We start from the raw sequence: 144,179 nt of genomic DNA on the forward strand, positions 1-144,179 counted from the left end.
AACAAAGTGTAGCGAGTTTTCAGGTCACGCGCCTCTAACAAAGAGTACACTTCTCTCTACCCTCGTTCTGAACAGTGCTACTTCTCAAAGGAAAAATGTTTACATACCCTACATTACTCATCTCATATGTATATACTTTACTCGATACCATCTACTGCATCTTGCCTATGCCGTTCGGCCATCACTCATTCATATATTGCAAATAGAATTTGATTTGATTTGCTGTGGAATTTTTTTGGTACCCTTCCCCAGATCTGTGCCTTGACACAATCCTGTCTCGGAGCTCTACGGACAATTCCTTGGTTTTTGCTCTGATATGCACTGTCAACTGTGGGACATTATATAGACAAGTGTGTGCCTTTCCAAATCATGTCCAATCAATTGAATTTACCCCACAATTATCACAACACGTATAGTAGGTTGTAATATAAACATTGTCTGGCATGGCTTCCCCAGTGATTTTACCCACACAACACTACTGTTTATATAGCATATACAGGAAATTATATTGTATTTTTTTTTTACAATTGAGGAGTGCCAAGATGGGTGAGTGGTGGCTTCAATACAGTGCCCCTGTCAGTCATCCAGGGTGTATACATATCATTGGTCCCAACCCACGATTTGACAACTGAATGGGAACTTGCCTGCCTGCCCTCCCTACCATTTGAGTGATGCCAAATACATTTTTATTGACAACTAAGATATGTGCTGACTGTGAATAAGTCGTTCAAGTGCAGCATAGCTATCTGGAAAAGTGATTCACATTTCTTGCTAGCTTACAGCTGCACCTCTAGCTGTACCCACGCGTGAGTGAACCTACAAGAAACTTCAGGGAGATAGCCCATACTAGACACCTCGACACCATGCTCTCACAGACGCCATAATGGGCAGACACAATGTCGCATCCTCTAACTATCTCCCTGATATGTATAATATGGTCATTTCCTGTATTACTAAGTGAAAGGAGATTTTACAAACCACACACACAAGTCAGAGTTATACTTTAAAACTTCATCTTTTAATAATATGAGCTTCAACATAGCCCTGTGACTCTCAGATCAATTAAGTGTCTATAAATGAATTCTGAGAGTGTCAACATAATGGCAACTGAGATCTTAGGAACTGTTCACAAAGAAAGACTTTTACTTGAGAGAGAAGTATCCCATAGACGGACAGCATTAGCTATAAATTATCGTTCAGTTTGCTCTCTAAGAAAAGGTTCTACTTCTCGTTCTTGGTACTTCGATTTACCAAAACATTACCTCATCCAATGGCATATATCAATTGTCAATTCGAGATACTCCCATCTCAAGTTAACCCCCCTCCTGGACAAACTCCTGGAGAGTAGTGAGCCTCTAGGTCCTATACTATCTCAAGACAAGTGCAACATTAGAGGGGACATACAATGGTTCCAGACACTGCCATACTCCTCCCCCCAATGGGAAAAGGAGGAAATGACTGGAGTACAGACATAGTGGAGCCCTTCACATGGTTTCACAGATATATTCATTATGAAGACAATGTTCAAACCGGACTTCTCCCTTTCTGATATTCTGCCTATTACCAGACATGTAAAAGACAAGCCTGACCCTCTCCCCTCACTGGGCCCCAAGTGACTTTTCCCTAGAGAAGAGAGAGGAAAATGCAACTGCCAACAGTATAGTCCAAAATAAGACATTCTAACGACAAGTATAAGCTAAATAAAACATCTTATTTACAGTGCCTTGCGAAAGTATTCCGGCCCCTTGAACTTTGCGACCTTTTGCCACATTTCAGGCTTCAAACAAAGATATAAAACTGTATTTTTTTGTGAAGAATCAACAACAAGTGGGACACAATCATGAAGTGGAACGACATTTATTGGATATTTCAAACTTTTTTAACAAATCAAAAACTGAAAAATTGGGCGTGCAAAATTATTCAGCCCCCTTAAGTTAATACTTTGTAGCGCCACCTTTTGCTGCGATTACAGCTGTAAGTCGCTTGGGGTATGTCTCTATCAGTTTTGCACATCGAGAGACTGACATTTTTTCCCATTCCTCCTTGCAAAACAGCTCGAGCTCAGTGAGGTTGGATGGAGAGCATTTGTGAACAGCAGTTCAGTTCTTTCCACAGATTCTCGATTGGATTCAGGTCTGGACTTTGACTTGGCCATTCTAACACCTGGATATGTTTATTTTTGAACCATTCCATTGTAGATTTTGCTTTATGTTTTGAATCATTGTCTTGTTGGAAGACAAATCTCCATCCCAGTCTCAGGTCTTTTGCAGACTCCATCAGGTTTTCTTCCAGAATGGTCCTGTATTTGGCTCCATCCATCTTCCCATCAATTTTAACCATCTTCCCTGTCCCTGCTGAAGAAAAGCAGGCCCAAACCATGATGCTGCCACCACCATGTTTGACAGTGGGGATGGTGTGTTCAGGGTGATGAGCTGTGTTGCTTTTACACCAAACATAACATTTTGCATTGTTGCCAAAAAGTTCAATTTTGGTTTCATCTGACCAGAGCACCTTCTTCCACATGTTTGGTGTGTCTCCCAGGTGGCTTGTGGCAAACTTTAAACAACACTTTTTATGGATATCTTTAAGAAATGGCTTTCTTCTTGCCACTCTTCCATAAAGGCCAGATTTGTGCAATATACAACTGATTGTTGTCCTATGGACAGAGTCTCCCACCTCAGTTGTAGATCTCTGCTGTTCATCCAGAGTGATCATGGGCCTCTTGGCTGCATCTCTGATCAGTCTTCTCCTTGTATGAGCTGAAAGTTTAGAGGGACGGCCAGGTCTTGGTAGATTTTCAGTGATCTGATACTCCTTCCATTTCAATATTATCGCTTGCACAGTGCTCCTTGGGATGTTTAAAGCTTGGGAAATCTTTTTGTATCCAAATCCGGCTTTAAACTTCTTCACAACAGTATCTCGGACCTGCCTGGTGTGTTCCTTGTTCTTCATGATGCTCTCTGCGCTTTTAACGGACCTCTGAGACTATCACAGTGCAGGTGCATTTATACGGAGACTTGATTACACACAGGTGGATTGTATTTATCATCATTAGTCATTTAGGTCAACATTGGATCATTCAGAGATCCTCACTGAACTTCTGGAGAGAGTTTGCTGCACTGAAAGTAAAGGGGCTGAATAATTTTGCACGCCCAATTTTTCAGTTTTTGATTTGTTAAAACAGTTCGAAATATCCAATAAATGTCATTCCACTTCATGATTGTGTCCCACTTGTTGTTGATTCTTCACAAAAAAATACAGTTTTATATCTTTATGTTTGAAGCCTGAAATGTGGCATAAGGTCGCAAAGTTCAAGGGGGCCGAATAATTTCGCAAGGCACTGTATCTATGTTACCTAACTAATTCTGATTCAGCTACGGCAATAGTGAACTGCTGCCCAGTAAATCAAATCAAATTATCAAATCAAATTTTATTTGTCACATACACATGGTTAGCAGATGTTAATGCGAGTGTAGCGAAATGCTTGTGCTTCTAGTTCCGACAATGCAGTGATAACCAACAAGTAATCTAACTAAAAATTCCAAAACTACTGTCTTATACACAGTGTAAGAGGATAAAGAATATGTACATAAGGATATATGAATGAGTGATGGTACAGGGCAGCATACAGTAGATGGTATCGAGTACAGTATATACATATGAGATGAGTATGTAGACAAAGTAAACAAAGTGGCATAGTTAAAGTGGCTAGTGATACATGTATTACATAAGGATGCAGTCAATGATATAGAGTACAGTATATACGTATGCATATGAGATTAATAATGTAGGGTAAGTAACATTATATAAGGTAGCATTGTTTAAAGTGGCTAGTGATATATTTACATCATTTCCCATCAATTCACATTATTAAAGTGGCTGGAGTTGGGTCAGTGTCAATGACAGTGTGTTGGCAGCAGCCACTCAATGTTAGTGGTGGCTGTTTAACAGTCTGATGGCCTTGAGATATAAGCTGTTTTTCAGTCTCTCGGTCCCAGCTTTGATGCACCTGTACTGACCTCGCCTTCTGGATGATAGCGGGGTGGAACAGGCAGTGGCTCGGGTGGTTGATGTCCTTGATGATCTCTATGGCTTTCCTGTAACATCGGGTGGTGTAGGTGTCCTGGAGGGCAGGTAGTTTGCCCCCGGTGATGCGTTGTGCAGACCTCACTACCCTCTGGAGAGCCTTACGGTTGAGGGCGGAGCAGTTGCCGTACCAGGCGGTGATACAGCCCGACAGGATGCTCTCGATTGTGCATCTGTAGAAGTTTGTGAGTGCTTTTGGTGACAAGCCGAATTTCTTCAGCCTCCTGAGGTTGAAGAGGCGCTGCTGCGCCTTCTTCACGACGCTGTCAGTGTGAGTGGACCAATTCAGTTTGTCTGTGATGTGTATGCCGAGGAACTTAAAACTTGCTACCCTCTCCACTACTGTTCCATCGATGTGGATAGGGGGTGTTCCCTCTGCTGTTTCCTGAAGTCCACAATCATCTCCTTAGTTTTGTTGACGTTGAGTGTGAGGTTATTTTCCTGACACCACACTCTGAGGGCCCTCACCTCCTCCCTGTAGGCCGTCTCGTCGTTGTTGGTAATCAAGCCTACCACTGTTGTGTCGTCCGCAAACTTGATGATTGAGTTGGAGGCGTGCGTGGCCACGCAGTCGTGGGTGAACAGGGAGTACAGGAGAGGGCTCAGAACGCACCCTTGTGGGGGCCCCCGTGTTGAGGATCAGCGGGGAGGAGATGTTGTTGCCTACCCTCACCACCTGGGGGCGGCCCGTCAGGAAGTCCAGTACCCAGTTGCACAGGGCGGGGTCGAAAACCAGGGTCTCGAGCTTGATGACGAGCTTGGAGGGTACTATGGTGTTGAATGCCGAGCTGTAGTCGATGAACAGCATTCTCACATAGGTATTCCTCTTGTCCAGGTGGGTTAGGGCAGTGTGGTTGAGATTGAGTCGTCTGTGGACCTATTTGGGCGGTAAGCAAATTGGAGTGGGTCTAGGGTGTCAGGTAGGGTGGAGGTGATATGGTCCTTGACTAGTCTCTCAAAGCACTTCATGATGACGGAAGTGAGTGCTACGGGGCGGTAGTCGTTTAGCTCAGTTACCTTAGCTTTCTTGGGAACAGGAACAATGGTGGCCCTCTTGAAGCATGTGGGAACAGCAGACTGGCATAGGGATTGATTGAATATGTCCGTAAACACACCGGCCAGCTGGTCTGCGCATGCTCTGAGGGCGCGGCTGGGGATGCCGTCTGGGCCTGCAGCCTTGCGAGGGTTAACACGTTTAAATGTCTTACTCACCTCGGCTGCAGTGAAGGAGAGACCATATGTTTTCGTTGCAGGCCGTGTCAGTGGCACTGTATTGTCCTCAAAGCGGGCAAAAAAGTTATTTAGTCTGCCTGGGAACAAGACATCCTGGTCCGTGACTGGGCTGGGTTTCTTCTTGTAGTCCGTGATTGACTGTAGACCCTGCCACATGCCTCTTGTGTCTGAGCCGTTGAATTGAGATTCTACTTTGTCTCTGTACTGACGCTTAGCTTGTTTAATAGCCTTGCGGAGGGAATAGCTGCATTGTTTATATTCGGTCATGTTACCAGACACCTTGCCCTGATTAAAAGCAGTGGTTCGCGCTTTCAGTTTCACGCGAATGCTGCCATCAATCCACGGTTTCTGGTTAGGGAATGTTTTTATCGTTGCTATGGGAACGACATCTTCAACGCACGTTCTAATGAACTCGCACACCGAATCAGCGTATTCGTCAATATTTTTATCTGACGCAATACGAAACATGTCCCAGTCCACGTGATGGAAGCCGTCTTGGAGTGTGGAGTCAGCTTGGTCGGACCAGCGTCGGACAGACCTCAGCGTGGGACCCTCTTGTTTAAGTTTCTGGCTGTAGGCAGGGATCAACAAAATGGAGTCGTGGTCAGCTTTTCCGAAAGGGGGGCGGGGCAGGGCCTTATATGCGTCGCGGAAGTTAGAGTAACAATGATCCAAGGTTTTACCACCCCTGGTTGCGCAATCGATATGCTGATAAAATTTAGGGAGTCTTGTTTTCAGATTAGCTTTGTTAAAATCGCCAGCTACAATGAATGCAGCCTCCGGATAAATGGTTTCCAGTTTGCAAAGAGTTAAATAAAGTTCGTTCAGAGCCATCGATGTGTCTGCTTGGGGGGGGATATATACGGCTGTGATTATAATCGAAGAGAATTCTCTTGGTAGATAATGCGGTCTAAATTTGATTGTGAGGAATTCTAAAATCAGGTGAACAGAAGGATTTGAGTTCCTGTATGTTTCTTTCATCACACCATGTCTCGTTAGTCATTTAACATTTTACATTTAAGTCATTTAGCAGACGCTCTTATCCAGAGCGACTTACAAATTGGTGCATTCACCTTATGACATCCAGTGGAACAGCCACTTTACAATAGTGCATCTAAATCTTTTAAGGGGGGGGGGGGAGAAGGATTACTTTATCCTATCCTAGGTATTCCTTAAAGAGGTGGGGTTTCAGGTGTCTCCGGAAGGTGGTGATTGACTCCGCTGTCCTGGCGTCGTGAGGGAGTTTGTTCCACCATTGGGGGGCCAGAGCAGCGAACAGTTTTGACTGGGCTGAGCGGGAACTGTACTTCCTCAGTGGTAGGGAGGCGAGCAGGCCAGAGGTGGATGAACGCAGTGCCCTTGTTTGGGTGTAGGGCCTGATCAGAGCCTGGAGGTACTGAGGTGCCGTTCCCCTCACAGCTCCGTAGGCAAGCACCATGGTCTTGTAGCGGATGCGAGCTTCAACTGGAAGCCAGTGGAGAGAGCGGAGGAGCGGGGTGACGTGAGAGAACTTGGGAAGGTTGAACACCAGACGGGCTGCGGCGTTCTGGATGAGTTGTAGGGGTTTAATGGCACAGGCAGGGAGCCCAGCCAACAGCGAGTTGCAGTAATCCAGACGGGAGATGACAAGTGCCTGGATTAGGACCTGCGCCGCTTCCTGTGTGAGGCAGGGTCGTACTCTGCGGATGTTGTAGAGCATGAACCTACAGGAACGGGCCACCGCCTTGATGTTAGTTGAGAACGACAGGGTGTTGTCCAGGATCACGCCAAGGTTCTTAGCGCTCTGGAAACAAACAGTCATGAGGCATACGCCCCCGCCACTCTTCTTACCAGAAAGATGTTTGTTTCTGTCGGCGCGATGCGTGGAGAAACCCGTTGGCTGCACCGCCCCGGATAGCGTCTTCCCAGTGAGCCATGTTTCCGTGAAGCAGAGGACGTTACAGTCTCTGATGTCCCTCTGGAATGCTACCCTTGCTCGGATTTCATCAACCTTGTTGTAAAGAGACTGGACATTGGCAAGAAGAATGCTAGGTAGTGGTGCGCGATGTGCCCGTGTCCTGAGTCTGACCAGAAGACCGCTACGTTTCCCTCTTTTACGAAGTCGTTTTTTGGGTGGGGGGTCGCTGCATGCGATCCATTCCGTTGACCTGTTTGTAAGGCAGAACACAGGATCCGCGTCGCGGAAAACTTATTCTTGGTCGTACTGATGGTGAGTTGACGCTGATCTTATATTCAGTAGTTCTTCTCGACTGTATGTAATGAAACCTAAGATGACCTGGGGTACTAATGTAAGAAATAACACGTACAAAAACTAAAAACTGCATAGTTTCCTAGGAACGCGAAGCGAGGCGGCCATCTCTGTCGGCGCCGGAAGTAGCGATCATGCTGCAGTACTGCATGGGCTGACACAGGAGAACACGCCCCCAGACCAGCCAATGTTGTTTTAGAGAATTTGGCAGTACATCCAACCGGCCTCACAACTGTAGACCATGTGCAACCACATCAGCCCAGGACCTCCACATCTGGCTTCTTCACCTGCTGGATTGTCTGAAGGGGGGTGCTGAGGTGTGTTTGTCTGTAATAATGCCCTTTTGTTGGGGCAAAATCATTCTGATTGGCTGGGCCTGGCATCCCAGTGGGTGTAACTGAGAAGGACAGGGAGAGACAGGAGGACAGGGTGAGGAAAAGGGGCAGGGAGAGACAGGAGGACAGGGTGAGGTAAAGGGGCAGGGAGAGACAGGAGGAGAGGGTGAGGTAAAGGGGCAGGGAGAGACAGGAGGAGAGGGTGAGGTAAAGGGGCAGGGAGAGACAGGAGGAGAGGGTGAGGTAAAGGGGCAGGGAGAGACAGGAGGAGAGGGTGAGGTAAAGGGGCAGGGAGAGACAGGAGGAGAGGGTGAGGTAAAGAGGCAGGGAGAGACAGGAGGAGAGGGTGAGGTAAAGGGGCAGGGAGAGACAGGAGGAGAGGGTAAGGGAAAGGGGCAGGGAGAGACAGGAGGAGAAGGTGAGGAAAAGGGGCAGGGAGAGACAGGAGGACAGGGTGAGGCAAAACAGCAGGGAGAGACAGGAGGAGAGGGTGAGGTAAAGGGGTCGGGAGAGACAGGAGGAGAGGGTGAGGTAAAGGGGTCGGGGGAGACAGGAGGACAGGGTGAGGAAAAGGGGCAGGGAGAGACAGGAGGACAGGGTGAGGAAAAGGGGTAGGGGGAGACAGGAGGACAGGGTGAGGCAAAAGGCAGGGAGAGACAGGAGGACAGGGTGAGGCAAAGGGGCAGGGAGAGACAGGAGGACAGGGTGAGGCAAAAGGCAGGGAAAGACAGGAGGAGAGGGTGAGGCAAAGGGGCAGACAGGAGGACAGGGCGAGGAAAAGGGGTAGGGGGAGACAGGAGGACAGGGTGAGGCAAAAGGCAGGGAGAGAAAGGAGGACAGGGTGAGGCAAAAGGCAGGGAGAGACAGGAGGACAGGGTGAGGCAAAGGGGCAGGGAGAGATAGGAGGAGAGGGTGAGGAAAAGGGGCAGGGTGGGACAGGAGGAGAGGGTGAGGAAAAGGGGCAGGGAGAGACAGGAGGACAGGGTGAGGGAAAGGGGCAGGGAGAGACAGGAGGACAGGGTGAGGCAAAGGGGCAGGGAGAGACAGGAGGAGAGGGTGAGGCAAAGGGGCAGATAGGAGAAGAGGGTGAGGAAAAGGGGCAAGGGGAGACAGGAGGAGAGGGTGAGGAAAAGAAGCAGAAGGGGAGAGACAGGAGAAGAGGGTGAGGAAAAGGGGCAGGGAGAGACAGGAGGACAGGGTGAGGTAAGGGGGGGCAGGAGGGGAGAGGAAAAGGGGCAGGGGAGAGACAGGAGGACAGGGTGAGGTAAAGGGGCAGGGAGAGACAGGAGGACAGGGTGAGGTAAAGGGGCAGGGAGAGACAGGAGGAGAGGGTGAGGTAAAGGGGGTGAGGCAAAAGGCAGGGGAAAGGAGGGGGGAGACAGGAGGAGAGGGTAAGGGGAAAGGGGCAGGGAGAGACAGGAGGAGAAGGTGAGGAAAAGGGGCAGGGAGAGACAGGAGGACAGGGTGAGGCAAAACGGCAGGGAGAGACAGGAGGAGAGGGTGAGGTAAAGGGGCAGGGAGAGACAGGAGGAGAGGGTGAGGTAAAGGGGGGGGGGAGACAGGAGGAGAGGGTGAGGTAAAGGGGCAGGGAGAGACAGGAGGAGAGGGTGAGGTAAAAGGCAGGGAGAGACAGGAGGAGAGGGTGAGGTAAAGGGGCAGGGGAGAGACAGGAGGACAGGGTGAGGTAAAGGGGTAGGGGGAGACAGGAGGAGAGGGTAGGGGGAAAGGGGCAGGGAGAGACAGGAGGAGAAGGTGAGGAAAAGGGGCAGGGAGAGACAGGAGGACAGGGTGAGGCAAAACGGCAGGGAGAGACAGGAGGAGAGGGTGAGGTAAAGGGGCAGGGAGAGACAGGAGGAGAGGAGGGTGAGGTAAAGGGGTCGGGGGAGACAGGAGGACAGGGTGAGGAAAAGGAGCAGGGAGAGACAGGAGGACAGGGTGAGGAAAAGGGGTAGGGGGAGACAGGAGAAGAGGGAGAGAGGAAAAGTGGGAAAAGGGGCAGGGAGAGACAGGAGGACAGGGTGAGGTAAAGGGGCAGGGAGAGGAAAAGGGGCAGGGAGAGACAGGAGGACAGGGTGAGGTAAAGGGGCAGGGAGAGACAGGAGGACAGGGTGAGGTAAAGGGGCAGGGAGAGACAGGAGGAGAGGGTGAGGCAAAGGGGCAGATAGGAGAAGAGGGTGAGGAAAAGGGGCAGGGAGAGACAGGAGGAGAGGGTGAGGAAAAGGGGCAGGGAGAGACAGGAGGAGAGGGTGAGGAAAAGGGGCAGGGAGAGACAGGAGGAGAGGGTGAGGTAAAGGGGCAGGGAGAGACAGGAGGAGAGGGTGAGGTAAAGGGGTAGGGGGAGACAGGAGGAGAGGGTGAGGGAAAGGGGCAGGGAGAGAGGAGGACAGGGTGAGGTAAAGGGGTAGGGGGAGACAGGAGGACAGGGTGAGGTAAAGAGGTAGGGGGAGACAGAGGACAGGGTGAGGTAAAGGGGTAGGGGGAGACAGAGGACAGGGTGAGGTAAAGGGGTAGGGGGAGACAGGAGGACAGGGTGAGGAAAAGGGGCAGGGAGAGACAGGAGGACAGGGTGAGGTAAAGGGGTAGGGGGAGACAGTAGGAGATGGTGAACCTCCCTCTGCCGCAGTTCCTTCCCTCTCTCCCACTCCCTCCCCCTTTCAATGCCTTTATGGTGGGTGACCTGTTCTTCTTTGTCTTGCTGCTTGATTCAGAGGGCCAGCTGACTTTGTGTGACGTCTGCTCTGCTGCCACCTGCAATACCAACGGTCCACACAGGGTGGCAATACGGAGCTCTATGCTCTAGGGGTGTTCGCTGGCAATCACACGTTTGCGGGACGCTTCACCTTGCAGGTAGGGAGAAACATTTACATTACATGCATGCATTACAACCAGGGTTAGGGTCAATTCCATTTCAAATTCAGGAAGTACACTGAAATGTAAATTCCAAATCTCTTCAATGCTTCTTAATGAGGAAATGTAGAATTGGAATTTTGTTTACTTTCTGAATTGAAATTGACCCCAACCCTGATTACAACTAACATTTGGAACTGGTAGGGATCCTGTGTTTATGTATGCATGCAATGTTTTTATTTTTTTATTCTACAGCTGTGATCTTACACTTACATTTGAGTAATTTAGCAGATGTTCTTATCCATAGCGACTTACAGGAGCAATTAGGGTTAAGTGCCTTGCTCAAGGGCACATCGACAGATTTGTCAATAGTTGGCTCATGGCATTAATGATTAACTCCTCCCCCTCCAGGTGTGTGCGTTGGTCCAGTGCTCGGGGTCAGAGGTCAGCTCCTGTGGAAAGGGAGTGGAGGAGGCAGAGTCTAGAGTGGACTTCCGGTTGGAGGGGAAGTTTGGAACGCGTTACGTTTACCCATCGTTGCTAGGTAGTGGCATGGTTGTAGATGGACCCGACCGGATCGAGAAGAGCACAGATGACCATGACCACAGTGACCATGGAACACTCGGTGATGTCCGTTGGACTGGTGACTGCATGTCTCTACGGCAGGGTGTACGACCAGGACAAGGGTGCGTGTGTGTGTGAGTCTGCGAGAGAGAAAATTAAGTAAATCAATGTTCTCCAACCTCTTTGTTCTCTAGGAGACAGAACGCATCTCCTTCCTGAGCGGTAGGACGGTTGCGTGGTCCCCATGGTGTTTACACATGTGTATTATTGTTTGTACAGATGAACATGGTACCTTCAGGCGTTTGGAAATTGCTCCCAAGGATGAACCAGACTTGTGGAGGTCAATTTTTTTAAATGTGATTTCCCCATGATTTCAAGCAGAGGCACTGAGTTTGAAGGTAGGCCTTGAAATACATCCACAGGTACACCTCCGATTGACTCAAATGATGTCAATTAGCCTATCAGAAGCTTCTAAAGCCATGACATAATTTTCTGGAATTTTCCAAGCTGTTTAAAGGCACAGTCAACTTAGTGTATATAAACTTCTGACCCACTGGAATTGTGATACAGTGAATTATAAGTGAAATGTCTAAACAATTGTTGAAAAAATGACTTGTAATGCACAAAGTAGACGTCCTAACCGACTTGTCAAAACTATAGTTTGTTAACAAGGAATTTGTGAAGTGGTTGAAAAACAAGTTTTAATGACTCCAACCTAAGTGTATGTAAACTTCTGACTTCAAATGTAGTTGAATCCATCATGACCGTTCCCTATAATATAGTTGAATCCATCATGACCGTTCCCTATAATATAGTTGAATCCATCATGACCGTTCTCTATAATATAGTTGAATCCATCATGACCGTTCTCTATAATATAGTTGAATCCATCATGACCGTTCCCTATAATATAGTTGAATCCATCATGACCGTTCTCTATAATATAGTTGAATCCATCATGACCGTTCTCTATAATATAGTTGAATACATCATGACCGTTCTCTATAATATAGTTGAATCCATCATGACCGTTCCCTATAATATAGTTGAATCCATCATGACCGTTCCCTATAATATAGTTGAATCCATCATGACCGTTCCCTATAATATAGTTGAATCCATCATGACCGTTCCCTATAATATAGTTGAATCCATCATGACCGTTCCCTATAATATAGTTGAATCCATCATGACCGTTCCCTATAATATAGTTGAATCCATCATGACCGTTCCCTATAATATAGTTGAATCCATCATGACCGTTCCCTATAATATAGTTGAATCCATCATGACCGTTCTCTATAATATAGTTGAATCCATCATGACCGTTCTCTATAATATAGTTGAATCCATCATGACCGTTCCCTATAATATAGTTGAATCCATCATGACCGTTCCCTATAATATAGTTGAATCCATCATGACCGTTCTCTATAATATAGTTGAATCCATCATGACCGTTCTCTATAATATAGTTGAATCCATCATGACCGTTCTCTATAATATAGTTGAATCCATCATGACCGTTCTCTATAATATAGTTGAATCCATCATGACCGTTCCCTATAATATAGTTGAATCCATCATGACCGTTCTCTATAATATAGTTGAATCCATCATGACCGTTCCCTATAATATAGTTGAATCCATCATGACCGTTCTCTATAATATAGTTGAATCCATCATGACCGTTCCCTATAATATAGTTGAATCCATCATGACCGTTCCCTATAATATAGTTGAATCCATCATGACCGTTCTCTATAATATAGTTGAATCCATCATGACCGTTCCCTATAATATAGTTGAATCCATCATGACCGTTCCCTATAATATAGTTGAATCCATCATGACCGTTCCCTATAATATAGTTGAATCCATCATGACCGTTCTCTATAATATAGTTGAATCCATCATGACCGTTCCCTATAATATAGTTGAATCCATCATGACCGTTCCCTATAATATAGTTGAATCCATCATGACCGTTCTCTATAATATAGTTGAATCCATCATGACCGTTCTCTATAATATAGTTGAATCCATCATGACCGTTCCCTATAATATAGTTGAATCCATCATGACCGTTCTCTATAATATAGTTGAATCCATCATGACCGTTCCCTATAATATAGTTGAATCCATCATGACCGTTCCCTATAATATAGTTGAATCCATCATGACCGTTCCCTATAATATAGTTGAATACATCATGACCGTTCCCTATAATATAGTTGAATACATCATGACTGTTCCCTATAATATAGTTGAATACATAATGCCACCTAGTGCTCTACATGACACCCTTGGTCCTGAAGTGTGCACTACTAAAAGCATTGGCTTGGTTTAGGCATTTCCTTACAAATTGTTGAAGGAAAGTGAACAAGTGCACACAAGAAGATATTAGGACACACACCCTCTATTCCATATGTAGTGCATACATGTGCTTCATCTATTCCCACCATCATTTGGAGAACTCAAATTAATCAATCATTGTTTTATTCATTATCAGTCATTAAGAACATTGCACCAAATGTAGTCTTTCGACTTCTCTCCCCTGGAAAAGGCAACATTTCACACATGCACACGTTTCCTTTCACAGGTAGTGCAGAAACATTCCGGGTGTGAAGTGTTAAGACTGACGGTACCTTAGTGACTGAGGCCTTACTAACTCCTCTCCTGGAGGAATCGACTCTATGAATCAGACAGTAATGAATCAGACAGTAGTAACTAGTATTAGAACTCTTCTGTGAGATTCAGTGACTCAATTCAGTATTGACGCCGCATTAGGTGAACAGTGATAAGTTCTGTCTCTGTCCATTATAATAAATTAAACTTAACTAGAATAAAACTAGTCTGTTTAGCTATCATTCCACTCCTGTCATGCTAAACAGCTTTGGTATATGAATAAAATAATACAAGTAGTGGAATATTCACTAAACACACTGGTGCCCAGGCTAGAATAGACTGGTACCCAGGCTAGAAGAAAACCCCTAAAGGAAGAGATCTGGAGATACAGAAATTAGAGATGTAAAGTCTGTTGGTCCGTTTGGCTAGGATTGTCCCTCTGCTCTCTCCATACGTACACAGCCCCAGCCCTTTCATTGTCATAGGGCAGATGTTTGGTAGCAAGAACCAATCCTAGAGGACTGGAGCTACCCACCCTTGCCTCCCAGTCCAGAAGACGACAGTCCTCATTTTACTTTAGTATTAAACCTCTTCTTGGTAAGGGACGAGAGGACAGAATGTAGTGGAGTGAGTGGTTCAGAGAGTGGAGTCCTAAAATCCTGCCAAAGAGGAGGTGGTATGTCCAAGGTAGGCCTGTCTTCAGTAGGTCTCAGAATCAGAGTCGTTAAACTCGTTATCGTCGTCGGGGGAAACGCAGAGTAGGCGGTCCTGCCTGCAGTAGGAGGTGTGGTCAGTCCTTAGAGGGGGAGGGGACTCAAATGCTACTCCTTTTGATTGGTGATTGGAGTAGTGATTGACAGATTGAAGCGTTGCCATCGTGACACGAGGGGAAGCAGGAAGTGTTGCTATGGAGACCAGGGGAGAGGCGGGCAGCATGGAGTTAAGAATGAGAGCGAGACAGTCGGCTACATCTCTGTTAGGTGCACAGGACAGGGCTGGAGTATAACCTAGGGGGAGAGAGAGAGGGAGAGAGAGAGAGAGAGAGAGAGGCGAGAGAGAGAGAAAGAGGGTGTGTGAATGTGTGTGCAGGGCAGGCCCCCAATTAGGCAGCAGATTGACGAGGGCGTCATTTTCCAAGGTAAACTGACCAATACACACCAACAACATAACACCACACATAATTCTGCCCCAAAACAATGAAAACTTCCCATCCAGTGGGATATGGGCTATTAAAGGGAGTGCTGATGCAGGGCCATGATAAGTGCCCACTTTGCCAAAGGCAGGGGCGCAAAATATGTATCTTGCCCATGCCCATCGAGTCTCATGGTGCAGGAGACGCTGCGCCAACAATGCTCTGTCAATGTCATCTAACATATCATGCAGGCTAGTCCAGCGTTTCCCAACCCTCTCCTCGGCCCCTCAGACGTTTCACATGTTTGTTTTAACCCTAAACTGGCACACCGGATTCAATTAGTCAAAGGCTTGATGATTAGTTGAATAAATTAAATCAGGTTTTCCAGTTAAAAATGTGAAATGTCTGGAGTGGCCTGAAGAGAGGGTTGGGAGACCCAGTGGCCTTTTCTGGAGCCTACAGGCAGACCAAATGTATGACAATGTCATGAGCAACTTTTTAAGCCTACATATGTGTGTTTCCAAATCAATAGCTATTCATGATAATGAGCGATTTCAAGTTTTTAGCTCTATTCATCAATTTCTAAGCTGAGCATGGCTGAGAAGAAAATAAACTGCATTTTCCAATATAATGCGATGCTTGATAAAGTTGGAACAGTTTCCTTTCGATAATAACGTTTTGTTTCTCAAAATCATTGTCACGTGGTTAATAATACAATGAATAAAAATACAAATCTAAAATTCAACTAATGCGAGATCACCAGCCTCTGCCATATGTATGGACATTGATACACTGAGCTATTGGCGGCTAAAGAAATGAGCACATGGAACTCAGATTGCTTATAGGCCAATGCAACAGTGCTGTAGGCCTATAACTTTCATTGCCAACTAAGTAAAAATACATAAAGCTGACAAATAAAAACATTAATAAATATCCGGATGAAAATGCAGGTTCTTTCAATTGCATTAAACTCTCTACTCTGCCTGTCTGCCTCCCTTTCTATCAGTCTTGATTTGAGCATTTGCTAGTAAAGTGCAACATTGTATAGAATCAAATCAACTGAGTCTGTCCCAAAGGGGTCACTGTAGCGAACTTACAACAACTAGCTGCGCCAGTGAGCTTGGGCCAGCTGCGCCAGTGAGCTTGGGCCAGTGAGCTTGGGACGGACACAACTGTTTTTGGGCAAAGGAAAAGTTCAGGTATTTTATGTTTCCACTGTATATGTGGGATCCTCCGAGCGTGACATTTTCCTCTTTCATACAGAGGCTTGGTGATTATCGAGGGGGGGAGTGTTGGACATTTTTTTTGTATATATTGGAGACCGATTTTCATGCAAATATGCTCAAATTTACGTAGGCAAAAGAAATGAGCGCATTTTCCCACCACAGAATAATTTCCATCAAATTGACTTTAAACACAAATTCCCATATACCGAATCAAACATTAGAAAGTTAAATGGATTTCCATCATATTTTTGACTCTACTGATGGTTTACTCACAAAGCATGTTGTGTTATGTACAGTGTGTCCACTCTGGTATTGGCATGTGCGCTCTAGCCAACAGCTCACGGTCACAGTGCGGGTATATCCTACACGATGAGATTAGACACAGTGCGGGTATATTCTACACGATGAGATTAGACACAGTGCGGGTATATCCTACACGATGAGATTAGACACCGTGCGGGTATATCCTACACAATGAGATTAGACACAGTGCGGGTATATCCTACACGATGAGATTAGACACCGTGCGGGTATATCCTACACAATGAGATTAGACACCGTGCGGGTATATCCTACACGATGAGATTAGACACAGTGCGGGTATATCCTACACGATGAGATGAGACAGTGCGGGTATATCCTACACGATGAGATTAGACACCGTGCGGGTATATCCTACACGATGAGATTAGACACAGTGCGGGTATATCCTACACGATGAGATTAGACACCGTGCGGGTATATCCTACACGATGAGATTAGACACCGTGCGGGTATATCCTACACGATGAGATGAGACACAGTGCGGGTATATCCTACACGATGAGATGAGACACAGTGCGGGTATATCCTACACGATGAGATGAGACACAGTGCGGGTATATCCTACACTATGAGATGAGACACAGTGCGGGTATATCCTACACGATGAGATTAGACACAGTGCGGGTATATCCTACACGATGAGATTAGACACAGTGCGGGTATATCCTACACGATGAGATTAGACACAGTGCGGGTATATCCTACACGATGAGATGAGACACCGTGCGGGTATATCCTACACGATGAGATTAGACACCGTGCGGGTATATCCTACACGATGAGATTAGACACAGTGCGGGTATATCCTACACGATGAGATGAGACACAGTGCGGGTATATCCTACACGATGAGATTAGACACCGTGCGGGTATATCCTACACGATGAGATTAGACACCGTGCGGGTATATCCTACACGATGAGATTAGACACAGTGCGGGTATATCCTACACGATGAGATTAGACACCGTGCGGGTATATCCTACACGATGAGATTAGACACCCGTGCGGGTATATCCTACACGATGAGATTAGACACAGTGCGGGTATATCCTACACAATGAGATTAGACACCGTGCGGGTATATCCTACACAATGAGATGAGACACCGTGCGGGTATATCCTACACGATGAGATTAGACACCGTGCGGGTATATCCTACACGATGAGATTAGACACAGTGCGGGTATATCCTACACGATGAGATTAGACACCGTGCGGGTATATCCTACACGATGAGATTAGACACCGTGCGGGTATATCCTACACAATGAGATTAGACACCGTGCGGGTATATCCTACACGATGAGATTAGACACCGTGCGGGTATATCCTACACAATGAGATTAGACACAGTGCGGGTATATCCTACACGATGAGATTAGACACCGTGCGGGTATATCCTACACGATGAGATTAGACACCCGTGCGGGTATATCCTACACGATGAGATTAGACACAGTGCGGGTATATCCTACACAATGAGATTAGACACCGTGCGGGTATATCCTACACGATGAGATGAGACAGTGCGGGTATATCCTACACGATGAGATTAGACACCGTGCGGGTATATCCTACACGATGAGATTAGACACAGTGCGGGTATATCCTACACGATGAGATTAGACACCGTGCGGGTATATCCTACACGATGAGATTAGACACCGTGCGGGTATATCCTACACAATGAGATTAGACACAGTGCGGGTATATCCTACACGATGAGATGAGACAGTGCGGGATGAGATATCCGGGTATATCCACGATGAGATGAGACACCGTGCGGGTATATCCTACACGATGAGATGAGACAGTGCGGGTATATCCTACACGATGAGATGAGACAGTGCGGGTATATCCTACACGATGAGATGAGACAGTGCGGGTATATCCTACACGATGAGATGAGACAGTGCGGGTATATCCTACACGATGAGATAAGACACCGTGCGGGTATATCCTACACGATGAGATTAGACACCGTGCGGGTATATCCTACACGATGAGATTAGACACCGTGCGGGTATATCCTACACGATGAGATTAGACACCGTGCGGGTATATCCTACACAATGAGATGAGACACAGTGCGGGTATATCCTACACAATGAGATGAGACACAGTGCGGGTATATCCTACACGATGAGATTAGACACCGTGCGGGTATATCCTACACGATGAGATTAGACACCGTGCGGGTATATCCTACACGATGAGATTAGACACTGTGCGGGTATATCCTACACGATGAGATTAGACACCGTGCGGGTATATCCTACACAATGAGATTAGACACCGTGCGGGTATATCCTACACGATGAGATTAGACACCGTGCGGGTATATCCTACACGATGAGATGAGACACAGTGCGGGTATATCCTACACGATGAGATGAGACAGTGCGGGTATATCCTACACGATGAGATTAGACACCGTGCGGGTATATCCTACACGATGAGATGAGACACAGTGCGGGTATATCCTACACGATGAGATGAGACAGTGCGGGTATATCCTACACGATGAGATGAGACAGTGCGGGTATATCCTACACGATGAGATTAGACACCGTGCGGGTATATCCTACACGATGAGATTAGACACAGTGCGGGTATATCCTACATGCTGAGATTATTATAGACAAAAGAGCTAAATTATTTTTTTATGTCAAATGGGAGCCAAGCAATGCAAAAAAAAAATGCATCGATGATCATGTCAACAGAATAAGACCCTTAATATTTATTGGAAAGGAGGGTTTAAACTCATCACCTTGCACTTTCACCAGCCTATGTGGGAGGACCACACAACCTGTCATCGCGTGACTTCAAGTTTACATCGATATGATGGGTTATTATAGCAATATTTGTGCCTTGAGTTACCGCCGATATTTCTCACATAATTCATTTTACCGACACAAAAAGATCCCACCTTGTCGAGGGCATTTTGTTTTGTCGACATTTGCAAAGTTTACTGACATATTTTCTGTTTCCATCGGGCCGGTCATGTAATTTCTTTTATCCAAGATGTACTTTACGCACATAAAAAGGTTGGCTGGAAACATGATTTGTGAGGAACTATTATTGTTCATAATGGATAAAAAATAAAAAGGCTTGACTTACTGTGGTGGTGATTTACAGCTGAATTTGGGCAACCACCAAATTCACATAAAGGCGAGTTATAGATCTGTCATTCTTCACTGAAAGCAAGTCTAAGAAGCGGTAGATATTTTCTGTGTGTGCTATTTCTATGCTTCCCATTCTTAAATTTAGTTTAGTTTTCTACACCAGCTTCAAACAGCTGAAAATACTTATTTTTGGTTATGAAAAACATATTTCACAGCAGTTTAGCTGGTACAATGATTCTTGTTTTGTCACAAACAGAAATTAGGCAAACTATTTGAATTTTAGCAACAAAGAAACAGCAGAGAATTTCTGCATAGTGCAACTTTAAGAGTAAAGATCTGACATCCCCAACTGGGCACTTTCCTGCAGCAGGCCAGGTAGGGTCAGTTCAGAAAACGTGGGACATCAAATAAACTGGGACAGCTTAATCTGAATCTGATGTTTATTTCTTGTTCTGAAAATCAAAACTATTGTTACTAAGCCCTTGCAGAGAAATCACATTACTTCATTGGTGTGACAGAGGCTGGCAGAACAATCTTCAAACAGGGAGTTCATCCTCAAAGCACATAGATCAGTGACATAGCCTTTTTCCCTGTTTCGATGTTAAAGCTATACAACTGTCATAAATAATCCACCGTGTAAAAATTGTGATGTATGTGCATTCTATGTACTGGTGCATCAAAATAAAAAAAGTTGCCAGTCTAATGTTTATATTTTGTACATTTCTGAAATCCTCAAGATGTTTCCTAATCACACAAAATTGAATTATCATTGGGGTACAATTAGGACTGTCCTAGTTTATCTAACCTGCTGTCCTAGTTTATCAAATGCAAACTGAAAATATGGTTTCGGTTCAGCGTACACAAATGGGTGTGTCTTGCAGTCTGTAAATATGATAGACATTTGTCATTTGTCCGCTACCCGCGGACGTCCAGATCGGGGTCTGTTGGTTCCATCCCCCAACACCACCGCTCCGATGCCCATGGAGTTGGAGAAGGCACCCTGCTGCGCTAAGGGAGACCGGGGGAGGATCCGTCTCGTGCACCATCTGTGGCCGCAGAGGTCACAATGCAGGTCGGTGCCAGGTTGGTTCCTCTGGGGGTCGAGACATCAGGCAGGGCACTCTGGCGTCACCCCAGGTGAGAAGGCACCCTCCGTTGCACACATGTTTTTGTTAGTTAGTTTTCCCCGCATAAAGAGCTCGTCGATTCAGGCGTGGCTGGGAATTTTATTGACAGATCATTGCCCATAGTTTAGGGATACCCATCGTTCCTGTGGATATGCCCTTCCCAGTTCCTGCCTTAGAGAGTCGACCATTAGGGTCAGGGTTGATTAGGGAGGCCACCGCTCCTCTGGGCATGGTGACGCAGGGGGGGGGGGGGTCACACGGAGAGAATCAGTCTCTTTCTCATTGACTCTCCTGCGTTACCCGTGGTGCTAGGCCTACCCTGGTTAGCTTGTCATGACCCCACTGTTCCATGGCAACGGAGGGCTCTCAAGGGGTGGTCGTGAGAGTCCTCAGGGAGGTGTTTAGGGGTTTCTGTAGGTGCAACTACGGTGGAAAGTCCAGACCAGGTCTCCACCATTCGCATTTCCCCGAATATGCCGATTTGGCTCTTGCCTTCTCCAAAAAGAAGGCGACTGAATTACCACCCCATCGACGTGGGGGGATTGTGCGATAAATCTCCTGGTAGACACTGCACTTCCCAGGAGTCACGTGTATCCTCTGTCATAAGCGGAGACGGTGGCTATGGAAACATATGTCTCCGAATCCCTGCGTCAGGGGTATATTCGGTCCTCCATTTCCCCCGCCTCCTCGAGTTTATTTTGTGAAAAAGGAGGTCTGCGCCCGTTAATTGACCATTGAGACCTAAACCAGATCACTGTGAGGTACAGTTACCCGCTATCTCTTATCACCACGGCGATTGAGTCAATGCACGGGGCGCGCCTCTTCACCAAACGAGATCTCAGGAGCGCTTACAATCTGGTGCGTATCCGGGAGGGAGACGAGCAGAAGACTGCGTTCAGTACGACCTCAGGTCATTACGAGTACCTCTTCATGCCATATGGGTTGATGAATGCTCCATCAGTCTTCAGAGCCTTTGTAGACAAGATTTTCAGGGACCTGCACGGGCAGGGTGTAGTGGTGTATATTGATCACATTCTGATATACTCCGCTACACTCACCGAGCATGTGTCCCTGGTGCGAAAGGTGCTTGGTCGACTGGAGCATGACCTGTATGCTGAGAAATGTCTGTTCTTCAAACAGTGGGTACCACATTTCCAGCCCATGGGTGGAGATGGAGAGTGACCGCATCTCAGCCGTGCGTAATTGGCAGACTCTCACCACGGTAAAGGAGGTGCAGCGGTTTCTAGGGCTTGCCAATTACTACCAGAGGTTTATCCAGGGTTTTTGGTCAGGTAGCGCCTTCCATTACCTCACTGCGGACAGGGCCTTCGGTCACCTGAGGGCTTAACTCGGCTCCCGTGCTGGCCCATCCGGATCCCTCTTTGGCATTCATAGTGGAGGTAGACGTGTCTAAGGCTGGGATAGGAGCCGTGCTCTCTCAGCGCTCGGGTACACCACCGAAGCTCCGCCCCTGTGCCTTCTTCTTGAGGAAGCTCAGCCCGGCGGAGTGAAACTTTTGGCTGTTGTCAAGGCTTTGAAGGCGTGGAGTCATTGGCTTGAGGGGGCTAAACACCATTTTCCCATCTGGACTGGCCACCGCAATCTGGAGTACACCCGGGCGGCGAGGAGACTGAACCCTCGCCAGGCAAGGTGGGCCATGTTTTTCACCCGTTTTGTTTTCACCCTTTCTTACAGACCACAGAATGTGAAGGCAGACGCACTGTCCCGGCTGTATGACACAGAGGAGCGGCCCATGGTTCCCACCCCCATACTCCTGGCCTCCTGCCTTGTGGCGCCTGTAGTGTGGGAGCTGGACGCGGACATTGAGCGGGCGTCACGTGCAGAGCCCGCTCCCCTCCAGTGTCCCGCTGGGCGTCTGTACGTTCCGTCTGTTGTCAGTGACCGGCTGATCTATAGGGTACACACGTTACCCTCCTCTAGTCATCCAGGCATCGGTTGGACGGTGCGCTGTCTGAGTGGGAAGTACTGGTGCCCCACTTTGGCTAAGGACATGAGGGTTTATGTTTCCTCCTGCTCGGTGTGCGCCCAGTGTAAGGCTCCTAGGCACCTGCCCGGAGGTAAGCTACACCACTTACCCATTCCACAGCAGCCATGGTCACACCTGTCGAACAATTTCCTTACCGATCTCCCCCATCACAGGGAAACACCACGATCCTGGTTGTTGTGGATTGTTTCTCTAAGTCCTGCAGTCTCCTCCCGCTGCCCGGCCTACGGCCCTACAGACTGTGGAGGCCTTGTATACACACACACGAGTAAACCAGGATGTGGGTAGGTTTCTTATTGCCAGGACCGGCCGGGGGAGTGGGCAGCGTTCGTGCGCTGGGCAGAGATGACCCAGAACTCACTCTTCCACTAACCTCTCCCCCTTCCAGTGCGTACTAGGGTATTGGCGACTGAGGCTCATGCGGTGGAAGACTGGTTCCGACGCGCGGAGGAAACATGGGACGCCGCCCATGTTCACCTTCAGCATGCTGTGCTGCGCAAGAAAGCCGGCGCAGACAGTCACCGCAGTGAGGCGGACTGGGTCTGGCTCTCGACCCGAAACCTGCCCCTCCGCCTACCCTGCCGGAAGCTGTGTCCTCAGTTTGTGGGGCCATTTAAAGTCCTGAGGAGACTGAACGAGGTGAGTTACAGGTTACAGCTTCCCCCGAATACCATATTAACCCCTCGTTCCATGCGTCTCTCCTAAGGCCGGTGGTGGCTGGCCCGCTCCAGGAGTCTGAGGTGTGGGAGGTTCCTCCCCGGTGTACTCCGTTCGTTACATACTGGATTCGAGGCGTCGGGCGAGGGGCCTTCAGTACCTCGTGGACTGGGAGGGGTATGGTCCGGAGGAGAGATGCTGGGTTCCAGTGGAGGACGTGTTGGACCCTTCAACGCTGCAGGAGTTCCACAGTCTCCATCCGGATCGCCCTGCGCCTAGCCCTCCGGGTCGTCCTCGAGGCCGGTGTCGGCGCGCTGCTGGAGCAGCGCATCAAGGGTGGGGTACTGTCATGACTTCTACCGAAGTCGGTTCCTCTTCTTGTTCGGGCGGTGTTCGGCGGTCGACGTCACCAGTCTTCTAGCCATTGCCGATCCATTTTTTTACTTTACATTTGTTTTGTCTTCCCACACACCTGTGTGTTCCCTCATTACGTGTTGTGTATTTAACCCTCTGTTCCCCCCATGTCTTTGTGTGCTATTGTTTGTTTGTAAGTGCTTGTGCACATGTTGACTGGTGCGCATCGGGTCTTGTAACCAAGTTGTTATTTCTTGATGACGTTGGTTTTGGAATGAAACTGCTCCATCTATTACCTAGTTCTGCTCACCTGTGTCTGACTTCCCTTCCACCAGTTACACACCCCTTACACAAGGTTTGAAATTGTGTCTAATAAAATCTGTTGTTTGGGCTTCTTGCGGTCAATTTACAGTTTACAAATAAATCGTAATTATGAGCCGCGGCTGAATCTAGTTGATGAACCCTTCTGTAGGCTATAGCCTAGGCTACCATTCTACTCTGCATGGATAAGAGGAGGGTTGCAATTTTTTGGTGTCTCGCCTTTCGCAGCATACTGGCCAGGACTGGGCCTGTGTATGCTTGCGTGTCAGTATGTGTGCTTGTAGAGTTTGAGGGTGTGTGTGTGTGACAGTATTATGATACTGACCGTTCTCATCCACCGCTAGAACACTGGCTCCTTTCCCCAGCAGCTCCTGAACTACTACGGTCAGACCATTCCTAGCTGCTACATGGAGGGGCCTGAGGCCGAGAGAGAGAGAGGAGAAAAAGAGGGGGAGAGACAGACACACACCTGCAGAGTGAAGTCATACTAGCCTAATAACACTGTATGTTGGGTTGTGGTGTGTTCCATTTCCGAAAATCATTTGGGGTACGTACGTCTGTAGGGAAGTGTTGGTGCAGTTGATAAAGTTTCTGTCTGATATCTTCTCTAGTATCAACAACGCACTGGTCTCATGGCCCTGATGGTGAGAGAGAGAGGGATAGAGAGAGGGATAGAGAGAGGGATAGAGAGAGGGATAGAGAGAGGGTAAAACATTTAACAAACAGTCATTTGATTACCCATATATGGTGCATGTGTGAGTATTACCTTGCTACAGGCCAGGTGAAGAGCTGTGTTCTTGTTAGTATCCTGTAGTGTGAGGTCTGCCTTAGCACTGCTCACCAACACCTCTATATGAGAGAGACACCAGAATAGGTAAGGTGTGAGATAGGTAGTAGGGAAGGAGAGGAGAAGCGTAGAGAGTGTGTACTGACCCACAGCGTTGGTCTGTCCGTTGTGCGCTGCCATCATCAGTGGCGTGGTCCGTGTGTGTGTGTCGGAGGTGTTCGCCTGAGCTCCGTGACTCAACAACAAGGACACACACTCCACGTGGTCTGAGAATGCTGCCGCATGGAGGGGAGACCTACAAAGGGTGACAGCAGTCACTGTTACACACACTACCTCACGTTCTGCGAGTCTGTGTAGGGGCGGACCTCCCAACACGCCCCCAAAAAAACTCAGTCGGGTCTCGACTTAGAGGGGCTCGTGCCCATCGGCTCTGACATCCAGGGGGCCCACATTGATTTTATTTACTCTCACTAAGATATCATATTAACATGGTCATGGAAAAATTCATGGCAACATTTGGAAAATTGCAGGAAATTTGCTTTAAACTGCAAAAATGTCTCAACCCTATGGCAAAATGTGTAGTTTCATGAAATTAACTATTAAACTGCTACATTTTCTCTGCCCCATTGCAAAATTAGTAGAATTGCATGAAATTTGTTCAATCTTCTCTGCGCCCCATGGAAAAACAACAAGAGGGTGGGGTTCACCGACAAGAGGGGGGGGAGCACTAATATGTTTTGCCCGTTAGGTACAACATTTCACTTAGGGGCCCCAAAAGACTAGGGGCTGTGTATGTGTGTGTGTTTAATAATTTGTGTGTAATTAAAACACTACTGGACAGTTTTTTTAGGTACACCATCCAGTTCACAAAAATGGATCGCTCCTACAGACAAGTGAGTCACATGGCCTTGGCTTACTATATAAAGCAGGCAGACAGGCATCCAGTTACTGTTTGATTGACCGTTAGAATTGGGCAAAACAATTGACTGAAGCGACTGAGCGTGGTATGACCGGTGCTAGGCACACTGGATCCAGTACCTCAGAAACAGCCGCCCTCCTAGGCTTTTCATGTACGACAGTGTCTATCGTTTACAGAGAAGAGTGCAACAAACAAAAAACATCCAGTCAGCGGCAGTCCTGTGGGTGAAAACAGCTCGTTGATGAGAGAGGTCGAAGGAAAATGGCAAGAATCATGCAAGCTAACAGGCGGGCCACAAACTGACAAATAACAGTGCAGTTCAACAGTGGTGTGCTGAACAGCATCACGGAACAAACAATTTGTCGATCCTTGTCACGGATGGGCTATTGCAGCAGACGACCACACTGGGTTCCACTCCTATCAGCTAAAAACAAAAAGAAGCAACTCCAGTTGGCACACAATCACCAACACTGGACAATAGAGGACTGGAAAAACGTTGCCTGGTCCGGCGAATCCCGGGCCCTGTTGCGTCACGCTGATGGCAAAGTTAGGATTTGTCCATGGACCCATCCTGCCTAATACAGGCTGGTGGCGGTGGTGTAATGGTGTGGGGAATGTTTTCCTGGCACACGTTAGGTCCCTTAATACCAATAACTGAGCAAGGTAAGTTTCCGACAACTTGTAGAATCCATGTCCAAAGAAGTCCGACTGTTCTGGGGGCAAAGGTAGGTCCGAGCCAGTATTAGATGGGTGTACCTAATAAACGGTCCAGTGAGTGTATATACATGTGTGTAATAATGTGTCTCACCTGCCCTTGGTGTCTGTAGTGTTGACTATAGCAGAACCCAGAGAGTTGATCAACATCTCAGCGACTCCCTCGTTGTCATTCATACTGAAACAAGCAGAGAAGAAACACTTTCTTTCTCCTTCGAGGGTAGATCATCTTTAAAATTGCAGGTAGATTGAGGCTTCTATTAATGTCGTTGTCGGCATCATTTCCAATCACACTTTTACACTAATTTAATATTTTATTTACATCCCGATGTTACACAAATGACACCTTTTTTGTGATCATATATTTATTTAGGTGGTCATAGACATACTAGGACCTGTGAATCTCAGCACACGAGTGACTGACTGGGTTCGAACCCTAAATACTGTGTTAGCACCCTGCCCTTAAGCTTAGGCATTAGCTGTGAGAGTTGAGGCTTACACTGCACAGTGCAGAGGGCTGAAGTGGTTTCCCTGTGTCTTCTTGAACACTTCCTGTTCCAACAACAACTCTACACACCCATCATAACCTGGAGCGAGAGAGACAGAGAAACGGTCAAAAGTATATCACTGTATTGTCTACATATAATTCTAGTTTATCATTCATTCAGATCAGTTAACCAACATTAATCTGATGATTCTCTAACGCTGTTTACCATTGTAGCAGGCCCAGTGCAGCGGTGTGTATCCGTGGTTGTCGGTAAGAAGTGTGTGAGTGTGCAAGGCATTAGCAGCCTGAAGTAGTGCTCCCAGCACCCCGGTGTGTCCGCAAGCTGCTGCCAGGTGTAGCGGAGAGCGCCCTGCCCGGTCACATACACACACACTCGCCCCATGCTGCAACAACGCCTCAACACACTCCTCATGACCCGACACCGCCTAAAGAAACAAAACAGATCATTAAAAGTGTGTGTTCTTGTGTCTGAGTTTGTATGTGTGGTGTGTACAGTGTACAGTGCATTCAGAAAGTATTCAGTTTTTCACTTTGTCATTATGGGGTATTGTGTGTAGATTGATATGGGGAAAAAACAATTTAATCCATTTTAGAATGAGGCTGTAACATAACTAAATGTGGAAAAAGTCAAGGGGTCTGAATAATTTACAAATGCACTGTATGTGTATATGGTGTGTGTGTGTGTGTGTGTGTGTGTGTGTGAGAGACTGTATAGAGACTAGGGAGTTTGTGTGTCTCACCCCGCGGTGTAGTGCAGTCCTGCCCCAGTGGTCTTTAGCCTCTACGTCAGCTCCTCTACTCAGTAGAGAATACACACTCTCTGTGTGTCCGCTCAGTACCGCCAGCATCAGAGGGGTCCTACACACACAATCAATATATTTACCAATCACTCAATCAATCCATCATTGATTAATCAAGCAAATCTAAAAGTATCTAGCTCACACAGTCAATACATTAGTCTCTCACACACACTTACTGTCCGTTGGCGTCTTGTACATCTACAGAGTTGTGTGTGTCTGTGTTGTTGATGAGAAGACGGAGACAGTCAGAGTGGCCGTTCATCGCTGGAGGAGGAGACACACACTCAGGTTTAGGGAAAAAGATGGGTATGCAATGTGTGTGTGTGTGTAGTCATTGTGCGCCTGCTGGCTCTCATATACATATAATACCTGCAACATGTAAGGCTGTCCTCTTCAGCGTGTAATCCTTGGTGTGTGTGTGAGCTCCGTGGTGCAGTAAAAGTGACACACACTCCTGGTGGCCCCTGGAGCAGGCTAGGGAGAGCGGGGTCCGGCCCTCGGGGGTCCGAATGTCCACCTCCAACAGACCAGCAGCCAACACCTCCAACACGCCACAGTGACCATGGTACGCCTGGAGAACACACACACCAATCAATACAAATCTATATATTAATCACAGTGCTTCCCAAACTTCCTTGCATTGTGCCCCACGTAAAGCATTTAGGTTTTTCTATTAACCTACAGACTAACTGGCAGTGGAGTGTGTGTGTGACTCACCGCGAGGTGAAGGGGGCTGATGAGGGAGTGGCTATCAGAGTCACTCAGGATGTCTGTACCAGATGTCTCCATCAGCTGAGAGAGAGAGGAGAGAGGGAGAGAAAGAGAGAGAGAAGAGAGGAGAAAGAGAGAGAGATAGAGAGAGAATGCCTTCGTTATTATTATTAAAAAGCTAGAACATTAGAACAAGCAGCAGAGGGTACTCCTCTCCCGTGTCAGACCACTAATGTTGTCCAGCTACTTACCACATCTAGAGGAGTCTCCCTGGATATCTGAAAAACAAGAAGACAGAATGTCAAACCCAGTCACTACTTGTAGTGCGAAGTAGGTAATGGTGTCCGGGTAGGTCATGTACGAGCAGGATGTCCTAACCAGTTCAAGGCAGAGTGTGTTTCCGTATGCCGATGCATAGTGGACTGGGTTGTAGCCCTGTCGGTCTCTGATCCCTGGGTTGGCATCGCTCCTCAACAGGTACTCTACACACCTGACACACACACACAGAGGGTCAGACAGGACAGACAGGACAGACAACTACTACTACTACTACTACTACTACTACTACTACTAACTTTCCCTCTGTGCCAGCAGCAGCGTAGTGTAGAGGAGAACAGCCCCTCTCATCCAGCTCGTTGACTCCAGCACCAGACCCCACCAGGGCAAACACACACTGAGATTTACTGTTACAACAGGCATAGTGAAGAGGAGTCCTAGAGAGAAGAGTGTTACTGTCACAACAGGCATGGAGTCCATTTGCTTTTGTTTAAGAAATGTTTTGCAACAGAATCGACATAATGAATACACCCCTGGAGAGAAGAGAAAGAACAATACTTCATCTTCTTTGCATAGAACGAAAAAATGTCTTTATGCAGGCATGTACGCACACAAACACACAAAGGCTGAACGTAAAGCTGAACCACTGACCTTCCAAACCTGTCCTTTCTGTTGAAATCTGCTCCTGTATTCAACAGCAGATTCAAACACTCCAGGTTCCTGATGGAGACCGAGAGAGAAAGAGAGAGAAAATTAATTGTACAGTAGAAAATTGGATAGAACAACTAACTGCAGAAAGGACTTAAAAATCCAAGAGCAAAGGACAGAGAGACACGAAAAAGGGGAGGGTTTAAAGAGTTGTTGTTTCACCCTCCTGCAGCTGCAGCATGTAGACATGACCTTCCAAAGTGGTCAGGAGTGTCTATGTGGAAGTCTGAGGAGAGCAGTTTCCTGCAGCAGTCAGAGAAGCCACTGAGAGCTGCCAGATGGAGGGGGAACATGCCATGGACGCCACGCCTGTAAAAAACATCACGTCAGCGGTGCTTAGCCAGGTGTGTGTCACAGTGATAGTCTCCAACTCCGTCTAGTGAGTGAGTGCAGACTTAGCGGAGTTGTCTCCATGTGTGATAAGTCTGTCTGTGTGTATACACACAGTACCAATCAAACGTTTGGACATGCCTACTCATTTAAGGGTTTTTCTTTATTTTTACTATTTTCTACATGGTAGAATAATAGCGAAGACATCAAAACTATGAAATAACACATATGGTAGTAACGCAAAAAAGTGTTAAAAAAATATATATTTTATATCTGAGATTCTTCAAAGTAGCCACCCTTTGCCTTGATGACAACTTTGTCACCTGGAATGATTTCAATTTACAGGTGTGCCTTGTTAAAAGTTCATTTGTGGAATTTATTTCCTTCTTAATGCATTTGAGCCAATCAGTTGTGTGGTGACAAGGTAGGGGTGGTATAAAGAAGCCATCCCTCCTTGGTAAAAGACCAAGTCCATATTATGGCAAGAACAGCTCAAATAAGAAAAGAGAAATGACAGTCAATCATTACGTTAAGACATGAAGGTCAGTCAATAAGGAACATTTCAAGAACTTTTGAAGTTTATTCAAGTGCAGTCACAAAAACAATCAAGCACTATGATTTAACTGTCTATCATGGGGACCGCCACAGGAATGGAAGACCCATCGTTAACTGTAAGTTCATTAGAGTTACCAGCCTCAGAACGTGTAGCCCAAATAAATGCTTGAAAGAGTTCAAGTAACAGACACATCTCAACATCAACTGTTCAAAGGAGACCGTGTGAATCAGGCCTTCATGGTTGAATTGCTGCAAAGAAACCACTACTAAAGGACACCAATAATAAGTAGAGACTTGCTTGAGCCAAGAAACACGACCAATGGACATTAGACCGGTGGAAATCTGTCCTTTGGTTTGATGAGTCCAAATTTGAGATTTTTGGTTCCAACTGCTGTGTCTTTGTGAGATCCAGAGTAGGTGAACGGATGATCTCCACATGTGTGGTTCCCACCATGAAGCATAGAGGAGGTGGTGTGATGGTACATTGCTGGTGATACTGTCTGATTTATTTAGAATTCAAGGCACATAATCAGCATGGTTACCACAGCATTCTGCAGCGATATGCCATCCAATCTGATTTGCACTTAGTGGAACTATGATTTGTTTTTCAACAGGACAATGACTTAAAACACCTCCAGGCGGTGTATGGGATATTTGACCAAGGAGAGTGGTCCAAGAAGGAGAGTGGTGGAGTGCTGCATCAGATGACCTGGCTTCCACTATCACCCAACCTCAACCCAATTGAGATGGTTTGGGATGAGTTGGACTGCAGAGTGAAGGAAAAGCAGCCAACAAGTGCTCAGTATATATGGGAACTCCTTCAAGACTGTTGAAAAAGCATTCCAGGTGTAGCTGGTTGAGAGAATGCCAAGAGTGTGCAAAGTTGTCATCAAGGTAAAGGGTGGCTAATATATTTTGATTTGTTAAACAGTTTTTTGGTTACTACATGATTCCATATGTGTGTTTCATAGTTTTGATGTCTTCACTATTATTTTACAATGTATAAAATAGTAAAAATAAAGAAAAACCCTGGAATGAGTAGGTGTGTCCAAACTTTTGACTGGTTTTTATATATATATATATATATATATATATATATATACTACCATTCAAAGGTTTGGGGTCACAGAAATGTCCTTGTTTTTGAAAGAAAAGCACATTTTTTGTAAATTGAAATAACATGAAATTGATCAGAAATACAGTGTAGACATTGTTAATGTTGTTAATAACTATTGTAGCTGGAAACAGCTGATTTTTAATGGAATATCTACATAGGTGTACAGAGGCCCATTATCAGCAACCATCACTCCTGTGTTCCAATGCCACGTTGTGTTAGCTAATCCAAGTTTGTCATCTTAAAAGGCTAATTGATCATTAGAAAACCCTTTTGCAATTATGTTAGCACAGCTGTAAACTGTTGTTCTGATTAAAGAAGCAATAAAACTGGCCTTCTTTAGACTAGTTGAGTATCTGGAGCATCAACATTTATGGGTTCGATTACATTATAGGCTCAAAATGGCCAGAAACAAAAGACTTTCTTCCGAAACTCGTCAGTCTATTCTTGTTCTGAGAAATGAAGGCTATTCCATGCGAGAAATTGCCAAGAAACTGAAGATCTCCTACAACGCTGTGTACTACTCCCTACACAGAACAGAACAACCTGGTTCTAACCAGAATAGAAAGTGGGAGTTCAGACGTTTCCAGCTACAATAGTCATTTAAAGCATTAACAATGTCTACACTGTATTTCTCTCATCAATTTGATGTTACTTTAATGGACAAAAAAAAGGAGCTTTTCTTTCAAAAACAAGGACATTTCTAAGTGACCCCAAACTTCTGTACGGTAGTGTGTATCCATCTATCTATCGATATACAGTGCATTCGGAAAGTATTCAGACCCCTTACCTTTTAACGTTACAGCGTTATTCTAAAAAAAAATGTTTTTATCTCAAACTACACACATGACAAAGCAAAAACAGGTTTTTAGAAATATTTGCTAATGTTTTAAAAATAAAAAACAGAAATGCCTTATTTACACAAGTATTCAGACCCTTTGCTATGAGACTCAATTGACCTCAGGTGCATCCGGTTTCCATTGATCATCCTGCAGATGTTTCTACAACTTGGAGTCCACCTACGGTAAATTCAATTGATTGGATTTAGAAAGGCATACACCTGTCTATATAATGTCCCACAGTTGACAGTGCATTTCAGAGCAAAATCCAAGCCACAAGATCAAAGGAATTGTCCGTAGAGCCCTGAGACATGATTGTGTCGAGGCACAGATCTAAGGAATTGTCCGTAGAGCTCTGAGACAGGATTGTGTCGAGGCACAGATCTAAGGAATTGTCCGTAGAGCTCTGAGACAGGATTGTGTCGAGGCACAGATCTAAGGAATTGTCCGTAGAGCTCTGAGACAGGATTGTGTCGAGGCACAGATCTAAGGAAAGGCACCAAAAAAAATAACTGCAGCTTTGAAGGTCCCCAAGAACAGTGGCCTCCATCATTCTTAAATATAATACGTTTGGAACCACTAAGACTCTTTCTAGAGCTGGACTGAGCAATCGGGGAAGAAGGGCCTTGGTCAGGGAGGTGACCAAGAACCTGATGGTCACTCTGACAGAGCTCCAGAGTCACTCTGTGGAGATGGGAGAACCTTCCAGAAGGACAACCATCTATGCAGCACTCCACCAATCTGGCCTTTAAAGTAGAATGGCCAGACTGAAACCACTCCTCAGTAAAAAAGGCACATGACAGCCCTCTTGGAGTTTGCCAAAAGGTGCCGAAAGGACTCGAAGACCACAAGAAACAAGATTATCTGGTCTGATGAAACTAAGATTGAACTCTTTGGCCTGAATGGCAAGCGTCTAGAGGAAACCTGGCACCATCCCTACAGTGACGCACGGTGGTGGCAGCATCATGTGTGGGATGTTTTTCAGCAGCAGGGACTGGGAGACTAGTCAGGATCAAAGGAAAAATGAATGGCGCAAAGTACAGAGATCCTTCATGAAAACTTGCTCCCCACTCCTCAGGACCTCAGACTAGGGCGAAGGTTCACCTTTCAACAGGACAACGACGCTATGCACACAGCCAAGACAACGCAGGAGTGGCTTCAGGACAAGTCTCTAAATGTCCTTGAGTGGCCCAGCCAGAGCCCGGACTTGAACTTGATCGAACATCTCTGGAGACCTGAAAAAAGCTGTGCAGCGACGCTCCCCATCCAACCTGACAGAGCTTGAGAGGATCTGCAGAGAGGAATGGGAGAAACTCCCCAAATACAGGTGTGCCAAGCTTGTAGCGTCATACCCGCAAAGACTCGAGGCTGTAATCTCTGTCAAAGGTGCTTCTAAAATTTATTGAGTAAAGGTTCTGAATACTTACGTAAATGGTGATATCATTTTTTTTGTTATTTGCTGAAATGTCTAAAAATCTGTTTTTGCATTGTCATTGTGGGGTATTGTGTGTAGATTGATGAGGGAAAAAAAACTTTAATCCATTTTAGAATAAGGCTGTGCCGTAACAAAATGTGGAAAAAGTCAAGGTGTCTGAACACTTTCTGAATGCACTGTATATACACTTAACACAAATATAAACACAGCATGCAAGAATTTTAATGAGTTGCTGTTCACAGAAGTAAATCAGTCAATTGCAATAAATGTATTAGGCCCTAATATATGGATTTCACATGACTGGGCAGGGGCGCAGCCATGCGTGGGCCTGGGAGGGCATAGGCTCACCCACTTGGGAGCCAGGCCCACCTACTGGAGAGCCAGGCCCAGCCAATCCTAATGAGTTTTTCTCCCAAAAAAAAGGTCTGTATTACAGACAGAAATACTCAGTTTCATCAGTTGTCCAGGTGGCTGGTCTCAAGACAATCTCGCAGGTGAAGAAGCCAGATGTGGAGTTCCTGGGCTGGCGTGGTAATACTTGGTCTGCGGTTGAGTCCGGTTGGATATACTGCCAAATTCTCTAAAATGACGTTGAAGGCGGCTTATGGTAGAGAAATTCACATAAAATTCTCTGGCAACAGTCCTGGTGGTTATTCCTGTAGTCAGCTTGCCAATTGTATGCTCCTTCTAAACCGGAGACATCTGTGGCATTGTGTTTTGTAACAAAACGTAACATTTTAAAGTGCAGTTGTGTAATGATCATGCTGTTTAAACCTTCCTACAATTGAGGAGTAGAAAAACATTGCCTGTTCCGATGAATCCCGTTTCCTGATGAATCATGCTGACAGGCAGAGTGAGAATTTGGCTTAAGTAGCATGAGTCAATGGACCCATGTTGCCTGGTGTCAACAGTACAGGCTGGTGGTGGTGTAATGGTGGGGAATATTTTCCTGGCACACGTTAGGTCCCTTGATACCAACTGAGCGATGTTTGAACACCACATAGTATCTGAACATTGTTGCTGACTAGGCTCATCCTTTCATGGCTACAAGGAGGTCCTACACAATAATAGATGGGTGTACCAATTAAACTGACCACTGAGTGTATTTGTGTGTGTCTTACTTGGCGGTGTTGGCTCCGTGTGTGAGCAGAGTGTTGATCAGTAACTGGTGTCCGTAGCGAGCAGCGATGTGAAGAGGAGAGTTCCCATTCTTATCCTCACAGTCCACCTCCGCACCTGCACAGACAGACAAAGAGCAAATAGTAGGGTGTTTGAAATATTAATAGACCAATAGCAGTGTGTGTGTGGTGTTTTGGGGCGGGCCTCACCGTTTTGAATGACAGCCTGAGAACGAGAGAACCTTCCATGGACCGCTGCCATGTGGAGAGGGGTCTTCCCATCCTTACTCTGGAGTGGGGAAAGAGAGAAAGAAAGCAAGACATTTCATTCTGTTTGTCAGAAGAGTTGTGATGTTCAGGACTTGGTGATGTTCCCTGTGTTATAAACCTTCCTATTCAGATCAGGACTGGGTGATGTTCCCTGTGTTATAAACCTTCCTATTCAGATCAGGACTGGGTGTAAACTCTAAAGGTCTTATGGAAACTGTCTCAGCTGCCCTGAGCAACTTGCACCTAGAGGGGTTCAACTCTTCTCTCACACCCCCCCACCCAACAGCCCTGAGCAACTTCAGCTCTTCTCTCACCCCCCACCCTACAGCCCTGAGCAACTTCATCTCTTCTCTCACCCCCCCTCCCCTACAGGCCTGAGCAACTTCAGCTCTTCTCACACCCGCCACCCCACCCTACAGCCCTGAGCAACTTCAGCTCTTCTCACACCCGCCACCCCACCCTACAGCCCTGAGCAACTTCAGCTCTTCTCACACCCGCCACCCCACCCTACAGCCCTGAGCAACTTCAGCTCTTCTCACACCCGCCACCCCACCCTAGACAGCCCTGAGCAACTTCAGCTCTTCTCACACCTACCGCCCTGAGCAACTTCAGCTCTTTCACCCCCCCTCCCCTACAGGCCTGAGCAACTTCAGCTCTTCTCACACCCGCCACCCAACCCTACAGCCCTGAGCAACTTCAGCTCTTCTCACACCCGCCACCCCACCCTACAGCCCTGAGCAACTTCAGCTCTTCTCACACCCGCCACCCCACCCTACAGCCCTGAGCAACTTCAGCTCTTCTCACACCCGCCACCCCACCCTACAGCCCTGAGCAACTTCAGCTCTTCTCACACCCGCCACCCCACCCTACAGCCCTGAGCAACTTCAGCTCTTCTCACACCTACCGCCCTGAGCAACTTCAGCTCTTCTCTCACCCCCTCCCCTACAGGCCTGAGCAACTTCAGCTCTTCTCACACCCGCCACCCAACCCTACAGCCCTGAGCAACTTCAGCTCTCTCACACCCCCCCCCACTCTACAGCCCTGAGCAACTTCAGCTCTTCTCACACCCGCCACCCTACCGCCCTGAGCAACTTCAGCTCTTCTCACACTCGCCACCCCACCCTACAGCCCTGAGCAACTTCAGCTCTTCTCACACCTACCGCCCTGAGCAACTTCAGCTCTTCTCTCCCCCCCCCACTCTACAGCCCTGAGCAACTTCAGCTCTTCTCACACCCGCCACCCCACCCTACAGCCCTGAGCAACTTCAGCTCTTCTCACACCTACCGCCCTGAGCAACTTCAGCTCTTCTCTCACCCCCTCCCCTACAGGCCTGAGCAACTTCAGCTCTTCTCACACCCGCCACCCAACCCTACAGCCCTGAGCAACTTCAGCTCTTCTCACACCCGCCACCCCACCCTACAGCCCTGAGCAACTTCAGCTCTTCTCACCCCCCACTCTACAGCCCTGAGCAACTTCAGCTCTTCTCACACCCGCCACCCTACCGCCCTGAGCAACTTCAGCTCTTCTCACACTCGCCACCCCACCCTACAGCCCTGAGCAACTTCAGCTCTTCTCACACCTACCGCCCTGAGCAACTTCAGCTCTTCTCTCACCCCACCTACAGCCCTGAGCAACTTCAGCTCTTCTCACACCCCCACCCTACCGCCCTGAGCAACTTCAGCTCTTCTCACCCCCCCACTCTACAGCCCTGAGCAACTTCAGCACTTCTCACACCCCCACCCCACCCTACAGCCCTGAGCAACTTCAGCTCTTCTCACACCCGCCACCCCACCCTACAGCCCTGAGCAACTTCAGCTCTTCTCACACCTACCGCCCTGAGCAACTTCAGCTCTTCTTCACCCCCCACTCTACAGCCCTGAGCAACTTCAGCTCTTCTCACACCCCCACCCCACCCTACAGCCCTGATCAACTTCAGCTCTTCTCACACCCGCCACCCCACCCTACAGCCCTGAGCAACTTCAGCTCTTCTCACACCTACCGTCCTGAGCAACTTCAGCTCTTCCCACCCCCCACTCTACAGCCCTGAGCAACTTCAGCTCTTCTCACGCCCCCAACCCTGCCGTCCTGAGCAACTTCAGCTCTTCCTCACCCCCCCACAGCCCTGAGCAACTTCAGCTCTTCTCTCACCCCCCCACTCTACAGCCCTGAGCAACTTCAGCTCTTCTCACACCCCCCACCCTACAGCCCTGAGCAACTTCAGCTCTTCTCTCACCCCCCCACCCTACAGCCCTGAGCAACTCACACCCGCCACCCCACCCTACAACCCTGAGCAACTTCAGCTCTTCTCGCCACCCCACCCTACAGCCCTGAGCAACTTCAGCTCTTCTCTCACACCCCCCACTCTACAGCCCTGAGCAACTTCAGCTCTTCTCACACCCCCAACCCTGCCGTCCTGAGCAACTTCAGCTCTTCTCTCACACCCCCCCCACACTCTACAGCCCTGAGCAACTTCAGCTCTTCTCACACCCCCACCCTACCGCCCTGAGCAACTTCAGCTCTTCTCTCACCCCCCACTCTACAGCCCTGAGCAACTTCAGCACTTCTCACACCCCCACCCCACCCTACAGCCCTGAGCAACTTCAGCTCTTCTCACACCCGCCACCCCACCCTACAGCCCTGAGCAACTTCAGCTCTTCTCACACCTACCGCCCTGAGCAACTTCAGCTCCCTCACCCCCCCACTCTACAGCCCTGAGCAACTTCAGCTCTTCTCACACCCCCACCCCACCCTACAGCCCTGATCAACTTCAGCTCTTCTCACACCCGCCACCCCACCCTACAGCCCTGAGCAACTTCAGCTCTTCTCACACCTACCGTCCTGAGCAACTTCAGCTCTTCTCTCACCCCCCACTCTACAGCCCTGAGCAACTTCAGCTCTTCTCACGCCCCCAACCCTGCCGTCCTGAGCAACTTCAGCTCTTCTCTCACACCCCCCCCACAGCCCTGAGCAACTTCAGCTCTTCTCTCACCCCCCCACTCTACAGCCCTGAGCAACTTCAGCTCTTCTCACACCCCCACCCCACCCTACAGCCCTGAGCAACTTCAGCTCTTCTCTCACCCCCCTACAGCCCTGAGCAACTTCAGCTCTTCTCACACCCGCCACCCCACCCTACAACCCTGAGCAACTTCAGCTCTTCTCACACCTACCGCCCTGAGCAACTTCAGCTCTTCTCACACCCGCCACCCCACCCTACAGCCCTGAGCAACTTCAGCTCTTCTCACACCCCCAACCCTGCCGTCCTGAGCAACTTCAGCTCTTCTCTCACACCCCCCACTCTACAGCCCTGAGCAACTTCAGCTCTTCTCACACCCCCACCCTACCGCCCTGAGCAACTTCAGCTCTTCTCTCACTCCCCCCCACTCTACAGCCCTGAGCAACTTCAGCTCTTCTCACACCCCCCACCCCACCCTACAGCCCTGAGCAACTTCAGCTCTTCTCACACCCGCCACCCCACCCTACAGCCCTGAGCAACTTCAGCTCTCCTCACACCTACCGCCCTGAGCAACTTCAGCTCTTCTCTCCCCCACTCTACAGCCCTGAGCAACTTCAGCTCTTCTCACACCCCCAACCCTGCCGCCCTGAGCAACTTCAGCTCTTCTCTCACCCCCCCACTCTACAGCCCTGAGCAACTTCAGCTCTTCTCACACCCCCACCCCACTCTACAGCCCTGAGCAACTTCAGCTCTTCTCACACCCCCCACTCTACAGCCCTGAGCAACTTCAGCTCTTCTCACACCCCCAACCCTGCCGTCCTGAGCAACTTCAACTCTTCTCTCACACACCCCCCCCACCCTAGAGCCCTGAGCAACTTCAGCTCTTCTCACACCTACCACCCTGAGCAACTTCAGCTCTTCTCTCACCCCCCCACTCTACAGCCCTGAGCAACTTCAGCTCTTCTCACACCCCCCACCCCACTCTACAGCCCTGAGCAACTTCAGCTCTTCTCACACCCCCCCACTCTACAGCCCTGAGCAACTTCAGCTCTTCTCACACCCCCAACCCTGCCGTCCTGAGCAACTTCAACTCTTCTCTCACACACCACCCCCCCCACAGCCCTGAGAAATTTCAGCTCTTCTCTCACACCCCACACCATATGTCCCACTACTACCCTGTTGGCCTAGGAGAAGTGTGTGTGTGTACCCTGATGTTGACGTTAGCTCCGTTCCCAAGCAGTAGTTCCAGACACAGCGCCCCCTGGCGGGAACAGGCTGAGAAGTGCAGCGCAGACAGACCCCTCTCATTCACCTGTTAGAGAGAGATAAAGTTACAATATACACACCAACACACGTACACCAACACACACACAGATGTGTACCTGGTTGATGGAGGCTCCAGCCTCTATGAGTTCGTTGACCACCACATCCTGGCCATTATAACTGGCCATATGGAGAGCAGAGTTACCATAAATATTACCCTGGTTTATCTAGAGAGATTGAGGGAGAAGGCGGGGAAAGAGGGCGAGAGGGAGAAAGCACGGTGAGAGAGAGAGAGTGAGGGTGCGGGGAGAGAGGGAGCGGGAGAGAGAGGGGGAGCGGGGGAGTGCAGGGACAGAGAGACAGAGCGGGACGAGAGCGAGAGAGAGTGGGGAGAGAGCGAGGGCAGAGAGAGAGCGAGGGCGGAGAGAGAGAGCGAGGGCAGAGAGCGAGGGCGGAGGGCGAGAGAGCGAGGGCGGAGAGCGAGAGCGAGGGCGGAGAGAGCGAGAGCGAGGGCGGAGAGAGCGGAGAGAGAGAGCGAGGGCGGAGGGAGAGAGAGAGCGAGGGCGGAGGGAGGGAGAGAGCGAGGGCGGAGGGAGGGAGAGAGCGAGGGCGGAGGGAGGGAGCGAGCGAGGGCGGAGGGAGGGAGCGAGCGAGGGCGGAGGGAGCGGAGAGAGAGAGCGAGGGCGGAGGGAGAGAGAGAGCGAGGCGGAGGGAGGGAGAGAGCGAGGGCGGAGGGAGGGAGAGAGCGAGGGCGGAGGGAGGGAGAGAGCGAGGGCGGAGGGAGGGAGAGAGCGAGGGCGGAGGGAGGGAGAGAGCGAGGGCGGAGGGAGGGAGCGAGCGAGGGCGGAGGGAGGGAGCGAGCGAGGGCGGAGGGAGGGAGAGAGCGAGGGCGGAGGGAGGGAGCGAGCGAGGGCGGAGGGAGGGAGCGAGGGCGGAGGGAGGGAGCGAGGGCGGAGGGAGGGAGCGAGCGAGGGCGGAGGGAGGGAGAGAGCGAGGGCGGAGGGAGGGAGCGAGGGCGGAGGGAGAGAGCGAGGGTGGAGAGCGAGGGCGGAGAGCGAGGGCGGAGAGCGGAGGGAGAGAGAGAGCGAGGGCGGAGGGAGGGAGAGAGAGAGCGAGGGCGGAGAGAGCGAGAGCGAGGGCGGAGAGAGCGGAGAGAGAGAGCGAGGGCGGAGGGAGAGAGAGAGCGAGGCGGAGGGAGGGAGAGAGCGAGGGCGGAGGGAGGGAGAGAGCGAGGGCGGAGGGAGGGAGAGAGCGAGGGCGGAGGGAGGGAGAGAGCGAGGGCGGAGGGAGGGGAGCGAGCGAGGGCGGAGGGAGGGAGAGAGCGAGGGCGGAGGGAGCGGAGAGAGAGAGCGAGGGCGGAGGGAGGGAGAGAGAGAGCGAGGGCGGAGGGAGGAGAGAGAGCGAGGGCGGAGGGAGGGAGAGAGCGAGGGCGGAGGGAGGGAGAGAGCGAGGGCGGAGGGAGGGAGAGAGCGAGGGCGGAGGGAGGGAGAGAGCGAGGGCGGAGGGAGGGAGAGAGCGAGGGCGGAGGGAGGGAGCGAGCGAGGGCGGAGGGAGGGAGCGAGCGAGGGCGGAGGGAGGGAGCGAGCGAGGGCGGAGGGAGGGAGAGAGCGAGGGCGGAGGGAGGGAGAGAGCGAGGGCGGAGGGAGGGAGAGAGCGAGGGCGGAGGGAGGGAGAGAGCGAGGGCGGAGGGAGGGAGAGAGCGAGGGGCGGAGGGAGGGAGCGAGCGAGGGCGGAGGGAGGGAGCGAGGGCGGAGGGAGGGAGCGAGCGAGGGCGGAGGGAGGGAGCGAGGGCGGAGGGAGGAGCGAGGGCGGAGGGAGCGAGCGAGGGCGGAGGGAGGGAGCGAGGGCGGAGGGAGGGAGCGAGGGCGGAGGGAGAGAGCGAGGTGGAGAGCGAGGGCGGAGAGCGAGGCGGAGAGCGGAGGGAGAGAGAGAGCGAGGCGGAGGGAGGGGAGAGAGAGCGAGGGCGGAGAGAGCGAGAGCGAGGGGCGGAGAGAGCGGGAGAGAGAGAGCGAGGGCGGAGGGAGAGAGAGAGCGAGGGCGGAGGGAGGAGAGAGCGAGGGCGGAGGGAGGGAGAGAGGAGGGCGGAGGGAGGGAGAGAGCGAGGGCGGAGGGAGGGAGAGAGCGAGGGCGGAGGGAGGGAGAGAGCGAGGGCGGAGGGAGGGAGGGAGCGAGGGCGGAGGGAGGGAGGGAGCGAGGGCGGAGGGAGCGGGAGAGAGAGAGCGAGGGCGGAGGGAGAGAGAGAGCGAGGGCGGAGGGAGGGAGAGAGCGAGGGCGGAGGGAGGGAGAGAGCGAGGGCGGAGGGAGGGAGAGAGCGAGGGCGGAGGGAGGGAGCGAGCGAGGGCGGAGGGAGGGAGCGAGCGAGGGCGGAGGGAGGGAGGAGCGAGGGCGGAGGGAGGAGCGAGGGCGGAGGGAGGGAGCGAGGGCGGAGGGAGGGAGCGAGGGCGGAGGGAGGGAGCGAGGGCGGAGGGAGGAGCGAGGGCGGAGGGAGGGAGCGAGGGCGGAGGGAGAGAGCGAGGTGGAGAGCGAGGGCGGAGAGCGAGGGCGGAGAGCGGAGGGAGAGAGAGAGCGAGGCGGAGGGAGGGAGAGAGAGAGCGAGGGCGGAGGGAGGGAGAGAGAGAGCGAGGGCGGAGGGAGGGAGAGAGCGAGCGAGGGCGGAGGGAGGGAGGGAGAGAGCGAGGGCGGAGGGAGGGAGGGAGAGAGCGAGCGAGGGCGGAGGGAGGGAGAGAGCGAGCGAGGGCGGAGGGAGGGAGAGAGCGAGCGAGGGCGGAGGGAGAGAGCGAGCGAGGGCGGAGGGAGAGAGCGAGCGAGGGCGGAGGGAGGGAGCGAGCAGCGAGCGAGCAGCGGAGGGAGGGAGAGAGAGCGAGCGGAGGGAGGGAGGGAGAGAGCGAGCGCGGAGGGAGGGAGAGAGAGAGCGAGCGAGCGCGGGAGGGGAGGGAGAGAGCGAGCGAGGGCGGAGGGAGGGAGAGAGGGAGCGAGGGCGGAGGGAGGGAGGGAGGGAGCGAGGGCGGAGGGAGGGAGGGAGGGAGCGAGGGCGGAGGGAGGGAGGGAGGGAGCGAGGGCGGAGGGAGGGAGGGAGGGAGCGAGGGCGGAGGGAGGGAGGGAGGGAGCGAGGGCGGAGGGAGGGAGGGAGGGAGCGAGGGCGGAGGGAGGGAGGGAGGGAGCGAGGCGGAGGGAGGGAGGGAGGGAGCGAGGGCGGGAGGGAGGGAGGGAGGGAGCGAGGGCGGAGGGAGGGAGGGAGGGAGCGAGGGCGGAGGGAGGGAGGGAGGGAGCGAGGGCGGAGGGAGGGAGGGAGGGAGCGAGAGGCGGAGGGAGGGAGGGAGGGAGCGAGGGCGGAGGGAGGGAGGGAGGGAGCGAGGGCGGAGGGAGGGAGGGAGGGAGCGAGGGCGGAGGGAGGGAGGGAGGGAGGGAGCGAGGGCGGAGGGAGGGGAGGGGAGCGGAGGGCGGAGGGAGGGAGCGAGGGCGGAGGGAGGGAGGGAGCGAGGCGGAGGGAGGGAGCGAGGGCGGAGGGAGGGAACGAGGGCGGAGGGAGGGCGGAGGGAGGGAGCGAGGGCAGAGGGAGAGAGCGAGGGCAGAGGGAGAGAGCGAGGGCAGAGGGAGAGAGCGAGGGCGGAGGGAGAGAGCGAGGGCGGAGGGAGAGAGCGAGGGCGGAGGGAGAGAGGGCGAGGGCGGGGGGAGGGAGAGAGCGAGGGCGGAGGGAGGGAGCGAGCGAGGGCGGAGGGAGGGAGGGAGGGCGGAGGGAGGGCGAGCGAGGGCGGAGGGAGGAGCGAGGGCGGAGGGAGGGAGCGAGGGCGGAGGGAGGGAGCGAGGGCGGAGGGAGGGAGCGAGGGCGGAGGGAGGGAGCGAGGCGGAGGGAGGGCGGAGAGCGAGGGTGGAGAGCGGAGGGGCGGAGAGCGAGGGGCGGAGAGAGCGGAGGGAGGGAGAGAGAGAGCGAGGGCGGAGGGAGGGAGAGAGAGAGCGAGGGCGGAGGGAGGGAGAGAGAGAGCGAGGGCGGAGGGAGGGAGAGAGAGAGCGAGGGGCGGAGGGAGGGAGAGAGCGAGCGAGGGCGGAGGGAGGGAGGGAGAGAGCGAGGGCGGAGGGAGGGAGGGAGAGAGCGAGCGAGGGCGGAGGGAGGGGAGGGAGAGAGCGAGCGAGGGCGGAGGGAGGGAGGGAGAGAGCGAGCGAGGGCGGAGGGAGGGAGGGAGAGAGCGAGCGAGGGCGGAGGGAGGGAGCGAGCGAGCGAGCGAGCGGAGGGAGGGAGAGAGCGAGCGAGCGCGGAGGGAGGGAGGGAGAGAGCGAGCGCGGAGGGAGGGAGAGAGAGAGCGAGCGAGCGCGGAGGGAGGGAGAGAGCGAGCGAGGGCGGAGGGAGGGAGAGAGGGAGCGAGGGCGGAGGGAGGGAGGGAGGGAGGGCGGAGGGAGGGAGGGAGGGAGCGAGGGCAGAGGGAGAGAGCGAGGGCAGAGGAGAGAGCGAGGGCGGAGGGAGCGAGCGAGGGCGGAGGGAGGGAGCGAGGGTGGAGAGCGAGGGCGGAGAGCGAGGGCGGAGAGCGGAGGGAGAGAGAGAGCGAGGGCGGAGGGAGGGAGAGAGAGAGCGAGGGCGGGAGAGCGAGAGCGAGGGCGGAGAGAGCGGAGAGAGAGAGCGAGGCGGAGGGAGAGAGAGAGCGAGGGCGGAGGGAGGGAGAGAGCGAGGGCGGAGGGAGGGAGAGAGCGAGGGCGGAGGGAGGGAGAGAGCGAGGGCGGAGGGAGGGAGAGAGCGAGGGCGGAGGGAGGGAGAGAGCGAGGGCGGAGGGGAGGGAGGGAGCGAGGGCGGAGGGAGGGAGGGAGCGAGGGCGGAGGGAGCGGAGAGAGAGAGCGAGGGGCGGAGGGAGAGAGAGAGCGAGGGCGGAGGGAGGGAGAGAGCGAGGGCGGAGGGAGGGAGAGAGCGAGGGCGGAGGGAGGGAGAGAGCGAGGGCGGAGGGAGGGAGCGAGCGAGGGCGGAGGGAGGGAGCGAGCGAGGGCGGAGGGAGGGAGCGAGCGAGGGCGGAGGGAGGGAGCGAGGGCGGAGGGAGGGAGCGAGGGCGGAGGGAGGGAGCGAGGGCGGAGGGAGGGAGCGAGGGCGGAGGCGGAGGGAGGGAGCGAGGGCGGAGGGAGAGAGCGAGGGTGGGAGGAGGGCGGAGAGCGAGGGCGGAGAGCGGAGGGGAGAGAGAGCGAGGGCGGAGGGAGGAGAGAGAGAGCGAGGGGCGGAGGGAGGGAGAGAGAGAGCGAGGGCGGAGGGAGGGAGAGAGCGAGCGAGGGCGGAGGGAGGGAGGAGAGAGCGAGGGCGGAGGGAGGGAGGGAGAGAGCGAGCGAGGGCGGAGGGAGGGAGGGAGAGAGCGAGCGAGGGCGGAGGGAGGGAGGGAGAGAGCGAGCGAGGGCGGAGGGAGGGAGGGAGAGAGCGAGCGAGGGCGGAGGGAGGGAGGAGAGAGGAGCGAGCGGAGGGAGGGAGGGAGAGGAGGCGGAGGGAGGGAGCGAGGGCGGAGGGAGGGAGGGAGAGAGCGAGCGAGCGCGGAGGGAGGAGGGAGAGAGCGAGCGCGGAGGGAGGGAGAGAGAGAGCGAGCGAGGAGGGAGGGAGGGAGAGAGCGAGCGAGGGCGGAGGGAGGGAGAGAGGGAGCGAGGGCGGAGGGAGGGAGGGAGGGAGCGAGGGCGGAGGGAGGGAGGGAGGGAGGAGCGGAGGGAGGGAGGGAGGGAGGAGGGAGGGAGGGGAGGGAGGGAGCGAGGGAGGGAGGGAGGGGGAGCGAGGGCGGAGGGAGGGAGGGAGGGAGCGAGGGCGGAGGGAGGGAGGGAGGGAGCGAGGGCGGAGGGAGGGAGGGAGGGAGCGAGGGCGGAGGGAGGGAGGGAGGGGAGCGAGGGCGGAGGGAGGGAGGGAGGGAGCGAGGGCGGAGGGAGGGAGGGAGGGAGCGAGGGCGGAGGGAGGGAGGGAGGGAGCGAGGGCGGAGGGAGGGAGGGAGGGAGCGAGGGCGGAGGGAGGGAGGGAGGGAGCGAGGGCGGAGGGAGGGAGGGAGGGAGCGAGGGCGGAGGGAGGGAGGGAGAGGGGCGGAGGGAGGGAGGGAGGGAGCGAGGGCGGAGGGAGGGAGGGAGGGAGCGAGGCGGAGGGAGGGAGGGAGGGAGCGAGGGCGGAGGGAGGGAGGGAGCGAGGGCGGAGGGAGGGAGCGAGGGCGGAGGGAGGGAACGAGGGCGGAGGGAGGGAGCGAGGGCGGAGGGAGGGAGCGAGGGCGGAGGGAGGGCGGAGGGAGGGAGCGAGGGCAGAGGGAGAGAGCGAGGGCAGAGGGAGAGAGCGAGGGCAGAGGGAGAGAGCGAGGGCGGAGGGGAGAGCGAGGGCGGAGGGAGAGAGCGAGGGCGGAGGGAGAGAGCGAGGGCGGAGGGAGAGAGCGAGGGCGGAGGGAGAGAGCGAGGGCGGAGGGAGGGAGCGAGCGAGCGAGGGCGGAGGGAGGGAGGGAGCGAGGGCGGAGGGAGGGAGCGAGCGAGGGCGGAGGGAGGGAGCGAGGGCGGAGGGAGGGAGCGAGGGCGGAGGGAGGGAGCGAGGGCGGAGGGAGGGAGCGAGGGCGGAGGGAGGGAGCGAGGGCGGAGAGCGAGGGCGGAGGGAGAGAGCGAGGGTGGAGAGCGAGGGCGGAGAGCGAGGGCGGAGAGCGGAGGGAGAGAGAGAGCGAGGGCGGAGGGAGGGAGAGAGAGAGCGAGGCGGAGGGAGGGAGAGAGAGAGCGAGGGCGGAGGGAGGGAGAGAGCGAGCGAGGGCGGAGGGAGGGAGGGAGAGAGCGAGGCGGAGGGAGGAGGGAGAGAGCGAGCGAGGGCGGAGGGAGGGAGGGAGAGAGCGAGCGAGGGCGGAGGGAGGGAGGGAGAGAGCGAGCGAGGGCGGAGGGAGGGAGGGAGAGAGCGAGCGAGGGCGGAGGGAGGGAGGGAGAGAGCGAGCGAGGGCGGAGGGAGGGAGGGAGCGAGCGAGCGAGCGGAGGGAGGGAGAGAGCGAGCGAGCGCGGAGGGAGGGAGGGAGAGAGCGAGCGCGGAGGGAGGGGAGAGAGAGAGCGAGCGAGCGGGAGGGAGGGAGAGAGCGAGCGAGGGCGGAGGGAGGGAGAGAGGGAGCGAGGGCGGAGGGAGGGAGGGAGGGAGCGAGGGCGGAGGGAGGGAGGGAGGGAGCGAGGGCGGAGGGAGGGAGGGAGGGAGCGAGGGCGGAGGGAGGGAGGGAGGGAGCGAGGGGCGGAGGGAGGGAGGGAGGGAGCGAGGGCGGAGGGAGGGAGGGAGGGAGCGAGGCGGAGGGAGGGAGGGAGGGAGCGAGGGCGGAGGGAGGGAGGGAGGGAGCGAGGGCGGAGGGAGGGAGGGAGGGAGCGAGGGCGGAGGGAGGGAGGGAGGGAGCGAGGCGGAGGGAGGGAGGGAGGGAGCGAGGGCGGAGGGAGGGAGGGAGGAGCGAGGGCGGAGGGAGGGAGGGAGGGAGCGAGGGCGGAGGGAGGGAGGGAGGGAGCGAGGGCGGAGGGAGGGAGGGAGGGAGCGAGGGCGGAGGGAGGGAGGGAGGGAGCGAGGGGCGGAGGGAGGGAGGGAGGGAGCGAGGGCGGAGGGAGGGGAGGGAGGGAGGGAGCGAGGCGGAGGGAGGGAGGGAGGGAGCGAGGGCGGAGGGAGGGAGGGAGCGAGGGCGGAGGGAGGGAGGGAGCGAGGGCGGAGGGAGGGAGGGAGCGAGGGCGGAGGGAGGGAGGGCGGAGGGAGGGCGGAGGGCGGAGGGGGAGCGAGGGCGGAGGGAGGGAGCGAGGGCGGAGGGAGGGAGCGAGGGCGGAGGGAGGGAGCGAGGGCGGAGGGAGAGAGCGAGGGCGGAGGGAGAGAGCGAGGGCGGAGGGAGAGAGCGAGGGCGGAGGGAGAGAGCGAGGGCGGAGGGAGAGAGCGAGGGCGGAGGGAGAGAGCGAGGGCGGAGGGAGAGAGCGAGGGCGGAGGGAGAGAGCGAGGGCGGAGGGAGAGGGAGAGAGAGAGAAACAGTTAGTTTGTGTATCTCAATAGACTTCTTTCTTTGCTATTAGGAGAGGATGAAATCGAATGATGTGCGTGTACCTGTACCCCCAGCAGGTATTGAATGATGTGTGTGTACCTGTACCCCCAGCAGGTATTGAATGATGTGTGTGTACCTGTACCCCCAGCAGGTATTGAATGATGTGCGTGTACCTGTACCCCCAGCAGGTATTGAATGATGTGCGTGTACCTGTACCCCCAGCAGGTATTGAATGATGTGTGTGTACCTGTACCCCCAGCAGGTATTGAATGATGTGTGTGTACCTGTACCCCCAGCAGGTATTGAATGATGTGTGTGTACCTGTATCCCCAGCAGGTATTGAATGATGTGTGTGTACCTGTATCCCCAGCAGGTATTGAATGATATGCGTGTACCTGTACCCCAGCAGGTATTGAATGATGTGTGTGTACCTGTACCCCAGCAGGTATTGAATGATGTGTGTGTACCTGTACCCCCAGCAGGTATTGAATGATGTGTGTGTACCTGTACCCCAGCAGGTATTGAATGATGTGTGTGTACCTGTATCCCCAGCAGGTATTGAATGATATGCGTGTACCTGTACCCCCAGCAGGTATTGAATGATGTGTGTGTACCTGTATCCCCAGCAGGTATTGAATGATATGTGTGTACCTGTACCCCAGCAGGTATTGAATGATGTGTGTGTACCTGTACCCCCAGCAGGTATTGAATGATGTGTGTGTACCTGTATCCCCAGCAGGTATTGAATGATGTGTGTGTACCTGTATCCCCAGCAGGTATTGAATGATGTGTGTGTACCTGTACCCCCAGCAGGTATTGAATGATGTGTGTGTACCTGTACCCCCAGCAGGTATTGAATGATGTGTGTGTACCTGTACCCCCAGCAGGTATTGAATGATGTGTGTGTACCTGTACCCCCAGCAGGTATTGAATGATGTGTGTGTACCTGTACCCCCAGCAGGTATTGAATGATGTGTGTGTACCTGTACCCCAGCAGGTATTGAATGATGTGTGTGTACCTGTACCCCCAGCAGGTATTGAATGATGTGTGTGTACCTGTACCCCCAGCAGGTATTGAATGATGTGTGTGTACCTGTACCCCCAGCAGGTATTGAATGATGTGCGTGTACCTGTACCCCCAGCAGGTATTGAATGATGTGTGTGTACCTGTACCCCCAGCAGGTATTGAATGATGTGTGTGTACCTGTACCCCCAGCAGGTATTGAATGATGTGTGTGTACCTGTACCCCCAGCAGGTATTGAATGATGTGTGTGTACCTGTACCCCCAGCAGGTATTGAATGATGTGTGTGTACCTGTACCCCCAGCAGGTATTGAATGATGTGCGTGTACCTGTACCCCCAGCAGGTATTGAATGATGTGTGTGTACCTGTATCCCCAGCAGGTATTGAATGATGTGTGTGTACCTGTACCCCCAGCAGGTATTGAATGATGTGTGTGTACCTGTACCCCCAGCAGGTATTGAATGATGTGTGTGTACCTGTACCCCCAGCAGGTATTGAATGATGTGTGTGTACCTGTACCCCCAGCAGGTATTGAATGATGTGTGTGTACCTGTACCCCCAGCAGGTATTGAATGATGTGTGTGTACCTGTACCCCCAGCAGGTATTGAATGATGTGTGTGTACCTGTACCCCCAGCAGGTATTGAATGATGTGTGTGTACCTGTACCCCCAGCCCCAGCAGGTATTGGACAGTGGTAGTCATCCCACTAGAGGCAGCGGCGTGTAGAGGAGTATAAGAGTTCTTATCTTTACAGTCCATCTCTGCTCCACTAGACACCAACAACCTCACCACCTCCATATGACCTGGAGGGAGGGAGATGTAGAGAGAGAGATGTAGAGAGAGAGGAAGGGAGGAGGAAATGGAGGGAGAGAGGGAAGAAAGAGAGCGGGTAAGAGTACATTTTGTTAGCATACCATTTCATACCATTTTGTTAGCATACCATTTCATACCATTTTGTTAGCATACCATTTTGTTAGCATACCATTTCATACCATTTTGTTAGCATACCATTTCATACCATTTTGTTAGCATACCATTTTGTTTCTAGAAAAAATCTAATCATCAAATCAAAATGTATTGATACAAGCGTTTTGACATTCTAATCCCTCTATAGTGTATAGCTCTGAGTGGGGGTGTCTTACCCATGTAGGCAGCCCAGTGGATGGCTCGCCTGTCTTTCTTATCAAAGGCGTCGATGTTAGCTCCTCTGGAGAGAAGCAGCTTCACCATCTGACACACACACACACACAAGTGAAGTCATACTAGCCTCATGAAATGGCAACTAATACATCTGTGAATGTGTGTGTGTTACCTCCAGGTGTCCGCTGAAGGCAGCATGGTGCAGGGCTGTGCGTCCACCCCGGTCCGACACATTGACGTTGCTAAGCAATGGGACGAGGGCCTCGGCAACGCGGATAGCCTTGTTGTTGGCAGCAACATGGAGGGGAGTCTGCCAGTTCTTATCCCGCGCGTTCACATCAGCACTGTGTTTTATCAACATACACACTGCATCCTATACACACACACGCACACGCGCACGCACGCACGCACGCACGCACGCACACACGCACACACGCACACACGCACACACGCACACGCACGCACACACACACACACGCACGCACGCACGCACGCACGCACACACGCACGCACACACGCACACACGCACACACAGAGAGAGAGAAAATTGACATAATCACTGTCAACAAGACTGATGCAGCATGAGAAAGAGCATTGATGAAGGTGTGTGTGTGGTGTGAGTGAGTCTGTTACCTCGCTGCAGGAGGCAACAGCTCGGTGAAGAGGAGTTAACCACTTATTGTCTTTAGCATTTACTCTGGCTCCTAAAAAACACAGGGAGAGAAAAGGTTAAGGGTTAACTTTCCTCTGACAGAGAGTGGGTGGGGACCCACGAGTTACTAGGGGAAACGCCCATGGTCCTTTGAGAGTCCTATGTGTGTAAGGGGTTAAAATAGACCATTAAATCACGTGATACTGTTCCATCACAACACACACAGAGAAACAACCTCCACATCTCTCTCCCTATCATTTCCTCTCCACGAATGGGTGATGCCAACATTGGCTGCTGTGAACAAATTCTCATTCTAAGTCTTCAATTTAATAGGCTTTTTAGGTATCTTAGTTTTATCAGGTATAACAGGCAGACAGGTATAACAAACAGGCAGACAGGTATAACAAACAGGCAGACAGGTATAACAAACAGGCAGACAGGTATAACAAACAGGCAGACAGGTATAACAAACAAAAAGACTGGATCATTATCCAAATGCTCTCTAGTAAACTTCAGACGGACCTGGACATGTACTGGCTTAAGCAGGGGGACACGTCTGGCACTGCAGGATCTGAGTGCCTGCGTACTGGCGGCGTACTGTGTTACTGATGGTAGGCTTTGTTACTTTGGTCCCAGCTCTCTGCAGGTCGTTCACTAGGTCCCCCCGTGTGGTTCTGGGATTTTTGCTCACTGTTCTTGTGATCATTTTGACCCCACGGGGTGAGATCTTGCGTGGAGCCCCAGATCGAGGGAGATTATCAGTGGTCTTGTATGTCTTCCATTTCCTAATAATTGCTCCCACAGTTGATTTCTTCAAACCAAGCTGCTTACCTATTGCAGATTCAGTCTTCCCAACCTGGTGCAGGTCTACAATCATTTTAAAAATCCTACAATGTGATTTTCTGGATTTTTTTTCTCATTTTGTCTGTCATAGTTGAAGTGTACCTATGATGAAAATTACAGGCCTCTCATCTTTTTAAGTGGGAGAACTTGCACAATTGGTGGCTGACTAAATACTTTTTTGCCCCACTGTATAACAGGCAGACAGGTACAGTATAACAGGTACAGTATAACATGCAGACAGGTACAGTATAACAGGTACAGTATAACAGGCAGGCAGGTACAGTATAACAGGTACAGTATAACAGGCAGGCAGGTACAGTATCACAGGCAGACAGAAACCTGCTCCTCTTATTCTCTGTCCCCAACGCTCTAGGCGACCAGTTTTCATAGCCTTTAGCCGCACCCTCATACTACTCCTTCTCTGTTCCGCGGGTGATGTGGAGGTAAACCCAGGCCCTGCATGTCCCCAGGCACCCTCATTTGTTGACTTCTGTGATCGAAAAAGCCTTGGTTTCATGCATGTCAACATCAGAAGCCTCCTCCCTAAGTTTGTTTTACTCACTGCTTTAGCACACTCTGCTAACCCTGATGTCCTTGCTGTGTCTGAATCCTAGCCCAGGAAGGCCACCAAAAATTCAGAGATTTCCATACCCAACTATAACATCTTCCGTCAAGATAGAACTGCCAAAGGGGGAGGAGTTGCAGTCTACTGCAGAGATAGCCTGCAAAGTAATGTCATACTTTCCAGGTCCATACCCAAACAGTTCGAACGACTAATTTTGAAAATTACTCTCTCCAGAAATAAGTCTCTCACTGTTGCCGCCTGCTACCGACCCCCTCAGCTCCCAGCTGTGCCCTGGACACCATTTGTGAATTGATCGCCCCCATCTAGCTTCAGAGTTTGTTCTGTTAGGTGACCTAAACTGGGATATGCTTAACACCCCGGCAGTCCTACAATCTAAGCTAGATGCCCTCAATCTCACACAAATCATCAAGGAACCCACCAGGTACAACCCTAACTCTGTAAACAAGGGCACCCTCATAGACGTCATCCTGACCAACTGGCCCTCCAAATACACCTCCGCTGTCTTCAACCAGGATCTCAGCGATCACTGCCTCATTGCCTGTATCCGCTACGGAGCCGCAGTCAAACGACCACCCTCATCACTGTCAAACGCTCCCTAAAACACTTCTGTGAGCAGGCCTTCCTAATCGACCTGGCCCGGGTATCCTGGAAGGACATTGACCTCATCCCGTCAGTTGAGGATGCCTGGTCATTCTTTAAAAGTAACTTCCTCTCCATTTTAGATAAGCATGCTCCGTTCAAAAAATGCAGAACTTAGAACAGATACAGCCCTTGGTTCACTCCAGACCTGACTGCCCTCGACCAGCACAAAAACATCCTGTGGCGGACTGCAATAGCATCAAATAGTCCCCGTGATATGCAACTGTTCAGGGAAGTCAGGAACCAATACATGCAGTCAGTCAGGAAAGCAAAGGCCAGCTTCTTCAGGCAGAAGTTTGCATCCTGTAGCTCCAACTCCAAAAAGTTCTGGGACACTGTGAAGTCCATGGAGAACAAGAGCACCTCCTCCCAGCTGCCCACTGCACTGAGGCTAGGTAACACGGTCACCACCGATAAATCCATGATTATCGAAAACTTCAATAAGCATTTCTCAACGGCTGGCCATGCCTTCCGCCTGGCTACTCCAACCTCGGCCAACAGCTCCGCCCCCCTCCCGCAGCTCCTCGCCCAAGCCTCTCCAGGTTCTCCTTTACCCAAATCCAGATAGCAGATGTTCTGAAAGAGCTCCAAAACCTGGACCCGTACAAATCAGCTGGGCTTGACAATCTGGACCCTCTATTTCTGAAACTATCCGCCGCCATTGTCGCAACATTGAACAACATTACCAGCCTGTTCAACCTCTCTTTCATATCGTTCGAAGATCCCCTAGGATTGAAAGCTGCCGCAGTCATCCCCTCTTCAAAGGGGAGACACCCTGGACCCAAACTGTTACAGACCTATATCCATCCTGCCCTGCCTATCTAAGGTCTTCGAAAGCCAAGTCAACAAACAGGTCACTGACCATCTCGAATCCCACCGTACCTTCTCCGCTGTGCAATCTGGTTTCCGAGCCGGTCACGGGTGCACCTCAGCCACACTCAAGGTACTAAACGATATCATAACCACCATCGAAAAAAGACAGTACTGTGCAGCCATCTTCATCGACCTTGCCAAGGCCTTCGACTCTGTCAATCACCATATTCTTATCGACAGACTCAGTAGCCTCGGTTTTTCGGATGACTGCCTTGCCTGGTTCACCAATTACTTTGCAGACAGAGTTCAGTGTGTCAAATCGGAGGGCATGCTGTCCGGTCCTCTGGCAGTCTCTATGGGGTGCCACAGGGTTCAATTCTCGGGCCGACTCTTTTCTCTGTATATATCAATGATGTTGCTCTTGCTACGGGCGATTCCCTGATCCACCTCTACGCAGACGACACCATTCTATATACTTTCGGCCCGTCATTGGACACTGTGCTATCTAACCTCCAAACGAGCTTCAATGCCATACAACACTCCTTCCGTGGCCTCCAACTGCTCTTAAACGCTCGTAAAACCAAATGCATGCTTTTCAACCGATTGCTGCCTGCACCCGCATGCCCGACTAGCATCACCACCCTGGATGGTTCCGACCTTGAATATGTGGACATCTATAAGTACCTAGGTGTCTGGCTAGACTGCAAACTCTCCTTCCAGACTCATATCAAACATCTCCAATCGAAAATCAAATCAAGAGTCGGCTTTCTATTCCGCAACAAAGCCTCCTTCACTCACGTCGCCAAGCTTACCCTAGTAAAACTGACTATCCTACCGATCCTCGACTTCGGCGATGTCATCTACAAAATGGCTTCCAACACTCTACTCAGCAAACTGGATGCAGTCTATCACAGTGCCATCCGTTTTGTCACTAAAGCACCTTATACCACCACCACTGCGACTTGTATGCTCTAAAATTGTAATTATTCGCCTACCTCATGCCTTTTGCACACATTGTATATAGACTCCCCCTTTTTTTCTACTGTGTTATTGACTTGTTAATTGTTTACTCCATGTGTAACTCTGTGTTGTCTGTTCACACTGCTATGCTTTATCTTGGCCAGGTCGCAGTTGCAAATGAGAACTTGTTCTCAACTAGCCTACCTGGTTAAATAAAGGTGAAAAAAAAGTACAGTATAACAGGCAGACAGGTACAGTATAACAGGCAGACAGGTACAGTATAACAGGCAGACAGGTACGGTATAACAGGCAGACAGGTACAGTTATAACAGGCAGACAGGTACGGTATAACAGGCAGACAGGTACAGTTATAACAGGCAGACAGGTACAGTATAACAGGCAGACAGGTATAACAGGCAGACAGGTACAGTATAACATGCAGACAGGTACAGTATAACAGGTACAGTATAACAGGCAGACAGGTATAACAGGTACACTATAACAGGCAGACAGGTACAGTATAACAGGCAGACAGGTATAACAGGCAGACAGGTACAGTATAACATGCAGACAGGTACAGTATAACAGGTACAGTATAACAGGCAGACAGGTATAACAGGTACAGTATAACAGGCAGACAGGTACAGTATAACAGGCAGACAGGTACAGTATAACAGGCAGACAGGTACAGTATAACAGGTACAGTATAACAGGCAGACAGGTATAACAGGCAGACAGGTACACTAACAGGTACAGTCTAAAAGGCAGACAGGTACAGTATAACAGGCAGACAGGTACAGTATAACAGGCAGACAGGTACAGTATAACAGGTACAGTATAACAGGCAGACAGGTACAGTATAACAGGTACAGTATAACAGGCAGACAGTTACAGTATAACAGGCAGACAGGTACAGTATAACAGGCAGACAGTTACAGGTATAACAGGCAGACAGTGTAACAGGCAGACAGTTACAGTATAACAGGTACAGTATAACAGGCAGACAGTTACAGTATAACAGGCAGACAGTTACAGTATAAAAGGTACAGTATAACAGGTACAGTATAACAGGCAGACAGTTACAGGTATAACAGGCAGACAGGTACAGGTATAACAGGCAGACAGTGTAACAGGCAGACAGTTACAGTATAACAGGTACAGTATAACAGGCAGACAGGTACAGGTATAACAGGCAGACAGTTACAGTATAACAGGCATACAGTATAACAGGCAGACAGTTACAGTATAACAGGCAGACAGTTACAGTATAACAGGCAGACAGTTACAGTATAACAGGCAGACAGGTACAGGTATAACAGGCAGACAGGTACAGGTATAACAGGCAGACAGGTACAGGTATAACAGGCAGACAGGTATAACAGGCAGACAGGTATAACAGGCAGACAGGTACAGTGTAACAGGCAGACAGGTACAGTGTAACAGGCAGACAGGTACAGTATAACAGGTACAGTATAACAGGCAGACAGGTACAGTATAACAGGCAGACAGGTACAGTATAACAGGCAGACAGGTACAGTATAACAGGCAGACAGGTAAGATGTGTACCTGAGAGGATGAGGAGTTCGATGATGTCAGCGTCTCCTAGGTAGGCTGCAGCGTGGAGCGGGGTCCTTTTCTCACTGTCCTGGTAGAGACAAGAGCAGAAAGAAATGTCACACACACAACTTTTATGTTCATTTTAGAAGGGAGGTACAGTATGTAAAAAATCTAATTTCAAACTAGCTTCAATGTTCATAATAAACTTGAACACACACACACACAGCTTCTCACTATGCTGCCAGTAGACAAGAGGGAGCACAACTATGTCCCACACAACAGCGCAGCCAGCCAAGTGGATGACTTGACTTCCCCGCTCTCCCTGTTCCCCTCTCTCCCAGTTCCCCCTCTCCCCCCCCCCCCCCCCCCTCTCTCCCCGTTCCCCTCTCTCTCTCTCCCCGTTCCCCTCTCTCTCTCTCCCCGTTCCCCTCTCTCCTCATTTTCAGGAGTCTGGTAGACACTGCAGGACAGCTGGGAGGGGGTCAACTACTACTGTACTTGGCAGGGATCTCACTAGAAGCCAGACTAATGACAGCATCACTCCTCCACTCCTCTTACCCAAAATCTTTGGGCTGCTTTCCCAGACACAGATTAAGCCTAGTCCTGGACAAAAACATCTAGCTCAATGGACTCTCCATTGACATTTCTTTATTATCCAGGACAAGGTTTAATTGGTAAAATGGGAAACCGCCCAACGATGTCACAATCAACTGTTTAAGAGAGCATCTTCATTTTCACCTGCAATTAACTCAGAAAGGAAAGGTTGACAAGTGTGTTAGATTGTTGTGGTCTCTCGAGCTGTGACCAATCATTGGTCAGTGTGTGTAGTTTTGGCCAGTCTTCTGTCAGCCTACCAGGGAGCAAGGTAATAAAGACAGGATGACAGGATGATGGAGGGATTTCTCTCCTCCCTCTGCTCTCCCTGGGGGGTGGCCTATCGACCAGTGGTCCTGTGTGTGTGTGTGTGTGTCTCGCTGGTGTAAGAGTGACCGATGTGACTACAAGAGTACCTCTGTCGCTCTCCCTCCTCATTTCTGTTATGAGGATGTTTTCCCGTCTGTCTGACCATACAAAGCAGGTCCTCTCTGTAGAACTAACTAACCACGCTAGTCAATCTGGATGGATGGAACAATCAATTCCAGCTCTCACTCCCTCCCTTCCATGCCCTCCACCTCGTTCTCCGCATCTCTATCCCTTGCCATTCCTCTCTCTAACCCCTCCAGTCTAACTCCCTCCCTCTCTCTTTCTCTGCTTCCCTCCATCTCTTGTTCTCTCCATGCAGCAGAGGGCAATCAGGGGAGTAACGTAGGTCGTAAACAAAGTCACATGTCGGAGAGGGAGGCTTGTAATAGGTCAGACTGAAAACTGCTGACTAAAACAGACCAAAATGTCTCTGATGACCCCAGCAATATAGAGACGGGGGGGGGTAGATAAAGAGGGGGTGGGGAGAGAGAGAAAAGACGTCAGGGAGAGAGGGAGAGAATGAGGGCGGGGGTGAGAGGGAGGGATGACGGGGGAGTGAGAGGGAAAGAGAGAGGGCTGAACAGAAAGGGAGTTGAAAAGAAGGAACTAACCTACCCTACCTGATTGATTGATTGGCTGAAAGACTCTGGCCTCTCAACATTGATTTAGTAAGAGACCGAGAGTACAGACACATTGGCTAATCCTCAATTTTCAAAAAAAGTCTGTCCACTCTTCCTGTCCTTCAATGCACTGACCTGAAACAACTGACCAGGAAAGCCAGCCTAATGATGAGAACTGACCAGGAAAGCCAGCCTAATGATGAGAACTGACCAGGAAAGCCAGCCTAATGATGAGAACTGACCAGGAAAGCCAGCCTAATGATGAGAACTGACCAGGAAAGCCAGCCTAATGATGAGAACTGACCAGGAAAGCCAGCCTAATGATGAGAACTGACCAGGAAAGCCAGCCTAATGATGAGCTTCCACCTGTCAAGTCTTTGACAATCATTGCAGATGAAGGGTGAAGAGGAGATGAGGAGAGGATGGATTTGCAAGCAATTTAGAGCAAGAGATGCTTATGGACTGACTGACTCCTGTCTGTGCGTGTGTACAGTAATGTTACCTGTACGTTTACATCCTCCTTCTTGAATATGAGGGAGCGGACTTCATTAGGGTCCACACTGAAGATGGCTTTCAGCAGAGAGGGCTGTATGGGAGGACACAGAGAGAACTATCAGTCACTGTGTGTGTGTAAAAATAAATATTTATTTTTGATTATTTAGTATTATAGCTACTATTATTATTGTTGTCGCTGTTGTTTTCATAATATTTAGGTCCATCTCTTCACCTTGGCAACATTGACTATCATTCATGCCAATGACAGCAGATTGAATTTGAGTGAGTGAGAGAGAGACAACAAGAGCAAACAATGGAAAGAATAGATAGTGAGAACTGGAGAGAGATGGAAAGGTGCTAGATAATTTTCCTCTGAATGACTTGGCTAGATGACTAACAAGACAGAACCTGTTAACATCCTGCTTGCTAACGTTACTACAGTTTGGTTACATGCTGACAATTACGACAGGGCTTTTTCATCTAAAGGGACCCATGAGCACCAACATCTGAAGGTCATAGGAGCAAAAAGCTAAGAGACTATATTTGAGATATTAAGGCATATAAAACATTTTTCAACCATTTCCCACAGCCATAAGCGTAGGCTTTGATCTCTGGTCAAACAGTGGTTGTTGACATCTACCATGAGAAGAACTAAAAAAAAACATTTTTTTTTAGGCCTCTGGCAACGAATATCAACAATTATATTTACGCTAAACAAAAATATAAACGCAACATGTAAAGTGTTGGTCCCATTTTTTATGAGCCGAAATAAGGGGCGGCAGGGTAGCCTAGTGGTTAGAGCATTGGACGAGTAACCGAAAGGTTGTAAGTTCAAATCCCCGAGCTGATAAGGTACACAAGGTACACAATCTGTCGTTCTGCCCCTGAACAGGCAGTTAACCCACTGTTCCTAGGCCGTCATTGAAAATAAGAATTTGTTCTTAACTGACTTGCCTAGTAAAATAAAGGTCAAATAAAAATAAATAAAAGATCCCAGAAATGTTCCAAACAAAAAGCTTTTTTCTCTCAAATTTGTTTACATACATGTTAATGAGCATTTCTCCTTTTCCAAGATAATCCATCAAGACACTGATTAAACAGCATGATCATTACACCTTGTGCGGGGGACAATAAAAGGCCACTCTAAAATATGTTTGGTCACACAACACAATGCCACAGAGCGTGCAATTGGCATGCTGACTGCAGGAATGTTCACCAGAGCTGTTGCCAAAGAATTTAATGTTAATTTCTCTACCATAAGACGCTTCCGTCGTTTGAGAGAATTTGGCAGTACACCCAACCGGCCTCACAAACACAGACCAGGTGTATGGCATCATGTGGGTGAGCAGTACGTCCAACCGGCCTCACAAACACAGACCAGGTGTATGGCATCATGTGGGCGAGCACAACATTCCACAGGCCACAATCAACAGCCTGATCAACTCAATGTGAAGGAGATATCGCGATGCATGAGGCAAATGCTGGTCACATTAAGGCATCAGTGACCAACCGATGCATATATGTATTCCCAGTCATATAAATCCATAGGGCCTAATGAATTTCAATTGACTGATTTCCTTATATGAACGGTAATTCAGTAAAATCTTTGAAATTGTTGCATGTTGCATTTATATTTTTGTTCAGTATAGTTTGGGAGAAATTATTATCCTTCGGTTTAAGAAACATTGCCTTGCACCTTTCTGTTACCAGTAACCCACATACAGCATGTGGACACGCATTCAAATGAGTGGATTCGGCTATTCCAGCCATACCGGTTGCTGACAGGGTATAAAATCGAGACCACCGCCATGCAATCTCCATAGACAAACATTGGCAGTAGAATGGCCCATAATGAAGAGCTCTGATTTTCAACGCGGCACCGTTGTCACCTTTCCAACAAGTCAGTTCATCAAATTTCTGCCCTGCTAGAGCTGCCCCGGTCAACTGTAAGTGTTGTTATTGTGGAAATGTCTAGGAGCAACAACGGCTCAGCCGCGAAGTGGTAGGCAACACAAGCTCACAGAACGGGACCACCGAGTGCTAATGCGCGTAAAAATGGTTTGCAACACTCGCTACCAAGTTCCAAACTGCCTCTGGAAGCAACGTCAGCACAAGAACTGTTTGTTGGGAGCTTCATGAAATGGGTTTCCATGGCTGAGCAGCCTCACACAAGCCTGAGATCAACATGTACAATGCCGGGCATCGGATAGAGTGGTGTAAAGATCACCGCCATTGGACTCTGGAGCAGTGGAAATGTGATGAATCACGCTTCACCATCTGGCAGTCAGGCGGACTAATCTGGGTTTGGTGAATGCTACCTGCCTGACTGCATAGTGCCAACTGTAAAGTTTGGTGGAGGAGGAATAATGGTCTGGGTCCATTTTTCCATGGTTTGGGCTAGGCCCCTTAGTTCCAGTGACGGGAAATCTTAACGGTACAGCATACAATGACATTCCAGACAATTATTTGTGGCAACAGTTTTGGGAAAGCCCTTTCCTGTTTCAGCATGACAATGCCCCTGTGCACAAAGCGAGGTCCACACAGAAACTGTTTGTCGAGATCTGTGTAGAGGAACTTGGGTGGCATGCACAGAGCCCTGACTTCAACCCCATTGAACACTTTTGGGATTAATTGGAACGCAAGATCAGTGCTCAAACTCACTAATGCTTGTGGCTGAATGGAAGCAAGTCCCTGCAGCAATGTCAGAAAGTGGAGGCTGTTACAGCATCAAAGGGGGACCAACTCCATATTAATGCCCATGATTTTGGAATGAGATGTACGACGAGCAGGTGTCCATATACTTTGTTATTGTACAGTGCATTCTGAAAGTATTCAGACCCCTTTACTTTTTCCAAATTGTTACGTTACAGCCTTATTCTAAAATGGATTAAATCGTTTTCCCCCCTCAACAATCCACACACAGTACCCAATAATGATAAAGCAAAAACATGAAATATATTTACCTAAGTATTCAGACCATTTACTCAGTGCTTTGTTGAAGCACCTTTCGCAGCTAATACAGCCTTGAGTTCTATGGGTATGACGTTACAAGCTTGGCACACCAGTACTTGGGGAGTTTATCCAATTCTTCTCTGCAGAGCCTCACAAACTCTGTCAGGTTGGATGGAGAGCATCTCTGCACAGCTATTTTCAGGTCTCTCCAGAGATGTTCGATCGAGTTCAAGTCAGGGCTCTGGCTGGGCCACTCACGGACATTCAGACACTTGTCCGAAGCCCCTCATGAGTTGTCTTTGTTGGGTGCTTAGGGTCGTTGTCCTGTTGGAAGGTGAACTCTCGCCCCAGTCTGAGGTACTGAGGGCTCTGGAGCAGGTTTTCCTCAAGGATCTCTCTGTACTTTGCTCCGTTCATCCTTCACTCGATCCTGACTAGTCTCCCAGTCCCTTCCGCTGAAAAACATCCCCACAGCACGTTGCTGCCACCACCATGTTTCACCATAGGGATGGTGCCAGGTTTCCAGCAGATGTGACTCTTGATATTCAGGCCAAAGAGTTCAACAGACCAGATAATCTTGTTTCTCATGGACATAGTCCTTTAGTTGCCTTTTGGCAAACTCCAAACGGGTTGTCATGTGCCTTTTACTGAGGAGTGGCTTCTGTTTGGCCACTACCATAAAAAGGCCAACATTGGTGGAGTGCTGCAGAGATGGTGGTCCTTCTGGAAGGTTCGCCCATCTCCACAGAGAATCTCTAGAGCTCTGTCAGAGTGACCATTGGGTTCTTGGTTCGCTCCCCGACCAAGGCCATTCTCCTCCGATTGCTCAGTTTGGCTGGGCGGCCAGCTCTAAGAAAAGTATTGGTGGTTCCAAACTTCTTCCATTTAAGAATGATGGAGGCCACTGTGTTCTCAGGGACCTTCAATGCTGCAGACATTTTTTGGTGCCCTTCCCCAGATCTGTGCTTCGACACAATCCTGTCTCGGACCTCTACGGACAGTTCCTTCCACCTCATGGCTTGGTTTTGGCTCTGAAATGCAGTCAACAGTGGGACCTTGTATAAAAAGGTGTGTTCCTTTCCAAACCATGTCCAATCAATTGAATATACCACAGGTGGACTCCAATCAAGTTGTGGAAACATCGCAAGGAAGATCAAACAGGATGCACCTAAGCTCAATTTCGAGTCACATTGCAAAGGTTCTGAATACTTACAGTTGAAGTCTGAAGTTTACATACACCTTAGCCAAATACACTTAAACTCTATTTTTCACAATTCCTGACATTTAATCTTAGTAAAAATTCCCTGCCTTAGGTCAGTTAGGATCACCACTTTATTTTAAGAATGGGAAATGTCAGAATAATAGCAGAGAGAATGATTTTTATCAGCTTTTATTTCTTTCATCCCATTCCCAGTGGGTCAGAAGTTTACATACACTCAATTAGTATTTGGTAGCATTGCCTTTAAATGGTTTAACTTGGGTCAAACGTTTCAGCTAGCCTTCCACAAGCTTCCCACAATAAGTTGGGTGAATTTTGGCCCATTCCTCCTGACAGAGCTGGTGTAACTGAGTCAGGTTTGTAGGCCTCCTTGCTCGCACACACCTTTTCAGTTCTGCCCACACATTTTCTATGGGATTGAGGTCAGGGCTTTGTGATGCCCACTTCAATACTTTGAGTGTTGTCCTTAAGCCATTTTGCCACAACTTCGGAAGTATGCTTGTGGTCATTGTCCATTTGGAAGACCCATTTGCGACCAAGCTTTAACTTCCTGACCGATGTCTTGAGATGTTGCTTCAATATATCCAAATAATTATCATACATAATGTCATCCATTTTGTGAAGTGCACCAGTCGCTCCTGCAGCATGATGCTGCCACCCCCGTGTTTCACGGTTGGGATGGTGTTCTTCGGCTTGCAAGCCTCACCCTTTTCCTCCAAACATAACAATGATTCTATTTTTGTTTCATCAGACCAGAGGACATTTCTCCAAAAAGTACAATCTTTGCCCCCATGTGCAGTTGCAAACCGTAGTCCGTTTTTTTATGGCAGTTTTGGAGCAGTGGATTCTTCCTTGGTGAGCTGCATTTCAGGTTATGTCGATATAGGACTCGTTTTCCTGTGGATATAGATACCTTTGTACAGGTTTCCTCCAGCAGCTTCACAAGGTCCTTTGCTGTTGTTCTGTGATTGATTTGCACTTTTCACACCAAAGTACGTTCATCTCTAGGAGACAGAACGCATCTTCTTCCTGAGCGGTATGACGGCTGCATGGTCCCATGGTGTTTATACTTGCGTATAAACAATGAGAGGCAATGAGTTTGAAGGTAGGCCTTGAAATACATCCACAGGAACACCTCCAATTGACTCAAATGATGTCAATTAGCCTATCAGAAGTTTCTAAAGCCATGACATTTTCTGTAATTTTCCAAGCTGTATAAAGGCGCAGTCAACTTAGAGTATGTAAACTTCTGACCCACTGGAATTGTGATACAGTGAATGATAAGTGAAATAATCGGTCTGTAAACAATTGTTGGAAAAATGACTTGTGTTAAGCACAAAGTAGATGTCCTAACAGACTTGCCAAAACTATAGTTTGTTAACAAGAAATTTGTGTAGTGGTTGGAAAACAAGTTTTAATGACTCCAACCTAAGTGTATGTAGACTTACGACTACAACTGTATGTCAATAAGGTATTATTTATTTTAAATTTACACACTATTGTGTGAAGATCAATGAGGATTAAAAAAAAAATTATACATTTTAGAATAAGACTAACAAAATGTGGAAAAAGTTGAGGGATCTGAATACTTCCAAATGCACTGCATCTTTAAGATATTCTCTAATTTCTCTCCCTCATGAGGTAGAATAAAAAAAAGTTCACAGAAGTAACAAGTAAAGGTAGATCTACTAATTTGTTATAGTTTTGACTGATCAAGTTTGTTTATGAATTATTAAGTGAATAAAACTTGATATTTTGTAACAAATCAGTAACGGAATTACTGCAATTGAATTGGCTACAATGGGAAAACATAGTAGTCACAAACCACAGTTGGGTTACCAGTACAGTCCACTGGAATACTGTTATGTTCAGCTCACAACTGTTCCCCCCCCCCCCTCTTTCTGTCGTCTGGTGGTCAAAGCATATTATGGCAAGAACAGCTCAAATAAGGAAAGAGAAACGACAGTCCATCGTTACTTTAAGACATGAAGGTCAGTCAATTGAGAACATTTCAAGAACTTAATGTTTTCAAGTGCAGTCGCAAAAACCATCAAGCGCTATGATGAAACTGGCTCACCTGATACCTCTGACCCAGAGATACCTCTGCTGCAGAAGATAACTTCATTAGAGTTAACTGCACCTCACAGGCCAAATAAATGCTTCACGGAGTTCAAGTAACTGACACAACATCAAGTGTTCAGAGGAGACTGAGTGAATTAGGCCTTCATGGTTGAATTGATGCAAAGAAACCACAACTAAAAGGACGCGAATAAGAAGAAGAGAATTGCATGGGCCAAGAGACACAAGCAATGGACATTAGACCGGTAGAAATCTGTCATCTGGTCTGATGAGTCCAAATTTGAGGACTGCAGTGGCTTTGTGAGAGTAGGTGAACGGATGATCTCCGCATGTGTGGTTCCCACCATGAAGCATGGAGGTGGCGGTGTGATGGTGCTTTGCTGGTGACACCATCAGTGATTTATTTAGAATTCAAGGCAAAAACCACAGCATTCTGCAGCGACACGCCATTCAATCTGATTTGCACTTAGTGGGACTAACATTTGTTTTTCAACAGGACAATGACCCCAAAAACACACCTGCAGGCTGTGTAAGGGCTATTTGACCAAGAAGGAGTGTGATGAGGTGGTTACCAAGAAGGAGTGGTGCATCAGACGACCTGACCTCCACTATCACCCGACCTCAACTCAATTGAGATGGTTTGGGATGAGTTGGACCGCAGAGTGAAGGAAAAGCAGCCAACAAGTGCTCAGCATGTGTGGGAACTCCTTCAAGACTGTTGGAAAAGTATTCCTCACGAAGCTGGTTGAGTGTGTAAAGTGTGTAAAGCTGTCATCAAGGCAAAGGGTAGCTACTTTGAAGAATCTCAAATATATTTTGATTTATATGTGTTATTTCATGGTTTTGATGTGTTCACTATTATTCTACAATGTAGAAAATAGTAAAAATAAAGAAAAGCCCTGAAATGAGTAGGTGTGTCTAATCTTTTGACTGGTATTCAAGCATGGCGGTGGCTGCATCATGCTATGGGTATGCTTCTCATAGGCAAGGACTAGGGAGTTTTTTGGGATAAAAAGAAACGGAATAGAGCTAAATGCAGGCAAAATCCTAGAGGAAAACCTGGTTCAGCCTGCTTTCCAACAGACACTGGGAGACAAATTCACCTTTCAGCAGGACAATAAACTAAAACAAAGCCAAATATACACTGGAGATGCTTACAAAGATGACATTTAACGTTCCTGAGTGGCCTAGTTACAGTTGACTTAAAAATCGCCTTGAAAATCTATGGCAAGACTTGAAAATGGCTGTCTAGCGATGATCAACAACCAACTTGATAGCGCTTGAACAATTTTTTAAAGAATAATGTACAAATATTGTACAATCCAGGTCTTCAAAGCTTTTAGAGACTTACAGCTGTAAATTGCTGCCAAATGTTATTCTAACATTTATTGACTCAGGGATGTGAATACTTATGTAAATTAGATATTTCTGTATTTAATTTTCAATAGATTTACAAAATGTTCTATAAAACATGTTTTCACTTTTCATTGAGGCATTGTGAGATTTTTTTAATGTAATCCATTTTGAATTCAGCTTGTAACAAAAATATATGGAATACGTCAAGTGGTATGAACACTTTCTGAAGGCACTGTATCGTTTCATTTCAATTCGGAGCAGAGTTTTTGGCAAACCTGGTCGCATAAACTGAGGGAGATTACCCTAATTTTGTTACCAAACTTTGCATCTGCACAGTTCTTCCAGTAAATGTGTTTTTGTTAAATGTTCTGTGTAAATTGTTCAAAGTTGTCCTTGTGCATGGAGTTGTATGGTTTGTTAAACTTTGAAATCAATGTTTTTGGTTTGGAATACATTTTAAAGTGAACTTTTAGACATTTCGGTACAGTGGAATTGCCCTACAGCAGCTTCATTCTGGGCTACAGTAGTGAGTTTGTGAGTATCAAACAGCATACTGGACCACAGTCCCCATGTTTTTCTATAAACCCCCTCAATCCATTCTGATCCTAAAACCAACTCTGCCAGTCAGCACCCCCCACTAAACCTCCCCCTCTTCTCAGGTGTCTGGCATAGCAGGAGTACAGGCGGGGGGAGGGGTCAGTCAGTGTATACGGGAAGGGGGTCACTTTTATGACACTGGCAGCTGCAAAGCCCAAAAGAATTCACTCACAAACACACACGTGCCTGACATGCACTCTCTGAAAGGTCCCCCCTCCACACACACATTAGCCGTATCACTCTGCTTGCCACTTGTGTGTCTGCAACAGAAAGCCAGCCGGGCTGTGAGGGGTTAAAACACAACCTGGCCACCTGGTTTGTCAAACACCAGCTGGTCTGAGGAGAGAAGGAGTGTAAAAGAGGAATGAATGCTTCTGTCTGAGGAGTCCATATTGAGAGAGAGAAAGGGTGAATGAATCTCCTCCATCCATTCATCTCTCACTCCCTCCTTTTGCAGGTGTGGGAGAGCATGGTGATGCCTGATACTGACTGTGATTAGTACACAGACGTGCCACACACACACACACACACACACACGGCAGGTACCACCAATGTTTAACATGGGGTTATTTAATTCAAAGCATAGCTATCATTTTCTGGCTATAAATAACAATATAACAGTGAGACATGTTAGTATCTGTCTGTACAGGCCATTCTAATTATGACACTGACTGACTACAAGACAAGAACCAACAACACTCCCATTCTTCTCTCTTATAGGCAATTCTCTAACTTCCCATCTAAAGCTACATGGGCTAGTCAATGGAGTCCCCATTTAAATAGCTTTTTAGACCAGGACTAGGCTTCATCTGTGTCCGAGAAATGGTTAGTGGCAGGTTCTAACCTCTTATCCAAAATTCCATACCGGATCTGCAGCCACATTGGTTGGGTCTCTTTTAACAAATGTAGTTCATTATGCAGAGGACTATGCAAAATGTTAAGCCTATATCAAAACTACAAATGTAAATCTGCTACTGGCAGCCAGTATCTTCCTTATCACTACCAGTTAGGATGTTTGAAACATCATTACACTAGCCTTAACCAAACACTAGCTAAAGGCTTGGTGCATAGTTCACTATTAGCAACATTCAACCTTATATTGTGATTGCTGTGCAGTATACGCATCTGCATTGTTTTGCCGGTGCTATTTAAATTGTGCATGACAGATTCTCTCCCGAGGACAATAAATGATTCTATTCAAAACACTCACAAGCTAAGTGCATCTCTAACCCTGGCAAAAACGTTAGGCTAATCCACAGCCAACCAAAACTGCGGAGGTGGTCCCTCAGTCTCACCTTGTCTTCCTGAGATCTGCGACATACGGCATGATGGGACTTGCGGTCCGGAGAGGGTTTGGGGTGAGGAGGAGAGGGACGAGGAGGAGAGGAATGTTCATCCTCCTCCTCCTCCTCCAGCACCACGATACACACACGGCTCGCACGCTCCGACCGCATCGTTAACACACACATACAACGTACCCCCCTTATACAGACACACACATTGTACTGCTCACATACACACACACGGCTCTGTAGTTCCAACTGCCCTCGTTCTCTTAATAACACACTGTACCCCCTCTCCACACACCAGCCCCCCCACTGTAACAGTGCAGCTCCTGGGGTATAATATAATCCAAGCTGAAAGCAGCTCTGTCCTCTCGATGTCCTCCACTGTTACCGAGCTACAGCAGTCTGGCAGTCAGGCAGCTCCCTCTCCCTCTCCCTCACGCACGCGCTCTCCCTCTCTCTCGACACAGTGGCTAGGGATTCCTCAGTATAATGGCAGCAGCGGCATGCGGCAGACTGTTCTGACTGGCTAGCACACAGGAAGCTACATATACCACTGCCGCCTGTGCTGCTGTAGCCAAACACACAAGCTCACATACACACAGAGGCCCTATGATTAGTGAGGACAATGCTGTGAGCCGGAGCTGTGTGTATTTGTTGCTCTATTCAGAAAGCTGCTGAAACCAGCGCTTTCATAGAGAGAGAGCGAGAGAAAGATATGAGAAAGAGATGAGAAAGAGAAGGGGGCAAGAGAGAGAGAGAGAGAGAGAGAGAGAGAGAAGGGGAAGGGGGAGAGGGCGAGAGATGGAGAGAAAAAGGGGATGGGGTATGGTGAAAGGGGGAGGGGAGAGGGAGAGCGAGGGGACAGCTAGCAGTAGGTAGGTAGCTCAGCAGTCAGTCAGCTATCCTCCTGTTCTCAGTCCAGACAGACAAGCACTGACAAAAAGGTCACATCCTGGATCTGGTGCAGCAGTACTGGTCAACACTGTAGAAGTCTGTATTGTTCTATAGTGGTCTGTACTGTTTTATAGTGGTCTGCACTGGTCCTTAATGGTGTCTATCGTGAACACCTTGCTGGGGTCTATGTAACTGGTCTGTAATTATGTCCGCACTGGTCTGGTCCATAGTTTCTGTACTGCTGGTCTGTAGTGGTCTGTACTGGTTTGTACTGGTCTGTGTTTTTATTCGGGCACAAAGGCTCTGCTGTGTTCTCCATTAGGAGAAGAGAGGCTTTATCCCTCTCACAGAACTTAAAGAGAAGTGTATGCCAGTGTGTGTGTGTATGCCAGTAACCCCATTGGTGCATTGGTGGCTGAGCTTCCCCTATTCCCTCATTATAAAAACTGGAACAAACTGGCAAGACAACTAGAGCAGTGTGTGTGTGTCTATTGTAACTGTTTTCATATGGGAGGCAGAGCCTGAGAGCCTAGAGGAGCATTCTAGTCTAGCCACAAAACCCCATTAAATCAGTGTGTGTGCATGTGTGCATGCATTCTCCCACTTTGCTTTGTGTGTGTTGGAAGACTTGCAATAGAGCAGATCTAAATCATATGACCAGTCTGTGTCCCCTGTCTGTCTCTATGGTATAGACATCGGAGGGGCTACCAGCACCAGATTTGGGCTGTTTGCAGAAAAACAGCACCAGTTAGAAGAACCACAGAACATGTCTATTCTGGGAAACATTGTCCCATAAGGGTGTACTGACATATAGCAACATCTCACAGATGATCAAAAGAAATAGGATGCATTGGAGCCCAATTTGGATTGTCATAGCAAAGGAGGTGTGAATGGGTAGGTAAAGAGATGTGTGTGAGAGAGAACAGGCATGCTTACTCACAGGACTCTGTGTGTGTTTGTAATGTAAGACTCATTCACACACGGAAGCTCACACGTACCCAAACACACCCAAGGCCTACACACCCACGGCAACAGGTAAGTATTGGTATTCAGTAACATAGGAATAACCAGCTCCAGCCTCATGTGAACACATCCACACACAGTCCTGCATCAATCAATGCAATTTGGGTTTCTGCTTCTGAGGCTCGAAAACTGACAAACTTATGTTTTGGAATATGGATGGATGGGAAGTCAGAAAGGCCATGAGTTATTAGATATATTGTTCCTGCTCTGTGTTCGTAATAAAGGTCATCTGTCCACACACACACACACACACACACACACACACACACACACACACACACACGGGGAGGATGTTGAGCTACCAGACGCCATCTAGAGGATCTACAGTGCCTTCAAAAGTATTCATACCCCTCAACTTTTTGGGGGCCTTACAACTATTAGCCCATACAAATGCATTGAATAAAATATTCACGACATGGAACAGCAGATAGGACCTCCCCCCAAAAAATTGAAAAGGAAGTTTGTTCTGAAGTGTCTGTCCTATATCAGAGAGATACTGTATAAAAACAACCAGGAAATAAATATATACAGTACCAGTCAAAAGTTGCTTCACCTACTCATTCCAGGGTTTATTCATTTATTTTTTTGACTATGTTCTACACTGTAGAATAATAGTGAAGACATCAACACTATGAAATAACACATGGAATCATGTAACGAAAAAGTGTTTAACAAATCAAAATATATTTTATATGTGAGATTCTTAAAAGTAGCCACCCTTTGCCTTGATGACAGCTTTGCACACTCCTGGTATTCTCTCAACCGGATTCATGAGGTTGTCACCTCGAATGCATTTCAATTTACAGGTGTGCCTTGTTAAAAGTTCATTTGTGGAATTTCTTTCCTTCTTTAATGCATTTGAGACAATCAGTTGTGTTGTGACAAGGTATGGGTGGTATACAGAAGCCAGCCCTATTTGGTAAAAGACCAAGTCCATATTATGGTAAGAACAGCCCAAATAAGATAAACAACAGTCCATCATTACTTTAAGACATGAAGGTCAGTCAATTCAGAAAATTTCAAGAACTTTGAAAGTTTCTTCAAGTGCAGTCGCAAAAACCATCAAGCCCTATGATGAAACTGGCTCTCATGAGGACCGCCTCAGGAAAGGAAGACCCAGAGTTACCTCTGCTGCAGAAGATAAGTTAAATTTTATTTATTTATTTTTATTTCACCTTTATTTAACCAGGTAGGCAAGTTGAGAACAAGTTCTCATTTACAATTGCGACCTGGTCAAGATAAAGCAAAGCAGTTTGACAGATACAACGACACAGAGTTACACATGGAGTAAAAACAAACAAACAGTCAATAATACAGTATAAACAAGTCTATATACAATGTGAGCAAATGAGGTGAGAAGGGAGGTAAAGGCAAAAAAGGCCATGGTGGCAAAGTAAATACAATATAGCAAGTAAAACACTGGAATGGTAGTTTTGCAATGGAAGAATGTGCAAAGTAGAAATAAAAATAATGGGGAGCAAAATAAATAAATAAATTAAATACAGTTGGGAAAGAGGTAGTTGTTTGGGCTAAATTATAGGTGGGCTATGTACAGGTGCAGTAATCTGTAAGATGCTCTGACAGTTGGTGCTTAAAGCTAGTGAGGGAGATAAGTGTTTCCAGTTTCAGAGATTTTTGTAGCTCGTTCCAGTCATTGGCAGCAGAGAACTGGAAGGAGAGGAGGCCAAAGAAAGAATTGGTTTTGGGGGTGACTAGAGAGATATACCTGCTGAAGCGTGTACTACAGGTGGGAGATGCTATGGTGACCAGCGAGCTGAGATAAGGGGGGACTTTACCTAGCAGGGTCTTGTAGATGACATGGAGCCAGTGGGTTTGGCGACGAGTATGAAGCGAGGGCCAGCCAACGAGAGCGTACAGGTCGCAATGGTGGGTAGTATATGGGGCTTTGGTGACAAAACGGATTGCACTGTGATAGACTGCATCCAATTTGTTGAGTAGGGTATTGGAGGCTATTTTGTAAATGACATCGCCAAAGTCGAGGATTGGTAGGATGGTCAGTTTTACAAGGGTATGTTTGGCAGCATGAGTGAAGGATGCTTTGTTGCGAAATAGGAAGCCAATTCTAGATTTAACTTTGGATTGGAGATGTTTGATATGGGTCTGGAAGGAGAGTTTACAGTCTAACCAGACACCTAAGTATTTGTAGTTGTCCATGTATTCAGAGCCGTCCAGAGTAGTGATGTTGGACAGGCGGGTAGGTGCAGGTAGCGATCGGTTGAAGAGCATGCATTTAGTTTTACTTGTATTTAAGAGCAATTGGAGGCCACGGAAGGAGAGTTGTATGGCATTGAAGCTTGCCTGGAGGGTTGTTAACACAGTGTCCAAAGAAGGTCCGGAAGTATACAGAATGGTGTCGTCTGCGTAGAGGTGGATCAGAGACTCACCAGCAGCAAGAGCGACCTCATTGATGTATACAAAGAGAGTCGGTCCAAGAATTGAACCCTGTGGCACCCCCATAGAGACTGCCAGAGGTCCGGACAGCAGACCCTCCGATTTGACACACTGAACTCTATCAGAGAAGTAGTTGGTGAACCAGGCGAGGCAATCATTTGAGAAACCAAGGCTGTCGAGTCTGCCGATGAGGATGTGGTGATTGACAGAGTCGAAAGCCTTGGCCAGATCAATGAATACGGCTGCACAGTAATGTTTCTTATCGATGGCGGTTAAGATATCGTTTAGGACCTTGAGCGTGGCTGAGGTGCACCCATGACCAGCTCTGAAACCAGATTGCATAGCAGAGAAGGTATGGTGAGATTCGAAATGATCGGTAATCTGTTTGTTGACTTGGCTTTCGAAGACCTTAGAAAGGCATGGTAGGATAGATATAGGTCTGTAGCAGTTTGGGTCAAGAGTGTGTCCCCCTTTGAAGAGGGGGATGACCACAGCTGCTTTCCAATCTTTTGGAATCTCAGACGACACGAAAGAGAGGTTGAACAGGCTAGTAATAGGGGTGGCAACAATTTTGGCAGATAATTTTAGAAAGAAAGGGTCCAGATTGTCTAGCCCGGCTGATTTGTAGGGGTCCAGATTTTTCAGCTCTTTCAGAACATCAGCTGAATGGATTTGGGAGAAGGAGAAATGGGGAAGGCTTGGGCGAGTTGCTGTTGGGGGTGCAGTGCTGTTGACCGGGGTAGGAGTAGCCAGGTGGAAAGCATGGCCAGCCGTAGAAAAATGCTTATTGAAATTCTCAATTATGGTGGATTTATCAGTGGTGACAGTGTTTCCTATCTTCAGTGCAGTGGGCAGCTGGGAGGAGGTGTTCTTATTCTCCATGGATTTTACAGTGTCCCAGAACTTTTTTGAGTTAGTGTTGCAGGAAGCAAATTTCTGCTTGAAAAAGCTAGCCTTGGCTTTTCTAACTGCCTGTGTATAACGGTTTCTAGCTTCCCTGAACAGCTGCATATCACGGGGGCTGTTCGATGCTAATGCAGAACGCCATAGGATGTTTTTGTGTTGGTTAAGGGCAGTCAGGTCTGGGGAGAACCAAGGGCTATATCTGTTCCTGGTTCTAAATTTCTTGAATGAGGCATGTTTATTTAAGATGGTTAGGAAGGCATTTTTTTTAAATATCCAGGCATCCTCTACTGACGGGATGAGATCAATATCCTTCCAAGATACCCCGGCCAGGTCGATTAGAAAGGCCTGCTCGCTGAAGTGTTTCAGGGAGCGTTTTACAGTGATGAGTGGAGGTCGTTTGACCGCTGACCCATTACGGATGCAGGCAATGAGGTAGTGATCGCTGAGATCTTGGTTGAAGACAGCAGAGGTGTATTTAGAGGGGAAGTTGGTTAGGATGATATCTATGAGGGTGCCCGTGTTTAAGGCTTTGGGGGGGGTACCTGGTAGGTTCATTGATAATTTGTGTGAGATTGAGGGCATCAAGTTTAGATTGTAGGATGGCTGGGGTGTTAAGCATGTTCCAGTTTAGGTCGCCTAGCAGCACGAGCTCTGAAGATAGATGGGGGGGCAATCAGTTCACATATGGTGTCCAGAGCACAGCTGGGGGCAGAGGGTGGTCTATAGCAGGCGGCAACGGTGAGAGACTTGTTTTTAGAGAGGTGGATTTTTAAAAGTAGAAGTTCAAATTGTTTGGGTACAGACCTGGATAGTAGGACAGAACTCTGCAGGCTATATTTGCAGTAGATTGCAACACCACCCCATTTGGCAGTTCTATCTTGTCTGAAAATGTTGTAGTTTGGAATTAAAATTTCTGCATTTTTGGTGGTCTTCCTAAGCCAGGATTCAGACACAGCTAGAACATCCGGGTTGGCAGAGTGTGCTAAAGCAGTGAATAGAACAAACTTAGGGAGGAGGCTTCTAATGTTAACATGCATGAAACCAAGGCTATTACGGTTACAGAAGTCATCAAAAGAGAGCGCCTGGGGAATAGGAGTGGAGCTAGGCACTGCAGGGCCTGGATTCACCTCTACATCGCCAGAGGAACATAGGAGGAGAAGAATAAGGGTGCGGCTAAAAGCAATAAGAATTGGTCGTCTAGAACATCTGGAACGGAGAGTAAAAGGAGGTTTCTGGGGCGATAAAATAGCATCAAGGTATAATGTACAGACAAAGGTATGGTAGGATGTGAATACAGTGGAGGTAAACCTGGGTATTGAGTGATGAAGAGAGAGATATTGTCTCTAGAAACATCATTGAAACCAGGAGATGTCATTGCATGTGTGGGTGGTGGAACTAATAAATTGGATAAGGTATAGTGAGCAGGACTAGAGGCTCTACAGTGAAATAAGCCAATAAACACTAACCAGAACAGCAATGGACAAGACATATTGACATTAAGGAGAGACATCCTTAGTCGAGTGATCAAAAGGGTCCGGTGAGTGGAGAGGTTGGTTGGGGGTCACGGCGATTTAGACAGCTAGCCAGGACATCGGTAGCAAGCTAGTATAGGATGGAGGTCTGTTGTTAGCCACCTCTTGCGTTCCGTCAGTAGATTAGTGGGGTTCCGTGTGGTAGAGGGGATTAATCCAAATCACACAACAACAAAAAAATAAAAACAATAGATATAGTTATAGAGGCCCAAGAAGAAACATAATAATAATAAAAATAAATAAATTGTCCGATTGTCTATTCTGAGAGCAGCCGGTAAGACAGCTAACGGTTAACAGGCCGCAGATGGGCGTTCAGGTAACGTCGCGACGGAGGAGCCAGCCGGATCTCCTTCGGGTAGATAACGTCGGCAGTACAGTTGTGAAGGCCCGGTGGGGCTCCGCGTAGGCAGTAAAACGGGTCCGGATAGGTGACTGCAGCCCAGGAGTGATTGACGGAGCTGGCTCGCTCCGGAGTAATTGATGTTTGCTCCGGAATCGACGAAAGCAGATAGTCACACGGATAGCAGCTAGCTAGCTGTGAGATCCGGGTATGAATGTCCAGAGAGCAGTTGAAATCCAGGGACATGGAGAGAAAAAAAAGGTCCGGTATGTTCCGTTCCGAGCCGCGCTGCGCCGGACAAAACTGCCGATAGATTTTCGAGCTAAAGGATAGCTGATGACCACAAACCGAGGTTAGCTGAATACTAACGATTTGCCAGTAAAGAAGCTAACTAGCTTCTGAACTAGCTTCTGATTAGCTACTGGATTAGCTTCTGGGCTAGCTTCTGGCTAGTTTCTGGCTAGCTTCTTGGAGGATTGCAGATTTGAGGTAAATAATACTTATCTATAAATATAAATTGGTGAGGCGGGTTGCAGGAGAGTGTTTTGAAGATGAGTTGATGGAAAATAAATGTATGTGAAAAAAGTTGTGTGTGTGTATATATACACACACACACACACACACACACACACATATATATATATATACACACACACACACACACACACACACAGGACACGACAAGAGGAGGACAAAAGACGTCTGAACTGCTATGCCATCTCGGAAAACCGAGATAGAGTTACCAGCCTCAGAAATTGCAGCCCAAATAAATGCTTCACAGAGTTCAATTAACATACACCTCAAGATTAACTGTTCAGACGAGACCGCGTGAGTCAGGCCTTCAAGGTTGAATTGCTGTAAAGAAACCACAACTAAAGGACACCAATAAGAAGAGCGAATAAGAAGGTTCTCCCGTCTCCACAGAGGAACTCTAGAGCTCTGTCAGTGACCATTGGGTTCTTGGTCCACTCCCTGACCAAGGCCCTTCTCCACCGATTGCTCAATTTGGCCAGGCGGCCAGGTCTAGGAAGACTCTTGGTAGTTCCAAACTTCTTCCATTTAAGAATGATGGTGTTCTTGGGGACCTTCAATAATTGAGACATTTTTTGGTACCCTTCCCCAGATCTATGCCTTGACACAATCAGGTCTTGGAGCTCTACGTATAATTCCTTCGACCTCATGGTTTTTGCTGTGACATGCACTGTCAACTGTGGGACCTTATACATACTGACGTGTGTGCGCCTTTCCAAATCATGTCCAATCAACTGAATTTACCACAGTTGGACTCCAACCAATCAAGTTGTAGAAACATCTCAAGGACAATCAATGGAAACAGGATGCAAATTAGCTCAATTTCGAGTCTCATAGCAAATGATCTAAATACTTATATATATATATATTCTTTTTAAAATACATTTTTAAAAAATGTGTTCAGAAAAATAAAACCTGTTTTTGTTTTGTCATTATGGGGCGGCAGGGTAGCCTAGTGGTTAGAGCGTTGGACTAGTAACCGGAAGGTTGCAAGTTCAAACCCCCGAGCTGACAAGTGTTGTTCTGCCCCTGAACAGGCAGTTAACCCGCTGTTCCTAGGCCGTCATTGAAAATAAGAATTTGTTCTTAACTGACTTGCCTGGTTGAATAAAGGTAAAATAAATAAAAATACAAAATATGGAGTATTGTGCATAGATGGGTCCTCATCAATATCCATTTTAGAATAAGGCTGTAACGTAACCAAATGTGGAAAAAGGGAAAGGATGTGAATACTTTCCGAATGCACTAAGATCAGGATTTTTCATTTTTATTATATTTTTGACAAGTATTTAACCCCTTGTTTTTGGCACTAAACAGTCTCAATAGATTCTCTGTACTTCCATTCATTTGTTCAAATGTTACCTGGGGACCTTCAGATGAGTCTTGTGAGCATCATAGAGAAAAACATGTGCGTGTTCGTGAGAGAGGGGTCATATTAGTGTGTACCCCAAACTGGTCGGACACTGCAGACAAAAGTTGGCAGATCAGCTGTACCAAATTCAGACAAGTCCCAAGACGGTTGTGTGTGTGTGGGGGGTCTTGGAGCAAAATGTGTTCGTGAGAGTCTCATCTTTCCATAGAGGGGTCATAATATACTGAACAAAAATATAAACACAACATTAAACAATTTCAATGATTCATAAGGAAATCAGTCCATTTAAAATGCATTAAGCCCTAATCTATGGATTTCACAAGACTGGGAATACAGATATGCATTTGTAACAGATGTGAAATGGCTAGCTAGTTAGCGGTGGTGCGCGCTAAATAGTGTTTCAATCAGTGACGTTACTTGCTCTGAGACCTTGAAGTAGTGGTTCCCCTTGCTCTGCAAGGGCCGCGGCTTTTGTGGAGCGATGGGTAACGGTGCTTCGTGGTCTGACAAACACTGTTCTAGCTCTGACACCTTTTACCGTAGATGCGGAAGTGCGACATCTGCGGATTGAGACGCATCAGATCTCTAGCTTAAACTAATATATTTTTATGGGGATTTTCTGATTATGCTAACTCAATTTCCGCAGGGGCACGGACATCAAATCTAGGGGGGGGTTAGGTTAGATGGAGACCGGCAGTAAACAGCCATTTTCAAGTCTTTCCACAGATTTTCAAAGGGATTTAAGTCTGGGCTTTAAGCTGGGCCATTGAAGAACTTTCACATCCTTGTTCTGAAGACATTCACAGTATTGCCTTGGGTGAATGTTTGGGTTCATTAACCTTTGGCAAAGATTTCACATTCCAGTCCCCCAGGTTGTTTGCAGTCTGAAGCAGGTTCTAGTCAAGGATTTGCCTATATTAGGCTCCATTCATTGTTCCGTCTATCCTTACCAGTCTCCCAGTCCCTGCCGCTGAAAATAATCACAATAGCATGATGCTGCCTCTACCATACTTCACGGTAGGGATGGTGTTAGACGGGTGATGAGTGAACTTATAATATATGCCATTTAGCAGACGCTTTTATCCAAAGCGACTTACAGTCATGTGTGCATACATTCTACGTATGGGTGGTCCCGGGAATCGAACCCACTACCCTGGCGTTACAAGCGCCATGCTCTACCAACTGAGCTACAGAAGGACAGAGCTGTGCCTTGTTCTCTCCAGACATTGTGTTTTTTACTCAGGCCAAAGCATTACATTTCTTTCTCATCAAACCATAGAATATTTTGCTTTATCATCAGTCTTTCACATGCCTTTCTTTGTTGCAAACTCCAGGCGTGATGTCATGTGCCTTTTTCTCAGCACTGGATTCCATCTGGCCACTCCCAGAAAGCCCAGATTGGTGAAGTGCTGTAGAGACTGTTGTTCTTCTGACAGGTTCTCCCATCTCCGCCAAGGATCTCTGTATTTCTGTCAGAGTGGTCATTGGGTTCTTGGTCATCAACTTGACTAAGGTCCTTCTTGCCCGGTTGCTCAGTTTGTTCGGACGGCAAGCTTTAGACAGAGTCTGGGTAGTTCCACTCTAGAAATAGTTGTATACCCTTCACCAGATATATGCCTCATCACAATTATATCTCAGAAATCTACGAACAGTTCCTTCGACTTCATGGTATAGATTCTGCTGACATGCACTGTCAACTGTGGGACCTAAATCATGTCCAAACAATTGAATTGGCCACAGGTGGACTCCAATCAAATTGTAGTGACATCAAGGATGATAACAAAAATAATTGGATGCACTTGAGCTCAATTTGGAGTGAGGAATGTCATAGAAAAGGGGTGTGAATACATTTCTAAAAACATGTTTTCACTTTGTTAATATGGTGTAGTGTGTGTATATGGGTAATAAAAATCTATTTAATCCAATTTGAAATCAGGCTATAACACAAAATGTGGAATAAGTCAAGGGGTATGAATACTTTCTGAAGGCACTAAGAATTCAACAAACAGTGGAGAAATACAATATGAAAAAAATAAAGGAAAAGCTTGTCAGAAATCGGCAGAAATCGGAACACACTAAACAAACAAAATGGAGATGTATGGATAAATCACTTCAATTTGTTTGTGCTCTATAACAAAGAAGAAAAACATATACATGATCATTTACAAAACTTAGGATTAGCTATTAAAGACTACCAGAACCTACTGGATTCTCCAAATACACTGAATGAACTACAGAAACAAAATTCAAACCCTCCAAACCAAAAAGGCCTGTGGGGTTGATGAAATTACCACAAATTCCAATTGCCTATACTTCAACTCAATAACATAATCCTAGGCTCTGGCATCTTTCCCAATATTTGGAACCAAGGACTGAACCCAATAACAAAATCGGGGGATATGGGAGAACAGCAACCGTGGGAAAATCCTATGCGCCTTCGAAAAGTATTCAGTCCCCTTGAATTTTTTACATTACAGCTTTATTCTAAAATTTGATTAAATAAAAAAAATCCTCAGCAATCAACACACAATACCCCATAACAAGAAAGCAAATACAGGTTATACCTTTTAGCAAATGTATTAAAAATAAAAAAACAATTATTAACATCATTTCTTGAGATGTTTCTACAACTTGGAGTCAACCTGTGGCAAATTCTATTTATTGGACATGATTTGGAAAGACACAGATCCTGTCTGTATTTGGAAAGGCATGCACATCTAGAGTAAACCTGGCACCATCCCTACGGTGAAGCGTGGTGGTGGCAGCATCATGCTGTGGAGATGTTTTTCAGCGATAGGGACTGGGAGACTAGTCAGGATCGAAGGAGAGATCAACAGAGTAAAGTACAGAAAGATCCTTGATGAAAACCTGCTCCAGAGAGCTCAGGACCTCAGACTGGGCGAAGGTTCACCTTCCAACAGGATAGCATAGCAGTGGCTTCGGGACAAGTCTCTGAATGTCCTTGAGTGGCCCAGCCAGATCCTGGACTTAAACGCGATCGAACATCTCTGGAGAGATCTGAAAATAGCTGTGCAGCGATGATCCCCATTCCACCTGACAGAGCTTGAGAGGATCTGCAAAGAAGAATGAGAGAAAATCCCCAATTGCACGTGCCAAGCTTGTAGCGTCATACCCAAGAAGACTCGAAGCAGAGTATGATAGCTAAGGAGATGGAAGAATTCTGGCGTGTTATACATCTTCAAACTAAGGGAAACCATGGCACCCGTGACAGAGGGAGAATCGTTCATCCATGGTTGTGAGTTTTCATGATGTCACTGCAACAACTGCATTTAGTCTTGAAATATTTGGTTGTTTAGTACACTACTCACTCTGTTTAGCACATGGCCTCACGTGAATCTTTAAAAAGATGGGTGGGGCTAAGGTTAAACAGGGTGTGAACGAAGCTGAATAGATGTAGACAAAGAGCTCTCCAGTAGGTTTACCAAAACATTCCCAGGTCTATTTTCTCAAAAGTGGGTTTACAAGTCTATCAACTTTCAAAGCATAATTACTTTCCCATTGTTCCTCAACTGTAGTGTATGATATACCATTTTCTAGAGTCTCAACCTTTGTCCAATGTAAAAAACACAATTTCAAATTTTGCTACATAAGACCGAATCGAGCCCATCGGTCACATTTGTAATGTTTATTTTCTTTTGAAACTTTTGTGAGTTTACTGTTAATTTATGAATGTTTACATTTACTGTACATTTGAGTCAGGGGATTGGTAATGTTCTCTAGTTGCGCCGTGATTGGCTCAGTGCTCTGTCAGTCATGGGGACATTACATCACTGCAAAATGTACAGGTAGAGCTAGAAAATTCAAGCCCCTTGGGTGCTGCCATAGAGTTATATTAGAAGTGCCCATCCAAGAAGGCTCAAGGTCATTGGGCACAGATAAAATGATATGAAATCAGGTTATATCTACCGTAGCTTTGATTGGACTGATCATGTCAACATCATACTTTCAAAATCTTAGCTACCAAGCTAGCAGTCATCATCATGAATCAAGTCGACAATCTAATGGCAAATCATTTTATGAAGAGAAATTATATATAAAACGTATCAGTACGAAATGGCAAATTCAACAATGAGTGGTTTGGAAGGAATCAGTGTCTAACTGCAAGCAATCCCTAGTCTGCTATTCAGTGGAGTGGGTGTGTGGTCCACCTCTGGGTTTAAGGGTCTCTTTTCCAAGCTTAAAAGGATAAACATTCAACATTGGCCATGCTGTCAATCCATCATGACTTCTGCCACATTCAAAACAACTGGGAACTCAGAACTGGGAAATCTCAGACTTCAGTGAGTTCAAGACAATTGGGAACTCTGGGGGGAAAAAAACAACAGTCATCCAACTCTGTATTCCAAGTTGGGAACACAGGCCTCTTTCTAGAGCTCTGACCTGAAGATCACCGACGTCATGATTCAACCTTGTTTATTTCCCAGAGTTCCCAGTTGTCTTGAAAGCACCATACATCCAGAGAATGCCAAACTTTGATGACAAAGTTTGATGACCAAATTTGCCCACGAAGGACCACCATGCCATATTCCTGTTGAAGTGAATACAGTATATCAAGGTGAGTCCAAAAATGTCTTGTATGCTGCTGCAAAAATGATGTAATATGCTGTGTATGTTTTGTGGTAAGCTGTTCATAGCCCATGTTCCTCACCCTAATAAATTGTTCCCTTTCCCCCTCACAATTTAGCCTACTGTTCTGACTTGGTGGTGCACATGTAGCCTATAGCCTGTTTTAGGGAAATGTAATCATTGAATATTTTAAGAGCTTTCATTATCTGTTTATATGTCCCCTTTATTTATCCTATGGTTCTGACTTGATGTACTGGGAGAATACTGTAAGAATGGCCCATGTTCTGAATTCTGTCGCTGTACATTTCAAAAGTGCTGAACAAATAGTTATATTTACTACATCCGTCCTAGCTCATTAATGTCTTAATTAAGCAATAAGACCCGGGGGGGGTGTGGGTATATGGGCAATATACCAAGGTTAAGGGCTGTTCTTAAGCATGACGCAGCACAGAGTGCCTGGATACAGCCCTTAGCCATGGTATATTGTTAATATACCACAAACCCCCAAGGAGCCTTATTGCTATTATAAACTGGTTACCAACGCAATTACAGCATTATAAATAAATGTTTTGTCATTTCAGTGGTATTCGGTCTGATATACCACAGCTTTCAGTCAATCAGCATTCAGGGCATGAACCACCCAGTTTATAATCAAAATTACAGATTGCCTCTTATGCGCTCGTTGTCCACTTATGCCATAGTCAGTAGAAACCACATTTGTTTAAGCAAGTCTATCCATATCTACGGGACAGCAGTGGAGAAGCTGGAAAGTTCCTCGGTGTACATACCACCGACAAATTGAAATGGTCCATGCACACAGACAGCATCGTGAAGAAGGTGCAACAGTGCCTCTTCAACCTCAGGAGGCTGAAAAAAATATGGCTCGTCACCGAAAACCCTCTTTTACAGGTGCACAATCGAGAGCATCCTGTAGGGCTGTATCACCGCCTGGTACGGCAACTGCACCGCCCACAACCACAGGGCTCTCTAGAGGGTAGTGAGGTCTGCACAACGCATAACTGGGAGCAAACTACCTGCCCGCCAGGACACCTACAACACCCAATGTCATGGGAAGGCAAAAAAGATCATCAAGGACAATATCCACTCGAACTGCTGCCTGTTCACCCCGCATCAAAGCTGGGACAGAGATTGAAAAACAGCTTCCATCTCAAGGCCATCAGATTGTTAAACAGCCATCACTAGCACAGAGAGGCAGTTGCCCACCTAGACTTGATATCATTGGCCACTTTAATAAATGGAACACTAGGCACTTTAATAATACCACTTGAAGAATGTTTACATATGAGATAAGTAATGCAAGATATATACACTGCTCAAAAAAATAAAAGGGAACACTTAAACAACACAATGTAAATCCAAGTCAATCACACTTCTGTGAAATCAAACTGTCCACTTAGGAAGCAACACTGATTGACAATAAATTCCATGTGCTGTTGTGCAAATGGAATAGACAACAGGTGGAAATTATAGGCAATTAGCAAGACATCCCCAATAAAGGAGTGGTTCTGCAGGTCACTTTTGAATGCTGGCTGTGCTTTCACTCTAGTGGTAGCATGAGACGGAGTCTACAACCCACACAAGTGGCTCAGGTAGTGCAGCTCATCCAGGATGGCACATCAATGCGAGCTGTGGCAAGAAGGTTTGCTGTGTCTGTCAGCGTAGTGTCCAGAGCATGGAGGCGCTACCAGGAGACAGGCCAGTACATCAGGAGACGTGGAGGAGGTCGTAGGAGGGCAACAACCCAGCAGCAGGACCGCTACCTCCACGTGCAAGGAGGAGCAGGAGGAGCACTGCCAGAGCCCTGAAAAATGACCTCCAGCAGGCCACAAATGTGCATGCGTCTGCTCAAACGGTCAGAAACACACTCCATGAGGGTGGTATGAGGGCCCGACGTCCACAGGTGGGGGTTGTGCTTACAGCCCAACACCGTGCAGGACGTTTGGCATTTGCCAGAGAACACCAAGATTGGTAAATTCGCCACTGGCGCCCTGTGCTCTTCACAGATGAAAGCAGGTTCACACTGAGCACATGTGACAGACGTGACAGAGTCTGGAGACGCCATGGAGAACGTTCTACTGCCTGCAACATCCTCCAGCATGACCGGTTTGGCGGTGGGTCAGTCATGGTGTGGGGTGACATTTCTTTGGGGGGGCCGCACAACCCTCCATGTGCTCGCCAGAGGTAGCATGACTGCCATTAGGTACCGAGATGAGATCCTCAGACCTCTTGTGAGACCATATGCTGGTGCGGTTGTTCCTGGATTCCTCCTAATGCAGGACAATGCTAGACCTTATGTGGCTGGAGTGTGTCAGCAGTTCCTGCAAGAGGATGGCATTGATGCTATGGACTGGCCCGCCCGTTCCCAAGACCGGAATCCAATTGAACACATCATGTCTCGCTCCATCCACCAACGCCACGTTGCACCACAGACTGTCCAGGAGTTGATGGATGCTTTAGTCCAGGTCTGGGAGGAGATCCCTCAGGAGACCATCCACCACCTCATAAGGAGCATGCCCAGGCGTTGTAGGGAGGTCATACAGGCATGTGGAGGCCACACACACTACTGAGCCTCATTTTGACCTGTTTTAAGGACATTACATCAAAGTTGGATCAGCCTGTAGTGTGGTTTTCCACTTTAATTTTGAGTGTGACTCCAAATCCAGACCTCCATGGGTTGATAAATTTGATTTCCATTGATAATTTGTGTGATTTTGTTGTCAGTACATTCAACTATGTAAAGAAAAAAGTATTTAATAAGAATATTTCATTAATTCAAATCTATGATGTGTTATTTTAGTGTTCCCTTTATTTTTGAGCAGTGTATATACTATATCCCACATTATCTATTCTATACTATCTATTGCATCTTAGCTGCTCTGTCACTGCTCATCCACATATTTTATATATTCTTATCCTATTCCTTCACTAGATTGTGTGTATTAGGTTTTGTTGTGGAATTTGTTAGATATTACCTGTTAGATAATGCTGCACTCTCAGATCTAGAAGCAGAGGCATTTCGCTACACTCGCAAAAACATCTGCTAACCATGTGTATGTGACCAATAAAATGTGATTTGAAGTGTGCTAAATCAGCTTTGTTTTTTTACAAGGCAGTAAATAAGCCTTGATGAACAGTTTGTGGGCGCCGTTTGTCACCGTTAGTGTTGTGGCTTTGCTGGCATGCATCGATATTTTTTGTTGTTGTTGAGTTTGCCCCACCAAGATTTACATGCTAAAATTGACACGGGTGTGTGTATTCCTAAAAACACATTTCAGAAGAATCAAAACACCCTAGGAACTGGAGAATAGACTAGCCTACTATAACAGACAGGGAGTGTTAAGGCAAGTGTGTGTATATTGGAAGGATATTGGCAGACAGAGGGTGCATGCTCTTGTGAGTGGGCAGTACACTAAAACAACTTGTAGAGTGTCAAGGACCTTTGGATACACTCACGTGCAAACACCCATTTTGGACTTTACACCTGTTGCTGACCAGCTGAGAGTTATCTGTCATGACGCCAGGTGACTTTCCATGTAGCTATGCTTTGACAAACTCATTTTCTGGCAAAAATAAGTTGGCTAAAGCAATATAACTTACATATCTACCAGGCTTTAACTTCAGCTAAATATATAGCTAGCTAAGTATAAGTTTCGAGTCGTTTTTACTTCATGCAAACGACCCAAATGTAGGCTAATTTAGCGAAACGACAAGCGGTTTCTTTCAGTAACGTTAACTAGGATAGTTGCTAATTAGCCCACAACCTACCTGGTCTCGAATCTTTAGAACCATCGTTTTTCTTGGTTCGCCGATGTCTTAGTTTTACCGGTGTGTCAAGCTAACCGGCTGCTGAGGGTTATGGTCCGTTATAGTCCAGTTTGCATCACGCTCTCTCCTTCCAAAGACAGGCACACAAGAAACCAAACAAACCCAACAACATAACAGCCGCTAGTAAAAATATTATTGATTGGCTAGAGGCAAGTTCCACCCAAGAGCAATAACGATGCTGGTTCGTCAGCTGCAGATGAGCGTTGGGAATGAGGGATTCGTTTATATGTCCCGGGTTACCCAGTGTGTGGAGTTTATATCGGGTGAAGTGATTGCATTCGTTTTGGAACCAGTCTGCCTACCAGCTTGTCCCCAGGGCGTGAGCCGGGTGCCCCGCTCTGGCCGACTGCGATGTCGACTCAAAACTACAGTGACGCAAAAAAGCATGTGGAGTGATGAGTAGGATTCTGTGTTTTCACATACAAAGGTGATTGGTTTTGACAAAAACGGCTTTATCTGCCTTCCCAAGGAAAACTAGTTTGAAAATTCAAAAATGTATTTTATGGAAAAAAATATATTGTATGTTTCTGGACAATGCACAATGATGCCCTGTTGACAACATGACCAAGCCAGATTTTGAGAAGGGCATTCCTCTCTGCTTTCGCCGATGGTGACGGGCAATTTCCCGGTTCAGCCCTGGCCAGCCCCAGCCAGCGTAATATAACTCCTTCCGTGTTTCATTGGGGAAATCCATTTAGAAAATATTTGACATAACGGACCTAGAATAAAAATGTGGGATAGGTAGGCGCAGGGGAGCAACCTTCACTGGGGATGGGAACGGGGACGATATGTCCCCCACATTATGAAATTGCATTTTTGTCCCCCACAGGTTTATCATTGGAATGGAATACAAAAACGAGGCAATGGTGTGCTTTAGGACCATGCGGACCTCTCAGAGCGGGTGGATGTTTAGAGTATAACACAACTGGAGAAAAAATATATATATATATATAGTTATATTTGCCCCCACTTCTAAAACCAAAGTTGCGCCCGTGGTCATAGGTCTACTGTATGTGCATCTCTCAGATTTGACAATTGATTGAAAACTCCCACTCTTAATCATTATGAAATAGATTAGTTCAACTGTAAACGTCAACTGTAGCTAGTAACTCTACACAGCAATTCTAATAACTACTTTTGAGGAGATCTTGTGAAATAAAATCCCCAGAACCTGTCAAACACTGAGGGGATTCGATTAAGCTGGGTTCCCAGGTAAACAAAGTCGGCTCAAAACAAAAGTGAGGTGTGGAGTAATGAGTATGATTATGTGTGAGTATGTGTTTTCACATGTAAAAGTGATACTGCTTTTGATACAATACAATATTACTATACTTCCCATTCAAAACTAGTTTGAAAATTCAAACATATTTTATGGAGAAGAGATGTACAGTGCCTTGCGAAAGTATTCGGCCCCCTTGAACTTTGCGACCTTTTGCCACATTTCAGGCTCCAAACATACAGATATAAAACTGTATTATTTTGTGAAGAATCAACAACAAGTGGGACACAATCATGAAGTGGAACGACATTTATTGGATATTTCAAACTTTTTTAACAAATCAAAAACTGAAAAATTGGGCGTGCAAAATTATTCAGCCCCCTTAAGTTAATACTTTGTAGTGCCACCTTTTGCTGCGATTACAGCTGTAAGTCGCTTGGGGTATGTCTCTATCAGTTTTGCACATCGAGAGACTGAATTTTTTCCCCATTCCTCCTTGCAAAACAGCTCGAGCTCAGTGAGGTTGGATGGGGAGCATTTGTGAACAGCAGTTTTCAGTTCTTTCCACAGATTCTCGATTGGATTCAGGTCTGGACTTTGACTTGGCCATTCTAACACCTGGATATGTTTATTTTTGAACCATTCCATTGTAGATTTTGCTTTATGTTTTGGATCATTGTCTTGTTGGAAGACAAATCTCCGTCCCAGTCTCAGGCCTTTTGCAGACTCCATCAGGTTTTCTTCCAGAATGGTCCTGTATTTGGTTCCATCCATCTTCCCATAAATTTTAACCATATTCCCTGTCCCTGCTGAAGAAAAGCAGGCCCAAACCATGATGCTGCCACCACCATGTTTGACAGTGGGGATGGTGTGTTCAGGGTGATGAGCTGTGTTGCTTTTACACCAAACATAACATTTTGCATTGTTGCCAAAAAGTTCAATTTTGGTTTCATCTGACCAGAGCACCTTCTTCCACATGTTTGGTGTGTCTCCCAGGTGGCCTGTGGCAAACTTTAAACAACACTTTTTATGGATATCTTTAAGAAATGGCTTTCTTCTTGCCACTCTTCCATAAAGGCCAGATTTGTGCAATATACAACTGATTGTTGTCCTATGGACAGAGTCTCCCACCTCAGCTGTAGATCTCTGCAGTTCATCCAGAGTGATCATGGGCCTCTTGGCTGCATCTCTGATCAGTCTTCTCCTTGTATGAGCTGAAAGTTTAGAGGGACGGCCAGGTCTTGGTAGATTTGCAGTGGTCTGATACTCCTTCCATTTCAATATTATCGCTTGCACAGTGCTCCTTGGGATGTTTAAAGCTTGGGAAATCTTTTTGTATCCAAATCTGGCTTTAAACTTCTTCATAACAGTATCTCGGACCTGCCTGGTGTGTTCCTTGTTCTTCATGATGCTCTCTGCGCTTTTAACGGACCTCTGAGACTATCACAGTGCAGGTGCATTTATACGGAGACTTGATTACACACAGGTGGATTGTATTTATCATCATTAGTCATTTAGGTCAACATTGGATCATTCAGAGATCCTCACTGAACTTCTGGAGAGAGTTTGCTGCACTGAAAGTAAAGGGGCTGAATGATTTTGCACGCCCAATTTTTCCGTTTTTGATTTGTTAAAAAAGTTTGAAATATCCAATAAATGTCGTTCCACTTCATGATTGTGTCCCACTTGTTGTTGATTCTTCACAAAAAAATACAGTTTTATATCTTTATGTTTGAAGCCTGAAATGTGACAAAAGGTCGCAAAGTTCAAGGGGGCCGAATACTTTCGCAAGGCACTGTATATTTCTAGACCATGCACTATGCTGCCTTGTTGAACACTTCCAAGCAGTACAGATTCTTGCTTGATTTGAGAAGGGCACTCCTCCCCCACCGCTTTTGACGGTTCATGTAATGGGCCATAGACTGGTGCTCTGTGGCAAAACAAAACTACCTCATGAAGCTGGTTGAGAGAATGCCAAGAGTGTGCAAAGCAGTCATCAAGTCAAAGGGTGGCTGCTTTGAAGAATCTCACATATAAAATATATTTTGATTAGTTTAACACTTTTTTAGTTACCACATTATTCCATATTTGTTATTTCATAGTTTTGATGTTTACAGTATTATTCCACAATGTAAAAACTAGTAAAAATAAAGAAAAACCCTTGAATAAGTAAGTATGTCCAAACTTTTGACTGGTACTGCATAATGCATCAGTAAAGTAGATACAGTCTCTTGGTCAGGGCCCGTTATAGCCTTCTGGGGGCCATAAGTGAAATGTGGTGCCCCCCACCTCTCAGCTAAACATTTTAGTGGCCACCCTCTTGACAGTGGAGATATATATTTTTTAAGTACATTTCCTTTTAAAGCACGTTTTCTGCGATTCTACACATTTTGTCATGGAGCGGAGAAAAAACGTAATTTTAATAACACATTTCCTGCAGTTCTACCCATTTTGCATGTTTGCAGTTTTAAAGATGCACTATTTGAATCGTTCGCCTAATTTCAGTTTATGTGACAAAACAAGCAAGTATAGTGTAGAGAATCATTGTACCATCTGAACTAGTGTGAAATATGTTTTCCATAACCAAAAATATTGTATTTTCAGCTGTTTGAAGCTGGTGTAGAAAACCAAAAGATGTATAAACAAAAATAGCACACATTGAACATATCTACCACTTCTTAGACTTGCTTTCAATGTGAATGACAGATCTATAACACATTCATTTCTATGTGAATTTGGTCAGGTTCACCCAAAAAGTTACACATTGTAGCTTTACAGCTAATTTCCTGCAATTCTACAAATGTAAGGACTTATGCAATGTTAATATAGTATCTGAGTGAGAATGATTAACAAAATCAATGTGGGCCCCATGAAGGCCAGGTTGATATTTGGCCAAAATTACTACAAGTTTAGATAGCTGGCTAGACTAACTACCAATCTAAAAAGTATTAGCTGACATGGCTAAATGAGTGACTGCCAGTGACTGTAATTACCAGAGAAAAACTGCGGATGCACAACCACATTTATTAGTGTATTCTACTATCCTTACTCGCAATAGTAGGTTTGAGGCCCGACTGAGTTCCCTAGTGGCTGGGGGCCCTAAGTGACCTCATGTCACTTATGCCTGGAACTGGCCCTGCTCAGGGTGGTTGATTGACATGTAGTCTGTCCCTATAATGACTGTTATTATTAGCTTCTGCTGTCACTGAAAAGGCTACCTCTGACCTTTTGCCTAAAGAGTCTCCCCGACCTGGGGACATTCCTTATCAAATGTATATCAGTGAAGAATGTGGCTCAGATATGAGATACCCAGGAGCTATCGGATTAAAATCTATAGACCAGACAGATTAATACATTATGGTCCACTGAAGATGCAAGGACGCCACCTTGCAGCGACAGAAGTCATGACATAGCACTGGCTACAAATCAGCTGCCAAGGGGAGGGTATTTTGGTGCTTTCAAGACAACTGGTCAAATCATGACATCAGTGATCTTCAGGTCGGAGCTCCAGAAAGATGCCTGAGTTTTCGACTTAGAATTCAGAGTTGGATGACCGTTCAAAACTATTTTTCCTAGTCAGAACAATTTCTTCCCCTTAGATCCCAGTTGTTTTGAACGCATCATTCGTGTTGTGTGTAAGTGAGAGATGCCCTACAGCTACGCTAAGCCCTGCAGCCTTATTAGGCTAGACTGCTGCTAAGCTGGTGAGTGTGAATGTTTTTACAAATCTACATCTCCTAAACCGTGTTAAGCTGCTAAGAGCAGCTCCTGCTAACTCTAGCTGGAGTGTGTGGTTGCAGAGAGAGGAAAAGAGTGAGGGAGAAAAGGGAGACAAAGTGGGAGGATGCAAGAGACTCTGAAGGAGAGTGAGAGATCACTGAAGAGCAACTCGTGCCACACACACCACACAGTGGTCAGTTAGTTATCATTTTATTATTAGTGTTATACTGATCGGAGTTCAGCGTCTCCAAAGGAATAGTTTGATAAGCATGATGCAAGAAACACCAGAGTAGGGGTCTCCAACTCTGCTCTTGGAGAGCTTACCCTCCTGTGAAGGATTTTTCTCCAGCCCTGCTCTAACACACCTGGTTCAGCTGCTCCTCATCGAAACCTTGATTGGCTAAATTGGGTGTATTAGAACAGAGCAGGGTTTAAGCAAAAGCCAGTAGTTCTCCAGGAAGAGGGTTGGCCACACCTGGTTCTAGAGTCTAAAACACACCCCTGGCTCTAAAATCTTTAGATTTCTCTGGTTCTAGAGTCTTGAGTTCTTTTCAGTCTAAAATGACCATGACATTCTGTTTGATCTTTATCTTTTGTTAAAGAAAAATATGAAAATAGAGTTGACAGACATTTAGGCACACTATAGACACGTACTGTACACATATGCACACGGTTCATTATCATAGATTCATAATGTACTAGGAGATCCCAGTTTTTCACAGCAACGTTTCTTCAAAATCGACATGAGGCTGTGTTGTCTCATTGTGTTCACCCATTAGATTCTGTTCCCATTCATTTCATGATTTATACAACACAGGATCATGTTGATGTGAGGTAAACGCTATGAAAACCTGTCCCCAAGGGATTAAAAAACATCAACAGCCAAGCCATCTTGAACAGGAGGAGAGTGTGGAGGCTTTTAAGGTGAAGTCCTATTGGGTTCCCCTGGTCAACTCTCCAGTCCAGGGACAAATATCCACCTCCCTTTAAAAAGGTGTCACAGCTTAGAGTTAATGTCCTCACGCTGTCAATCACAGTCAAGAGCTGCTCATTGCCAGCCAATCACAGCAGACGAGGGACCCTTCCATCCAATGGCAGCAGTGGAATGGAGCTCTGTTCGTCCAATGGAAGAACTCGGGTAGTAAGTGCTCTTCAGCAGTGATTCTATTGGTTCACAGGAACACAGTATTCCTGCAATTCGATTGGTCAGATGACAAAGTCTCTCGTGTCATTGGTTCATATAACAGGATGTCATTTTTGTTTGCGCTCCAAACAGGCTCAAATGCATAATAAGCCCCTCTCCCATATTGCTAGACCAATGTGCTAGCTTTCTATCAAGAGGCTTTAGCTCGACTGGCTGATCACTCCTCTTTCCTGCTACTGACATATCAGCACGGAAACCACAGATTCATCAGGAGTGAGAAACCCCCCCCAAAAAACAGACTTATAAAACAAGTCTAAATACATTATTATTTTTTAACATCGGAATGTAGGTTGTTGGGGTTAGAATACTTTTTTTCTTTGGGGAAGGGGGAGAATTCTTTCACCTTTTCTACAATTTTTCAAAACATTTTAGTTTACATTTTATACAATATACAGTTATTCAAATACACATGCATTAAAGAAAAATATTGCACAAAATGAATGACAATAAAAGTGTGATTAAGTAGGGATATCAGTTGGTTTTCTCTTTGTAACGTAGTGCTGCGAGTGTGTGTGTGTGTGTGAGAGAGAGAGAGAGAGAGAGAGAGCGTTACTATAGCATGGTCTCTTGGTCTGTATTAAGGCTGCTTCACTAAAGCTCACACTGGCACAGTGTCTGACTGAGGAGGGCTTCATCTTACTGCTACACACTCAAACACACAGAAACACACAAAAACCCTAAAAGACCTAACACAGACAGACAGGACCCACAGAGTACATTCTAATAGGCATACCTGTGTATGCGTAGATACCCGACAGACAGTCACCTCCACATACGGCAACATTCACACAGTCTGGCCTGTTTCATTTCATTCTGGCTCCGTCCAAAATGGCACCATATGCCTAATATAAAAGTGGACTACTATTAGGATCCGTCTGTCCAAAAGCAGTGCACTAGAATGGGGTGCCATTTCAAATTTACCCAGGTCTCAGCTCTAGAGAAAGCAGGTGAGCTGTGCATTCTGGTTTCTTCTTCTTTCACATGATTAACAATAGGAAGCACAGTGAGTAGACTAGAGCTGTCTCTATCATGCCTGTCGAGACACAGACACACAAAAGCTAGGGCTTTGGTTGTCATGGCTACTGACCGGTGCATTAAAAATGGGAAATGGCCTTTAGGCCAAACCCTGCCTCCCTGTGTGAAAGGATTATGGCAGGCATGGATGTCACATTGTGTAAAAAAAAAAACACAAAATAACAAAAATGTGAAAAAACGCCTTGCAGAACCAGATGTGGTTGACACTGCAGGCCCATTCTCTGTCTCTATTTCCTCATCTGTCTTCTGCTGTTTAAAAGCTTACAGTACAAGTCAGACCCAATATATATATATATATACATACACATACACCCGTAGAAAAAGAATCTATTCATTCTATTTCTATGTACAGGTACAGTATATACACAACATATGCCATTCAACCTATGTGGGTCGTTCTACGAAATGAGTCCCTTTTGCATCCCTTTGATATTTTTAGTAGAAATTGTGCGGCAATATTGATTTTTAAAGCTGCAATATCTTACTTTTTGGGCGACCCAACCAAATTCACACAGAAATATGAGTTATAGATCTGTCACTCATTGAAAGCAAGTCTTAGAAGCCGTATATATGTTCTATGTGGGTTATTTCTATGCTTCACGGTCTTAAGTTTCATTTAGCAACTTTTCCACTCTTTTTTTTTGTACACCAGCGTCAAACAGCTGGAAATACAATATTTTGGGTTATCGAAAAGCTATTTCACGGCGGTTTACATAGTACAATGATTCTCTTCCCTGTACTTGCTTGTTTCGTCACATACTGAAATTAGGCAAACTATTAGAATTTGCGCAACCAGGAAATGGCAGATCAATTTCTGCATAGTGCATCTTTAAAAGCCTGTTATATTAAATGAAGTGACCACATGGACAATTCAATACATTTGATTTTGAATATGAATAGACTTGCTAAAGTGCCACAATTCTGACTTCTAGGAAGATGTTAACCCAAAAATGTCTCCATGTTTTCACCACCACTGTGAAGCCTAAGTTATATTGTTGCTTTGACAATGTAATTTGTGAAGAGTATTTAATTAATGTGATTCATTCAGGTAAACCCTGTTAAATGAACTATCATATTCTTTTTTTTAAATTCAAGTGAAAAATGTAACATTTAACAGTAAAATTATAATGTAAAAGCAGATGAACTGGTTTACTCTTTTTTGCCATTTTGTCTTGTTTTGTGGTGGAAAACTGAGTGGGTTGAGCATAACACGTCAACCCTGTTACCCATAGATAGAAAGGCTAAAAATGTTTTAAGAATTCATAGTTTTTTGTGAAGCTGGCATTCAATTGCCCCTCCCTGTTGCACACAAGAGCCTTCCATTCCCCCGGTCACAAGGGATTTATGGCTGATTGAAGGTTGAATCGTCAACCCTGTTACGGTCAACCCTGTTGCGGTCAACCCTGTTGCGGTCAACCCTGTTACTTTATCTGGCACTTACATTTAGCATCTTTGTTTCTTCATTTTAGTCATTTAGTAGACACCCTTATCCAGAGCGACTTACAGGAACAATGATGGTTCATTTCCCTTAAAGGCACCGACAGATTTTTCACCTAGTCGGCTCGGGGATTCCAACCAGTGACCTTTCGGTTACTTGCCCAATGCTCCTAACCGCTAGGCTACCTGCCGCCCAGTTATTCTTTTCTTTAACCTCTTGAGATGGGAAACTATGCTTTTTATTAGGTTGAAAATATGGTCTTCATTAAATCTACATTTCTTTCCCACCAAATTACTCTAACCCAGCATTTCCAAAACTTGGTCCTCGGGACCTTAAGGGTTGCATGTTTTGGTTTTTGCCCTAGCACTACAAAGATGATTAATAAACTCATCATCAAACTTTGATTACTTGAAATCAGCTGTGTAGTGCTAGGGCATAAAAACTCATTGTGAACCCAGGACCGAGTTTGGGAAACACTACCCAAAAGGGGCTCATTACATGGAACGACCCATGTATTTCTCTATACATAGCTCTGCTCTCTGGTATCAGTAACGGAGATCAGCTGCTGTGTATATCAGAGCAGCTGTCAGTCTGACCACACATCTACAATAAAATAGTTTAGTAGGAAGTAAAAAGTACAAAAATAAAATAAAACACAAATGCGGTCTCTAAACTGTGCACAGGAGGGTGTGTGTGAGTGAGTTGAGGAAAATGTGAGAGGAATGTAGAGGAGAGGAGGGAAGAGTTAAGTGCTCGGATGGCCCAAAAAGCACCTCTTGACATAGAAAGAAGGACACGCACACCTCTTCTCACCAGCACGCATACACACCCTCCCCACTACTCCCCTCCTTCCTCTGTTCTCTCACGGCATGTGAGCGAGTGTGTGTCACCAAGTACCCTGCCCAATCCCAGTCTCCTGTCACCTCTTCAGGGAGGTGCTCTTGAGTTTCTGTGTATATCTGGCTGTGCGCGGCGAACGGGAATGCAGTTTGACAAACAGCTCTGGGAACTTGTACTGAGGGAACATGGTCTCCAGGAATCCTTCTAGGAGCACGTAGACCAGCCGACGATTCATTGGTCCGTGTTGGAACATGTCAAACACACGAAGGATGCCTTTACGAGTCGTATCCGCCCCTATGATGTGCTTCAACTCATCTAGAGGAGGATAGAGTGAGAAATTCTGTATTAATAGTGAACAAATGTGTTCAGTGTGTGTGTGTGTGTGTGTGTGTGTGTGTGTGTGTGTGTGTGTGTGTGTGTGTGTGTGTATTACCTGGCATGATTCCCAATAGGTTGGTCTTGGCGGCGACCCGTGTCCTCATGCGGATGTTCTTGTCCCGGCGGGGCGGAGACTCTGCTAGGATTCCGTTGGGCCAGTATGAATCCCTGCACAGGGACGGGACCACAGAGAGTTACCTTCTAACCAATCACACACAGCAATCTAATAATGTGTGTGTGTCTGTGTTTGTCACCTGAACTTCTTGACGTAGTCTGCCACCTGTTCTGGAGCTGTCATGAAGTCCACATGATCAACGATCTTTCTGCAGAGACCAGAGGGACAGACAATACAGTCAGATCGCTGTATGTGGCACTGGTGTGTGTGTGTGTGTGTACGGTACCTGTTGATAGTGTCTCCGTATGTGGCTCTGATGAGTTGCTGCAGAAGGTTCTTGATGTTCCTGCGAAGCCACTGGTTCCTCTCCTTCAGGTCAAACACCTCATCCATCAGCAGCAGCATCACACGCAGGGGGATGTTATCATCCACCTGGAAAACACACACCTCCCAAAGTAAACGTTATACCACTATATTGCTTTCACTAATTGAACATGTTCCTGAGGAGAGGGCCTATAAACTGGTGGGACCGTGTGCTAGTCGGGGTGTTGTACTCACGTTGTCGTCCAGCTGGGCTGAGACTCGGCAGTGCTCTGGGTCAACGTCAGACTTGGGGAGCAGTGGAGGCACCTGGACATCAGACAGTAGAGTATAGTCAGAGTATAGTCAGCGTCTGGTTGATGTATAGTCTGAGTATAATTAATACATGGTCAGTCTGGTTGGACTTTTAAGGTTAGAGAGTGTAGCAAGACTGTTGAACATGGGCAACATCAAACAGTCCCAGTTTCTCAGACATGCGTCCAATGTTGGTTATATAAGGTTGTAGTATAGGTAGTAGGCCTGTGAACATGTAAATGTTTCATTGGGATCCTTAACGTTAAGAAAAACCCCTACATAGACCCCGAAACTAAACAGTATAGTGGGTCAATTTCCGTAACAACTAAGGTCGTTGAAGCGCGAGGCTCAAATTCTCAACTGTTTTGGTGCCGTGGCAACCACATCGAACAGTGTGAAGCGAGTCCGTGCACATTCGCAGACACCGAGAGCCAAGTGTTGCATCTCACTCATCTCAGTATCCTAGCCTATTCATTGATGATAGACCCTGCTTTACTGACGTTGTGAGACGTTGCAAGACAAGAAATTGCGAGATACAGTTTTTGATTGGCAGATAGGTAGATAGGCCTAGTGGACAGTTCTGACTTTCTGCCTGGTGGCCAACCTGCCTAGACTGTGCCCCTCCCCTCTCTCTCCGTTCCTCGCTAGCTCGCTATGAAAGATGCAAGTGTTTGTGTTCTCGGAAGTATGGCAACTAAGTCTCCTCTGTCCCAAAAATTCTGGAACTTGACACTCAGAAATGGGAGTGGAAACTGGGAGTCGACGTGCAAAGAATCAATTCTTTTGGAGTCGACGTGCAAGGAGTCAATTCTTTTGGAGTCGACGTGCAAGGAGTCAATTCTTTTGGAGTCGACGTGCAAGGAGTCAATTCTTTTGGAGTCGACGTGCAAGGAGTCAATTCTTTTGGAGTCGACACTCCACTACTTCATCGTTGGTAACATTTGGAAAAATGGTAGAGAAAGACGAGCGACAGCAGCGAAGCCCTGTAGGGCGATACAGTGAGAAGATAAATGAGAAGGAAATGTAAACTTTGTAAGGTGGAATTGAGGGACAGTAATCGTAGTACAGCTGCAATGCTTAACCATCTGAAAGGGACATACCGCGAGACCTAAATTGTTGCTGGCATCGCGTGGAATTATGTGCATTTTTCTTATCGTTTTAAACGGAAAACAAATATGATTTTTTCAGTTCAAACGTTAAGAAATGTTTTCCATTTGTCACATCCCTAATAGGTCGAGTCCTTACCTTGAACATGGACTGTTTGATGTCCTGGCCCAGTTTCTCTGACATGCGTCCCATGTTGTCAGCAGCAGTGTTCATCCCTTCAGCCAGACTATCTGGCAGTCTCTTCACTGCGTTGGACACGTTACGCATCGAGCTACGCAGCGGGTTCACAAACGTATCCATCTGTTGAGACATGTGGCTCAGTTGGTAAAGAATGACGCTTGCAACGCCAGGGTTGTGCGTTCGATTCCCATGGGGGACCAGTATGAAAATGTATTCACTCACTACTGTGTAAGAGCATCTGCTAAATAATGTAAATGAGACACACACAGACAAACACGCGACAGGTGAGTGTAGTGAGCGATTCCGTAGCCAAGCCACTTGAGTATGTACAGCTGGGCAACGTGAGTGTGTTTTTACATGTAAAAACATATATCATTTAGCAGACACTCTTACCCAGAGCAAGAGTGTCTGCTTACAGGAGCAATTAGGGGTCAGTCCCTTGCTCAAGGACACATCGAAAGAATTTTCACCGTCGGATCGGGGACTCGAACCAGCGACCTTTCGGTTTCTGGCCCAAAGTTCTTAACCGCTAGGCTATCTGCTGTGTGTGTGTGTGTGTGTGTGTGTGTGTGTGTGTGTGTGTGTGTGTACCTTGCGTGCGAAGTCTCCCTTGCCCTTGCTGTATTGCTTATTCTCCAGGAAGTCATAGACATAGTGAACCAGAGTAGGACAGGCTTTCATCATCTCTGGATTCAGCAGCAGCTAACATACAGAGAGAGAAGAGAGGAATGGGCATAGCCACGTAAAACAGGTATACTACACACAGAGAGAGAAGAGAGGAATGGGCATAGCCACGTAAAACAGGTATACTACACACAGAGAGAGAAGAGAGGAATGGGCATAGCCACGTAAAACAGGTATACTACACACACAGAGAGAAGAGAGGAATGGGCATAGCCACGTAAAACAGGTATACTACACAGAGAGAGAGAAGAGAGGAATGGGCATAGCCACGTAAAACAGGTATACTAAAGATATAACAACTACACACACACAGAGAGAAGAGAGGAATGGGCATAGCCATGTAAAACAGATATACTAAAGATATAACAACTACACACACACACACAGAGAGAGAAGAGAGGAATGGGCATAGCCATGTAAAACAGATATACTAAAGATATAACAACTACACACACACAGAGAGAAGAGAGGAATGGGCATAGCCATGTAAAACAGATATACTAAAGATATAACAACTACACACACACACACAGAGAGAGAAGAGAGGAATGGGCATAGCCACGTAAAACAGGTATACTAAAGATATAACAACTACACACACACACAGAGAGAAGAGAGGAATGGGCATAGCCACGTAAAACAGGTATACTACACACAGAGAGAGAAGAGAGGAATGGGCATAGCCATGTAAAACAGGTATACTAAAGATATAACACACACACACACACACACACACACACACACACACACACACACACACACACACACACACACACACACACACACACACACACACACACACACACACACACACACACACACACACACACACACACACACACAGAGAGAAGAGAGGAATGGGCATAGCCACGTAAAACAGATATACTAAAGATATAACAACTACACACAGAGAGAAGAGAGGAATGGGCATAGCCACGTAAAACAGATAAACTACACACAGAGAGAAGAGAGGAATGGGCATAGCCATGTAAAACAGATATACTAAAGATATAACAACTACACACACACACACAGAGAGAAGAGAGAAATGGGCATAGCCATGTAAAACAGGTATACTAAAGATATAACAACTACACACACACACAGAGAGAGAAGAGAGGAATGGGCATAGCCACGTAAAACAGGTATAACAACTACACACACAGAGAGAAGAGAGGAATGGGCATAGCCACGTAAAACAGGTATAACAACCACACACAGAGAGAAGAGAGGAATGGGCATAGCCACGTAAAACAGGTATACTACAGATATAACAACTACACACAGACACAGAGAGAGAAGAGAGGAATGGGCATAGCCACGTAAAACAGGTATAACAACTACACACACAGAGAGAAGAGAGGAATGGGCATAGCCACGTAAAACAGGTATACTACACACAGAGAGAAGATAGGAATGGGCATAGCCACGTAAAACAGGTATAACAACTACACACACAGAGAGAGAAGAGAGGAATGGGCATAGCCATGTAAAACAGGTATAACAACTACACACACAGAGAGAAGAGAGGAATGGGCATAGCCATGTAAAACAGGTATAACAACTACACACACAGAGAGAAGAGAGGAATGGGCATAGCCATGTAAAACAGGTATAACAACTACACACACAGAGAGAAGAGAGGAATGGGCATAGCCATGTAAAACAGGTATACTACACACAGAGAGAGAGAAGAGAGAAATGGGCATAGCCATGTAAAACAGATATACTAAAGATATAACAACTACACACACACACAGAGAGAAGATAGGAATGGGCATAGCCACGTAAAACAGGTATACTAAAGATATAACAACTACACACAGAGAGAAGAGAGGAATGGGCATAGCCACGTAAAACAGATATACTAAAGATATAACAACTACACACAGAGAGAAGAGAGGAATGGGCATAGCCACGTAAAACAGATATACTAAAGATATAACAACTACACACAGAGAGAAGAGAGGAATGGGCATAGCCATGTAAAATAGGTATACTAAATATATAACAACTACACACAGAGAGAAGAGAGGAATGGGCATAGCCACGTAAAACAGATATACTAAAGATATAACAACTACACACACACAGAGAGAAGATAGGAATGGGCATAGCCACGTAAAACAGATATACTAAAGATATAACAACTACACACAGAGAGAAGAGAGGAATGGGCATAGCCATGTAAAACAGATATACTAAAGATATAACAACTACACACACACACAGAGAAGATAGGAATGGGCATAGCCACGTAAAACAGATATACTAAAGATATAACAACTACACACAGAGAGAAGAGAGGAATGGGCATAGCCATGTAAAACAGATATACTAAAGATATAACAACTACACACACACACAGAGAAGATAGGAATGGGCATAGCCACGTAAAACAGATATACTAAAGATATAACAACTACACACAGAGAGAAGAGAGGAATGGGCATAGCCACGTAAAACAGATATACTAAAGATATAACAACTACACACACAGAGAAGATAGGAATGGGCATAGCCACGTAAAACAGGTATACTAAAGATATAACAACTACACACAGAGAGAAGAGAGGAATGGGCATAGCCATGTAAAACAGGTATACTACACACACAGAGAGAAGAGAGGAATGGGCATAGCCATGTAAAACAGGTATACTACACACACAGAGAGAAGAGAGGAATGGGCATAGCCATGTAAAACAGGTATACTACACACACAGAGAGAAGAGAGGAATGGGCATAGCCATGTAAAACAGGTATACTACACACACAGAGAGAAGAGAGGAATGGGCATAGCCATGTAAAACAGGTATACTACACACACAGAGAGAAGAGAGGAATGGGCATAGCCACGTAAAACAGATATACTAAAGATATAACAACTACACACAGAGAGAAGAGAGGAATGGGCATAGCCACGTAAAACAGGTATACTACACACAGAGAGAAGAGAGGAATGGGCATAGCCATGTAAAACAGGTATACTACACACACAGAGAGAAGAGAGGAATGGGCATAGCCATGTAAAACAGGTATACTACACACACAGAGAGAAGAGAGGAATGGGCATAGCCATGTAAAACAGGTATACTACACACACAGAGAGAAGAGAGGAATGGGCATAGCCATGTAAAACAGGTATACTACACACACAGAGAGAAGAGAGGAATGGGCATAGCCACGTAAAACAGATATACTAAAGATATAACAACTACACACAGAGAGAAGAGAGGAATGGGCATAGCCACGTAAAACAGGTATACTACACAGAGAGAGAAGAGAGGAATGGGCATAGCCATGTAAAACAGGTATACTACACACACAGAGAGAAGAGAGGAATGGGCATAGCCATGTAAAACAGGTATACTACACACACAGAGAGAAGAGAGGAATGGGTATAGCCATGTAAAACAGGTATACTACACACACAGAGAGAAGAGAGGAATGGGCATAGCCACGTAAAACAGATATACTAAAGATATAACAACTACACACAGAGAGAAGAGAGGAATGGGCATAGCCACGTAAAACAGATATACTAAAGATATAACAACTACACACACACACAGAGAGAAGAGAGGAATGGGCATAGCCATGTAAAACAGATATACTAAAGATATAACAACTACACACAGAGAGAAGAGAGGAATGGGCATAGCCACGTAAAGCAGATATACTAAAGATATAACAACTACACACACACACAGAGAAGAGAGGAATGGGCATAGCCATGTAAAACAGATATACTAAAGATATAACAACTACACACAGAGAGAAGAGAGCAATGGGCATAGCCATGTAAAACAGATATACTAAAGATATAACAACTACACACAGAGAGAAGAGAGAAATGGGCATAGCCATGTAAAACAGATATACTAAAGATATAACAACTACACACAGAGAGAAGAGAGGAATGGGCATAGCCATGTAAAACAGGTATACTACACACAGAGAGAAGAGAGGAATGGGCATAAACCACGTAAAACAGATATACTAAAGATATAACAACTACACACACACAGAGAGAGAAGAGAGGAATGGGCATAGCCACGTAAAACAGGTATACTACACACACAGAGAGAAGAGAGAAATGGGCATAGCCATGTAAAACAGGTATACTACACACACAGAGAGAGAAGAGAGGAATGGGCATAGCCATGTAAAACAGGTATACTACACACAGAGAGAGAGAAGAGAGGAATGGGCATAGCCATGTAAAACAGGTAAACTACACACACAGAGAGAGAAGAGAGGAATGGGCATAGCCATGTAAAACAGGTATACTACACACAGAGAGAAGAGAGAAATGGGCATAGCCATGTAAAACAGGTATACTACACACACAGAGAGAGAAGAGAGGAATGGGCATAGCCATGTAAAACAGGTATACTACACAGAGAGAGAGAGAAGAGAGGAATGGGCATAGCCATGTAAAACAGGTAAACTACACACACAGAGAGAGAAGAGAGGAATGGGCATAGCCATGTAAAACAGGTAAACTACACACAGAGAGAGAAGAGAGGAATGGGCATAGCCATGTAAAACAGATATACTAAAGATATAACAACTACACACACACAGAGAGAGAGAGAGAAATGGGCATAGCCATGTAAAACAGGTATACTACACACACAGAGAGAGAAGAGAGGAATGGGCATAGCCATGTAAAACAGGTATACTACACACAGAGAGAGAGAAGAGAGGAATGGGCATAGCCATGTAAAACAGGTAAACTACACACACAGAGAGAGAAGAGAGGAATGGGCATAGCCATGTAAAACAGGTATAACAACTACACACACAGAGAGAGAAGAGAGGAATGGGCATAGCCACGTAAAACAGGTATAACAACTACACACACAGAGAGAAGAGAGGAATGGGCATAGCCACGTAAAACAGGTATACTACACACAGAGAGAAGAGAGGAATGGGCATAGCCACGTAAAACAGGTATAACAACTACACACACAGAGAGAGAAGAGAGGAATGGGCATAGCCATGTAAAACAGGTATAACAACTACACACACAGAGAGAAGAGAGGAATGGGCATAGCCATGTAAAACAGGTATAACAACTACACACACAGAGAAGAGAGGAATGGGCATAGCCATGTAAAACAGGTATAACAACTACACACACAGAGAGAAGAGAGGAATGGGCATAGCCATGTAAAACAGGTATAACAACTACACACACAGAGAGAAGAGAGGAATGGGCATAGCCATGTAAAACAGGTATACTACACACAGAGAGAGAAGAGAGAAATGGGCATAGCCATGTAAAACAGGTATACTAAAGATATAACAACTACACACAGAGAGAAGATAGGAATGGGCATAGCCACGTAAAACAGGTATACTAAAGATATAACAACTACACACAGAGAGAAGAGAGGAATGGGCATAGCCACGTAAAACAGATATACTAAAGATATAACAACTACACACAGAGAGAAGAGAGGAATGGGCATAGCCACGTAAAACAGATATACTAAAGATATAACAACTACACACAGAGAGAAGAGAGGAATGGGCATAGCCATATAAAACAGGTATACTAAAGATATAACAACTACACACAGAGAGAAGAGAGGAATGGGCATAGCCACGTAAAACAGATATAACAACTACACACACAGAGAGAGAAGAGAGAAATGGGCATAGCCATGTAAAACAGATATACTAAAGATATAACAACTACACACACACACACAGAAGATAGGAATGGGCATAGCCACGTAAAACAGATATACTAAAGATATAACAACTACACACAGAGAGAAGAGAGGAATGGGCATAGCCACGTAAAACAGATATACTAAAGATATAACAACTACACACACACAGAGAGAAGATAGGAATGGGCATAGCCACGTAAAAAAACAGATATAACAACTACACACAGAGAGAGAAGAGAGAAATGGGCATAGCCATGTAAAACAGATATACTAAAGATATAACAACTACACACAGAGAGAAGAGAGGAATGGGCATAGCCATGTAAAACAGATATACTAAAGATATAACAACTACACACACACACAGAGAAGATAGGAATGGGCATAGCCACGTAAAACAGATATACTAAAGATATAACAACTACACACAGAGAGAAGAGAGGAATGGGCATAGCCACGTAAAACAGATATACTAAAGATATAACAACTACACACACAGAGAAGATAGGAATGGGCATAGCCACGTAAAACAGGTATACTAAAGATATAACAACTACACACAGAGAGAAGAGAGGAATGGGCATAGCCATGTAAAACAGGTATACTACACACACAGAGAGAGAAGAGAGGAATGGGCATAGCCATGTAAAACAGGTATACTACACACACAGAGAGAAGAGAGGAATGGGCATAGCCATGTAAAACAGGTATACTACACACACAGAGAGAAGAGAGGAATGGGCATAGCCATGTAAAACAGGTATACTACACACACAGAGAGAAGAGAGGAATGGGCATAGCCATGTAAAACAGGTATACTACACACACAGAGAGAAGAGAGGAATGGGCATAGCCACGTAAAACAGATATACTAAAGATATAACAACTACACACAGAGAGAAGAGAGGAATGGGCATAGCCACGTAAAACAGGTATACTACACACAGAGAGAAGAGAGGAATGGGCATAGCCATGTAAAACAGGTATACTACACACAGAGAGAAGAGAGGAATGGGCATAGCCATGTAAAACAGGTATACTACACACACAGAGAGAAGAGAGGAATGGGCATAGCCATGTAAAACAGGTATACTACACACACAGAGAGAAGAGAGGAATGGGCATAGCCATGTAAAACAGGTATACTACACACACAGAGAGAAGAGAGGAATGGGCATAGCCACGTAAAACAGATATACTAAAGATATAACAACTACACACAGAGAGAAGAGAGGAATGGGCATAGCCACGTAAAACAGGTATACTACACACAGAGAGAAGAGAGGAATGGGCATAGCCATGTAAAACAGGTATACTACACACACAGAGAGAAGAGAGGAATGGGCATAGCCATGTAAAACAGGTATACTACACACACAGAGAGAAGAGAGGAATGGGTATAGCCATGTAAAACAGGTATACTACACACACAGAGAGAAGAGAGGAATGGGCATAGCCACGTAAAACAGATATACTAAAGATATAACAACTACACACAGAGAGAAGAGAGGAATGGGCATAGCCACGTAAAACAGATATACTAAAGATATAACAACTACACACACACACAGAGAGAAGAGAGGAATGGGCATAGCCATGTAAAACAGATATACTAAAGATATAACAACTACACACAGAGAGAAGAGAGGAATGGGCATAGCCACGTAAAGCAGATATACTAAAGATATAACAACTACACACACACACAGAGAAGAGAGGAATGGGCATAGCCATGTAAAACAGATATACTAAAGATATAACAACTACACACAGAGAGAAGAGAGCAATGGGCATAGCCATGTAAAACAGATATACTAAAGATATAACAACTACACACAGAGAGAAGAGAGAAATGGGCATAGCCATGTAAAACAGATATACTAAAGATATAACAACTACACACAGAGAGAAGAGAGGAATGGGCATAGCCATGTAAAACAGGTATACTACACACAGAGAGAAGAGAGGAATGGGCATAAACCACGTAAAACAGATATACTAAAGATATAACAACTACACACACACAGAGAGAGAAGAGAGGAATGGGCATAGCCACGTAAAACAGGTATACTACACACACAGAGAGAAGAGAGAAATGGGCATAGCCATGTAAAACAGGTATACTACACACACAGAGAGAGAAGAGAGGAATGGGCATAGCCATGTAAAACAGGTATACTACACACAGAGAGAGAGAAGAGAGGAATGGGCATAGCCATGTAAAACAGGTAAACTACACACACAGAGAGAGAAGAGAGGAATGGGCATAGCCATGTAAAACAGGTATACTACACACACAGAGAGAAGAGAGAAATGGGCATAGCCATGTAAAACAGGTATACTACACACACAGAGAGAGAAGAGAGGAATGGGCATAGCCATGTAAAACAGGTATACTACACAGAGAGAGAGAGAAGAGAGGAATGGGCATAGCCATGTAAAACAGGTAAACTACACACACAGAGAGAGAAGAGAGGAATGGGCATAGCCATGTAAAACAGGTAAACTACACACAGAGAGAGAAGAGAGGAATGGGCATAGCCATGTAAAACAGATATACTAAAGATATAACAACTACACACACACAGAGAGAGAAGAGAGAAATGGGCATAGCCATGTAAAACAGGTATACTACACACACAGAGAGAGAAGAGAGGAATGGGCATAGCCATGTAAAACAGGTATACTACACACAGAGAGAGAGAAGAGAGGAATGGGCATAGCCATGTAAAACAGGTAAACTACACACACAGAGAGAGAAGAGAGGAATGGGCATAGCCATGTAAAACAGGTATAACAACTACACACACAGAGAGAGAAGAGAGGAATGGGCATAGCCACGTAAAACAGGTATAACAACTACACACACAGAGAGAAGAGAGGAATGGGCATAGCCACGTAAAACAGGTATACTACACACAGAGAGAAGAGAGGAATGGGCATAGCCACGTAAAACAGGTATAACAACTACACACACAGAGAGAGAAGAGAGGAATGGGCATAGCCATGTAAAACAGGTATAACAACTACACACACAGAGAGAAGAGAGGAATGGGCATAGCCATGTAAAACAGGTATAACAACTACACACACAGAGAGAAGAGAGGAATGGGCATAGCCATGTAAAACAGGTATAACAACTACACACAGAGAGAAGAGAGGAATGGGCATAGCCATGTAAAACAGGTATAACAACTACACACACAGAGAGAAGAGAGGAATGGGCATAGCCATGTAAAACAGGTATACTACACACAGAGAGAGAGAAGAGAGAAATGGGCATAGCCATGTAAAACAGGTATACTAAAGATATAACAACTACACACAGAGAGAAGATAGGAATGGGCATAGCCACGTAAAACAGGTATACTAAAGATATAACAACTACACACAGAGAGAAGAGAGGAATGGGCATAGCCACGTAAAACAGATATACTAAAGATATAACAACTACACACAGAGAGAAGAGAGGAATGGGCATAGCCACGTAAAACAGATATACTAAAGATATAACAACTACACACAGAGAGAAGAGAGGAATGGGCATAGCCACATAAAACAGGTATACTAAAGATATAACAACTACACACAGAGAGAAGAGAGGAATGGGCATAGCCACGTAAAACAGATATAACAACTACACACAGAGAGAGAAGAGAGAAATGGGCATAGCCATGTAAAACAGATACACTAAAGATATAACAACTACACACACACACAGAGAAGATAGGAATGGGCATAGCCACGTAAAACAGATATACTAAAGATATAACAACTACACACAGAGAGAAGAGAGGAATGGGCATAGCCACGTAAAACAGATATACTAAAGATATAACAACTACACACAGAGAGAAGAGAGGAATGGGCATAGCCATGTAAAACAGGTATACTAAAGATATAACAACTACACACAGAGAGAAGAGAGGAATGGGCATAGCCATGTAAAACAGGTATACTAAAGATATAACAACTACACACAGAGAGAAGAGAGGAATGGGCATAGCCACGTAAAACAGATATACTAAAGATATAACAACTACACACACACAGAGAGAAGATAGGAATGGGCATAGCCACGTAAAACAGATATAACAACTACACACACAGAGAGAGAAGAGAGAAATGGGCATAGCCATGTAAAACAGATATACTAAAGATATAACAACTACACACACACACAGAGAAGATAGGAATGGGCATAGCCACGTAAAACAGATATACTAAAGATATAACAACTACACACAGAGAGAAGAGAGGAATGGGCATAGCCACGTAAAACAGATATACTAAAGATATAACAACTACACACACAGAGAAGATAGGAATGGGCATAGCCACGTAAAACAGGTATACTAAAGATATAACAACTACACACAGAGAGAAGAGAGGAATGGGCATAGCCATGTAAAACAGGTATACTACACACACAGAGAGAGAAGAGAGGAATGGGCATAGCCACGTAAAACAGGTATACTACACACAGAGAGAAGAGAGGAATGGGCATAGCCATGTAAAACAGGTATACTACACACACAGAGAGAAGAGAGGAATGGGCATAGCCATGTAAAACAGGTATACTACACACACAGAGAGAAGAGAGGAATGGGCATAGCCATGTAAAACAGGTATACTACACACACAGAGAGAAGAGAGGAATGGGCATAGCCACGTAAAACAGGTATACTACACACACAGAGAGAAGAGAGGAATGGGCATAGCCATGTAAAACAGGTATACTACACACACAGAGAGAAGAGAGGAATGGGCATAGCCACGTAAAACAGATATACTAAAGATATAACAACTACACACAGAGAGAAGAGAGGAATGGGCATAGCCACGTAAAACAGGTATACTACACACAGAGAGAAGAGAGGAATGGGCATAGCCATGTAAAACAGGTATACTACACACACAGAGAGAAGAGAGGAATGGGCATAGCCATGTAAAACAGGTATACTACACACACAGAGAGAAGAGAGGAATGGGCATAGCCATGTAAAACAGGTATACTACACACACAGAGAGAAGAGAGGAATGGGCATAGCCACGTAAAACAGATATACTAAAGATATAACAACTACACACAGAGAGAAGAGAGGAATGGGCATAGCCACGTAAAACAGATATACTAAAGATATAACAACTACACACACACACACAGAGAGAAGAGAGGAATGGGCATAGCCATGTAAAACAGATATACTAAAGATATAACAACTACACACAGAGAGAAGAGAGGAATGGGCATAGCCACGTAAAGCAGATATACTAAAGATATAACAACTACACACACACACAGAGAAGAGAGGAATGGGCATAGCCATGTAAAACAGATATACTAAAGATATAACAACTACACACAGAGAGAAGAGAGAAATGGGCATAGCCATGTAAAACAGATATACTAAAGATATAACAACTACACACAGAGAGAAGAGAGAAATGGGCATAGCCATGTAAAACAGATATACTAAAGATATAACAACTACACACAGAGAGAAGAGAGGAATGGGCATAGCCATGTAAAACAGGTATACTACACACAGAGAGAAGAGAGGAATGGGCATAAACCACGTAAAACAGATATACTAAAGATATAACAACTACACACACACAGAGAGAGAAGAGAGGAATGGGCATAGCCACGTAAAACAGGTATACTACACACACAGAGAGAGAGAGGAATGGGCATAGCCATGTAAAACAGGTAAACTACACACACAGAGAGAGAAGAGAGGAATGGGCATAGCCATGTAAAACAGGTATACTACACACACAGAGAGAAGAGAGAAATGGGCATAGCCATGTAAAACAGGTATACTACACACACAGAGAGAGAAGAGAGGAATGGGCATAGCCATGTAAAACAGGTAAACTACACACACAGAGAGAAGAGAGGAATGGGCATAGCCATGTAAAACAGGTAAACTACACACACAGAGAGAGAAGAGAGGAATGGGCATAGCCATGTAAAACAGATATACTAAAGATATAACAACTACACACACACAGAGAGAGAAGAGAGAAATGGGCATAAAACAGGTATACTACACACACAGAGAGAGAAGAGAGGAATGGTCATAGCCATGTAAAACAGGTATACTACACACAGAGAGAGAGAAGAGAGGAATGGGCATAGCCATGTAAAACAGGTAAACTACACACACAGAGAGAGAAGAGAGGAATGGGCATAGCCATGTAAAACAGGTATAACAACTACACACACAGAGAGAGAAGAGAGGAATGGGCATAGCCATGTAAAACAGGTATAACAACTACACACACACAGAGAGAAGAGAGGAATGGGCATAGCCATGTAAAACAGGTAAACTACACACACAGAGAGAGAAGAGAGGAATGGGCATAGCCATGTAAAACAGGTAAACTACACACACAGAGAGAGAGAGAAGAGAGGAATGGGCATAGCCATGTAAAACAGGTAAACTACACACACAGAGAGAGAAGAGAGGAATGGGCATAGCCATGTAAAACAGGTATACTACACACACAGAGAGAAGAGAGAAATGGGCATAGCCATGTAAAACAGGTATACTACACACACAGAGAGAGAAGAGAGGAATGGGCATAGCCATGTAAAACAGGTATACTACACACAGAGAGAGAGAAGAGAGGAATGGGCATAGCCATGTAAAACAGGTAAACTACACACACAGAGAGAGAAGAGAGGAATGGGCATAGCCATGTAAAACAGGTAAACTACACACACAGAGAGAGAAGAGAGGAATGGGCATAGCCATGTAAAACAGATATACTAAAGATATAACAACTACACACACACAGAGAGAGTAGAGAGGAATGGGCATAGCCATGTAAAACTGGTATACTACACACAGAGAGAGAGAAGAGAGGAATGGGCATAGCCACGTAAAACAGATATACTAAAGATATAACAACTACACACAGAGAGAAGAGAGGAATGGGCATAGCCACGTAAAACAGATATACTAAAGATATAACAACTACACACAGAGAGAAGAGAGGAATGGGCATAGCCATATAAAACAGGTATACTAAAGATATAACAACTACACACAGAGAGAAGAGAGGAATGGGCATAGCCACGTAAAACAGATATAACAACTACACACACAGAGAGAGAAGAGAGAAATGGGCATAGCCATGTAAAACAGATATACTAAAGATATAACAACTACACACACACACAGAGAAGATAGGAATGGGCATAGCCACGTAAAACAGATATACTAAAGATATAACAACTACACACAGAGAGAAGAGAGGAATGGGCATAGCCACGTAAAACAGATATACTAAAGATATAACAACTACACACAGAGAGAAGAGAGGAATGGGCATAGCCATGTAAAACAGGTATACTAAAGATATAACAACTACACACAGAGAGAAGAGAGGAATGGGCATAGCCATGTAAAACAGGTATACTAAAGATATAACAACTACACACAGAGAGAAGAGAGGAATGGGCATAGCCACGTAAAACAGATATACTAAAGATATAACAACTACACACACACAGAGAGAAGATAGGAATGGGCATAGCCACGTAAAACAGATATAACAACTACACACACAGAGAGAGAAGAGAGAAATGGGCATAGCCATGTAAAACAGATATACTAAAGATATAACAACTACACACACACACAGAGAAGATAGGAATGGGCATAGCCACGTAAAACAGATATACTAAAGATATAACAACTACACACAGAGAGAAGAGAGGAATGGGCATAGCCACGTAAAACAGATATACTAAAGATATAACAACTACACACACAGAGAAGATAGGAATGGGCATAGCCACGTAAAACAGGTATACTAAAGATATAACAACTACACACAGAGAGAAGAGAGGAATGGGCATAGCCATGTAAAACAGGTATACTACACACACAGAGAGAGAAGAGAGGAATGGGCATAGCCACGTAAAACAGGTATACTACACACAGAGAGAAGAGAGGAATGGGCATAGCCATGTAAAACAGGTATACTACACACACAGAGAGAAGAGAGGAATGGGCATAGCCATGTAAAACAGGTATACTACACACACAGAGAGAAGAGAGGAATGGGCATAGCCATGTAAAACAGGTATACTACACACACAGAGAGAAGAGAGGAATGGGCATAGCCACGTAAAACAGGTATACTACACACACAGAGAGAAGAGAGGAATGGGCATAGCCATGTAAAACAGGTATACTACACACAGAGAGAAGAGAGGAATGGGCATAGCCACGTAAAACAGATATACTAAAGATATAACAACTACACACAGAGAGAAGAGAGGAATGGGCATAGCCACGTAAAACAGGTATACTACACACAGAGAGAAGAGAGGAATGGGCATAGCCATGTAAAACAGGTATACTACACACACAGAGAGAAGAGAGGAATGGGCATAGCCATGTAAAACAGGTATACTACACACACAGAGAGAAGAGAGGAATGGGCATAGCCATGTAAAACAGGTATACTACACACACAGAGAGAAGAGAGGAATGGGCATAGCCACGTAAAACAGATATACTAAAGATATAACAACTACACACAGAGAGAAGAGAGGAATGGGCATAGCCACGTAAAACAGATATACTAAAGATATAACAACTACACACACACACACAGAGAGAAGAGAGGAATGGGCATAGCCATGTAAAACAGATATACTAAAGATATAACAACTACACACAGAGAAGAGAGGAATGGGCATAGCCACGTAAAGCAGATATACTAAAGATATAACAACTACACACACACACAGAGAAGAGAGGAATGGGCATAGCCATGTAAAACAGATATACTAAAGATATAACAACTACACACAGAGAGAAGAGAGAAATGGGCATAGCCATGTAAAACAGATATACTAAAGATATAACAACTACACACAGAGAGAAGAGAGAAATGGGCATAGCCATGTAAAACAGATATACTAAAGATATAACAACTACACACAGAGAGAAGAGAGGAATGGGCATAGCCATGTAAAACAGGTATACTACACACAGAGAGAAGAGAGGAATGGGCATAAACCACGTAAAACAGATATACTAAAGATATAACAACTACACACACACAGAGAGAGAAGAGAGGAATGGGCATAGCCACGTAAAACAGGTATACTACACACACAGAGAGAAGAGAGGAATGGGCATAGCCATGTAAAACAGGTAAACTACACACACAGAGAGAGAAGAGAGGAATGGGCATAGCCATGTAAAACAGGTATACTACACACACAGAGAGAAGAGAGAAATGGGCATAGCCATGTAAAACAGGTATACTACACACACAGAGAGAGAAGAGAGGAATGGGCATAGCCATGTAAAACAGGTAAACTACACACACAGAGAGAGAAGAGAGGAATGGGCATAGCCATGTAAAACAGGTAAACTACACACACAGAGAGAGAAGAGAGGAATGGGCATAGCCATGTAAAACAGATATACTAAAGATATAACAACTACACACACACAGAGAGAGAAGAGAGAAATGGGCATAAAACAGGTATACTACACACACAGAGAGAGAAGAGAGGAATGGTCATAGCCATGTAAAACAGGTATACTACACACAGAGAGAGAGAAGAGAGGAATGGGCATAGCCATGTAAAACAGGTAAACTACACACACAGAGAGAGAAGAGAGGAATGGGCATAGCCATGTAAAACAGGTATAACAACTACACACACAGAGAGAGAAGAGAGGAATGGGCATAGCCATGTAAAACAGGTATAACAACTACACACACACAGAGAGAAGAGAGGAATGGGCATAGCCATGTAAAACAGGTAAACTACACACAGAGAGAGAAGAGAGGAATGGGCATAGCCATGTAAAACAGGTAAACTACACACACAGAGAGAGAGAGAAGAGAGGAATGGGCATAGCCATGTAAAACAGGTAAACTACACACACAGAGAGAGAAGAGAGGAATGGGCATAGCCATGTAAAACAGGTATACTACACACAGAGAGAAGAGAGAAATGGGCATAGCCATGTAAAACAGGTATACTACACACACAGAGAGAGAAGAGAGGAATGGGCATAGCCATGTAAAACAGGTATACTACACACAGAGAGAGAGAAGAGAGGAATGGGCATAGCCATGTAAAACAGGTAAACTACACACACAGAGAGAGAAGAGAGGAATGGGCATAGCCATGTAAAACAGGTAAACTACACACACAGAGAGAGAAGAGAGGAATGGGCATAGCCATGTAAAACAGATATACTAAAGATATAACAACTACACACACACAGAGAGAGTAGAGAGGAATGGGCATAGCCATGTAAAACTGGTATACTACACACAGAGAGAGAGAAGAGAGGAATGGGCATAGCCATGTAAAACAGGTAAACTACACACACAGAGAGAGAAGAGAGGAATGGGCATAGCCATGTAAAACAGATATACTAAAGATATAACAACTACACACACACACAGAGAGAAGAGAGAAATGGGCATAGCCATGTAAAACAGGTATACTACACACACAGAGAGAGAAGAGAGGAATGGGCATAGCCATGTAAAACAGGTATACTACACACAGAGAGAGAGAAGAGAGGAATGGGCATAGCCATGTAAAACAGGTAAACTACACACACAGAGAGAGAAGAGAGGAATGGGCATAGCCATGTAAAACAGGTATAACAACTACACACACAGAGAGAAGAGAGGAATGGGCATAGCCATGTAAAACAGGTATAACAACTACACACACACAGAGAGAAGAGAGGAATGGGCATAGCCATGTAAAACAGGTAAACTACACACACAGAGAGAGAAGAGAGGAATGGGCATAGCCATGTAAAACAGGTAAACTACACACACAGAGAGAGAGAGAAGAGAGGAATGGGCATAGCCATGTAAAACAGGTAAACTACACACACAGAGAGAGAAGAGAGGAATGGGCATAGCCATGTAAAACAGGTATACTACACACACAGAGAGAAGAGAGAAATGGGCATAGCCATGTAAAACAGGTATACTACACACACAGAGAGAGAAGAGAGGAATGGGCATAGCCATGTAAAACAGGTATACTACACACAGAGAGAGAAGAGAGGAATGGGCATAGCCATGTAAAACAGGTAAACTACACACACAGAGAGAGAAGAGAGGAATGGGCATAGCCATGTAAAACAGGTAAACTACACACACAGAGAGAGAAGAGAGGAATGGGCATAGCCATGTAAAACAGATATACTAAAGATATAACAACTACACACACACAGAGAGAGTAGAGAGGAATGGGCATAGCCATGTAAAACTGGTATACTACACACAGAGAGAGAGAAGAGAGGAATGGGCATAGCCATGTAAAACAGGTAAACTACACACACAGAGAGAGAAGAGAGGAATGGGCATAGCCATGTAAAACAGGTAAACTACACACACAGAGAGAGAAGAGAGGAATGGGCATAGCCATGTAAAACAGATATACTAAAGATATAACAACTACACACACACACAGAGAGAAGAGAGAAATGGGCATAGCCATGTAAAACAGGTATACTACACACAGAGAGAGAATAGAGGAATGGGCATAGCCATGTAAAACAGGTATACTACACACAGAGAGAGAGAAGAGAGGAATGGGCATAGCCATGTAAAACAGGTAAACTACACACACAGAGAGAGAAGAGAGGAATGGGCATAGCCATGTAAAACAGGTATAACAACTACACACACAGAGAGAGAAGAGAGGAATGGGCATAGCCATGTAAAACAGGTATAACAACTACACACACAGAGAGAGAAGAGAGGAATGGGCATAGCCATGTAAAACAGGTAAACTACACACACAGAGAGAGAAGAGAGGAATGGGCATAACCATGTAAAACAGGTAAACTACACACACAGAGAGAGAGAAGAGAGGAATGGGCATAGCCATGTAAAACAGGTAAACTACACACACACACAGAGAGAAGAGAGGAATGGGCATAGCCATGTAAAACAGGTAAACTACACACACAGAGAGAGAAGAGAGGAATGGGCATAGCCATGTAAAACAGGTAAACTACACACACAGAGAGAGAAGAGAGGAATGGGCATAGCCATGTAAAACAGGTAAACTACACACACACAGAGAGAAGAGAGGAATGGGCATAGCCATGTAAAACAGGTAAACTACACACACAGAGAGAGAAGAGAGGAATGGGCATAGCCATGTAAAACAGGTAAACTACACACAGAGAGAAGAGAGGAATGGGCATAGCCATGTAAAACAGGTAAACTACACACACAGAGAGAGAATAGAGGAATGGGCATAGCCATGTAAAACAGGTAAACTACACACAGAAAGAGAGAAGAGAGGAATGGGCATAGCCATGTAAAACAGGTAAACTACACACACAGAGAGAGAATAGAGGAATGGGCATAGCCATGTAAAACAGGTAAACTACACACACAGAGAGAGAATAGAGGAATGGGCATAGCCATGTAAAACAGGTAAACTACACACAGAAAGAGAGAAGAGAGGAATGGGCATAGCCATGTAAAACAGGTAAACTACACACACACAGAGAGAAGAGAGGAATGGGCATAGCCATGTAAAACAGGTAAACTACACACACAGAGAGAGAATAGAGGAATGGGCATAGCCATGTAAAACAGGTAAACTACACACAGAAAGAGAGAAGAGAGGAATGGGCATAGCCATGTAAAACAGGTAAACTACACACACACAGAGAGAAGAGAGGAATGGGCATAGCCATGTAAAACAGGTAAACTACACACAGAGAGAGAAGAGAGGAATGGGCATAGCCATGTAAAACAGGTAAACTACACACAGAGAGAGAAGAGAGGAATGGGCATAGCCATGTAAAACAGGTATACTACACACAGAGAGAGAAGAGAGGAATGGGCATAGCCATGTAAAACAGGTAAACTACACACACACAGAGAGAAGAGAGGAATGGGCATAGCCATGTAAAACAGGTAAACTACACACACAGAGAGAGAAGAGAGGAATGGGCATAGCCATGTAAAACAGGTAAACTACACACACACAGAGAGAAGAGAGGAATGGGCATAGCCATGTAAAACAGGTAAATTACACACACAGAGAGAGAAGAGAGGAATGGGCATAGCCATGTAAAACAGGTAAACTACACACACAGAGAGAGAAGAGAGGAATGGGCATAGCCATGTAAAACAGGTATACTACACACACAGAGAGAGAAGAGAGGAATGGGCATAGCCATGTAAAACAGGTAAACTACACACACAGAGAGAGAAGAGAGGAATGGGCATAGCCATGTAAAACAGGTATACTACACACACAGAGAGAGAAGAGAGGAATGGGCATAGCCATGTAAAACAGGTAAATTACACACACTCCCACCTGTAGGTATGCGTTGAGATCTTTTTTCCTCTTCTCCAGGAAGTCTCTGTCCATGTTGTTGAACGTCTTCTTCCCTGGCAGCTTCAGGATCGACATCAAGTTCTCAAACTGGAATATATCAAACACACACATACATGCCAGGTTCCCAAAATGGAGGTACAACACACATCCATAGAGATGGGTGGAGGGTGCACTTAGACCAAAGTCTGTTTTTAGCATGGGCAGCACCATTGGGGCTTCCACCATTTTGAAGTAGTCAATTGGGTGGGACTTGCTATGGGTCAAGGCAGGATCACATTTCATTTCATCCAGGTAAGCAAAATTCCTTAAGTGCAGGAGGCAGTAAATCACCAACCTTGGCTTTATACCTGTTCAGACTATACGCACTCCAGCACATTAGGTGGTGTTATGCACCTTTTCAGTTTATTTACAAACTGCCAACGGACTCTTAGAAGTATAACTTTAATACAACTTTAAAATGGAGATGCTGTCACAGACGATGCGATTGCAAGGATAGAAGGTATGCCATCTTTCCATATCTATGTACACACCTTAGAAGTCAGAAGGACTTTGTTATAGGAACCCACATATATTTACCTTTACCTGCTCCGTGATCCTCATGTGGAAGTCGTGGAAGTCGGAGTAGCGGCGGTAGGTTTTCCAGGAGTCCTCGCTGCCGTCGTGGTTACGGCGGCACACGGTGATGGCGTAGAGGGCGTAGGTCTTGCCGTGGTCATTACACACCCCTGTAGCACCCAGCAGCCCCAACCCCATACCCAACCCAGCCCCGGGGAGACAAGCATCAGCTACTGATACACAGAGACCAGGGGGAAGAGGCGGCAGGAGAGGGAAGGGAGAAAGGATAAAGAGGAAGCACACAGACAGAGAAGGGGAATGAGGACAGATGACAAAAAGTAGCAAAGGAATAAGTGAAGGAAAAAGAGAAGAAATGGTAAAGGTGATGAAATAATGAAAGTGTAAAAAGAAAAGTAGCAGCAACATGAGATGGTAACATGAGTGATACAAGTTGATGGTTAACGTGAGGAGATGAGGTTACAGGTCAAAGGGTGATGGAGAGGGGAGGAGGGGGCTAGTCGGGGGAGTGGTCAGTAGTTCAATAAGGCACACACACAGTTCTGGCCCTAAAACAAAAGTTACTCGTCGCACCGCTGTAAAATCTTGCCCACCCTGCCCACCAAAATCAATCCAAAACATGCTTTCCATTGTATCATCAAAGATACATATTCCATGCCATAAATAATGGAACTCACTGGACTGCCGTCTTGTAGTGTTAGGAGACAACACTGCATCTAGGCTTCTTACAGCATCAAGGCATTTTGACAGGGTAACGTTTTTAAGGCCACTACTGTTGTACCCACACATATCTGAATGAAACCACATTAGTAGTCAGTAGACACACATGCAAGTGAGAGAACAATGGTAGTTGGTTAACTTTCAGTAGCACACTAGCCTAAGTCCTCCAACTGTTCTTAAAACACTAGTAAAACTAAATGCATGCTCACATCCCACCACAGACAACACACTCATCTGACTGGATATCACAAGTCTGAATTCAAGTGTGTGAGTACCTGTGTCAGAGATGAAGGCGTGTAGCTGTATATTGTCGTCATGGCAGGAATTCGAAAGGTCATCCAGAGACTGTAAACAGTGGAGAGAAACAACCAATAAGAACCAGAGATACTGTTAATCCCTGTACTAACAGCCAATCACCAGCAGCAATACCGCTACTTCGACAGCAGCAAAAGTCAACCATTTCCTAACAGTTGTTAAATCTTAACAACTCTATAGCAGGGTAGCGAATACCACTAGAGGTCCAATAACACAACACCTGTTCTAAAAGACAGTACCGTGACTAGGGCTGGCTGTATTTAATGACTGCACTGAGCGCTGGTGTGTCTCAGGGACTGATGAGAACTTACTAGATTAATGCTTCCTGTTGGAGAACCGTTGAACGATTCTGTAGAGGAAGAGAGAGAAATAGTTCAAGATATAGGACAACAGTTTCTCTTCAAAGCTATGGGGAATGGGTTGAGCCAGAGGTATCAAACTCATTCCATGGAGGGCTGTGTGTCCTGTTAGTTTTGTTATTTATTTTCAATAGGTGTCCAACTAAGACCTAGACAACCAGGTGAGGGGAGTTCCTAACTAATCAATTGCCTTCATTGATAAAAAGGGAGAAGTAAAAACCCACAGACACTCGGCCCTCCTCTCACCCCTGGGTTAGGGTTAAGCTATGCTTACAACGCACAGACATAGACAGACCGTACTAACCTCCATCTCCGTCATCTGATCCTCTATAAGACGGTTCTTTGAGCATGTCCAGTTCAGCTAACATCCTGATGTAGAGGGGGCTCTGTCTGAACGACGGGTAGTACCTCTCATCACGAAGCATCATGTCATACACCTGCAACACACACACCAGAACACATGGGAATAGTTTATTTGGATCCACAACAACACATTGAGTGCAAAGGTCTCAAATATGCTTGCTAGCTGTTACAGTCTCAGACAGTTGATAACCTTTTAATCAGACTAACAAAAACACACTTTTCTCTGGATCTCGTCGAATATCTCTGGCGTGGGGTCTCCTTCCTTCTGTAGCTTCTCTCTTAGTTTGACTACAGACACCTCATCTACTTGTACCCTGGGGGACGCCTGGAGAGAGAGAGAGAGAGGGGAAGAGGGAGAAAGGGAGAAAGAAAGAGAGAAAAAGGTGGACAAAAGTTTAAGAAAATGTGTGGGTTTGTGCACGTGTTGCGAAAGTGTATGTGTATGTTGTGAAAGCGTGTGTGTTACCTTATCAGACAGGTACTGTTCATAGACCCCTAATGCTGCAGCCTTCAGCAGTCCTTGAGTGGAACCTCCCTTCTTTCCATCCTTCTGCCATCCCTCCATCACCTCTAGTTGTTGCTGGGCTGTTACTCTGTAGCCCTCCACTGTCAGCCAGAAGAACAGCTCTGCCTGGGCCCCAGCCGCCTGCATGTAGTCTACAGAAGAGGGTAGAGGTCAAGGGTTAGAGGTAAGGGGTGAGGATATTCCTATGTAGCCCTCCACTGTCAGGCACACACATAGTTTGTTTGCTGTTGTATGTGTTTTTCCAGGGTCTTCTGTCTGTGTCTTTTCCCCAACCCACGTCCCCACTGGAGACCATTTGACTCTTGGAGGCACTTATTGTAAATAAGAATTTGTTCTTAACTGACTTTCCTGAGTGGACACTGTGTTAACAAACCTCCAAACGAGCTTCAATGCCACAAAACACTCCTTCCGTGGCCTCCAACTGCTCTTAAAACACAAGTCAAACTAAGTGCATGCTCTTCAACCGATAGCTGCCCGCACCCGCCCACCTAGCATCATTACTCTGGACAGTTCTGACTTAGAAAATGTGGACAACTACAAATACCTAGGTGTCTGGTTAGACTGTAAACTCTCCTTCAAGAATCATATTAATTAAGCATCTCCAATCCAAAATTAAATCTAGAATCATATTTTGCAACAAAGCCTCCTTCACTAATGCTGCCAAACATACCCTCGAAAAACTGACTATCCTACCGATCCTTGACTTCGGCGATGTCATTTACAAAATAGCCTCCAACACTCTACTCAGCAAATTGGATGCAGTCTATCACAGTGCCATCTGTTTTGTCACCAAAGCCCCATATACTACCCACCATTGCGACCTGTATGCTCTCGTTGGCTGGTCCTCGCTACATATTCGTCGCCAAACCAACTGGATCCAGGTCATCTATAAGTCTTTGCTAGGTGAATCCCCGCCTTATCTCAGCTCACTGGTCACCATAACAACACCCACCTGTAGCAGGCGCTGCAGCAGGTATATCTCACTGGTCATCCCCAAATCCAACACCCATTTGGCCGCCTTTCCTTCCAGTTCTCTGTTGCCAATAACTGGAACGAATTGCAAAAATCACTGAAGCTGGAGTCTTATATCTCCCTCACTAACTTAAAGCGTCGGCTGTCAGAGCAGCTTACCGATCTATAAATAGCCCATCCAACCAACTACCTCATACTTAAAAAAATATGATAATAATAATAAATTCTGCTCTTTTGCACACCAGTATTTCTACTTGCACATCCTCATCTGCACATCTGTCACTACAGTGTTAATTTGCTAAATTGTAATTACTTCGCCACTATGGCCTATTTATTGCCTTTCCCCCATTTGCACACACTGTATATAGACTATTGACTGTATGTTTGTTTATTCTATGTGTAACTATGTTGTTTGTGTCGCACTGCTTTGCTTCATCTTGGCCAGGTCGCAGTTGTAAATGAGAACTTGTTCTCAACAGGCCTACCTTGTTAAATAAAGGTGAAATTTAAAAGATGAAAGGTTAAATAAAATATAAAAACAACTTGGCTTGCATGTTGTGTGTGTGGTACAGTACAAACCCATAAAGAATTGCAAGGCGATGTTGTGAACAAGGACGTGTTCCAGTGGGATGATGCACAGCTTGCCCAAATTAGCTGCTAGTTTCAGAGTATCCACTTCCTACAGCAGTGATAGAGAGGTGGAGATAAGGAGAGATAGAAAGCGTGAGAAAGAGGTTTAGTAAGTGTGTGTCAAACTCATTTTCACTGTTCATCAAACTCTCCATAATACCCCATGTCTGACCTTCCCTGACTGTAGCCTCTGTATCCTGGTCTCACAGACCTTCTTCACAAACAACAGACTGTTGATCTGATTCTTTATAACATTGATATCTGAGAGAGGGAGAGAAAGAGGGAAGAAATGGGATGGAGGGAGATGAGGAGAGTGGAATGAGAGATTAATAAATATATTTGGGGGGGATTGTATGTATAAACACAGCAAAAAAAACATCCTCTTACTGTCAACTGTGTTTATTTCAGTAAACTTAACATGTGTAGATATTTGTATGAACATAACAAGATTCAACAACTGAGACATAAACTGAAGAAGCTCCACAGACTAACAGAAATTGAATAATGTGTCCTTGAACAAAGGAGGGGTCAAAATCAAAAGTAACGGTCAGTATCTGGTGTGGCCACCAGCTGCATTAAGTACTTGAGATTGAGATCCGGGCTCGTCGCTGGCCATGGCAGAACACTGACATTCCTGTCTTGCAGGAAATCACGCACAGAACGAGCAGTATGGCTGGTGGGATTGTCATGCTGTAGGGTCATGTCAGGATGAGCCTGCAGGAAGGGTACCACATGAGGAAGGAGGATGTCTTCCCTGTAATGCACAGCGTTGAGATTGCCTGCAATGACGACAAGCTCAGTCCGATGATGCTGTGACACTCCGCCTCAGACCATGACGGGCCCTCCACCTCCGAATCGATCCCACTCCAGAGTACAGGCCTCAGTGTAACGCTCATTCCTTCAATGATAAACGCGAATCCGACCATCACCCCTGGTGATAAAAAAGGAAACGTTGTTGCCAATGATGTCTGGTGAGGACCTGTCTTACAACAGGCCTACCAGCCCTCAGTCCAGCCTCTCTCAGCCTATTGCGTACAGTCTGAGCACTGATGGAGGGATTGTGCGTTCCTGGTGTAACTCGGGCAGTTGTTGTTACCATCCTGTACTTGTCCCGCAGGTGTGATGCTCAAATTTACTGATCCTGTGCAGGTGTTGTTACACGTGGTCTGCCACTGCGAGGGCGATCAGCTGTCCATCCTGTCTACTTGTAGCGCCGTCTTAGGCATCTCACAGTACGGACATTGCAATTTATTGCCCTGGCCACATCTGCAGTCCTCATGCCTCCTTGCAGCATGCCTAAGGCACGTTCACACAGATGAGCTGAGACCCTGGGCATATTTATTTTGGTGTTTTTCAGAGTCAGTACAAAGGCCTCTTCAGTGTCCTAAGTTTTCATAACTGTCCTTAATTGCCTACCGTCTGTAAGCTGTTAGTGTCTTAACCATTCCACAGGTGATGTTCATTAATTGTTTATGGTTCATTGAACAATCATGGGAAACAGTGTTTAAACCCTTTACAATGAAGATCTGTGAAGTTATTTGGATTTTTATGAATTTTCTTTGAAAGACATGGTCCTGAAAAAGGGACATTTCTTTTTTTGCCGAGTTTACTTTATGGTAAAAGTGTGGCGTCATGCATGTCTGTGTGTGTGTGTGTGTACCATCTCCTGCGGTGTCCAGTGATCGTAGGTACTGTAGTTCCTCCAGGGCCTTGTCTTTAACAGCCTCCAGCTCAGACACTTTGTCTGTCAGCTTCAAGATGTTCATAAACGCCTCGTAGTTACAGCTAGAGTCCCGGATCTACACACATACACGCGTTTATATAACATTTATATCAGTTGTATTGATAAAAGTTATTGATCTCTACTAACCTTCTACAACTGGTTGATGAAGTGGTAATATTGATAAAAGATTCCAATAACGATATTGATTATCGACGTGATTACTGATACTGACCATCCAGATAACAAACTGGTTGATGTAATCAGGATCACTCAGCTGGTTGACCAGAGGAAGGAGAACGCCTCGCGCCAGAATCTCCTGGGACATGGACACAATCAAATTACATCACATAAAATATTACTTCATGCCATTTAGTAGACGGCTTTTATCCACTTACATTCATGCGTGCATAGATAATGATGTATGGGTGGCCCCAGCGGGTATCGAACGCGCAACCCTTGGTGTTGCAAGCGCCATCAATCAAATTTCAATCAATCAAATGTTATTTATATAGCCCTTCGTACATCAGCTGATATCTCAAAGTGCTGTACAGAAACCCAGCCTAAAACCCCAAACAGCAAGCAATACAGGTGTACTGACTGAGCCACTCAGGACCACACATCACACTCAATTTCATGTTGGTGTTTGTGTCACAGTGTGAGTGTGTGCTTGTCTTGTGCATGTCTGTTTTTGTGTGTGTGTCTCACCCTGAGGAAGTATCTCATGTTCTTGTTGTGGAAGTCTCCAGGAGGTAGTAAAAGGTAGAGCAGCACCTCACACAAGTCCCTCAGGAACCCTGACACAGAGACACACACAGAGACGTCAGTACCTGAATGTCAACATTATGATGTACACCGAGTATACCAAACATTAGGAACACCTTCCTAATATTGAGTTGCACCCCCCTTTTGCCCTCAGAACAGCCTCAATTTGTCAGGTATGGATTCTACAAGGTGTTGAAAATATTCCACAGGGATGCTGGCCCATATTGACTCCAATGCTTCCCACAGCGTGTCAAGTTGGCTGGATGTCCTTTGGGTGGTGGACCATTCTTGATACACGCGGGAAATGGTTGAGCATGAAAAACAAACCAGTGTGCCTGGCAACTACCACCAGACCCCGTTCAAAGGCACTTACATCTTTTGTCTTGCTCATTCATCCTCTGAATGGCACACAAACACAATCCATGTCTCAATTGTCTCAAGGCTTTAAAATCCTTATTTAACCCGTCTCCTCATCTACACTGACTGAAGTGGAATTACCAGGTAACATCAATAAGTGATAACAGCTTCCACCTGGATTCACCTGGTCAGTCTATGTCATGGAAAGAGCAGGTGTTCTTAATGCTTTGTACACTCTGTGTATATACACACACACACACACACACACACACACACACACACACAAAAGTTGCTTTAACTTCCTTGTTGAGGTTCAGCGTGTGAACCTTCCTCGCTCTAATGGAAAGTGTATGTGTGTGTCTACCTTCTTCATCCTTCAGGGAGGTGCAGACCACGTCTCTGCAGACACTCCTCTCCATCTCTACCTCCGCCTCAAAAAATGACTCCACCATCTCCTCCGACAAGTCCCCTAGAAACACATCACCACAAGCATCACCTTCATCAACACAATTGTCATCACCACAATTAACACCATCAACATCACCACAATCATCATCATGTCAGAGAGAGAGAGCGCCTGTCTGTCAGTGGATGTGTATTCCTACTCTGTTTATTGTCATCCCTGCGCTCCAGTCTGTCCTGGGCCTTTCTGAAGACTCGGAGGTGAGTAGCGAAGTCATCCACCAGTCTGGTGGTGAAATAAGGCTGCCAGTCCACCTCTTTAGACCTGTATAATAATAACACAGTAGTTATAGAGAAGTAAGGAAGAGCAGTAAATCACCAGTAATATAGCAGTAATAGAATGTTACCGTGTAGAGAACTGGACCAAAGCGTTCTGGACAGTCTGTCTGATTTCCAGCAGGAAAGACTCATCCTCACTCAGAGTGTAATACCAATACTGAATATAATCTCTCAATGCAAACTGGATGACCTGGAGAGGGAGAGAGTGTGAGTGAGAGAAACTGGCCAGTCATTATTGTAGGTGAGAAGTCAATTTTCATTAAACCCACAGTGGCCATACAGAACACAAGAGGGAGATAAACCACGCAGGACCACACACACACACACACACACACACACACACACACACACACACACACACACACACACACACACACACACACACACACACACACACACACACACACACACACACACACACACACACACACACACTGGGGCTGCTGATCCAGGCAGGTCATGATCTAATTAGGCTACTTAAAGACATGTCCTCACTTTATCTGGCTGCTATAGCAACTAACTAGCCCTTTAGTGGACACATTTCAGTCACAGCTATCATTCTCAAGGACTAACAGAGGGAATATGTCTGTTATGTTCAACACTGAGACACGTACATAAACATCCACTAAGACAGGCAGAAATTCAAACACACCCCTTTGCTACAGAGACATAAATGTCTGCATTGAGATAGTTGCAGACTAAAACTAGTGACTTGGCTTCAATCACAGTTGTATAGACAGAGCCCAGTAAGCAGAAAGTATCTGTGTCATCAGGCTGTGTGTCAGCACTGTGCTCCCTCTCCGTTTGTTTTCACTTGCCCATCCTTCATCCATCTGTTACTTACCTGTTGCAGAGGCTCGTCTATGTAGTTGGAGCCAGTCAGTCTCCTGTCTATCTTTATAGGCTTCTGCTCCAACCTCATCTCATCCAACGTCTGGGGGGGAAAGAAAGAGAGGGGGGAGAGATAGATAAAGAGATGGAGGGGGAGGGGAGAGAGAGTCATTTGTGTGAGTGTATGTATCCTACCTTCAGTATACCCGTTTGTGTGGCTGGCAGGTAAGAGTGTTCACACTTCTCAAGATGTCTCTCTGAGTTGGTCTTCCCAAACAACAGAGTGACCGCAAAACCACTGGAGGAGGAGAGGAGAGAGGGAGAAGAGTGGAAGGGAGAGGAGGAGAAGAGGAAGAAGACAGGTAAACCAGATTCATTAGTTATCTCAGTAAAAACCTATTGAAAGCTAGAATACAACCAAGACAGATCATTTCACATAAACACATCTATAAAGGATTTAACTTCAAACAGGTTTTACACACTTACCCGCCTACAACGCAGCAGATATAGAAGGCCAGGTAGAAGATAGCGAAGGGTCCAAAAGTGATGAGGAACAGCACCACTCCTAGACCCCCCCATCCCCACACAGACAGACTGGCCTGGAGGGGGAGGGAGGGGGTTAACGTATAGCAATCACCCACCTAATTTCACATATTAACTGTGGCAGCCTAATGCACTTCATCTCAGTGCAAGAGGCGTCACTACAGTCCCTGGTTCAAATCCAGGCTATATTACATCCGGCCGTGATTGGGAGTCCCATTGGGCGGCGCACAATTAGCCCAGCGTCGTCCAGGTTTGGCCGGGGAAGGCCGTCATTGTAAATAACAATTTGTTCTTAACTGACTTGCCTAGTTAAATAAAATATAAAACACTACAGAAAGTCAGATCGAGAGAAAGTGAGAGGGAGAGAGTTTCTCATCCTCAGGTTACCTGTTATTGTCAGAGCAGGAAAAAGATAAACTAACTGCTGACCTCACTGCTGACCTCACTGCTAACGTCGCTAGCTCTCTCACTGCATCCTAACCCGATCTCACACAGCCTACAGCCTAACGCTAGCAAGCTAACTGCTAATGCTAGCACTTGTAATTTGTCAGGGCATAGACTCTACAAGGCATCGAAAGCCTTCCACAGGGTAGCTGGCCCAGGAAACTGTTTAGTGTGAAAAACCCAGCAGTGTTGCAGTTCTTGACACAATCAAACCGGTGTGCCTGGCACCTACTACCACACCCTGTTCAAAGGCACTTAAATATCTTGTCTTGCCTATTCACCCACTGAAATGGCGCGCACACACAGGCACACACAGACACAGGCAAACACACACACAGACACAGGCACACACACAGACACACACACAGGCACACACAGACACAGACACAGACACACACACACACACACACACACACACACACACACAGGCACACACACAGACACAGGCACACACACAGGCACAGACACAGGCACAGACACACACACAGACACAGGCACACACACACACAGACACAGGCACAGACACAGGCACAGGCACAGACACAGGCACACACAGACACAGGCACACACAGACACAGGCACACACACACACAGGCACACACACACACACAGGCACACACACACACAGGCACACACACACACAGGCACACACAATCCGTGTCTCAATTGTGTCAAGGCTTAAAAATCCTTCTTTAACCTGTCTCCTCCCCTTCATCGACACTGATTGAAGTGGATTTAACATGTGACATCAATAAGGGATCATAGCTTTCACCTGGATTCACCTGGGCAGTCTATGTCATGAAAAGAGCAGGTGTTGCTAATGTTTTGTACACTTGGTGTATAATGTCTTCTACGGAGAGAAGTTGTGATTCGCCCAGAAGAATCTACCGCCAACTACATCGAGTCACTATCAGTCAATAATTGTAAAGCTGTCCATTATTTAATGTTTTCCTTCTCTAGGTTTGTCCTGTGTAACTGCAAGCTTTACTTCGGGTGCTGAAATCCGTAGTTTTTGACATAAGTAACATTTTAAGCAACCTCTGTTAGCAGAGGAGGAGGAGGACCTCATCAAAAATCAGATGTTTTTGATTTGTCAGGGGAAACAGAGAAGGCTATTTATCAAAAACTATGGATTCAAAACGGACGACTCTATAGCAATCAGGACAAGCACAGGTACACAGTAAGCATTAAAGAATTGTATATATTTTATAAGTATTGAGTTACTGCATGTTTGAAGTCGCTAACTTCCTACTTCATTGGAAAACAGTGGAATACAGGGTGCAATTTGACAGACTACTACAGATTTCAGCACCCAAAGAAAAGCTTGCAGTTACAGACAAACAGATACAAGGTAAGCATAAAAATAATGGACATTTTTACCAGTACTGGAGCACACTCTTCTGGGCGCATCGCAACTTAAAGGACCAATGCAGTCAAAAAACATGATTTGACAGTGTTTTTTTTATATGTATATTTCCACACAGGTTGGAAGAATACTGTGAAATTGTGACAATTATGATAATGCCCTTTTAGTGTAAGAGCTGTTTGAAAAGTCTTCCTGAAATTTGAGCCTGTTTTGGTGGGATGGAGTTTTGGCCTGCCTGGTGACTAGTTAATAGGCCAATAAGAAAGAGTTCCAAATCTCTCTACCAATAACTGCTAGTTCAGTTTCCCCCTCCCCAATCAGACCACTCCCAGACAGACCTAGCAAAATTCTTGCTTGAGAACTTGCTCTTTGCTAAGAAGCTATTTTGTTACTTTTTGACCATTTTAATTTAAAACAATCACTGTAATGTACTTAATTGTTACCCAGAAATGATTTGATATTGAGATTTTTAAAAACGGCTGCATTGGACCTCTGTAGAAGACATATGTTGGAGTTAAGTCGCTTAGCTACCGGTGACCCAGTTTCATGCTTACAAGCTAACTGCTAATGCTATGCTAGCTTTCTCACTGCATCCTTTAGTCTCACACAGCCTAAATGCAGGCTAACACTAGCAAGCTTATGCTAGCAGACTCTGTACGTAACCCAGTCTCCAGCCAACACTGGCACACATCCCACAGGCGAACAAGATACAACGGGTTTATTCATTACCACAGGTCATTAGCCTACATTGAGGGATTCTTCAGGCTACTTGAAAGACAGCCAGGCTAACAGCTAAAGCTGGTCCGGAATCTATTTTGCATGAGGATTGTCTACCAGGGTCTAGATCACAGTTCATTTGTTTTGTTTACATTCTTCAGATGTTTGCTGTGAGAGCTAAAGTTTCCAGGAGTGCTAGGTGAAGTGATATGGGTGAGGCAGGTGTGTGTCCACCCACAGGACTGTGGCAGTCACAGAGGGGGCACTCAGGTGGAATGTGGCACTCCAGGTGCAGGAAGGAAAATCGCAATAGGTGAGGTGAGAACGGCACTGTGTGTGTGTGTCACTAGAGGAAGCAGGAACTCCAGATGCAGGAAGGAAGGGAGAATTAGGCCATGGGGAGAATCTCAATTGCATACTCCTAGCATCCTCACTCCTCAAAACCCATTGGATGAGAAAGCCAGAGGCACCGCCCCTCTGACCTTCCCCTCCAATGGGTTGGGGGTCAGAGCCTCTGGCCTTCTCATCAAATGGGTTTGGAGGAGAGAGGATGCTTGGAGTATGCAATTGAGATTTTCCCATAGTTATCACAGACAGGCTACTGAAGGAAAGTGTACTGTTCACACAGGCCATGGGACAAGGACATCCCGGCTGACCAAACCTTCCCCTAAACCGGACAGCGCTGGGTCAATTGTGTGTCGCCTCATGGGTCTCCTGGTCGCGGACAGCTGCGACACGGCCCGGGATCGAACCTTAGTCTGTAGTGACGGCTCAAGCACTGCCGTGCCTTAGACCTCTGCGCCACTCGGGAGGCCCAGCGACCTGACAATTTTATTTAGGAGCATCAGCGTGCCTAGAAAAATTAAGGATTCTAGCTTTAATATCTAAAAATACTTTTCACTGTGGTCCTACATTTATTTATTTTCAACTTTGGGGCACACATGCTCCTTGTAACAAAGTTCAGCGTTGAGCCCTGGGACGGTAGGTCTCCAGGAACAGGTTCAGAGAGCTCTGCTATAAAGTATTGTGTGAAAGAAAGGAGGACCCCAGGGGAATAAACAAATAGAAAGTGATCTGTCCACGATCTGAGTCAGAGCCACCCTGCTGCTGATCCCTCCCACTGCTGATCCCTCTCACTGTAGAGCCACCCTGCTGCTGATCCCTCCCACTGTAGAGCCACCCTGCTGCTGATCCCTCCCACTGTAGAACCACGCTGTTGCTGATCCCTCCCACTGTAGAGCCACCCTGCTGCTGATCCCTCCCACTGTAGAGCCACCCTGCTGCTGATCCCTCTCACTGTAGAGCCACCCTGCTGCTGATCCCTCCCACTGCTGATCCCTCTCACTGTAGAGCCACCCTGCTGCTGATCCCTCCCACTGCTGATCCCTCTCACTGTAGAGCCACCCTGCTGCTGATCCCTCCCACTGTAGAGCCACCCTGCTGCTGATCCCTCCCACTGTAGAACCACCCTGCTGCTGATCCCTCCCACTGTAGAACCACCCTGCTGCTGATCCCTCCCACTGTAGAGCCACCCTGCTGCTGATCCCTCCCACTGTAGAGCCGAGCCACCCTGCTGCTGATCCCTCCCACTGTAGAACCACCCTGCTGCTGATCCCTCTCACTGTAGAGCCACCTCACTGCTGATCCCTCCCACTGTAGAGCCACCCTGCTGCTGATCCCTCCCACTGTAGAGCCACCCTGCTGCTGATCCCTCCCACTGTAGAGCCGCCCTGCTGCTGATCCCTCCCACTGTAGAGCCACCCTGCTGCTGATCCCTCTCACTGTAGAGCCACCCTGCTGCTGATCCCTCTCACTGTAGAGCCACCTCACTGCTGATCCCTCTCACTGTAGAGCCACCCTGCTGCTGATCCCTCCCACTGCTGATCCCTCTCACTGTAGAGCCACCCTGCTGCTGATCCCTCTCACTGTAGAGCCACCCTGCTGCTGATCCCTCCCACTGTAGAGCCACCCTGCTGCTGATCCCTCCCACTGTAGAGCCACCCTGCTGCTGATCCCTCCCACTGTAGAGCCACCCTGCTGCTGATCCCTCCCACTGTAGAGCCGCCCTGCTGCTGATCCCTCCCACTGTAGAGCCACCCTGCTGCTGATCCCTCTCACTGTAGAGCCACCCTGCTGCTGATCCCTCTCACTGTAGAGCCACCTCACTGCTGATCCCTCTCACTGTAGAGCCACCCTGCTGCTGATCCCTCCCACTGCTGATCCCTCTCACTGTAGAGCCACCCTGCTGCTGATCCCTCTCACTGTAGAGCCACCCTGCTGCTGATCCCTCTCACTGTAGAGCCACCCTGCTGCTGATCCCTCTCACTGTAGAGCCACCCTGCTGCTGATCCCTCCCACTGTAGAGCCACCCTGCTGCTGATCCCTCTCACTGTAGAGCCACCCTGCTGCTGATCCCTCTTACTGTAGAGTCACCCTGCTGCTGATCCCTCTCACTGTAGAGCCACCTCACTGCTGATCTCTCTCACTGTAGAGCCACCCTGCTGCTGATCCCTCCCACTGCTGATCCCTCTCACTGTAGAGCCACCTTGCTGCTGATCCCTCTCACTGTAGAGCCACCGTGCTGCTGATCCCTCTCACTGTAGAGCCACCCTGCTGCTGATCCCTCTCACTGTAGAGCCACCCTGCTGCTGATCCCTCTCACTGCAGAGCCACCCTGCTTTTGATCCCTCTCACTGTAGAGCCACCCTGCTGCTGATCCCTCCCACTGCTGATCCCTCTCACTGTAGAGCCACCCTGCTGCTGATCCCTCCCACTGTAGAGCCACCCTGCTGCTGATCCCTCCCACTGTAGAACCACCCTGCTGCTGATCCCTCCCACTGTAGAGCCACCCTGCTGCTGATCCCTCCCACTGCTGATCCCTCTCACTGTAGAGCCACCCTGCTGCTGATCCCTCCCACTGTAGAGCCACCCTGCTGCTGATCCCTCCCACTGTAGAACCACCCTGCTGCTGATCCCTCCCACTGTAGAACCACCCTGCTGCTGATCCCTCCCACTGTAGAGCCACCCTGCTGCTGATCCCTCCCACTGTAGAGCCGAGCCACCCTGCTGCTGATCCCTCCCACTGTAGAACCACCCTGCTGCTGATCCCTCTCACTGTAGAGCCACCTCACTGCTGATCCCTCCAACTGTAGAGCCACCCTGCTGCTGATCCCTCCCACTGTAGAGCCACCCTGCTGCTGATCCCTCCCACTGTAGAGCCGCCCTGCTGCTGATCCCTCCCACTGTAGAGCCACCCTGCTGCTGATCCCTCTCACTGTAGAGCCACCCTGCTGCTGATCCCTCTCACTGTAGAGCCACCTCACTGCTGATCCCTCTCACTGTAGAGCCACCCTGCTGCTGATCCCTCCCACTGCTGATCCCTCTCACTGTAGAGCCACCCTGCTGCTGATCCCTCTCACTGTAGAGCCACCTCACTGCTGATCTCTCTCACTGTAGAGCCACCCTGCTGCTGATCCCTCCCACTGCTGATCCCTCTCACTGTAGAGCCACCCTGCTGCTGATCCCTCTCACTGTAGAGCCACCCTGCTGCTGATCCCTCTCACTGCAGAGCCACCCTGCTTTTGATCCCTCTCACTGTAGAGCCACCCTGCTGCTGATCCCTCCCACTGCTGATCCCTCTCACTGTAGAGCCACCCTGCTGCTGATCCCTCTCACTGTAGAGCCACCCTGCTGCTGATCCCTCTCACTGTAGAGCCACCCTGCTTTTGATCTCTCCCACTGTAGAACCACCCTGCTGCTGATCCCTCTCACTGTAGAGCCACCCTGCTGCTGATCCCTCCCACTGCTGATCCCTCTCACTGTAGAGCCACACTGCTGCTGATCCCTCTCACTGTAGAGCCACCCTGCTGCTGATCCCTCTCACTGTAGAGCCACCCTGCTGCTGATCCCTCTCACTGTAGAGCCACACTGCTGCTGATCCCTCTCACTGTAGAGCCACCCTGCTGCTGATCCCTCCCACTGTAGAGCCACCCTGCTGCTGATCCCTCTCACTGTAGAGCCACCCTGCTGCTGATCCCTCTCACTGTAGAGCCACCCTGCTGCTGATCCCTCTCACTGTAGAGCCACCCTGCTGCTGATCCCTCTCACTGTAGAGCCACCCTGCTGCTGATCCCTCTCACTGTAGAGCCACCCTGCTGCTGATCCCTCTCACTGTAGAGCCACACTGCTGCTGATCCCTCTCACTGTAGAGCCACACTGCTGCTGATCCCTCTCACTGTAGAGCCACCCTGCTGCTGATCCCTCCCACTGTAGAGCCACCCTGCTGCTGATCCCTCTCACTGTAGAGCCACCCTGCTGCTGATCCCTCTCACTGTAGAGCCACCCTGCTGCTGATCCCTCTCACTGTAGAGCCACCCTGCTGCTGATCCCTCTCACTGTAGAGCCACCCTGCTGCTGATCCCTCTCACTGTAGAGCCACCCTGCTGCTGATCCCTCTCACTGTAGAGCCACCCTGCTGCTGATCCCTCTCACTGTAGAGCCACCGTGCTGCTGATCCCTCTCACTGTAGAGCCACCCTGCTGCTGATCCCTCCCACTGCTGATCCCTCTCACTGTAGAGCCACCCTGCTGCTGATCCCTCTCACTGAAGAGCCTGATAGTGATCAGGATAACACTGTGAGCGGTCTGTCTATCAGCTCATCTACATTAGATAGATAAAGTAGCTGAGGGAAGAGAACCATCAATACAGGAGGAAGGTTTATAAAGAAACTCAGCAAAAAAAGAAACGTCCTCTCACTGTCAACTGCGTTTATTTTCAGTAAACTTAGCATGTGTAAATATTTGTATGAACATAAGATTCAACAACAGACATAAACTGAACAAGTTATACAGATATGTGACTAACAGAAATTGAATAATGTGTCCCTGAACAGAGGGGGGGTCCAAAAGTAACCGTCAGTATCTGGTGTGGCCACCAGCTGCATTAAGTACTGCAGTGCAATGGGATTGAGATCCGGGCTTGTCGCTGGCCATGGCAGAACATTGACATTTCTGCCTTGCAGAAAATCATGCACAGAATGAGCAGTATGGCTGGTGGCATTGTCATGCTGGAGGGTCATGTCAGGTTGAGCCTGCAGGAAGGGTACCACATGAGGGAGGAGGATGTCTTCCCTGTAACGCACAGTGTTGAGATTGCCTGCAATGACAACAAGCTCAGTCCGATGATGCTGTGACACACCGCCCCAGACCATGACGGACCCTCCACCTCGATCCCACTCCAGAGTACAGGCCTCAGTGTAACGCTCATTCCTTCAACGATAAACACAAATCTGACCATCACCCCTGGTGAGACCAATCCACGACGTGTCAGTGAAGAGCACTTTTTGCCAGTCCTGTCTGGTCCAGCAACGGTGGGTTTGTGCCCATAGGCGAGGTCATTGCTGGTGATGTCTGGTGAGGACCTGTCTTACAACAGTCCTACAAGCCCTCAGTCCAGCCTCTCTCAGCCTGTTGAGGACAGTTTGAGCACTGATGGAGGGATTGTGCGTTCCTGGTGTAACTCGGGCCACCCTGTACCTGTCCCGCAGGTGTGTTGATCGGATGTACCGATCCTGTGCAGGTGTTGTTACACGTGGTCTGCCACTGCGAGGATGATCAACGGTCTGTTCTGTCTCCCTGTAGTATGGTCTTAGGTGTTTCACAGTACGGACATTGCAATTTATTGCCCTGGCCACATCTGCAGTCCTCATGCCTCCTTGCAGCATGCCTAAGGCACGTTCACACAGATGAGCAGGGACCCTGGGCATATTTATTTTGGTGTTTTTCAGAGTCAATAGAAAGGCCTCTTTAGTGTCCTAAGTTTTCATAACTGTGATCTTAATTGCCTACTGTCTGTAAGCTGTTAGTGTCTTAACAACTGTTCCACAGGTGCATGTTCATTAATTGTTTATGGTTCATTGAACAAGCATAGGAAACAGTGTTTAAACCCTTAACAATGGATTGGGTAATGGGGACATACATAAATGGCAACTTTTGGGTCAGTGTGTGTGTTTCAACTATTTAACTGTACTAGAATGCTTAAAAGGACAGTAACATTTTAAATATGGGTATAGTTGTTTTTGGAAAGGAAAATATTGGATATCGGTATTTGCCAAAAATGTCATATCGGTGCATCACTAGTGCCGATGAAGATTTAGGGAAAAGTGCATTACTGTGGCTTGGAAACACAATGACATTTCAAAAAGAGGCAAATAATTCATAGGAAAAGCTTTTGTCATCATTGTTATGTCACCAGATTTCATTTAGATACAGTAGAACTAATTAGCTAGCTAAGATTGAGGGGAGAGCACATTTCCAGAGGTCAGGACACTCACGCTTCTGTGTAAAAGCTGATGGTGGTGTTGAGTACTGCAGCAGTATTACAGCTATAACGACACACACACGGGATATGTTTTGACCTTTCCAGGGGTCAGGGTGATGGTGTTGAGTAGTACAGCAGTATTACAGCTATAACGACACACACACGGGATATGTTTTGACCTTTCCAGGGGTCAGGGTGATGGTGTTGAGTAGTACAGCAGTATTACAGCTATAACGACACACACACGGGATATGTTTTGACCTTTCCAGGGGTCAGGGTGATGGTGTTGAGTAGTACAGCAGTATTACAGCTATAACGACACACACACGGGATATGTTTTGACCTTTCCAGGGGTCAGGGTGATGGTGTTGAGTAGTACAGCAGTATTACAGCTATAAGCGTCACACTAGGCAGGCGCTAGCAGCAGCATATTCTGAGTCATTCCAGCTTACACAGATTTAACATACACCATCTGTTCCAATCAACCACGCTGGATAGAGCCCGGCTATCCCTTACACAACTTTATATCTACACAACTTTATATCACACACACACACACACACACACACACACACACACACACACACACACACACACACACACACACACACACACACACACACACACACACACACACACACACTGTACAAGTGCACAATACACACACATAGCGTTTCCCCTCGCTCACATAATGAAACAAGCTTGTCAGTCCCTTGCTGCTAACACATTCACCTGAGAGGAAACAACAAAGTCATCATGGCCAAATAATAACACATGGCACTGACTGACTACTGCATTACATTATTACAAACAGGGGAATTTAGAAACATTAGCTTGCACTGTACCATACGTATACTACAGTAGCTAAGAGGATGGGCTGTCACAGCTAGGCCTATATTTCAGGATAAATCGCAAATTCTTCCCTAGACTAGCTCTGGTGAGAAGCAGCATACTAGCCAGGTATCATCAGAGACACAACCTACAGAATGTTACTCAGACACACTAACAGAGGAATGAACATACCGCAAACACTCTTGATTGTTAGACCCGCCTGGTATTCAGTCAATCAGGCAGGGTCTTTATACTACTAACAACAGCAGGGATAAGGAGGCCTCTCCTTATTCACGAGGTGCCTGGCTGCTAGCAGACGTCCTTGACTTGACACACACCCGTAATGGTGTTAGGGCCCATATGAGAGGGCCTGGGCTAGGGTTATCAGAGCACCAGCGTCACAGTGGAGCCGCCACAGAACAATCACTGTCTGAATATAGGGACAGACAGGTAGGCCAAGTTATTATATGGCTACAGACAGACAGAGAGGGACTAGTGGGAGAGAATACAATACGACAGCTCACCAGCCACAACAAAACAACTCGTCACAAATTATGCTTGTCTTCTGTGATAATGTACGGTAGCAAGAAGGTTCAGGAAAACCATTCCAACAGAAAGGGCTCAGACGTTTTAATAAAACTCCTCTCTGCCCACCATAGCCTCAGACAGCTGCGAAGAGTCTGCCCTATAGCTGCCTGTAGTCATGCCTGGCTGTCCTGTCTCTCATACACTCCACTGTATAATGTGCAACATTCAACCAGACAGTCCTCCCGGGACCCTAATCGTCCTCCAATGACCCAAATTAAGAAGAAATAGTGTGCAAATCTAGGTGTATTCTCATAACTCGCAACCCACCTCAAGTGCCCAGGGCCCACTTTGGCTCCCGACCCATAGTTTAACAAACCCTGAGCTAGAGGATGACAGGGCTTATTAAACCACTACAGGGTTAACTTCTACTACTTACAGACTGCTCTAGCTGATCCACTCCTCCACTGACTTAGAGAGCCTCCACTCCCCAGTATACTACTGTACCAGACTACAGACTAGTGGAGACTGGAGAGGATGACGCAGGTGTTCACAAACACAAACTATCACAGGACAAGAGCTGAGGGTTCCATACAAGAGCTGAGGGTTCCATACAAGAGCTGAGGGTTCCAGACTGAAGCAGCACAAAGCATTCCTTGTAAACTCCCTAAAAGACAAAATCAGTTGTAGGACATTGCACAACTCCCCGCCACATGAAGTCACCCCATGCCCGGTATGTCAGTGAGGCAGGCATACAGGTTTCACTTCCCTTCCTTGCCACAGCCCCTGTGACCAATGGTAGTGACTGAGGGGTTAGGGGGTAATCAATCAAATGTATTTTATGAAGTCCTTTTTACATCAGCAGTTGTCACAAACTGCTATACAGATTAGAGGTCGACTGATTACGATTTTTCAACGCCGATACCGATTATTGGAGGACCCCCCCAAAACAAAGCAGATACCGATTAATCGGCCGATTTATTTAAAAAATGTATTTGTAATAATGACAATTATAACAATACTGAATGGAAACTTATTTTAACTTAATATAACACGCCAATAAAATAAATTTAGCCTCAAATAAATAATGAAACATATTCAATTTGGTTTAAATAATGCAAAAACAAAGTGTTGGAGAAGAAAGTAAAAGTGCAATATGTGCCATGTAAGAAAGCTAACGTTTAAGTTCCTTGCTCAGAACATGAGAACATATGAAAGCTGGTGGTTCCTTTTAACATGAGTCTTCAATATTCCCAGGTAAGAAGTTTTAGGTTGTAGTTATTATAGGAATTATAGGACTATTTCTCTCTATACGATTTGTATTTCATATACCTTTGACTATTGGATGTTCTTACAGGCACTTTAGTATTGCCAGTGTAACAGTATAGCTTCCGTCCCTCTCCTCGCTCCTACCTGGGCTCGAACTAGGAACACATCGACAACAGCCACCCTTGAAGCAGCGTTACCCATGCAGAGCAAGGGGAACAACTACTCACCCCGCTAACTAGCTGGCCATGTCACATCGGTTACACCATTCTAATCTCGGGAGTTGATAGGCTTGAAGTCATAAACAGCTGCTGGAAAACGCACAAAAGTGCTGTTTGAATGAATGCTTACGAGCCCTGCTGGTGCCTACCATCGCTCAGTCAGACTGCTCTATCAAATCATAGACTTAGTTATAACATGATAACACACAGAAATACGAGCCGTAAGTCATTAATATGGTCGAATCCGGAAACGATCATCTCGAAAACAAGACGTTTATTCTTTCAGTGAAATACGGAACCGTTCCGTATTTTATCTAACGGGTGGCATCCATAAGTCTAAATATTGCTGTTACATTGCACAACCTTCAATGTTATGTCATAATTACGTAAAATTCTGGCAAATTAGGCGGCCCAAACTGTTGCATTTACACTGACTCTGTGTGCAATGAACACAAGAGAAGTGACACAATTTCACCTGGTTAATATTGCCTGCTAACCTGGATTTCTTTTAGCTAAATATGCAGGTTTAAAAATATATACTTCTGTGTATTGATTTTAAGAAAGGCCTTGATGTTTATGGTTGAATCGCTGAGCTGACAAGGTAAAAATCTGCCCCTGAACAAGGCAGTTAACCCACCGTTCCTAGGCCGTCATTGAAAATAAGAATGCCTTCTTAACTGACTTGCCTAGTTAAATAAAGGTGTAAAAAATAATAATAATAAATGGGCCAAATCGGTGTCCAAATATACCGATCTCCGATTGTTATGAAAACTTGAAATCGCCATTTCGATTAATCGTCGACCTCTAATACAGATACCCAGCCTAAAACCCCAATCAGCAAGCAATGCCGATACAGAAGCACAGTGGCTATGAAAGACTCCCTGGAAAGCCAGGAATGTAGTAAGAAACCTAGAGAGGAATCAGGCTCTGAGGGGTGGCCAGTCCTTTTCTGGCTAAGATGTCAGGGGTTAGCGAATGCATGTTTCAACTTTGTCAGCAGCACAGCCCCCTTGGCCTCCAAGACAGTCAGGAGTTACTGACATTGGGTGAGGGGTTAGGGTTTAATGAGTGAGGGGTTAGTAATTGAGGGATTAGCTCAGAACATTAAAAAGCTCTCCTCTGAGAAAGTGAGTGGAGCTCCCAGAGGGGAGTGAGGGAGCTGGGCTGAGCAGGGCTGAGCAGGGCTGGGAGGCCTCAGTATGATGGATACTGGGCTCCGTGCTCCTCCTGCTCCCATAGAACTGCACTGTGACCTGGGCCAGTTAAAGTTCCCTATTAGGGTGACCTTAGACTGATGCAGGCTGCACGTGCGTGCGTGGCGGAGCAGTTCTGATGGACTGACGCCTCGCTGTCACTAAGACTTGATTAAGACATACTAATGAGATTTAGCTGTGAGAGAAACACATATCCTTGAGGGTGCATGTTACACCGTAAGACCAGTTACACCATAACAGCCAACTCCCTTCAGTCAGGCTGGCTACTGTGCTCCAGGTTGTGTTCAGGTTGTGACTGGTTAACTCTAAAGGTTAGAGACAAGAATGCTGTTTTATACTTGGGTGTGATATCTAGCACAACACAATGCCCTCTTTCTTCCATAACATCCCAGATTAACTGGAGACAATGTGCCATGTCAGCCACAATTTAAACTTACCCCAGTGAGGTCATATAGACCTGATAGTAATCAGAGTTAGGGGGCAGCAGGTAGACTACTATTTAGAGCATTGGGCCATTAAATGAAAGGTTGCTGGATCGAATCCCCGAGATGACAAGGTAAAAATCTGTCGTTGAACTGCCCCTGAACAAGGCAGTTAACCCACTGTTCCCCGGTAGGCCATCATTGTAAATAAGAATTTGTTTTGTACTGACTTGCCTAGTTATACATACATACATACATACATACATACATACATACATACATACATACATATTAGGAGAGGGACTTACTATAAGCAGTAGCGCTATAAAATACCTCTCCCTGCAGAGACCAAGGAGATATAGTCTAACATAGATTAGGCCTACCACACCGGGCAGAGACACACACACCATAGGTCTCCAACATAGGAAGGGCCTTGATACTAAGGTAAAACTGTTGGATATTTACCTGGTAGGTAGGCCTAGTTACCAGAGAACTGTAGGGGCCTATATAGAGAGTTGCTTTATAAGCAGTTATAACTACATTACCGGTAAGTAGTCTAGTCAAACAGACCAAGCTCAATGGGAGTAGAGCATTATCTTTAGATAAAACCCTTGGAATGGAAAACACTGTCAGTTTAGACAATACAGATTAGAGTAATGAGAAGTACTGCTGAACGAACACAACTCCCAATTCCACATGACAGGCAGTCATTTACACATCCATTTCAGACACCGGTCTAATCTGGATAGAAACTTGACTAGCCCCATTTAGATCTGGATAGAAACTTGACTAGCCCCATTTAAAGGAACAGGAAGTGGGGCTGGATAGAAACTCTTACTTATTACCCCTTTGATGAGAACTGTAGCTACTTTGCATGTAGCTAGATAGCTAAATTAAATACCATAGGAAATGTAGTTGCAGCCGCATAGGCATAATTGGAACACATAGCTAGCCTACATAACAGATTTTATGACAGAAGGTACCAGCAACTTGACTGGTGACAGTTCCAGGTGTAAGCCAGATAATGTAATGATGGGGCAGGCAGACTAAACGTCACGTATTTACCAAAATGTAGCTGGCCAACATCAAAATGGCTAATGTTACACACAGAACAGGGCAAAACAGTAACAAGTAACTTAGCTAGTAAGTTGGTTAAATATGTCAAATCAGAAAGACACATAGCTAGTTAGCTAACTCTGATAAGGTTGTGCTATAACATTATCTAACGTTATTGATTAACATTACTAAAGTTAGCTAACGTTACTAGTATTTAGCAGGCTAAGTTATATTGCTAGGAAGCAAATGGGGCAATTGACATCGATGTTGCTAGCCACCTAGCCCAAGAATGTACTATTGAATGGGCTAGCCATCAGCTAACTAGCCAGCTAGTTAATAACTACTTTGGGACGCGCCCATTCCATTCTCACCTGAATCAGTTGAGCTGAAGAGATTCTCCTGTTAGCAACGTCGTTACTCATAATAATGTAAACGCATAACGTTGGTTATTCCACCTAGCCAGAGAGCTTATTCCAGCACGGTATTGTCACCAAGGATAACTTCAGCTCATCGTATTAGCTATCTAATCCTGGACTAACTGACAGAGCAAGGAGGTTTTGTTTTTTTCAAAACAGACAAGCCTGTCGGTGCTCATCGTCCAATGTTTACCTGTGGTCGGATGCTAAACGGTTAGCTAGCTGTTTGGCTGCTGTCACTCAACGCTGTCACTGCCCAGCGCGGAAAACAAACTATAGACTCGCCTTGAAGCGAGTATGAACTTACCTCTGCAAACATCGTTTACAATGTTGTAGATGTCGTAGCTTGGGCTAAACCCGCCACATTGTACAAGGCACAAATATATGGATTTTCTGGTTTAAAAGCGGTTGTATCTCCACTCTCCGTAGTCTCTTCGGAGAGTCGCCATGTTGCACAAGCTTTACGTCTCCGGCACCCCTTTCTCGACGTCGCTCTCTCATTGGCTGAAAAGGGTTATGATGCAAGCAACACACCCGTGACTGGGTGTTGTTGAATCTACAAAGATTCTCATCTACTACTTTAACAATTGCGACTGAGCCAAATACTTTCTCTGAAACACATAATCAACATTTATGATTGTATGTTATATTCCGTGGGAAAATAGAATGTCTGCTACTGTTTTGCAGATAGGCAGGCCCACAACATTGTTTGATGGACTGCATACATGACAGCTACCTATGAAAATGTAGTAAAGCCTATCTCTCTCAACATAAAATCAATTAAAGTTACAAATAACTATCAAGTGCATGATTGACAAGTGGTTGAACGCCAGAGGAGGCAGGTGGGAGCTATAGGAGGATGGGCTCATTGTAATGGCAGAAATGTAATAAATGGACCAGTATCAAACACATGGACACCACATGTGGTTTCCATACCAGCCTCTGTTGACAACTAGCCATCTAACCTGCAGAGTGAGAGAATCACATGATTGATCAGTGACTGACCAGTTACCACATATATGCATTATTCAGGGTCCCACTGGTAACATTGGCTATACCTTACACCTTTGTATGCTGGCACTAGAGAGAGAGAGTCCAGAAAAGAGCTGTTAAATTCTAGCACCACCTAAAAGCTAGTGATTCCCAAACCTTCCATAACAAAGCCATCACATACAGAGAGATGAACCTGGAGAAGAGTCCCCTAAGCAAGCTGGTCCTGGGGCTCTGTTCACAAAACACAAACAGAGCCCTAGGACAGCAACATAATTAGAACCAACCAAAAACAAAAATATAATTACTTGACACATTGGAAAGAATTTACAAAAAAACTAAGCAAACTAGAATGCTATGTGGCCCTAAACAGAGAGTACACAGTGGCAGAATACCTGACCATTGACCCAAATTTAAGGAAAATGTGAGCTGCACCTCCTGACCTCCTGCCAAATGTATGACCATATTAGAGACACATATTTCCCTCGGATTACACAAATCCACTAAGAATTTAAAAACAAACCCAATTTTGATGAACTCCCATATCTATCTCCCATATCCACAGCAGCAAGACTTGTGGCCTGTTGCCTCAAGAAAAGGTCAACCAGTGAAGAACAAACACCATTGTAAATACAACCCATATTTATGTTGATTTGTTTTCCATTTTGTACTTCAACTATTTGCACATTGTTACAACACTGTATATAGACATAATATGACATTTGAAATACTTTTATTATTTTGGAACTTCTGTGAGTGTAATGTTTACTGTTCATTTTTATTGTTTATTTCACTTTTGTTTATTATCTACTTCACTTGCTTTGGCAAAGTTAACATATGTTTCCCATGCCAATAAAGCCCTTGAATATAATGTAATTTAATTGAGAGATAGAGTCAGAGAGAGTCAGAGAGAGAGAGATCACAGAGACAGAGATATGCACAACACAATTAGAGCCAACCAAATCATGAGAAAACAAAAAGATAGTTTCTTGACATATTGGAAAGTATTAACAAAAAAACAAAGCAAACTAGAATGCTATTTGGCCCTAAACAGAGAGTACACAGTGGCAGATCACTGTGAGTGATCCAAAATCAAGGAAAGCTTTCACTATGTACACAGTCAGTGAGCATAACCTTGCTATTGAGAGAGGCTGCCGTTGGTCGACCTGGCTCTCAAGAGAATACAGGCTATGTGCACACTTCCCACAAAATGAGGTGGAAACTGAGCTGCACTTCCTAACCTCCTGCCAAATGTATGACCATATCAGAGACACATATTTCCCTCAGATTACACAGACCCACATTTTTTTAAACCAATCCAATTTTAATAAACTCCCATATCTATTGGGTGAATCACAGCAGCAAGATTTGTGACCTGCTGCCACAAGAAAAGGTCAACCAGTGAAGAACAAACACCATTGTCAATACAACCCATATTTATGTTTATTTATTTTCACTTTTGTACTTGAACTATTTGCACATTGTTACAACACCGTATATAGACATAATATTACATGTTAAATGCCTCTATTCCTTTGGATCTTTTGTGAGTGTAATGTTTACTGTTCATTTTTTATTGTTTATTTCACTTTTGTTTATTATCTATTTCACCTGCTTTGGCAATGTAAACATATTTTTCGCATGTCAATAAAGCCATTTTAATTGAATGAATAGAGTGAGGATGCTTACCTCTTTCCAGGTGGGCAGTGCCCCAGCAGGGTCACACAGTAAGCAGGGGTGGAGTTGAATATAGTCCCAGGCTCTGCTGCCAGCACCAGGGAGGTAAGCCACACACTAATTAGGGTCAAAGTAGATGTCATGCAAAACTACAAATCCCTACAAGCTCCTGCACGTCATCTCTAGCTAACACCTTTGCTAACAGGTATTCTGTCAATTTAGTCATTAGATAGTTAATCCAGAGATTCTTACCTTCAGCAGTCTCGACCAGATCATCATGGCATTTGTGGTTCTTTATGACACCCACATTAGCAACTAATTAGCATTTAATTTTGGGGAAATAAATACAGGCGAATACATTGACAAAAGTCACTATATCCCAGAGAGATTTGCATGGTTATCAAAACATCACACCAGGGTCAGACTAAACGAAATACAGCCCTTCTAAAATCCCCTATGGGAAAAATGAATGGTGAAAAAATGATTAAAACCATTTCCCTGTTTGACCATTAGGTTTTATGGGTATTACGACTCATACTGTGGTACTGCAATTTTCGTCTTCTACTATTTCTATGAGTTGTCAAACAAACTGAAAGTGTGCACACTGCCACCTAGAGTGTGTGGTTGGCACAGGTATAAAGCCAAGGTTGGTGATTACCTGCTACCTGGAGTTATGGAATGTTTCTTCATGAGGATAATTCATTGTTTGATCCCTCCTGGTGACCTGGGTCCGTATCCACAAAGCGTCTCAGAGTAGAACATTTTGTCTTAAGTGCTGAGAATAGAGACGTTTTATTCATACTCTTATTGGTAAAAACAAAAAAACAATGTATGAAGCCTCTTTAGTCATAAGAGTCCCACCTAGTCGACAGATATTTAGGACACTTCATGCCTATACATTTGGCAAATTAAGGCATCTAGGGGTTCTGTTAACTTTGATTGAGTTTAATGAAAATTATAGACCTTTCAAAAGTTTTATGCAGCATTATTGGCAAGTGACTTGATGC

At 46.6% G+C, this 144,179-nt stretch overlaps 2 protein-coding genes and 3 long non-coding RNA genes across 14 annotated transcripts; 2 read left to right on the plus strand and 3 right to left on the minus strand.

The window, feature by feature from the left end:
• Window positions 1-13,795: 13,795 nt before the first annotated feature.
• On the minus strand, window positions 13,796-85,012 carry LOC118380687 (serine/threonine-protein phosphatase 6 regulatory ankyrin repeat subunit A-like). 3 transcript variants are annotated; one of them, XM_052472375.1, is made up of 28 exons: window positions 84,635-85,011; window positions 57,767-57,850; window positions 55,691-55,769; window positions 50,265-50,335; window positions 49,804-50,004; window positions 49,634-49,721; window positions 49,152-49,294; window positions 39,634-39,741; window positions 39,459-39,563; window positions 35,239-35,317; window positions 35,032-35,146; window positions 29,800-29,946; window positions 29,581-29,649; window positions 29,229-29,366; window positions 29,032-29,143; window positions 28,905-28,931; window positions 28,660-28,734; window positions 28,312-28,513; window positions 28,119-28,206; window positions 27,883-28,000; window positions 27,348-27,567; window positions 27,134-27,221; window positions 26,729-26,812; window positions 25,148-25,296; window positions 24,981-25,063; window positions 24,770-24,852; window positions 24,540-24,631; window positions 13,796-14,948 (listed from the first exon to the last, which is right to left on the minus strand). In XM_052472375.1, the coding sequence occupies exons 1-28, from the start codon at window positions 84,656-84,658 to the stop codon at window positions 14,641-14,643; spliced, it is 3,180 nt and encodes a 1,059-aa protein (XP_052328335.1). In that variant the 5' UTR covers window positions 84,659-85,011; the 3' UTR covers window positions 13,796-14,640. The 3 variants fall into 3 exon arrangements, with proteins under 3 accessions (XP_052328335.1, XP_052328334.1, XP_052328336.1); XM_052472374.1 differs by lacking the exon at window positions 84,635-85,011 and adding an exon at window positions 67,258-67,642; XM_052472376.1 differs by lacking the exon at window positions 57,767-57,850 and having other exon boundaries at window positions 84,635-85,012.
• LOC127909911 (uncharacterized) lies at window positions 47,576-48,891 on the minus strand. Its single transcript, XR_008072911.1, has 4 exons — window positions 48,819-48,891; window positions 48,597-48,707; window positions 48,228-48,449; window positions 47,576-47,676 (listed from the first exon to the last, which is right to left on the minus strand). It is a non-coding gene; the product is annotated as an uncharacterized LOC127909911 (long non-coding RNA).
• LOC127909910 (uncharacterized) lies at window positions 47,632-49,002 on the plus strand. Of its 2 annotated transcripts, XR_008072909.1 has the most exons (6): window positions 47,632-47,765; window positions 47,912-47,948; window positions 48,022-48,095; window positions 48,132-48,427; window positions 48,464-48,574; window positions 48,871-49,002. It is a non-coding gene; the product is annotated as an uncharacterized LOC127909910 (long non-coding RNA). The 2 variants fall into 2 exon arrangements; XR_008072910.1 differs by lacking the exons at window positions 47,912-47,948; window positions 48,022-48,095 and having other exon boundaries at window positions 47,653-47,765.
• Window positions 85,013-89,826: 4,814 nt separating the features above from the next.
• Window positions 89,827-140,984, minus strand: LOC118371874 (sorting nexin-13). 6 transcript variants are annotated; one of them, XM_052472378.1, is made up of 26 exons: window positions 140,461-140,671; window positions 125,653-125,765; window positions 125,362-125,464; window positions 125,180-125,269; window positions 124,404-124,525; window positions 124,200-124,321; window positions 123,959-124,063; window positions 123,181-123,269; window positions 122,708-122,791; window positions 122,413-122,551; window positions 120,925-121,013; window positions 120,702-120,801; window positions 119,091-119,281; window positions 118,842-118,949; window positions 118,566-118,698; window positions 118,214-118,251; window positions 117,863-117,932; window positions 116,877-117,082; window positions 116,274-116,381; window positions 97,137-97,247; window positions 96,504-96,665; window positions 95,202-95,273; window positions 94,930-95,075; window positions 94,783-94,851; window positions 94,584-94,696; window positions 89,827-94,465 (listed from the first exon to the last, which is right to left on the minus strand). In XM_052472378.1, exons 1-26 carry the CDS (start codon window positions 140,509-140,511, stop codon window positions 94,230-94,232), a joined length of 2,970 nt encoding a protein of 989 aa, XP_052328338.1. In that variant the 5' UTR covers window positions 140,512-140,671; the 3' UTR covers window positions 89,827-94,229. The 6 variants fall into 6 exon arrangements, with proteins under 6 accessions (XP_052328338.1, XP_052328337.1, XP_035613404.2 ...); XM_052472377.1 differs by having other exon boundaries at window positions 116,871-117,082; window positions 140,461-140,667; XM_035757511.2 differs by having other exon boundaries at window positions 116,877-117,019; window positions 140,461-140,653.
• LOC127909912 (uncharacterized) lies at window positions 98,064-106,418 on the plus strand. 2 transcript variants are annotated; one of them, XR_008072913.1, is made up of 4 exons: window positions 98,064-98,898; window positions 102,357-102,470; window positions 105,931-106,044; window positions 106,100-106,418. It is a non-coding gene; the product is annotated as an uncharacterized LOC127909912 (long non-coding RNA). The 2 variants fall into 2 exon arrangements; XR_008072912.1 differs by lacking the exon at window positions 98,064-98,898 and adding an exon at window positions 101,886-102,301.
• Window positions 140,985-144,179: the final 3,195 nt, after the last annotated feature.

This window comes from Oncorhynchus keta, chromosome 20 (genome assembly GCF_023373465.1).
Source record: "Oncorhynchus keta strain PuntledgeMale-10-30-2019 chromosome 20, Oket_V2, whole genome shotgun sequence".
NCBI classification, from domain to species: Eukaryota; Metazoa; Chordata; class Actinopteri; order Salmoniformes; family Salmonidae; genus Oncorhynchus; species Oncorhynchus keta.

Excerpts from the sequence above, each read along its gene's own strand:
- LOC118380687 (XM_052472374.1), bottom strand. The coding sequence starts at position 67,431 with ATGTGTGTGTTAACGATGCGGTCGGAGCGTGCGAGCCGTGTGTGTATC. Across the intron at positions 28,514-28,659 it reads TCAGCCCCCTTCACCTCGCG|GCGTACCATGGTCACTGTGG; the intron begins GTGAGTCACACA and ends TGTGTTCTCCAG. Across the intron at positions 25,064-25,147 it reads CGGACAGACCAACGCTGTGG|AGGTGTTGGTGAGCAGTGCT; the intron begins GTCAGTACACAC and ends TCTCTCATATAG.
- LOC118371874 (XM_035757508.2), bottom strand. The coding sequence starts at position 140,511 with ATGAGTAACGACGTTGCTAACAGGAGAATCTCTTCAGCTCAACTGATT. Across the intron at positions 125,270-125,361 it reads CACAAACGGGTATACTGAAG|ACGTTGGATGAGATGAGGTT; the intron begins GTAGGATACATA and ends TTTCCCCCCCAG. Across the intron at positions 124,526-125,179 it reads TAGACGAGCCTCTGCAACAG|GTCATCCAGTTTGCATTGAG; the intron begins GTAAGTAACAGA and ends CTCCCTCTCCAG.